Below are 121,896 nucleotides of genomic sequence, written 5' to 3'. Positions count from 1 at the left end.
GACTTTAGGTACCAAATTATAATGTTTTTTCATTTCAACTACTAAAACATTTATGTCATTTCACTTTATGTACTAAATTTTAGTTTAGGTACCAACTTTAAAAAACATGCTTATAACAAACTGTGACTGTCTAACAATCATAACTTTTTTATTGATTTGTTGTTTTTTCAATATTTGCAAGGTTTAAACTTTAATGTTTAGTCTTTGAGTTATAGGACTTCATCCCCCAAACCTAAATAAAAATTATGAAACCCTTAAAAATTTTGATTTTTTATAAATTTTAAATAGTCACAACTGTGACTGTTCGACAATTACAACTGTAACTGTTCGACAGTCACAACTGTATAACAAACTGATTTGTGACCTAATCCAAAATGTTTTACTCTAAGTTAGTACCTAAACTAAAAAAAACTAGTATCTTGCTGTTTTACTAAAAAACTATTGATATTTAGTATTTAATCCTAATTTTTTAAAATATAAATGCTTGGGATTTGCGATGAGTTTATAGAAAAAAGATCAATTTTTTTTCTTCTTATACCATATGCCAAACCCATTTCGTTTCAATCCACAAATAATCGAATATTTTGAAAACCAATGGCGTAAAAGGCTATAAGGTGGACAACAGGTGGATGGTGGAGGCTGCCACAGGCTGGAGAGAGAGAGAGAGAGAGAGAGAGAGAGAGGTGAATGAATTTTGATGAATTTTTGTTTTTTAATTTTTGGTTAAAATTTTTTTAGTTTTAATTTTATTGTTAAAAATGTGAAAGGATTGCCAACATGACATATTAGGTCCAACAAATTCACAACATGGCACAAACATGGCAAAGACTAATCCTATGTGGATAAAAAGATAAAAATATCTCGTTACGTAGACAACGCATTATAATTTTTAACGATGAAATAGGCGGACTTGACGTAATCAAGTAACTTGAGACACGTAATACATTTTCAGGGGTTTATATGAGACAAAAAAATGTAAAGGAATAAAGTGAGAACTCATATTACATATTGACTAATGTGTAATTTTCAAATGTTTTATTGACTTATTTCTAATTTGCCATATGACATAACTAATGTGATAAAATTACCATAATCATGAGTTGTTGAATAAAAATTAAGGAGCACCTTTTTGGGAACAAAAAAAAAAAAAGGAAGTGAGATGATTCTGATTTATATATCATACTTTGAATTTCTTGAAGACAATAAAGGTAGTTTTCCACGACCATATTCCATTTGACAAAAAAAAAAAAAAGATAATCATAGTATTGAACAATAAGAGCATCCGCAGTGGAAATAGTTTAGTTTAATATTTTGTGAACTATTTTAGTATTTATTGAACAGAATTGCAGTTTTAATTAAAGTAGTTATTCAATAGTTTAATTAAAAATTTAAGGTGAGAGACAAAGAAATATAATGCAGTCTATGTGTCGACATGAAAAAGGCTATAGATGTATATTTTTTTACATGGTAGGCCAGTTTATTGAAATGAATTTAACTTTAGAGTTCATATTTTTTATATCTGAAATAAACTATTGATCCCTAATTTGAAATAAACTCTACCTATCACTAAAGTTATTATTTTACCTTTAATTCAATTAATTGTAATAAAATTGAAATGAACCTCACCACTGCAGATACTCCAAGAGCACGCTAGTGCTCCTCTAAGTTGTTTAGCAAAAAGGGTATGAGTATATCTCAATTATCCCAAAATTAATACCAAGTTGTACACAAGGCGGAACCAAAAATTTTGCGAAAGGGGCTAGCTAATATTACCTTAAAGCTTAATGACTATATTTTGCCACTATATGATCATCCTAATAATGAAGATCTAAGTAAAATTTTATAACAAAATGGCTAGTATGATAAACTATTTATGAGAGATTGTTTTATAAGATTCCTTAGATAAATTTAATGACACATATTTAATATCACTTATATTTATTTTATTATTCAATATCTTGTTTTAAATTACTAACCAGTAAAAAAAATAAATCACACAAACCATATGATTATTTTTTATTTATGTTGCAGCCTAAAAGTACATATATAGCCTACCTAACTGAGAGGTAGCTCAACCTATTGAGTTTTACTTTTAGCCCATTTTTGCTGTGAAATATTAATTTTAAGAAGTAAAGGACTAAAAAAATTAGGCTAAGAATTAGCAGATTGGGCCAATTAAGTTTTAATTGGGTGGGCAATATATGTCTACAAAGTACAAACTACATAAGAAGATGTTTTTTTTTTCTAAAAATGCTACCATGGGCTATCCCTAACCTAGTTCCGCCCCTATGTACACAAAGTCAAAACTGCCATACTCCCCATTCCCAAGGTATGTCACACCAGAATTATTCACAACTCACATGCATAATTAATAACGCACTTTTGTTGGGTGGATGAAAACCATTTAATCATTCAAAACAGGATCATAGTTATTGACTTATTGTTAAAAGTTTACCTTTTCTTTTTATAGAGCAACTTTGTGTGTAAATATTCAAAGCATTGGAAATATTTTTTTGTTAGACAATCTAACATACATGTTAGAGTTTCAATATGAAAAAGAAACACATTCAAGCGGCTTAAGTTGCAAGTTGCAACTCACTGTGGATTCCGAGCACTACTTAAAATTTAAAAACAGTAAGAAGACTAATAAGATTTTTATTTCTTTCAACTACCAACAAGAACCCAATTACTGTGTAAATTTCAAACCAGTAAGCAGATCATATGCATAAAATTTAATGCAGCAACTCAGAAGTCTGCACCATTCAGTTCATTTATTCCTTGAGCTTCCTTAAAATAGTTACTCCAACCAAAACTCAGAAACCAAAGCCTGCAAACCTTTATGTGATGCTTGTCGTGCAGCAGAGGCAAGAATGACAATAATAAAACCAACTTCGATTTATGGAATTTGATGTCTTCGTACGTTGGACTATCTCTTGGTCATATACTCATTTATTTCATAATGGTGCTTCGGATAAATGATGAGGTTGCCCGACCAATAAAATTTCAAGGTGTATTTTGGGTCCATATATAGTTGGGAAAAATGCATTTTTAGTATTTGTGTTTTACCTTATAATCAATTTTAGTCCTTGTGTTTTTAAAATTGTCAATTTGATTCTTATGTTTATGTTTGCAAGCAATTTCAGTCCATCATCACCAAAATCATCCCTCTATTTCCTTCCACCACCGACAACAATACACCACCACTATCCTCACCCTCCCTCCATCCCTCCCTCTCTCTCTCTCATCAGCTTTCTTTCTCTCACTCTCTATTGGACATAATAGTTGAAATCCACCACAAATCCGCCGCCACAATTGGTGGTGGACTAAAATTGCTTGTAAACATAAACACAAATACCAAATTGGCAATTTTGAAAACATAAGTACCAAAATTAATTGTAAGATAAAACACAGAGGTTAAAAATGCATTTTTCCCTGATCTTTAATTGTTTCCTTTACTTATCTCAAGTCATTAAAAAATAGTGGGTCGGGTCTTGCTCGACCCACCCGACCCAATTTTTCGGGCTTCTGTTCAAGAACGACCAAAGGCCCAGCTAAGCCTATTTCTCAAATGAGATACACCCCACAAGTCCAGCATTGCTCACAAGAATCTTCCTAGAATCCAAGTTGTACAGTACATTGTCTGTAAAGAAAAGGGTCAAACTCTGTACTAAACAGTCAAGGGCATTTTATGATAGAGATTTAATTGTTAGTTTTAATTTGATTACTTGTTTAATTTCGGTGTAGGGGGTTTGCCTTTGAGTTTTGGCTTGAAGTAAGGAACAAATGTAACATTAGACGGGGTTGTGTTGTGTTTGGAACAAATGTAAATTTGATTTCACCTTTTGTTGGGCCCAAATTGTTTGTTGGCTCAATGAATTGGGCTCCATCTCATATGGGTCAAAGTCATCTTAGTTCAGCCCAAGTTCAAAGGGAAGATTTGTACATGAAATGAGCCTAACACAGCCCTAAAAAAGAATAATTAAGAGTGACAATTTTCTCACTCCAATTTTGTGGGTGTGCACTCAATACTCATTATCTTATTTTTATGTCTTGATTATTGAATAAATAAAGGAAGAAAAATAATGAAGAGAAGTGCATGTACACAAAATAGGAGTGTGAATTATTCAAAGTTTGATAATTGGTGTCTCTGATATTATTATTGTTTTTGGAAAATACTGATGATTCGCGTACAAGCTAAGAGTAGCTGACATTTCTGTTATTACAATTTACAAACACCTCTGACTCTCAGTTTATTGCACTGCAACTCTTTCTAACAACCCCTTGATTCCCACTGAGGACAAAAGAGCTAGAAAGCTTGACAAAGGCAGAAGCAAATGCTTGAAAGAAGTCATCCTGATGAGCTCCAAAATGTTCAACAGCCAGAGCGGTACGTGGGTCCATTGGCATTTCAGAATCAATTATTAGTAGGCCATGGCCTCTAATTGCATTATTGTAGTAGTGGTTGTCAAACACCAACGTGGTGGGATCATTAAGTACAAAGCTTGAGTTTGACATCAAAGACCTTTGGGGACAGTTGAGCCTCAAGAATGCTTCAAACCCAGGTTCCATGCCTCTTACATGGCCACCTTCAGGTTCATACAGACGGTTCAGGATGTTTGAACAGTGTGTTACTCCTAGGGTGTGTGCACCTGCGAAAAATGCAACATTATCTGTAAGGTCACAAGCCTTTATACCAACATTATTCAAGTTCTCCAAAAACAGATGGGTCTGGCTTGAATAATTTATTAAGTTAACTGTTCACTGAATGTGGTTTCAGATTTACATTGGTATGTTATAAGACTGTTTGAGAAAAGAAAATTGTCCTATAAATGGGTTCTTCATAAAATAATCGATTTACATTAGTCAGTTAGAAAAACTAATATTTTTCCTAAGAAAAGGACGAAGATGAGGTTGATATGTTAGTCAAGATCGATGTGGATTGATATTTGGTATCCCAATCTCAACCTCCATCTCAATCACTCTCAAGGGCATGATCTTGACGTAGTGTAAAGTTGGTTAGTTTTCTATAATGGCATGCAGCACACAATTTTTGATGGAATTTATACCCATAATGGCAACAGACTCTTCAACTGTCATTCCTTTCTTTGCAAATATCTGAAGCATGCCATCAACTCCAGTAGAGGCAGAAGGGAGCAGAGAATCTGCAAGCTTATAGCTTGGGGGAGCAGAGGAGTCTCTCCTTCCCAGAGGAACCTTTATTTGTGGCCCTCCTGACACAGCCACTGCCTCCCTCGCAGCCAACACCAGAATGTCAGCACAGGAAACCTGCTGGGGGCATTCTGCTTCCACCATTGATTTCAGAATGCTGATTGTCTCCCTCTTTCTGATGCCAAAGTTTTTCCCTGCAGCCATCTCTGATGTCACATCTTTCCCACCTTGATCCACAAGAATTGAAGCATCACAACCCTGTAATTACAAGCTCACCCCATTATTTCATGAAGAAGTAGCTTAAACTTGGACATGGTAAGCTGAATTAAATAGGCTTGTAGCTCTAGTATTCCATGCCTCAGTTGCTAAACACAGAGAGAGAGAGAGAGAGAGAGAGAGAGAGAGAGAGAGAGAGAGAGAGAGAGAGAGAGAGAGAGAGAGAGAGAGAGAGAGAGAGAGAGAGAGAGAGAGAGAGGTATGTAGAAAGAGGGAGACCTGAACTTGGCAATCATGGAACATGAGCCTCAGTAAAGCTGCAGGTGAAGTGGGATCAGTGAGAAAAATTGGTTGAATGCCAGCTCTGACAATATCCTCAACTTGTGGGCAAGATTTCTCATAGAAATCATAAGAAAGCCCTTCACCTTCAATCCCAATAATGCTGAATACAAACAGAGATGTGGCTGCTACAATTATAGTTCTCAGATCCATTGTGTTCAGTATTAAATCCTAAGTGAATTAAAATGCAGAGGTATATATAACCAATGGGAAACAAAGGATCATGGCAGCACCAGTCGGTGAAATTAAAGGGTACTGGTCTGTTTGCCTCCAGTAGAGGGATCCATCTTCTTATATTAGTCAATGCAATTATTGATTTGTACTAGTGCTTTTGATAACTACTAGTGTTTAGCCAATAGAAATAGCTGTAAACAGAAGAGGAACTATTGGAACAGCAATAGAAACCATGTAAAAGGGTATGCAAAAACATGTATATTTTCTGTCAAATGGTGCTTGCCATGTAAATTAATTTCTGATACATGTATAGTTGCTTAATTGCTTAATTTATCTTTTTCCGGTGTCAGCTCATCATGTGAAGTAAATTATACAGTCCTACTTATAGTTTGAAACTGATATGTTTTCATGTGAAAATTTAATGAGTAAAACAAAACATACGAAGATCACATGCATGCAAGCCCACCTTCATTAATCTGTTGGTCAATATCAGAAAATTAAGATAACCATGATTGGTGGTTCCTGCAAAATTTGCTTGGTATTTGCATTAATGTCAAAATCAATATGAACATTCTCTATTTACTTTTGTAACTTTAATTGGATTGAGGCATTATTGTTCTCTGCCTTTCATCAGTTCTATGTTTGTGAAAGTTAGGCAAAGCAGAAATAACCAACCATAAGGTGAAATCAAATGCTTACTATTTATAGTTTGGGTTGAAAATGACTTGTAACTACTGAAGTAATGAACAAAGCATCTTTTACATGATCACAAGACTATATTGTCAGTGTGGCATCAGCAAGAAGAAAAATGAGCCTGCATTGCCATTGTAGATCTTCTACTTCCATGGATTTGAGCGGCTTCATAGAGGATGCATGTCACCTCTATTCAAAAGAATGATCAATCACTGCATTATGTAGTCTTTGGACCAAACAAAAACTTAATGATATAAATTGTTACTTTGAAGCTTTGAAGTCTGATAGACCATATTCAAAACGTTTTGATCCATCTCTTTTAATGGACCACTTCATTAAAATCCAAGAATAACGAGACAAAGAGTGATTCAAATTCCTCTTCATTATTAAATAACCACTAGATCTCTGGCAATCCCACTCTACTGGTTAAAATATGATGAATGGTAAGTGGGGATGAGGGTTTGAGGTTTCAAACTCAGAATCTCTTGAAATTAGAGCTCTGATCTCATATTAAACAACCATTGAACCCCAAAAACTTAAACTATCAGAATATGTCAACAATGTGTATATATGTACATCAGATATCAATTGAAATTTAACATTTATCCAGGCTTGATTAACTCAACAAATGACATTGTAATCATTAATCGTAAACTTTATTGCATATACAAGTGGTGTATCCGTGTATATATATTTCCGGCGTTTCTTTAATTATCTTGGTAACCTAAAACTTCCTCAGTATTAATTTATCCTTCACATGAAAACTATAAAGCTTGAATTTATTTGTTATTTTGCACAAAAACTTCCTCCAACAATTTATATTGTTTTTTATGTTGAAATGTTGTATGCAGGGCCCAGAACATTGAATGACGTTTCTTGCAAAAAATTCTGCACAAACTAAGCACCAAAGTTGTATGCAACATCTATTCAATCTGTAACATATATACAATCTTTATGGTGGATATGCAGTTTTTTTGTGTATCATGATGTAGATATGAGCATACTACTTGTACATGACCTTAAAACATAGTAGAAACTTTTGTAGGACGAGCATACCACATAATTGTAACTGACCACTCAAAGAATGCTATATATTGAAATTAAAAAGATTTTTTTTAGTTCAATACACCTTATGTATTGTCATTGTAAAACGAACTTACGTACCAAAAAGAACAAATGACTTCATTGGAATAGTTAAACCTACCACGTCAGCACCGACAATAGACGTTGAAATTCTTCTCTTAAAACGCACGGTTTAGAGTGAGCCGTATAAACCGGATACCAAAAACAGCTTGTGAAAAACAAAGGGTTGTAAGGATGTTTTTCGTTGTTAAAATCTTGTTATTATTACCTTAACAAAGAGAAGTTGGAAGTTGGAACTCTTTCGAATCATACATAGAAACCACGTTCACAAGAATAGGCCCTCTAAAATAGATAGAATCTTTAAATTAATAATGTACACAACTCAGCCTCCCAAACAACCCCAACCCAAAAAAAATCAAATATAAAAACCCCTGAGACCCTCGTAACAATCTCACCACACATACACCCTTCACCCAAACATTTCTAGATTTTGTTGTGTTTTTCTCTGTTTCCTCTATATTGCTAAAACATGGAGTGGTCCTCTTGTTCTTCAAGAACAAGGCCGAAGATGAGAGCAACATATAATGCTGGCTTTGCAATCATTTTGTTCATATCAGTATGTTTGACAAATGTTGCGGGTGTTCGTGGTTTCGACCCAAAAAAGATTGACTCTCCCTTATTGACAGAAAAAATTAGCACCAACCGCACAATCAAGGTGGACATCAATGGCAATGGGGATTTCAAATCTGTCCAAGCTGCCATAGATGCTGTTCCTGAAGGAAATTCGAAGTGGATCATCATCCATGTTAGGAAAGGGGTATACAGGTAATTAATTAACTAAGACTAATATTACGAGTTCTAAATTTGTATTTCAACTTTGGACCCCAAATAATGTGCCAGTGTATGAATCAATATTTTATTTGTTGTAAATAAATGAGCCCTCAAATAGACCCATATATGTAGCGGTATTACCCTTCTTAACAATTAAGCCTAAAATTATGCATGTGAATGTGAATGTGATTGATCTCTAAGATTATGTTTTAATTGTCTATATATGTTTTTGGTGGGTGCAGAGAAAAGGTGCTGATACCAAAAAACAAACCTTGGATATTCTTGAGAGGGAATGGGAAGGGAAGGACGCACATTGTGTGGTCACAAAGCTCTGAGGACAATATAGAATCTGCCACTTTCAGGGTCGAAGCAAAACACTTCATTGCCTTTGGGATTAGCTTCAAGGTTCTTCTTCATCATCATCATCAATAATTTGAATTTTATTAATCAAAGTCCCAAGCATTAATATTTGCAATTTAAAATTATGAATCATATACATATATAATGTAAAAAAAATTTGATGAAATAAACTTTCATATCGCGAGTATACATTTATTGTATCTATCCCGCTCATTCAATGTGATATGATGAGCAGAACGAGGCTCCTACTGGTATCGCATACACCTCGCAAAATCAGTCGGTGGCTGCATTCGTGGGAGCAGACAATGCAGCATTTTACCACTGCGGATTTTACAGCACCCATAACACCCTCTTCGATTACAAAGGCAGGCATTATTATGATAATTGCTACATCCAAGGCTCAATTGATTTCATCTTTGGACGTGGTAGATCTATCTTCCATGTAAGTTGTTACATTAATATCAATGTTAATTGGTACATGCAAGCACCTTCTTAATTTAATTAATTAATGACATTATATGTAAGTATATAATACTATTTTTGTTACAATAATATGCATGCAGAGCTGTGAGATCTTTGTGATTTCAGACAAAAGGGTGAAGATTTTTGGGTCAGTGACAGCTCAAAACAGGGAGAGCGAAAAGGAGAACAGTGGGTATGTGTTTGTGAAAGGGAAGGTGTATGGTGTAGGTGACCCTGTGTATTTAGGCAGGGCCAAGGGTGCCTTTTCGAGGGTGATTTATGCACACACATACCTCTCCAGGGCCATTGTGCCCGAGGGTTGGACCAATTGGAGCTATGTTGGAAGCACAGAGTAAGAACCCCCTATACCATAATTTAATTTTTAAATAAAATATATGGGTAATATTTTTTTATCAGACTGTGAATTTTAATAATGATGACGACATTGTGAATATAAACTGCAGAAATTTATTCCATGGGGAGTACAAATGCAAGGGCCCGGGAGCAGAGGCTGGAAAGCGTGCTCCATGGGCCAAACAACTCACCGAGAAACAAGTTGCCCCCTTCTTGTCTATCGATTTCATCAATGGCAAGGAATGGCTGCCAGTGTGGCTTGTCTGATCCTATGAATACAATCTCACAACACAACATGTATTCTTAACGTACGTTCTAATTTGTTAATATATATTCAGATTGTTTGGTATTTATAGATTGATTCGTGAATTTCGGTTACTCTCTTTGAGTGACTCAATCGCTTTCATTGAAAGATTTTTTAAATATGGTACCTTCTATGTATATGCCTATCCAATTAATAAAATTATTGTGATTATGGTCATATCGTAGAGGTAATATGAATCCGGGTAAAATGAAGGTGAAGATGTTATACTCAAATATTCGTGTAAGCAAATTAAGAACAAACTGTTTGCATGAAAGAAGCAAAAGCTAAGATACAACTCGCTTCTGGATCGATCTTCATTTATTCTTTATAGCTAGGTAATACAAAGTTCCATGCATGCACGAGCATATATGTATATATATATATATATATATATATTCTCTTACAAGACTTTGCATGCTAACTATATAGCTATAGCATTTGCTAAATTTGGTGTTTAAAATCCACCACCAATTCCTCCACCAGCACCACCTCCACCACCAAAGCCACCACCAGCTCCACCACCTCCTCCAACTCCTCCACCAGCACCCCCACCAACTCCACCACCACCACCAACTCCTCCTCCTACCCCACCACCTTTTCCACCCCCAAAACCTCCACCAGCTCCAGATCCACCACCAACACCACCCCCAGAACCTCCACCAGCACCCCCACCTACACCACCTCCACCACCAGCTCCTCCTCCTACACCACCGCCTTTGCCACCGCCAAAGCCTCCACCTGCACCACCTCCAGAGCCTCCACCAGCACCTCCACCTACACCACCTCCACCACCAGCTCCTCCTCCAACACCACCTCCAGAGCCTCCACCAGCACCCCCGCCTACACCACCTCCACCACCTTTGCCTCCCCCAAAGCCTCCACCAGCACCGCCACCTGCACCACCTGCACCGCCAACTCCTCCTCCAACACCACCGCCTTTGCCACCACCAAAGCCTCCACCAGCACCACCACCTGCACCACCTCCACCGCCAACTCCTCCTCCAACACCACCACCTCCACCTACTCCACCACCGACACCACCACCAACTCCACCTCCGGCACCACCTCCTACTCCTACACCCCCACCTTTTCCACCTCCAAACCCTCCACCTGCGCCAGCTCCACCACCAGCTCCAGCTCCAACTCCACCACCTCCTCCAACACCACCACCTCCAGCGCCACCACCAACGCCACCACCTCCGCCAGCACCACCACCGAAACCACCTCCTATGCCCTCAGAAAATGTTTCTTTTTGATACTTCCGACACTCGGCTACCGCTAGCACCAATACAAACATCACAGAAAACACACCAACAAACTTAGAAAGCTTCCCCATCTTTCCCCTGAATTTGTAAATTGTTTGATTGGCTGTGAATGGTAAAACCCTAGTAAGGACTAGCGAATATTTATAGCTATAGCAGCTAGTGGACGTACTATTATAGAGAACTCAGTATAACATAAATGCATATAGTTGAGAGACATGAATGTGGACTTTCTACAAAACCTTGATTAAAGAAATGGTGCAAAATTCAAACCTCGATCTCATTTCACAAAGAATCATAATTGGTCGGTGAAATCATAAATTGTGTAGTCCTCCCACTGTCCCAGCTCTGCCCCCACCGTAAATAATCCTTACACCCACGTACGTACCAATTATACATGCAGCTACAATTTTTGGTTTTTACTTCAATTAATAATTAACACCACGATGAATTTTCATTTGGAAACCTAAAAAGTACGGACTGTATAAATTACGCCATTTGAAGGAGGTTCAACTAATTAATGCCTTAAAGTAAATCCATGTGATTTTGTTGGCAAAAAGAGAGAGAAATCCATGTGATTAATTCAATCAAATTATGCGGACCACCGACAACAATTTGGTAATGGTACAAAATTTTATGTAATAACATGAGAATTGGCACGTAAACATCATCAAGCGTCCAACCACATGATGCTAGCTGAAGCCTGAAGGATTGCTTTAAACTTTAAATAGAGGTGTCAAACGGATGCGCTGTATGTGTTGGTCTGTCGACTAATTTAAATTAGGCTCATTGCTTGATCGATGTTGGGACGGGTCTTCATGGCTTGTGTCTATATTGTATGATTGAGGATATTTATCATCAAATAAATCTTCAATTTTCCACTTAAAAAAAAAAAAAAAAAAAGGTCTAGGCTCGATATGGCTCACGGCAGGTAACTCATTCTTGCTCATGATCATGCAATAATGTCGTATTTGATGGGAAAAAAGTTTCATTCCTTATAGTATTTCAATAATTACTCTAAGCCCTATTTTTTTTTTTTTTTTGGTTACAAAGGGAGGAGGCCAAGGAAAGAGGCCTAGAGGGGGGAGGGGGGGATCGAAACCCGGTGAGGTGGGGGTAGCACAACTGCTTGGCCAACTGGCCTACCCCAAGTCCTCTCTAAGCCCTATTTTTTATTCAAATAAAATTAGACAAATAAAAAATTATTAAATAATTTAAACTACCTAATTTTGATGAAATAAATTGACAAACAAAATAGTCAAGTTGAATTATACCGGAAAAAAGAAAAAAGTGTCAAGTTGAAGCCGCATTAAATGTGTAAAGAAATTCGGGCCTTGAGATCAAAATTCCAGCTAAGCAATAACATTCTTGGGCTATTCCTATCTCTAATATTGTTTTAGGGCTGAGCATGACAAAGATTATAGCCCAATCTAGAACTGGACCGAATCTTTTTATAAAAGCCCAGTACACTGGGCCTTCTCACATTTTAGCCCATTATTGACAGCCTTCGCAGCCCTCCTCAAGCAGGCAGTCACCGCTACTGACCACTGTTAAGTCTCGAGTCTCCACAACAGAAGGCAAAAGAAAGCTAGGGTTTTTGGCAAATTCAGAAAAAGGGGTTTGCAATTTTCTCCTTCGAAATTGTGGAATCACAGAGATAACGCAACCAAAATCAGAATCAGAAAATGGAGGGAGGCGGAGAGGAAGGAGGGATAGAGAGGGTGGTGGACTCCAAGGACTTGCAGGAGCAGAGCAAAGCGTTCGACAAGCTCACTGACCGCGTTGAAGATCGCCAACTCGACTCCACCCGTGTCCAGGAGGCCATGGCTTCCATTGCTGCTTCTAACGAAGCCGATTGGAATTCCATGAGAATGAGGTCAGAATTCAGATTCACCCAATTTCCTATTAAATTTTAATTTTGGGATCAACTTATTGAGTTTGGTGCATACCCTTTTGAAAATTTAGAAAATTTATTATTTTTAGTGAATATTGAGTATTTTAAAGAAAGAAAATAAAGTTATATTTGTTTTTGTCATGAAATTTGTGTAAAGTTGTTGACTTGATTTGGGGTTGCAGTGGAACATAGAAACTCCATATAAGCATAATGAGATTGAGATTGAGCTTGTTAAGTTGTTAACTGTTAAGAACTTCATATTTGAAAACTTCAAAGTGTCTAAAATGGTTGTGTGTGGCTGTGTGCTTCATAATACAATTTGCAGGGAGAAGGAGTTGGCTGCTGTAAAGATCAATGCAGCTGATGTTGACATAATTGCAAATGAACTGGAGCTGGACAAAAAGGTTGCTGAGAGGACCTTGCGGGAGCACAAGGGTGATGCTGTTGCTGCCATTCGACACTTGCTTCGCTAGAATGCCTTTAGCTTGGGAATGAAGAATATGGCAATTGATTTGGGTTTGTCAAATTTTGCTTCTTGAATGCTATCAGATATTCAGATATTGCTTCAACCAAATTTCAGATATTCGGATATTGAATGCCAAATACATTTTTGTTTTGTGATGTGTGAGGATAGATTATTCAGAAACATGAATCTTTTTCTTACATGTTTGGCTTCACTTGAATTTGTCAATTGGGTCAGACTTATTTCAGCGTTTAGTGGCAAAGTTTAGTCGACACCGACAGGCACCCTTTAGCCATGTGATATCAGGGACCAGCCCAAGATAAGATTTCATGACACAATAAGAAAGGAATAATGCTAAAAGCATCACATTTTGTCTGACTGTATTTTCTAATCAAATGATGTGTGTTGATTTGTACTTTCTACATAAGTTATTATAGAAGTAAATTTTTTTATTTTTTATTATAGAAGTAGAAAGATGAACCTATCAAAATCATGGTATTAAAAGTACATTTGTATTTCTTATGTGTCTGTATGTCATCATTTTCTAGTTTCTACGTGTGTGGCTGGCCTGAAGTGGCCTGCGACATTAATACCACTACATGCTCATCTAATGGATTGGACTCACATTATGGTACTGCTTGGTAAAGAAAGCCAGATACTTTGCCAGGTGCCAAAACTACCATGCATGTGACAATAATCTCAACAAAGAATAAGCACACAGGCACTTGAATTTTCAGCTTTATTGCGCAGAATTGCCTATGAAGGAATCAACAACTAAGACCGAATAAAGAGAGCATCCCATCTAAAGATCAGAAATAACTGATAAAAAAGGTGGTAAATAAAGCAAAAGATTGATCACTCTATTTACTCAAATGAATGACTGTTGGGTGTTTCTTTTTGCTCCTTTGTACAACATTTTTCTAAGTGGCTCTGAAATTTTCCCATAAAATCTGAGCAAAAAAAAAAATTTCCCATAAAAATCACAAATGGGTGACGTGATCCCAACCCGACATGACTCCCTGTCGCACAACACCACACCGTACTTTGAAGTTTAGGCATATTTTTAGGATAGTCAGTGAATAAACAACCATCACGCAACCAAACCCATCACCATCCACGATCAGACTATCAATTCAAAATTTGTGGTTCCAAAACCACAAGCCCCTTTTGGCTTTTGGAGGCTACCATTTGCAAGCAACGGGTGAACAGGTGCAAGTATCTGAAGGTGCCCTGCTTAATCCAACAATGTGGTAAATGAAGTAATGGAAACCCAATGACACAAAACTACAATTCCTTTTGGGTGCTATCACCAGCGGCGGAAGAGCGCGCTGCTTGGAACTGAAGAGCGTATTGTCTCTGCAGATCTTTAAGCTTTTCCAGCAGTTCTTGAAATGTTGGCCGGCAAGCTGGATCACTGGTTAAAAGAAAATAGTTCATGATAGACACCATAGCAAATAATGAACAATTTAGCTTGACCTTCGGATGCCATCATGTCCCTAGCAACATCCATACGACCCAAGAAACATATGGCAAACTAACTTTACCAATAAAATGATGAACTATGCAACTTTTGACAACAATAGAACAATCCCAGATAAAACCACCCTAATCCTTATGATTATTGTGAACATCTGAAATTCATGAGACATAGCAAATACAACTTATGTATAAAAGGCTAATGACACTGACTTGCAGTTGGCTACAGACCACCATAATGATGGTAATTGAAAGCCCTATTAGGATATTCCTGGCTAGATAGGAATCATCATAGGAATGGCTTGTAAGCATTCCTATGATATGACCAAATAGCCAGATTGTAATCACATGTAAACTGATCCAAGTTGAAGGGTAGCATTATGCTAAATTCAATCATGTGCTCTACCAAATGAAAATCAACTAAGAAGCATGGAAATAATTGCCACCTGTGCCAGCAGCTCTCAATTATAGAAGTCCACTGTGGGTCCACATCTTTTGGAATCTCTAGCCTTTGGTTCATGAACCCTACAGCTCCAATCACCTGCAAGTATCCTAAATAAATTGTTGTTCATATTGGCGCAAAACATGTCATGGCCCCTTTTGTTATCGTTATAAAAAAGAATGGCATATCGAAAAGATAATACTAAGAATGCTCAGTTCATTTCTTGCCATAAAACACAGAGTCAACTTTTGAAGAACTGAAGATATATTTAATCAAAACAACTGCATTTAATTTAATATCAAACCTCTTGACAAAGTAATGAATAATACAAAATTTCTTGATTTTTATCACAGAAATGCTGTCGTATCTTTATTTCATGAATAGTGTCTAGATATATTTTCAAATGAAAACAATACCTGCATTGAGTTTAGATTATCCCAAGGGATCTTCTCAGTAGCAAGCTCCCACAGTATCACCCCATAGCTGTATACGTCAGACCTATATTATATCCAAACAGCACCAAGAAATATAAATATAGTTCAAAGAAACCAGAGAGGATAGAGAGAAATTAAGGTAAATATTCCGGATGAACAATTATAACATACTTCTCATCTGAGGGTTCATTACGTAGAACTTCTGGTGCCATCCATTGAGGCTACAAAAGAGAAAATGGCAGAATTAAGTGAGAATTTCAAACTGCAGACTTATATAGTAACGATTAGAATGATTAACTTAATATAATCAATACAGAGGATATAGTGAATGCCAGTTAAAATACCGTCCCCTTCCCAGTCTTGGTTGTCAGAAATGTATTACGCTTAAGACGTGAAAGGCCAAAATCACCAACCTGTTCGGATAATTTTAAATGCGTAATTCTTTAACTTGATATAAATGTTATAGAACCAGAAAAAGAAAAACCAAAATGGACAACAAAACATCAAATGGAGGGAATTAATAAAAAGAAACACGACCAATGGCAGACCTTGACAGTCCAGTTCTTATCAACTAGGAGATTTGAAGACTTCAGATCCCGATGGATGATAGGTGGGTTGAAATGATGAAGATAATTCATGCCTCGTGCCTGTGGAAGGATTAAATAATAATTGATGTGATCACCAAAAAAATAATAATTGATTCATGGATCAATAAAACGGAGATTTTATCTAAGCCCCACATGCACACAAATTGATTCAGCCCAAAAGGTAGTGTGACATAAGATTCCCAAGAGCCTACGTCAACCTATTAAGAACAATGATGTAAAACAAACATCGTAATCATCTTTAATCTTCGGTTGATGGAAGGGGGAGATCAATACTCACTATATCCAAAGCCATATGAACACGTCGTCTCCAGTCTAGTTTTGAAGTGTTCCTCTGTAGTAACCGAAACAAACTTCCACTGTATGAAGAGAGATGCAATGCACCAGTCAGCCCAAGAAACACTTTAAGAGAAAGTATGTATTGGTATCAAAATTTTTATATTGGCCAAAATGATAAACATAAATTACGAATACTGGTAATATAGAATAAAGAGTTCTCAGAAAGGGAAGGAACAGACCGTGGGAGGAACTCTGTTACAATGCAGAGACGCTCAGGTGAAGTCACAGCTCCCATGAAAAGCAAAACGTTTGGATGTCGAAGCCGTTTCATAAGAGATACCTTCATAAACAGTACCATATCGTGACATCAGTATTTAAGAAAATAAAACAAAAAATTTAACGATAAAAAGATAAGAGGAATCTTATAGGAGTAATTTGTAGAGTGTTATATGGTGCAGCCAAGCTTGCAAAAGTTTCTTCTGATACGGGATGCGCATTACATAATCCCACCCTTATCAAGGAAAATCTCCAAAAGGTATAATTCAAGCTTTCCAGTTAAATTATCATATGCTTTGCAAGTAATGAGCTGCTAAACTTTCAAGTCAAAAGGTATATTCTCATATGCTTCCCTAAACCCTAAACCAAATAATGAGCAGCTAAGAAGCGCACCTCTTGTCTGAAGGAAAGTATCACATCTTCTGAATATTCTTGCTTGGAGAATACCTTGACAGCAACATCCTGCAAATAGCAAAGATATAACTCAACCACACATGAACATTATATATGCTCACCTTTAAAGCTTCTCTCCAGTTCCATAACCTAAAGATAATTTAAAAACAAGACAGATCCCACGATGCACTATCATTGTTACACTTGTTCGTATGAATAAAAAGAGTTGTTCACTTATACTGCAGACACATAAAATATAGACTTTGAGTAATCTGTTATACGCTGCATTTTTCTTCATTAAGGTCATTGAAAATCGTCACTAGAGCATGTCACTTCGGTTAAATCTGGAAATTTCATTTTTGTGCATCCACTTAAATTTGAAGTTAACTAAAGAAAGAGTGAAAGAACATACTGATCCATACCACAGACCATGGTATACAGTTCCACATGAACCTGCAGAAGGGAGGAAAATGGCAAAAAGATATCAGAAAAAATATCAACCAAGCAAAACCTCAAAGTTTATACTCACAAGGGAAAAGAACACAAGTACAAAAGAAATTTTGTTTGGTCAAAGATGACCAATTCTGCAGCTACTGAAAAATGACCATTAGATGGACATTTTGGTTATCAAGCATGTCCCATCACCAGTGTCAATAATGATTCAATGCAAACAGTTGATGATTCAGAAAGATCAAGTGCATATTTGAGGACGCATTTAATCCCCTGAAATGCTTTACCAGCATTAATTAAACAGTTACGAGAAATGAACAATATGAATACTTCTTTTGTTGGGCAATACTTCACAAGCAGGCACTGATCACTTGAAAGATGATTACCTTGCCCAACTTGTTCTCCAATTATCAAGTCTTCCCATAAGATTTCGTAATCCAAGCAGTCAGTGTCCACGTCCACCTTATTCACAGCACTACTGCTGGTACTTCCACAGCTGCTGGCACTGCTTGTGCTGTTAACATTAAATGAGGAGGTCCACGATCCCGAAGCCTCATTATTTGCAGGCCGATTACTTTCATTCAGTTGATTTTCAGGTCTTAAACCACAATAACTCTTCTGAGGAACTGAATCATTCTCTTGATCATTATGCAACCAAGGCCAAACAAGACGAGTGGTCTTAGCCTCAGATTCTTGCTCATTTCCTTTCCATGGCCATGATATCCTATTCCTCCATGCTTCTGCCTTTGAGGTTATTCTCTTTTGGATTGAAGGTTTTCCTTCACTCTCATCACCAGAATCTCTGGAGGGATGGGAAAACACTCCAAAAGGAGATGGGGCTAGATCTCCTCTAGGTGTGCTAGCCCCACTTGAATTCGCATCCTCCCTATGGTCAGAGAGAACAGAATCTGAACCATGATCAGAATGATGACTCTCTACACTCCCACCTTCACGATCCATGTTGTTTTCTCCCGCCCGAATTCTTGACTTGACTCTGTTGCTCACCTTGGATGCCTGTTTCATGATTATAACAATCAATAAATGCCACTCATAATAAATCACAGGAACATGAAAACTATAAGACTAACCAAATTTGTTAGTTTTGATGCAATTGCATTTTGCAGAGGCTGCTGAGGATCAAGACCAAGTTTAGTTGTAACTCTAGCTTTAGAACGGCTGAAGCTTGAATCTGGTTCTGGGTGCTTTGCACCTGAATGTGAGACCTTCATTTCTTGAAAGGGCCGTGAATCAGTTGACACACAAATAATCCCAACAAAAGTGCCATCATCATCATAGAATGGAGTATTCGTTACAATGGCTGTAAACCTCTCCCCCATTTTGTTCTTGACAGGGAACTGCCCAGTCCATTTCTCCCCCTTGGAGACACGTTGTACTATATCATATCCTACAGAATAGTCCTGGGGATCTGCCAACAGCTCAACGGGACTCTGTCCAATGGCCTCTGCCGCAGAATAACCGTATAGATTTTCAGCAGTTCTGTTCCTGCAAAATTGAATTTTCCCAAATGCACCAAATTGAAACCTTCTAACACTAAAACCAAACTTCAAAGACAGAATTTCTATACAAAATTAAATAAACAAATAAATATTGATCATTTAGGTTCACAAACTATAGACATGGTCAATCTCAATTCAAAAACACCACCAATTCACAGTTGCAACGAGAATTGAAATTTAATGAGGCACCCAATAACCCAACAAATACTGAAAAAGATAACAACAAACAATTCATACAAGTCCTAAAACAAGACTTTGATTGAGCTGAGCTACTCACCAGTAAATTATACGACCACTAAGATCAAAAATATGCACAGACTGCCCAATTGACTGCAATATGTTCAGATACTGTTTATCAGTAAAGTTCACAGCCGACGGCCCGCTGCCGTCGCCGCCGCCGCCACTTCCACCGCCGGTGCAGCCACTAGTCGGAGGATCGTGGCTGCGGCTCTCTCTCTGGAGCGGCGAAGAATGCCGAAACGAAGTAGACCCTTTCTTCCAAGCGGCTGCATCGAGACCTCTACCGCTACCGCCACTGCCAGAAGCACCACCACCACCACCGACTCTCCTTCTGGGCATTGAGGAGAATCTTGAGCGCTGTGGCGAAACGGAGTGGGCCCTCTGGTGATCGGATTTGGCATCAGAGGAGGTGTGCCTGAGCTTGAACATCTCTTGCTTGAGGTGGTCGTGACCCGCTTCGAGTACTTGGATCTTCTTCAGAAGCTCCTCCGGTGGTGGAGTGTCCATTGCAAAGCTCCAAGCTTAACCCACCAGACAGCCCTCAATAATAGAAACAAGCTTGGGTTTGGGTTGAAAATGGTGATACCAGAATTAGCTCAACAAGAACATTCATGGGTCTCTCTTTACTCCTCACTCTGACTCACAGAAAAAGAGAGAGAGAGTATGGTAAAGAGAAAATGATGGAGACCCAGTTGATAATCTTGAAAGCTATAACCAACAACACAGTATGGGGTTGAAATTGATAAGACAGAGAGAGTAGTCAGAGATTGATGAATCTCTGTCCCTCTTATCTTTTTCTCAAAGACTCAAAACAACTGCTTGCTATAATAAGTGCAAAGTCAATCAATTTCTTGCTGATTTGAGAGGTCAGTAACAAATTAACATCATCTCTCCCTCTGTTTACTTTTCCATTTTCTGCTTTTGATCTTCTTCTTCTTCTTCTACAGCTTCTCTCTCTCTCTCTTCCTCTTTAGGTCTTGCTTGCTTATTCTTTCTGCTTTGGGCGGTTTGCTGTTTCCTCTATTCCTAATTTTCTATCTCATCATCATCTGAATCTTACTACTACGACCAGAATTTATTTATTTAAAATGCTTAAACACTACAAATGCTTTTCTCACGCGCGAAATATGCGCGTGCATGCAGCAACCAATCATTGATCCGAAATTGTACCTTCCACTCCAATCAGCGAGTGGCGTCACCACCACGCGAGCTGTTGCATTGGCCTCCTCAAGTAGGATTTTCCCTTTTCCGCTTAAAGGCCTTTCTAATTGGTCTATTTCCAATTTTCCACTACTCTTTTTGTTTCTACCACTCCACCATTTAATTTTTTGCTTTTTTTTTTTTTGGAGTTCATGCAAAATATTGTACCTCATAATTTCCAAGTGGGAGATGTCCATTTTGGTCCATGAACTTCTTCCTTCTAATTGTTTATCATCTATCAAACTCATGTTTATAAAATTGACTTGGGTTAACTTGAGGCTTAGATTACTTAATTTGCAATTGCACATTATAGATACATTGGACGGACTTCTAGATCACCTATAAGGAGTTTACCATTTTGCCCTTACCCCTTACTGCCTTGGCTCTCTTTTATGATATAGGTTTTATGTTATGAGAAAGTATATTATAAGTGGACAGATAAGGTTAGGTTCGTGAGCTCATGAAGGTCGTTCATTTATATCACAAGAAAAATACAACTTTGAGGTTTAAAAGCGGTCTAATCAGACATTTGTTGACTTATTAGGAAAGTAAATCTACGGAAGAATTTACCATAAATAGAGAAGAATTTTGTTTCTTCACTTCCTTTTAAGGCTTTAATACCTTCGACCAAAAAAAAAAAAAGGCTTTAATACCTTGAGAGTTCATTACACCTATCGGCTAAATTGAGGAGGAGGAGAAGACACATAAGCACTAATTGAGTTTTGACTCTGTTTTACTTTTGAGATTGCATTGTTGCTTTTCTTTTATGCTTGGTTTTTAAGGTTTGAATTCGATATGTTCGATTGTCGATTATTAATGTGTACATGACAATCGTCTTTGCACATGAACAATGGTTAATATTTATCTTGTACTAATTTTATTAGTTGTTTTCTTTATATCAATTTTCTCTCTCTTGTATTAAAAATTTGAGTTCGACACTTACGATTGTTAGTCATTAATGTATATGCTAACAATCATCTGTATGCCTGAGTGATGATTAACATTTGTCTTATATTTATCCTATTAGTTGTTTTCTTATACCATTTCATCTTTTATACCCATTTGTGCTCTTGCCTTAAGAGGGTCGGGCTCATGGGCCCTTTTGTTTTGTTTTATTGTTAGAAACTTATCTTTTTTTATTATTTATAGAAAAGGTAAAAAAATAATATTAATGAGTCGTGCTAGGTTTGAGCCCATTTCATTTCATGATTGTGCTCGTGCTCGTGCTATGCTTGACCCATGTTGTTCTCATATCGTACTTGATATGCTAAAACTTTTGATATAGGCCGGTTCAATTACTTGTGTCGTGCTTGTGTCAATCCAACCCGTTTGACATTTCTAGTGTTGACAATTATCTGTGCACATAAACGATAGTTAACATTTATCTTGTATTTATCCTGTTAGTTGTTTTTGTATAATATATACCATTTTCTCCCTTTTATGCTTAGAGCTTAATTTTGAAGTATGCATAGATTATTGTCAATCATTAATGTACATATTGACAATCGTCCGTATATTTTTGAACAAGGATTAACATATGCTTTGTATTAATTTATCCTATTAGTTGTTTTCTTTTGAGTTTGCACTATTGACTTTTTCTTTACTCTTACTTATTACCCTCTTCTCTTTTTTGTACATAATTAGATTTTTATTTTCGGTACGTACATAAACGATTGTTCATCACTAATGTGTATGTTGACAATCGTTTGTGCACATGAGTAATATTCGTGATAGTGATTAATATGCATATTGCCAATCGTTTGTGTGCATGAACAACGTTTGTTTGTCGATAAATGATAATAAACGTCTTGTATTTATTCTATTAGTTACCTTCCTTTTCTAATAGGACACTTTCAACTTTGAAAGAAAGATGCAAGAGGCATTAGGCAAGTTGCCTTCTCTTTCAAGAGAAAAAGAAAAAAAAAAATGAAAGCTGCCCTCTCTCCGGAACAAAAGTTTTTCTCACTAGAAATCAGTTTGCGTGCACAGCATAATAATGGGCGTGCACGCACACAATTTTTGGAGTGGAAGAGACAAATGACAATGAGCAGCAGCAAATCTTCCTGTTCTCTTTCTTAATAGAGGGATGGATAATATTATCATAATAACAAGGGAAACAAGTGACACTTCCATTAGTACCATTTAGTGCTATACTTTACCATAAAATAAAAAGACTCGGGTTCTAAAATATGAGAAATTATTATGTGTGATCGTAACACCACATGACATAATGACATAGTGTTATTCATCCACTTAAATTATAATACATGTATAATTATTAATTTTTAAAACTCTAAAAAATATTCTTAAAATCATACTAAGTGTTATAATTTAAATGAATTAGTAACATCATGTTATCATATCACGTGGTGTTATCATCACATAAAATAATTTTCTAATATATCCTTATCTCCTACCAAACCCAGCATTTTATAAACTCATACTGCCTATCGAGTTGACTTAAGCAAATATATTACATCCAATTTCATAATAAATTAGTTATTATCTAGTTAGACTTAAATAACTATATTTACTTTATCAAGTTGTAATTATAAATTTTCCAGTTCTTTTTCTTTCTTTCTTTCTATTTTTATAATTTTTCAAGACCAATGATACATTGAACTGGATTTAAGAATGAACTCTTCTGCTTAGGGAACCAACAGTGTACAGGGCTAGCTCCTTGAGCAGACGGTAAGTAAGACAATCACAAAAGGGTATGGGCAATCACTATCTTAAATATTGATCCACTCATCCGATTGAAACGTCAACTATATGGGACAATTTAGACAGGTTGGACAATAAGAAGGTTCTGGATTCCATCCAGCTACGAATAATGGGCCATTTTGTTGCATATAACTCTTGGCAACTGTAGCTCATCCAAAGGAAATTGGCATTTGAAATATCATAATAATCAGTGAGGCTGAAGGGCACCCTACTATACACTATACACACATATAGGTGATCCAAGAATACATCCTCACCAAGAGAGAAACATATGTTATTCGGATAATTGTCAGTTGTCCAGGTTACATAAATTCAGCAACTAGAAGAGGACTATGGGTTTCATTACACAGAAGAAATTTACATTATAAGGGAAAAGACAAAAAAGAGCTTTCCATTGTGGACACTTACAGCAGGTAGTACAAACGATTTAGTGCAACTAATTAAGTAGAATACATGAAGAAGAAAGATGTGAGTCAATACCAGAAGAGCTTTTCAGTGTGGAAGCCTTTACAGTTATCTCAAATGCACCCCTTTTCAATGAATAACACATGACAGCACACCATTGCATGAAGACTTGGCTTCACAGCATTAGTGAAATCTTAAGACTGCACTGAGGCTACCAGCTACCTTAGTTGAGCATGTAGGTGATTTGAATTGGTGTTTCCCAACAGCATTCATGAATGACTCACTAAAAAGGGTAGAATAATATGTTTTAGTTTAGTCAAGTACGTACCCTGAAAAAGAATCAGGTGGCTTTGGTGCCCGTGCATTTTGTTCTGCGATAAGGAGCATCTATTGTTGCAATAATATAGTCCTAGAAGTCCAATTAGCTAGTCAGTACTCTTTGTGCGTCTCCGAGGCATAGGAAGCTCAAGAGTAATTAAGAAATAACATCTTTCTGACTCTCTGATATATTGGACTTCACCATTCATGAGCTTTAAAATCTTCCTGCACATGCTCAGTCCTAGTCCCTCTTGAGTCATCCATTGACTGCTATGGAACATGTCTTGAATTAATGGAGGAGGAAGACCTTCACCAGGGCATACCAACCTTCACCACAAACAACACACTATTGGTCAATTAAATATCAAAACAATATTATATCCATGTCATTAACGACAGATGAAGAAAATAGCTGCTTTTGTACATATCAATTTGCAAGTGGTGTCCAATAAGACTAGCCAAGTGATGTTTGTATGAAATAAGCAGGCAGATAGAAAAATTAGTACATTTTTTATCAATACAATTGTATTACATAAAGCAAGTTATCTTTCTCTGGTTAGACTATGCCAAAAAAAAGACTATGCCAAGAGAAAGTATGAGGATCACAAGTACAAAACAGAACTTTGCATTACCAATCCATATTCACCCAACCAAGTTATTCAACATACATCAAGGAAGTTACTGACTCAGAGACTATGATCGAAAATTTTGCTCTATAAAACACAGCAGGTTTTTCAAACCTATGGGTTGAACAAGACAGCCACAGCCCAACCTAGACCATCCCCTGGCTGAAGTTCGTAATTTGAGTCCACAGGACACCAGGTAAAGTCAGGTTGCAAGGACAAGTTATGTACATAACTTTATTATCTTGTCTCCATCAACATACAACTAAAAAAAATATCAAATATAGTGAGAAGCCAAAATACCTGAATTCAGTACGAACCATAGTGATGCCATCAGATATTTTCTCCAAGCTTGGAAGAACATGAATCTCCACCCAGCCTTCCGGAGATGGTGCATAACGTACCATATTCAATAAGAAATCAGCCAAGACCTGCTGAATTCTCACTTGATCACCATACACAGCCAATGTTTTGATTTCTTCAGGAATATCCCGAATCAATTGTAGATTTCTTTCCCTCAGCACTAACATTACTTGGCTAACAACAGCATTTATGACACTCCCAAGTAAGAATTCTGCCTTCTCAAGCTCCAATGAACTAATTCAAAAACAAAAGACAAACGAAAAAACTTGATCATGTCTTTCCTCATTCCCGATATGAAGAAATTTAGAAGCAATATTAATACTATTATACACTAGAATATGGCAAGGATAAGTGGGCACAAAAGAATCAACGGAGATATAAACAAAATTGAAAGCAAGGGGGCTGATATTTTCATTTTGTCTCAGCATTTACAGAACACAGTCCTAGAAGACACCTGTAATTAAGTAAGGATTACGAAAACTTACCCATCTTCAATGCTATCCAGATCAACATCCTTTATAATCTTCAAAATTTGCTTCTCACAAGCAGCACTAGTCTCCAGAAACTGCTTTTGATCTTCAGTTAAGTCTGTAGCCTCCAAAAGTGAGTTAGTAAAGCGTATACCACTTAAAGGATTTTTTATTTCCTGGCAAATGTAAGCCAATTCTTTCATCCTAGTGAGACATTCCTTCTCCTGTTGCCTCTGAACTTTAAGAGCTTGCTGCAGTTCTGGACTTGCAATCTGCAAAAAGCAGAAAGCTCCAATAACCTGGCCCTCTGCATTTACCCTCTTATTTGCGGTCAAGAGAGCTTGTACAAATTTCCCATTCCGGTCAAAGAATGAAAAGGAAAATTTGTCTGTGTCTAGCCCTCCAATGGCGTTGTGCACAACAATCATGAATTTTGTCATAGCATCTGGACCCTTGAGTCGGCAGCAACTGCCAAAGACCTCTCCAACCAACATTTTCCCAATGATTTCTCCATGGCTCCACCCAGTGAGCTTTTCCATGGCAGTGTTCCACTCAGAGCAGCATGTGTTATCATCTGACGCAAATATGGGAGGGATCAAAGGATTGGGACTATGAACAATGGCCTTGTAATCACCTTGTATTTTTATGAATTTGTCCATTACCACTTTTTGACCAGTAACATCCTGACCAACAAAGCAAACTCCAACTATATTATTAGTGTAATCCTTGCTAGAGCAAGCATTAACCACCACAAAAACAGGCTTGTTACCATGCTCTGGGCCAAATGTCCTCATTTTTATCTCCACATTTCTATCCTCTTCTCCTGCATTAACAAAACTAATGTAGTAAAATATTCACTCTCTTACCAAAAAAAACAGACTTTCTTTCAAAGTCAATATTAAGCATGCCATCCAAATCATCAAAAATGAATGATGACCAGTCAACTTATAAACAAAACATATATTAAAAAAATGAAAATAAATAAATCTGTTTAGCCCCTTCCTTGGCACAATAATCCTTAAACCATTCTGGCTTTAATGGCATGTTCAAATATTTCTTAAGGTAACATTCTGCAACTCAGTCCTATACGGAACATCACACTCATGTTCTGTCCTTGTTGCATTGCTAATAAGCAACCACCTAATAGGCCATTTAACAGTCACAAGGGAGAATAAAGAAATCACCCAAGTCTCTTAAAGATAAAAATGAATAGCTTAATACAACACAATATGAACAATAACTACAACATGAGAATACATTGCTAATTGAAGAAAGGGTATCATATTTACAACTATACAGTAAAGTTCAAATAACTAGAAGGCATCTAGGCATCAGACTGAAACCTTCACGGTGAACTTGACATGGCACTCGAAGTAAGCCAACTTTTGCTTTGACTTTGCTCTGTGTGCACCATTTGACCTCCTTTAGAATTTTCATGCATCACTTTTAAGGCAATAACTTTTGGCAACGAGCTTAGTGTTTTTTTACTCTCAAGGTTAAGTTTGTGCTTTTAATGAAATAGAGAATAAACTGGAAACAATGTCAATAACACCCCATTAATAAACTTCTCGAATTGAGGTGGAACAAATATATTAGGTGTAAAAAGACTACCTCTTAAAGCACGGAAGAGAAGTTTGCTAATAATTTCTTCAGATTCTTTGTAAACAAGATCATGAACCAAGGACTTCCCTGTAGCTTCCTCAACTGAGAGCCCCGTCAACTCTGCGACCTTTGCATTCCACCCATTTATACAGCCATCAACATCTACAGCAAATATGGGAGCAGTTGCAGTCTCTATTAACCTAATCATTTCTCTTGCTACCGAGCTGAGCTCATCGATTCCTTGAAAATCCAGCTCCCCAAGCTGGGCCTGTGTAACAACCTTTGAATTGTTTGCCTCAGCATCCTTAGAAGAGTCCCGCAAAATAATCTGCAAAGAGTGTATTGCATCCATTTCTGCATTCTCCCAAGGCAAACTACGACTTTTAACCACTTCCAAAAATGCCTTAAACGAAGAACGTGGATGCATCCTCTGTCCGTCATCCTTGTCCTCTGGGTGATGCTTTGCCCCACCCCATTTGATCTCTTTTCCAGTGTGGGATCGAAACCAGAACATAAAATCCCTTTTAGTAATATAAGCAGCGGCCATCCCACAAACAGCATCGCCAAGCGAGGCAGCTCCAGGGTACCCAGCATCAGCCAAACTATCTGTGCTTAAACCTGTTGAACCTCCGTGGAAAGCCAACAGCCACTCCACAATGTCCTTTATCTGGGCTTCAGTGGGGGTCACACCAAGTGGGTAGTACTTCCCTTGGTAGTAGAGTGCTGCCCCATCACACTTCACAAGGTCCATAATACTAGGACTTTGAGTAACAATCCCAGTCGGGGAGTCACGAAGAAGCATATCACACAACAGAGTCTGGGTCCTCAAAACATGTTTTTCCGACAATTGTGAAGCCAATTGCAACTCCATATTCAATTGGAGTCCAAAGGCCTGCATTAGGAACTCACAAGCATACCGTAGCGGAAATGGAATGCAACGAGCAGAGGTGTGATGGCAAACGACCAGGCCCCATAGTCTCATTGAGTTCCGCCCACCAATGGCTTCCTCATCATTTCCATTAATGATGACTGCCAAAGCTAAAGAGGCAATGGAGCCCATATTAGCCATATACTGGGAATGACAACCATGAGGGGCACGAAGTGTGGATCCAACCAAGCACAAAGGCTGCCTAAGCCCTTCATCCTGAATCACATGAACCGGCGTGGCATGGCAATCTACAATCATTCTAACCCGGTTCTGCTTGAACAAAAACCTCGAGGCCTGAGGTATATCCGTGGCGGGATAGTGCAGCCCAATATAAGGCTCTAAGTCAGGCCTTTTGCTCTCAGCCACAACCTCACCATGCTCATCCTCATGAAATTTATACACCATAACTCTATCATAACCAGTAAGCTCTCTTACGCTCTCAACCACAGTATCACACACAAGCTTAATATCCCCACCAGGCAGTGACTGCAGCTGTGAGATTGCCCTCACCGCCAGCTTCTGCGACTGCACCGCCCCGGCTATGGACAGAGCAGGGTCCTCTGTTCTAGCAGGCTCTAAATCAATCACAACCCCAACATCAATCCTATGCAAAATTGCGTAAAAGGGCTTTCCGGAAACCCTGGAATGGATCCAAATTGGGTTCAGCAGCGTAATCTCCCGAGCCGCAAATGCCTTTTCGAGCAGAATTGCGGTCGAGGGGGTGAAGAGTGTACGGACATCAGTCCCAATTGTGAGGATCTCAGGCTTTTCGAGGATCGGAACTGACTGGGGCGTTAGGTCGAGCATGTCGAGGGCGTTCTCGCTGTACGCAATGACCCCAAAAGTGGCTTCGTCCACAGCCATCATGCACCCGAAGGGTTGGACATGCCCACCCCTCTGAATTTTCGACAGGTAAGCTGTAATTTGCTTTTCTGGGACTGAATCTTTGGTGGTTCTCATGCTCTGTGAGTAGTCGAAGGACTTACCGAACTCGCCGGACTGCTCGAACACCGCGTGCAGCCGAGCATCGACGGTGTACTGAGCAATGGCTTTGCTGACAGACTCTGTATTGTTGTGATGATGAGTCTTCATGTTGCTTGTACCCGAGGACTGAGCTTTGCCACTCGAGGCCATTTTCTCACTGGGTCTCATACTGTTTCACACAATTCTCGGTGGGTTTTCTCTCAAATTCGCTGTGAGTGAGAGCAGGGTCGGTTCAGTAGGGCTAAAACACTAAAACCCATATGGGCATGAAGATTTTGGTGTCGATCAGAAGGTGGGTTACAGTGAAGCTTGTGGGAGAGAGAGTGTGTGTGTGTGTTTTGCTTGGAGAGGGTGGTTGTGATTTGATTTTATTTTGTGGGATGGGAAGGGGTCCTATAAAGGAAAGTTGTGTTGTTTTGGTTTCATCTCTTTTCATTTTTTGGGTTCTAGTCTTCGCTGCACTGAGGAAACTGGGACACATGAGCCCTTCTTTCATTTCTTCTCTTTTCTTTTTCATTTGTTTTTTTGTTTGTCTGATTTATCTGTTTACTTTTCTCTCTCTCTTTCTCTTCCTTTTTATTGGTGCTTCTTGGATTTTTTTTCCTTTTCATTTTCTTTTACTTGTGGGCATGGACACAGCTGGTGGGAATATAAGCGAGGCCATGCGATAATTGCGATCGTGGTCGTATGCGTTTCGGAATTGGACCACTGACAATTTTGCTTTCTTCACACATTTTACAATTTTATTTTGTTATTAAGAAGTTAAATTATTGGATTAATGTACTAAAATATTCTTGCACTGACTATCAAATTCAAGACAGTTACCTTTCTCAAAGAGGAAACCGTGTTATTGGGCCCAAAAAAACAACAAAAAAATATATATAAAAAAGAAGAAGAAAGGAAGGTTTGGAAGCCATGTGACATCACTTATATGATTAGGCATATAAGTGAGATACAAATTTTGCCAATAGTCGATTGAATATAATTTTTGTACCATTGGTGTATAAAGAGTTGAAAAATAGTATTGTCCTCTTTTGTAAAGTGGAGCCCTGGACACGAGGGGGTGGGCCTCATCTAAGAAGGGAATTCAACTTTTATAATTGAAATTTTGTGGGAAAATGTTAAATAGGTAGGACCAATATGTGCATATCACTACTATGATGAGATGCTCGCATATTCATCCCTATGACTTTTAACGCTATATCATGTGACATTAACCAAATCCCCAAATGAACTCAAGCAATTATAATCACGTGTGTAGGAGTAACATGCATTTCCATAGCTATAAATGTTGAGCTGTAATCCAACGTTTACGAGTTTAAAAAGTACATGACTATCATACTAAACTCCCATATATGACACTTCACCTTTTATCTGAACTTCATCGAAATAATATGAGACTTGACATTTATATGTTGTATCACTTCACCTGTCTTTTAATTACCTTAACCATTTACGGCGGATCCACTAAGGGACAAAAGGGGTCCCATGAATTTAAAGTTTCTTCTCCTAGATCTTACGTCTTTGCTATCTTGAATCTTGTTCTTGTTCCTTACGAATTGGAGGCTATTTGTTTGACAAAATACCTCAAAGAAGCAACTAATAAAATAATATTTAGAGCAAATTATAATTTATACTCTTCAAGTTTACCCTGAAGTTTGAGGTATTTCACAACTTACACCCTATAATTTTTATTTTTATTTTAATTTACTACATAACGTTTTAATTTACTTACAATTGACTACTGTTATATTTATAATTATCTAATTATACGTTAATTGATGAATTGGCAGTTGTGGGTCCATCATTTTTGTCAACCTGTAAAGCCGAATGACCTCTCTGCGTTGTATTTTCAATACATCAAGTTTGACATGAATTTCAAGGAGTCGTTCAAAACCAAAAATCCATATCAAACAGCTGAATCACTTCTTATAGGGCAACTTAAGAGGTCGTTCAACCTTACAAGTCAGCAAAAATGTGGGATCCGCAACTGTCACGTCATCAATTAACGTCTGATTAGACAGTCAAACAGACGATAATAATTAATTGTAAGTAAATCGAAACATTATGTACTAAATTAAAAAAATTAAAACGATAGGGTGCAAATTGTGAAATACCCCAAATCTCAAGGGTGTAATTGTAATTTGCTCTAATATTTAAGAGTTTCTTTCTCTTCAAAATAAATATTTGAAAATTTCTTTCATCTTGCAAAAAAAATTTATACAACCCGTCACTATCGATTAATCTTAATTTTACCCCCACCTCATTAATCTTAGCTATTTTAATCAAAGAGCTAGTTAACTATTAAATATTTAGAATATATTATTCTTCATTGTTTCATCTTTATCATTAAAGGAATAATTTATGGAGAAAATTTTAGTTTTCAAGGTTTACATGGAGAATTTATGGAGAAAGAAGATCACCAAGATTTCGTGATCCGCTGCCAAACTTATTCCAATTAGCTCACCTTCACGGGATCGCGACCCTTTGTTCCGGCCATTGTAGCACGTGTATCGCCCAGGGCAAAAGGGGTATGATGACTTGACGTCATCCTCACCGGCAGTCTAATCAGGATTCCAAACTCAACGGTTTATTTTTTGGGTTACAATGGGTCTTGAGGCCTACAAAACTAGCAAAAAACTAATATGGTAATATTAAGAAACTCATTCTTGCATAAAATTAAACACAAACTTGTACTACGTAGTCATATATTTTTGTTACCTAAATAAAATTAGTGGTGCATATCCAATTTTTTACTCTCTTCTATTTTTTGGCAACTGTATGACACATTTTCAATTGCAGACTTTGGAAGCTGATGACCATTTGACCTAGTAGTGACATTCAATTGAAAAATCATAAATTCAAATCTCATGAACTACAACTAGTGATTAAAAGTGTAGACTCTAAAAAATTATTGCACTTTCTGATTTGCACGGAACTTTATACTTCCACTCCCATTTTAATAAAATGGAATATTCTACAGCAAAGGCAGAATTATCCACATTGTACTTGTTGGAATAACATGGGCTCAAAGGCTGCTTTTGGTACACACATCACACATGCGTCCATTGAAGTAAGATATGGGCCAATCCTTATGTTTGGCTACTTAAACTAAAAGTGATGAAGGATTAAGTTAATCAAATCAAATAATAAGTTCAGAAAACTTGAGAATTTTAAAACCCACTAAAGATTAGTCTCCGTTAAAACACACATTCACACAAACACACACACACAATATGGACCCATGGAAGGGAATAGAGTAGAGAGTAAGTGTACAAAAAGAAAGGCAAAGTATATTTGTAGTGATTCGACAAATTTCTATTTATTCATTGATTTTTTTTGGAGAGAGCAAATCATGCCCAAGATAACACCCAGCTTGCTTTATGTGCACAATTGCACACATTCATGATACATCCAATTCCTACGTACTCTGTCCTTCTCTCCTAACAACCAGAAAAGTGAAACCAAGAAATTTTTTACGGAAACATAACTTTGTTTAGTAAAGTGATCGAGGGTTCTCTCTTCTTTTATGAACTTTCGATACAGCTTCTAAATGAACATAATACTCAGCTCCAGCATTAATTAGCAGTACAAACACTATTCTAACAACTGAACAATCAATCATTCCAGCAAATTGCAGACTCCACAACCTTGAAAACAACAATGCTCGTCGAAAGCAGGCCGGATTTGCACCTGCTATCTGGTATTTTTTCACTTGGTGTAAAGAACATCCTCCCATGGGTGGCGGTATAGGGGCTGCTTCAACCTCTTCTGGTCAAAGGTGTGCCTGAGATTTAGAGCAGGGAGCAATCAGTCAGATAAAAGTATATTCTACAGTATTATTAAGGAATACATGATATATAAAGCAGAAAATGATGTCCTCCCTCTCTTATTTATCTGACCCACCACTGAACCTCATTGTCATCAAAGACAATCCTTTTCTCTTGTATTCCCCTCAATGCCAAACCCACGTATCTAGACCTATATCTATACCCAACAAATAGCAAATTGACTACTTTAGTCATTAATAAGTCATATCAGTATCAGTGACCATAGGACCATAGGACCACCTACTCTGTTTAGAGACCACAACAAAGTCCAAATGCATTGTCCATGTGCATAAGAGGCTATACGCCAATGTGGAATCAGTATTCTGATTGTTCCCGTGTCAATATCAAGAATTTGATACAACCTTAACAGGGAACATAAAACTAACCTAAATAATCTACCAAAGAAAAAACTTTAGTGTAATCCTATTCAGTACTTACCCAATCAAACCAATTGAACGTGCCAGCACAAACAGGCCATTCAGATAGCCAATCTCAACAATCTCGTCAATCTCTTGCTTGCTGAACATTCCACTACCAGCAAGGAGATCCAAGAACAGGGATCCAATTGCACCATCTACATTAAGGACCAGGTTGTTTGCCTTGGAGAGTGTGTAGGTTTCAACTTGAACGGCATATTCCATGTACTTGACAGAAGGGAAATGTGTGCGTGCGAACAGTTGTAGCAGCTCTACTCTCTTATCTCTGTTGTCCCCTCTCTTGATCCTTTTCCACAGCAAGGAAACAAAAACCAATAATAAGATTTCTATGCAGCTACTAAAAGCATTAAAAATTGAAACCCTAGTTTATAATGTTGAAATTTTTTGAGAACTCTCAATACCTGTGCCCAATCCCTGGCACACGAATGCCCTTCTTTTTCATGCTTTCGACAAACTCATAAGGTGTAAGACTCTGATGAAACACAACAGAGGGATAGCTTGTTAGAGTTAAAACATCATTCTAAGGTGTCAGTGTTCAACGATTACAAACATAATGCCCAATAAAGCTTACCTTGTCGTATGCATCCTTGAAGTATCGAGCAGCATCATCAATGGCACCACCAAATCGCGGACCAATTGTGAGCAAACCTGTTTCAGAAGTTCATCTTTGAGTATTCAATAACAAAATCATTTCTGATAAGCCCAGTCCATAAATTAGAAAAATTTGTAAAAAAAATATAGAAGGATTCAGTGGCAATATATCTACCTGCGACAAGGCTGGAAACAAGGTCCTTGCCAGCCCTAGCAGTTACTATTGTGTTGTGAGCACCAGAGACGCAAGGACCATGGTCAGCACATAACATGATGCATATCTGTTATCAGTGTCATACGTATTAGTGAAAGAGCTAGAATACACAATGTTGCTCCTAGGACAAGAAGAGCTAGACTTTTAAATAAACAAAGTTAAACCAGGATGAAAAAAAGTACGAATAAGCAGCTCTACAGTAATCAACAACCTACCTCAATAAATTGAGTGCAGTAACGGGGAAGGCTGCGTTTGAACCACAAAAGAGAGATAACATCACCCACACCGTAACCCTGTTCAACAATGGACGACATGGGTACACCAGCATAGCATGGTTCCTCACCTGCAAAGTGGATTAAAATAATAAGTCAATGAAGCTGGTGTCTAAGATATCAAACACATCAATAATATATAGGAACATCATTGGATTCAATACACACCTCTGTCATCAGAGATTGTGGATATAATATGAGTTGGGGCACGAACTTTTCCACTCTTAATTGCAGTGTTAAGATCTTCAGGTATTTGTGGAGGCTTAAATTCCTTCACTGGTGTAATCTTCCCCTCTTCAACCTGTGGAAATCAACCAAATATGAAATTTTAGACAGCCATGGATACTAATGGATTTACAGAACTTTGTCAAGCAATTTTTGTGGTATTTTGCTAAAGGAATGCTGTAAATTACCAGTTTCTCAAATGTTTCCTTGATAGCAGTTTCTAAGGCTTCAAATGAAGTGGGAACAACAGCTCCAGCATCCCTCAGGGCTTGATTCTTTGCTTGTGCAGACTCTAACTCACCACCACTTTTAGCACCCTGATTAAGACAATGTCAAAGAAGATTCAGAATTTTTAACCCTCTAACTGTCTTGGGAAGAGATTAGTCAAGGGAAAGTTGAAACTGAGATGATAACTTACAGCATGTCCGAATTGTACTTCGGATTTGAATAGCGTTGCACAAGTTCCACTAACCCAAGCAACCACCGGTTTGGTAACTTTCCCCTGTTTCAAAGCTTCAACTAGAGAATACTCGTCTCTCCCACCAAGTTCCCCAAGTACAACAATAATTTTAACCTGCATAAGATCAGAACATCAGATTGCAAAAAGGATAAGGGAAAAACTCCAAATTGGGATCATTTTGCATTATATCAGAAAATCAGAGGCAAAAAGGACAAGGAAAATGCAAACTGGGAAGAGACAATCACATTATCATTGCTTGCATCCATACAGAAACGAGAATCTTTAAAGATTGACCACTAAAACTTGCATGAATATAGTATAAGAAACATAGTTTCTGGTTCTTAAGGACACTGATTAGACAATTCATCTTTTTGATAGTATACCATAAATATATACAAGTTGATAAAGAATACTGATGGCCCTCAAACAGAATGCAAATCATGGACAGACCCTGAAGAGAAATAAAGAGAGCAAAAATACCTGGGGGATATTGTTAAATCGCAGAACATGGTCAGAAAGAGTAGATCCTGGGAACACATCACCTCCAATAGCAATACCTAAAGAGTTCCAAGAACATAGCCAAATTGTATTAGAACCTTTGTGTGCACACATTAACTCATTAAGGTGGCTACGAAGATTAAATTAAACAGAGCAGCAAGAATGTGGATACCTTCATAAAGACCATCTGTTACACGAGCTACAGTGTTGTACATTTCATTAGACATCCCACCCTGCAATGGCAATAAGTTTTTCTCTTAAGAATTCTAAACACAAATATGACTTTCTTGACAAAGCACGTCACATTGCAGTTTGGATAAAACAATTGAAACTCATGGCACTTTGCAGAACTAGAACTAATCTCAGTAGTGGTTCTCAAAGCTAAGGGCATAGGACAGAAATGAATGAACTCCATCTCACAATAAATAGCATAATGTAATGTGCTAAATGTTTAATATATAAACATTCTGATAAATTCTAGATATCTAATGAATGACCAATATTATCTGACCGTTTAGATATCGATTTGAGAGTGGGCATAAAGAATAATTAACAATGAAACAAAATTGCATGCAAATAAGGGAAAGAGAAAAGAAAAGGCACTGGAATAGCTACATACAGATTTGGAGACAAAACCAACAGATCCAGGCCTGTAAAGCTTGCAATGAATGATATTATCAATTGTTCCAGCAGTGTCACCAATCTTAAAAGCACCAGCTTGAATTCCTCCAACGGTGGCTGGGCCAATGACAACCTGCAAACATGATCAGCATTAAAATTAGTACCGGGTGGTCATTTGCCTAGTTAGTGCAATTGAGATGACTTGGCATCAATTGTCTAACCTTGTTGTTTGCCCGTGCATACGCAATCAATTGCTTAGCGTCTGACTCGGGTACACCTTCAGCAATGATAGCCACAACTCTAATGGTTGGCTGCTTCAGAGCAGCCATGGATGAAGCAGCAGCACTGCAGATAATATCAACATACATTCATCATAGAGAACAATAATAGAAGCGGCGCACCCCAAAATACTATTAACAGAATAAAGCACGGACCTTCTAAATGATGCAAAATTGATGAAGACATCGGCAGTAGGATGTGCAGCACAAGATGCTTCAATGCTGCAAAGTTATCAACAAGAAGGTCAGTCAGTTTGGAACGCTTAAAAAGAATAGGTAACATCTAAATAACATAACAAGAGATGAAAAACCCACGTTGAGTGCACTGGTATGGCGATTTCCTCTTGACCGAAAAAGAGTTTCTGGAATCCCTCAGCGCCGGGGTTAATGATTCCAGCAACCGACGGAGTTTCCCTCCCTGTAACAAAGCTCAGTTACTACATTTACACTCCTTTCTAAACAAACATAATCGAGATCAAGTGGGAAATTAACATTGAAAACCATGAATTCATACACACCACAAAGGAAGTCAAAATCCAGCATGCGCTGGATTGGGAGTTGCTTGTAGTTGTAGAACAACGCTTGAGTGGTGCGCGAGAAGAGTTGTCCGGTGGCCATGGTTTCCGGTCAAGATAACCTCCGACTTCTGAATATACAAACAAGAAACCAAAATATCAAAATTAGAAAGGTAGATCAAAAGCCAATGATTCAATTAGGTAGATCTACGACGTCGAATTGACGAAACACCTAGAGGTGTGCAACCAGATCCCAATTTCGGTTACCTAACAGATCTCTACGCAATGTACCTAACAGATACCAACCAACCAAACAAACAAACAGCAGGAGAAGAGAAGCAGATCTTAAGCTTCCCTCCGAATAGTCCTGAGTCCTATATATGCAACAGCGTGGGACAAAACAAAACAAAACAGAGCATCAACCTGCTCCTCCTCGAGGACATCAAAATCCGGGAATTGAAATACGAACAGGAAATGGGATCAAACCAAACAGCGGATAGGATCTCCAAGATGGGTTTGGGTTGGTCAACCAGAAATCCAGAGTAGGAATAGAGAGAGAGAGAGAGAGGAATTGGAGTTTACCTGCTGAGAGAGTGGAAGGAGACACTTGGGGTTTGGGTGAAAATGTAAATGCTGGAGTTTGGGGAGGATAGAGGAGGGTTTAAATAGAGAGAGAGAAAGAGAGGGAGAGGCTTCACTGAGTCTCAGAGAGGACGGAGAGGTGCCACCAACGAGAAAGAGAGGTCGGGAGGGATGGCGGGGTGAGCTGGTCACGTGGCACAAGGTAGTTAGCTCACTGACTGTGACTTCTTTTTTATTTATTTTTTATTAATATTTCTTGGCGCTGTACAAAATTTACCACTCTTCTTCGTATAATTGAGTAAGAGAGAGAGTGGTGGCGGATGGCTGGTTGGGGGGTAGGTGGATCCAGGGACCAAAGGGTTGGCTTGACCATAAAAATCGACAATTTTATTCACACCAGTTTCATTTCTATAATTCTACTCCTTTTTTCTTTTTCTCTTTTTCCAACAAAATAAAGGGTGCTGTTTAACAGTTTTTTTTTGCTAACAAAATATATGAATTTTAAATTTGAGTCTCAAATAATGTGTTATATCTGTATATATTAATATTCGACTTGTTATAAATAAATGAGTTTTAAAGTAAATTCGTATATAAATTTATAAAAATATTGCTATATTATTTAAAATATAAATTTGAATATAAATTTAAGATCTCTAGTATTACTCACCTACTATATTTGTCAAAAAAACAAATATGAAAATTTGTTTTTCTTAATTTTATTTCACTTTGAAAATTTATTATATGATAACTCATTCATAAATGGATCAATGATAAATAAAACTTCAATAATGATTCATATACAAAATATTCCGCTACTTAAAGAAGAGAACAACGTACTTATATCCAACCTTTAATTTTTATGTTACTATCAATGAGTTACAAATCTAAAATTATTTTAAAATAAGAGTGTAATTGACCAACAAAAATTGAACTGCCTTACAAAAATGTGAAATTTTATCATTTGTAAAGTATGAATGAAGTTTTTTTTTTTTTTTACATTTACTATTCAAAGAATAAAATGAAGTCCATGTCAATTACACTCTGATTGCAAACTAGCAGGAGCATGAAGTCCATGTTATCTAAATAAATGCCCAAAATAAATGTCAACTAAATTTATGGTCCAAACCAATAGGCGGTTGTGAACAAGCAATTGAATAGTTCAGCCATGGCCATCCCTTGGGCTTGACGATCGAACAACATGTGTGTAAATGTGTAATGCATAATTTTCTTGATCGAGACTTGCTCTCCATGCCCTCCTTGTGCTCCATTAAAGTCCTAAAATGAAAATTTCCTTTGTGGTGGAAAATAATATAACCTACCCCATTGGTTCAAATTTATACATCAACCTCGGCTATTAGTGCTACATATGGTGCGCATACAATTTAGGCTATTTAGCCATTCATTTTCCACGTGCAATGAAGTGAACTTATGTCAAAAATAGAATGTTATCATCCTTCTTCTAATACATCACTCTCTTTATGTACCACAATTTTTCTTACTTATAATTATTCTACTTGTTTTTATTTCTTTTAATCTCAATTATGTATTACAAATTTAAGAGTTATGAGAGCCATGTTATCATAACAATAAAAAATATTTTTTATTTCAAAAATACAATCAACCTTTTTAATTAAAATTATGATATTTCAATGTTTGATAAAAAAAAATGAGGAGAGAAAGGAATGTATTTGTGATAAAAATATGACATCTTTGTTGGGTTCTTTACATTGAATCCTAATCTTTTCCTAAACACTCTCTTCTAATCAGTAATCACTTTCCTAATCTTTTAAATATATATATATATTTTAATTGGGCTCTACCTTTTTTTTTTCTTTCTTTAATAAGCTATTGTTAGTAGCAATGCTTGCAAGAGAAAGATACGCCAAATTGAGTTTCTTGTAATTTAGTTTAGTTTAATTATTTATCAGTAAAGTAATTAAGTGAAGGATCATGCCATGGTTGAACAAGTCTTTGCTTGCATTTAGATACATTTTTTTATTGGTTTGTGCGTGTTCAAAGAAAGTGGCCCATTCCAACTGGTCAAGGAAACAAAAATCTCTCAACGCATATAGAATAAACGAAACTCTTCAAGTGTCCAGTTACTTCAGACTACAGTGGCAACATTAGTCAACATGCGTCTGTTTTATTAGCCAAAAAGGGATAAAGAATACAAAATATGAGCTAAAGCCTTACAAGAAAATAAAAACTCATAAAAATAGAGCATGGAGGCACCGTAGGAATTAGCAAACTAATCGCGTTTGGGTTTACGATCTTACCAACATCTCTAAGTAGAGGCTGACAATAGCGTAAACTGGCGGATCGGGCAGTAGTAACCGATGAAAACATGACCGGTACCGTCGAAAATAGTGACTTCCTAACACCTTATGATGAGTGGCAGAGAAAACCTAAAAACCTAAAAACACAAAACAAACCAAATCGGAAAAACTCTCGCGAAGGGAGGTGGAGAAACTCTCGCAATGAGAGATGAAAACACTCTCACTTATTGGGAAGAGAATATCAGAAAGAACAAAAAAAAAACACAGAAAAAGAAAAAAAAAAACAAAGGAGAGAGGGGCAAGGGGAGGAGCAGTCTATGAGAACACAAGGGCCGCCCATCTCCTATGGATAGGTTGAGGAGAAGAAAGCTCTCACAAATGGAGGTGGAGAAACTCTCGCAATGAAAGATGAAAACGTTCTCACTTACTGGGAGAAGAGTATTAGAAAAGACAAAAATAAAAATACGGAAAAAAAAAAAAAAAAAAACAAAGGAGAGAGGGGCGAGGGGAGGAGCAGTCTGTGAGAACACAAGGGCCGCCCTTCTCCCGATAGATTGAGGAGAAGAAAAAGTTTTTTCTTTTGGGGTGGCGGCTAGATACCATAGATAGTTAGATCAAGTCCAATTTCTCCTACGATATTTCGGTTATGTCACTGGTTGCATGTGAGTAAACCCAGTTGAAATTCATGCATGTATCATGTATGCCATCCTTCTTGACATTTAATCAAACAAAAACTGAGTAAATATCAATGATAAATTGCATTAAAAATAATACCAATATATTGCACCAAAATAATATATGTCAATGATATATTAGTGGACGCCTAGACGTCAATTCGCTTGACTTTTAAGATTTGATATTAGCTCTACTAACTTTTAACACTTATTAATTGTGAAAGTGACGAGGGGACATTTCCAATGCTGCACTACGTCCACAATAAGCAATTTCACCTAACTTTTTATCCCTAATTATTCTATTATTATGTGTTTACAAGTCACGTCTTCTATTTTAGAATTTTAACAAATTTACTATACAAATAATCGATTCTGGTTTTTTTTTCATTGTGAGAACATTGACATATATATATAGACAAAAATATATCTATGAAATTGAAATAAAACTTTCAATAAACAAGATTATAATACCATGTTATATAACAACTATATCAAAAAACTAAAATTGTCATTGAATGAGTTAACAATATATATCAAACTAACATAATTATTAATGATAACTTAACGGTAATTAAAAAATTAAATCCTATCATTAAAAATGAATAGTCAAATATAAGAGCTAAAAAAGTGTTGTACAATTTTTAAACGGCAAAATGTATGGTCTTCCAAGAACAGTACAAATGCACAATCCAAAGCAGCAGGGCAAAGAGGAAAAACAGACATCATAATCAAGCATGTCACATTGTCACACTAGGTCTCCGAATGGTTTGTATGACTAAACAAGTATGAATAACAATTTTGACTCAAGCCAAGTATCAAAATTGGTTGATATATTTGTTCTATTTTTTCAGGAGTTGAATTCCCAATTGGTGTTCCGATTCCCTCCTTTGGCTCTATATAAGCTTTTCAATGTGCTTGTGAAATCATTATACTCAATCCTCTACGCTAAGCCACTTGCACGTATATATATATATATATTCAACTAGTTCACACACACCCACTGCCTCTAGTTTGTATAGTATGATTTATATAATATTAATATTGCAGCCCCTCATGGTTGACCAGACCATGTACATGGAGTTTGGACTCATCTTTACCTATATCGTGTAAAGCATTTCAAAAATAAACATTATGAAATTAATTAAAGAAAACCCTTAAAATCTATGCAAGGGTACAAAATCATTAATTGACAACCATGATATGCTATTCATTTCTTTTTCTAATCCATTATAAACCAGCCAACCAATAATACTAACTTGTTTATTTTAGCACATAGACATAGTTGTTGTCGACATTTTTCTTTTTCTTTTGCCCCTGAGTTGAGACATCAGCACACCAACCCTGCTTTCTCAAAATACAATATTCATGGGATTGATGTACATCATGTACTCACCATTTTTTGCACTAATTATTTGTACTATATCTCTGATAGATGACCGAACTGGATTCACATGCATAGGACGAATAACATTATTTTTAACTTTGAAGCATAAAAAATGCGAGTTATTTATATTAAATTCAGATTCACTTAACAGTTTTTATTTATTTATTATTATCAATAATTATCGTTCATAAAATTTGAACTTATAATATTTTGTATAAAAAGAAAACTGAGTATGATCATTAAACCAAATTGTCATTCATGTTAACTTAATAGATTCGAAGTTTAGAAAGGACCTAATAACTAATTATAATTAATATCCTACATCGATCATTTTCTTTTTACAGTATCCTACATCATTTTAAATGCTTAAAATGACGCATACTATTTGCAGTAGCGACATATACAAAGGAAGATGTAATGATGGTTGTGTGCTTGTCCAGGTGCTCAAAGTGGACTAACGCAATCGACCCTACCCCATGTATTGTCACTAGCGATATTAATATTCAAGTCAGCCTAAGAACAAGTACCAATATATATAGTGGCTCTCATCACTGCTTTTTGTTTTGTTCTTCTGAGCACCATGATTGATTACGTTGTAAGAGTCCTAAGAGAAAAAATTCACTTTCTTAAAAGGTCTTAAATTCCAGATTTAAATGGTATGGTATCAAGCATTTGTCAACCACCAAGTTCAGCAATCTCTTCACTGATTTAGAAGCATAAACTTGTTTAATTAGAAGAAATAAATACTTTCAGATCCCACTTACCCATAATAAATTCTTGAACCAAAATCTATTCTTTTCATTCAAAATAAGGCATGGAGTAGAAGTACCAAATCCAAAGGTGATGCCAATGCCAATGTCCATCAATCCCCTTTGCTCTTCTATTTCTGGTATTTGGTGATAAGAAGGCTGTGGCAAAGCTTTACTGCTTTTGATGTGCAAAGTCAGCAAGAGTGCTTCAACAAAGTGTATTCTCAATCCCACATCGCTGAGGTGAGAAAAGCAGGACAACAGAGTTGTGTAGAAAAAGAAAGGCCCAAGTAAATTGAAAGCATACCTTTCTCGGCCTTTTGGCTAAGATCAAGTGTAGTATCTGTTCTTATCAGTTTAATATCTGATATGTGGGCCAAGGTCCACACGATATTAAATTAATTTCTTTAGGGGAAGAACCCACTACAGTAGCTTGCTACTGGGGTTCTTGAGCGTCGCCCAAGTGTTGCACTACTGCATGGGCCAGGCGCACCCCACCAAACCTAGTCCAAGCTTTAATACCGGCCCAAATTCAATGTGGTCCAAGAAAAAACGAGAAAGTGCTTGGTCAAATTAATTTAGGAGTGTGATGGTATGATAATGTATGAGAATTGGACAACAAAAACAAGTGGAAAGGGCTAAAGCTACTACTCGTGGTACTACTGCATGAGTATGGGAAATGGACGCTTGACAGTTGCAACCAAAGCAAGGGCCTCTATCAGTGCTCGAAGGAGATGCTGTGGATGATCCTCAATACTAGCAATGCCGTGCTGTGATTGCATACAACTTAAGATTCTTCCAACAATCTAAACAAATATATGACCCCTATCACTGAATAAAGCTTTCAAACAGAATGGAAAGAATGCAATTGAATATGTTAGGAAAGTAGACGGCTGTGAATAAAAAAAAGACTGACCTTTCGTGCATAGCCACCATAAGCAACACCACCAATTATAGGATGCAATGAACTAAGCGATCTAGTTGTGAAATTTTCATCCCTTGAGTTCTCTATAAGAAATGGGAAAGAATATAAGAAAAGACAAAACAAATAGTATTAAGAACAGAAGAGTACTTGGCCAAATGAGAGGGATAATAGTACTTGTAAAGGATGTCGTTTGAAAGAGTCCGACTTTCCTCAACCCATCAATTGTGTGAGCATTTGTGCCACCGGCCAATTGAAGAAAACCTGCCATGTCAAGGGATTAAAGAAGGCATAGCCTGCAAACTCAGGGTGAAATACAAAAGTGATATTCCCAAAGGGCATTAGCAGATCCTATGTACAAACCATGAGGCCTTTCCTTTATAGCAGCCAAATGACGAGCAAAAGCAATTGATTCTCTTGTGGCACCTCGACCAATATCTCCACTCATGGGGCGGCCATCCAACTTCAGTTTGCAGTTTATTCATATCGGTAGAATGTCAAGAAAACTAATTTAAGTTGTTTGAAAATATTTTAAGCAATCATATTAGGCTCAAATTACAGGAGCACCTGCCATAAATTGAAGCAACATAGATCTGGCTCCATGATTGAGTACATGGCCTTCATTGATGATACAGTTGACTCCCCAACATCAGGTAAGCTAACCTGGAAATTGTGAAAATTCTATTATATACCCAGATGGTTTTACAACTTAAATGATCCCACTGAATTAAAAGGAGTAGGTAACACACTTACTGCTGTTAGTCTCAGATATTTAATTGAATCTCTTAAACCATCCCAAAGTTCTTTGAATGGAGCAGTCTGCCTACAATAATTAAGGCTTAGTACAGTGTGATTGCCTACGCTTGAATAAATATTGAACTTAGATTAAGGTGCATTGGACATCCATGAAAAAAGTTAAACTTCTTCCCTTGTTTAAAAATTTCTATGCTTACTTTAATTATCAAGAGGCTGTACCTTCCACTTGTATGAATCTCTACAGCATCAACATCATTTCTTTTGAGAAGTTCAGAGGTTGCAGTAGCATCTCGTATGTAAGTGGTCGCTCCTATATCAATTTGCGCAGTTTTTATTAAAAAGAGCCAATGTAGAGGGCAGAGAGGCAGCATATGATATACATACTTATTTTGTCGTACGGGCAAACTGGAATGCAGCGACCACAGCCATAGCAGCGCTCAGTTAGAACTCCACCCTGCATATTTAATTAAAAGTTTAAGCAAGGGATCCTTGATGAACACCATGACCAAAGATATAGAAGCCACAAAACATTAATATGCTTAAAGAAAAAAAACCTTTAATGCACCAGGTGTATTGGTACCCTGAGAGAGTTGTGTTGTGGACTTTCCAGCCTCCAATGATATTGCGTCAGCAGGACAAACTCTCTCACAAGGCCTTGAACAGTCAAGTGGACAATCCTCTGGATCAAATTCTGTTACGATGGTACTTAATTAGGTTAGAGTTAGACTTAACAAATTGTGGGTAACTGAAACGAATCTAAGAAAGTATTGTGCTCATGCTGACAGATGAGGCAGCTAATCATTAAGATATTAGATCACAAGGTTATGTTGATGAACAAAATTGCATAACATGAGCCAATCAGCCAATTAGGCATGGAATTCTACTCAACCCATAAAGGTATGCAAATTTCACCTAGATAATTGGAAATAATACAAAACTCTGTGAACAAAAAATTATATTGCATAGGCACCAGAACTCACGGCAATGCTTATCATGCTAAAGAAAGTAAACAAGAAGGCAATTACCGGCCTTGCGAAAGTGAAGATCCTCATCATCATTAACACTGATCATCACCCAAGGCCTTCGAAGAGGGACAATTTCTATTGCTGCATCAATCCCCTGGTTGACCGCACTCACCACCGAGACATCTGCTGCACAGTCTATGCAATCAACTGCAACCGTTCATCCACATCAATTAACACAATATGCTCACTTACTCAACCTAAAAGAGTTAACATAAAGTTTCTAATAAGAGTTTTGATTACCTCCAGCAAGAGTGTAGACTAGAGAAAGATTTCTTATATCAACCACATCCTAGAGAGGGAAGTAGAGGAAAGTTCGTGTGAGAGGAGGTGATATTGAATTGGAAGGTGGGTGGGGTTTGAGTTAAATGGGGTTTAAGCCTTCAGGGCTTTGTTGCTGTACGTACCTCGAAGCTTGCACCACATATAAGCTTGACCCAGTTGCCATTTTGAAGAGATTTTTCTGGAGAGGACGTTATTGATGGAACCCCAACAGTTGTCACGAGGTTCTTGACGTCTTCAAGGCCTTTGTTGCTTTTCAAGTTCACCTTCACTGAAATTTTTAACACAGAGAACCGTCAGAGTCTCAGAGACAGAAAGAGAAAGAAAGAAGAAACCTTGATGTTGAGGAGAAATTGAAGCGCTGCAGGAAAAGCTCAAAGCCATGTCAAGAACAAGGCACAGAGATGTCCATTAACGGATAACTGCAGCAGAATTTCGCGGTTCGGAAATATTCCCAGAAGTAGTTAGCAACAATTTGGGCCTTTCCTCTCTCCCAAGAGATAGGCCCAACCCAATTAACCAAAAGCATGTAAGCCCAATGTAAGATTACCCCATCTCACTTCTAAAATGGATATAGCTGCAAATTGAGTAAAGAAAACAAAATTAATCAAATGTCATATTTCCACTTATAATGCTTAAGCATTCCATTGGGACAAATCTATATCATCCAATTCCATGGAACCATCTAAAATCCAAATTTTGACAAATTTACAAGGCACTGCGACTCCTTTTGTTGTGTGTGTGTGTTTGCTTTTAAAAGTGCATGTAGCAATGTAACGAGTTTTGCAGTGTTCACTTCAGTATTTTGGTCAGGGAGTGCGATCTATGACTTAAGGAGATAGTTGTCATATTTAACATACACACACATTCACACATACACATAAATTCTTGAACCAGAACCTTGCCTAGGAGGCTTCTATTTCTATCTGTTCAAACCAAGCCAGGGAGTATAACTACCAAACCCCAAGATGCAGCCAGAAAGACTGAAAGAGGATTATAGTTGATCTATTCAATCAAAATCCCATTTGCTCTTGTATCTGGTTTTTAGTGATGAGAAGACTGTGGAGAGGTTCTTAGATGTGACTGCTTACAAAGTACAAAGTCAGCAACAGTAGTACTTCAACAAGTGCATTCACAGTCCCACATCGGCAAGTTGATGAAAGCAAGACGACTGAGTTGTGTATAAAACAAGCGGCCCTAATCGAATCTAAGCATACCTTTCTCGGCCTTTTGGCTAAGATCAAGTGTAGTATCTGTTCTTATCAGTTTAATATCTGGTATGCAGACCAAGGTCCGCACGATATTAAATTAATTTCTTTAGGGGGAGGGCCCACTACGGTAGCTTGCTGCTGGGGTCTTCGAGCGTCGCCCAAGCGTTGCACTATTGCATGGGCTAGGCCCACCCCACCAAATCTAGTTCAAATTAATCAACGCGTCAAATTATTGGGCCTCTCTAGTCCATAGATGTTAGTCGACCGCGTTTATCAGGTCCAATCCTATTAACCCAAGGCTTATAAACCCAATGCGAGCCTCTAAATTATCAAACTATGTGGCGGCAAATTGAGTTAAAACTAAAATGGAAAGGAAAGAAAAGTCGATGCAAAGAGAAAGAAGTACCAAATGTCATATTGTAAACACTAATAATGCTTTACTGTTACACTGAGCTTAAGAACAGCTCGAAGATTAGCTAAATCCATGAACTCAGTCCCCATAATCCCATAACCCTTGACAAATCGAAAAAACCCAGTCCCAGACACAATTCCAAACTCTCTTTCCTTCATTGCAAAAAGGTCAGCACCTTGAATTTCCAGAGTACTATCTTTATACTCTCCATCAGTGAATATCACTGAAAACACCAAATGCAGGCCCTTCCCGTCCAGATCAGAGTTGATGTAGAACCCTTGGGCCCTGCCAATCTGTTGGGATTCAATAGTGGGCCCAATAGTTACCGGGTCGTCGACGGCCACGATTGTCCCGAACTGGAGTACGCTGGAGTTGGGGCCAGCTTTCCCGGCCACGGTGGTTGCTGACGTGTCATGGCCCGTTAAGTAGTCGTGGACGTAGAAGACTAGGTTGGTTTGCTTGGGCTGTAGCCTGGGGATGGTGTAGGCCACATAGAGGAGAGTTATGGTGAAGAAGAGGAAGAAGAAATTGATGGTGGACATGGCCATTTGGGTTTGGGGATTTTTTTTCTGGAGAATTAAGCAAGGGTTTGGAGATGAACTTGGGTTGGTGCTGTGAAGATTCTTTGCTCACAAATTGGAATTGTTTTTGGCGCAAAACGACAAATCTGTCAGAGTTTTCCTAGCTTAGTGTTTTGATGCTTTATGGTTATTCACACTATTATATCTCATGATTTTTCAATACTCTACCCGACACTATGCAACATTATGTGTATCAGTGTATGTATGAGACAAAACGTGTGTTTTAAAACTATAATTGCATGAACTACTTATAAATATTGATTTGCCTAATAAGATAGTAGGATTTCTTTTGAGAAAAGATAAGATAAAATATAAAGCAATGAAGCCCCCTGAAAATTTTAAGGCCTAGTGAAGTATCATCATGGGCCTTATGATTAAATAGACCCATGCAAACATGTACAAACCCAAAATATAATCCTGGCTTATTTCATGGACTTGGTGAATGTAGCACCGCTCGTTTAAACCACAACCTAAAGAAACGCCAAGGCAGTCAATAATGCCAAACATCATAAACTCATTTAGCGTTTCTCTTTTTCTCTCTTACCTTTACTCTCTAAACCAGTAACTGCCTCCTATACTAACGTTCCCTAGATCCTGGACAAAAAACGCACACAAAAATAACATTGAAAAAACAAAGCAACAATTTAGAGAAATGGAAGCAAAAACAGTTTGATTTGTAATTCTTGCACCCTCCTGAAAATCCCAGGTAAATTTGTAATCTTTGCTTTTAATGAAAGCAAGAAAAACACGTATTGATTTGGTACAACACTTTCCCTCGCTCATTTTCTTGTTCTCTGTTTTTTCCCCTGTCTCATATTTGATCTTGTCCTCCCTCACCTCTCAGTTTTTGAATCCTCTCTCAAAAGGGTTTCTCTTTTCAGCTATGATCTGCAATACCCACATCTTATTTTCTCTGATTTTACTATCTTTCTCCTCAAACGCCATTCCCGTTCTCAGCGGAGACTCTGATTCCTCTGTTTCTTATATAATTTCTTGTGGCTCTTCAAGCGGAGGCACCGATTCTGAGGGTCGTAAATGGGCGTCCGATTCCCAATTCCTCACCTCTCCCACCAATTCAGAGACGGCAACAGCCCAATACCAAGACCCTTCTCTGCCATCCCAAGTGCCATACATGTCTGCAAGGATTTTCAAGTCCTCATCCTCATACAAGTTCTCTGTTCCACCAACGAAGCGTCTCTGGGTCAGACTCCATTTCTATCCAGCTTCTTATAACTCCCTCGACCCCTCCAACTCGTATTTCGACGTGGTTGCAAATGGGTTCACCCTCCTCAGCAATTTCAGTGCCTCCATTATAACCCAAGCTCTCACCCAGGCCTATGTGGCAAGAGAGTTCTCCCTCACTCCCATCCAATCAGGCAATCTGAACATCACATTCACACCCTCCTCACGACGGGACAAGTCATATGCTTTTGTCAATGGAATTGAGGTCATTCCCATGCCCGAAATTTTTCAGCCTGCCACCATAGTCGGGTTCGAGGACCAAACCATCGATGTCCAGAGCTCCTCGGTTCAGACCATGTTTAGGCTCAATGTTGGTGGACAGTACATTCCAAGTACCAATGACTCCGAGCTTTCTCGGACATGGTACGATGATTCTCCATACTTGTTTGGTGCAGCCTATGGGGTCACCTTTCACGCTGGTAACAATGTCAGCATAAAATATCCAAGAAATGTGCCCAATTATATTGCACCTCTCAATGTGTACAGCACGGCTAGATCAATGGGACCTGATCCAAAAATCAATGAGAACTACAATCTCACTTGGATTTTCCAGGTTGATGCAAATTTTACATATGTTGTCAGGTTCCACTTCTGTGAGCTTCGTCTAACCAAGGTGAACCAGAGGGTGTTTGATATTTTTCTCAATAACCAAACAGCACAGCCGGTTGCAGATGTGATTGTATGGGCGGGGTCCATAGGAGTGCCGGTTTATAAGGACTATGCAACTTATGTTAATGATAGAGATGGTGATGTGGAACTGTGGGTGGCCTTGCACCCATCTGTGTCAATGAAGCCTGAATACTATGATGCAATACTTAATGGATTGGAGATTTTCAAGGTTAATGACACACGTGGGAATTTGGCAGGCCCAAACCCGAACCCGTCGGAGATGCTTCTCAATGCTGAGGCAGCAGCGGAGAGGTCGTCTTTTAGTCCATCGGATAAGGATAAGGGTAAGGGCCATGTAATTGGTGAGATAGCTGGTGGGGCTGCTGGTGGTGTTGCTGTTGTTGCAGCTGTGTCTTGTGTTGTGTACCAAAGGAAGAAGAGAAAATTGAATGGAGCTGAGGGCAGGGTTGGTGCTTGGTTGCCGCTATATGGTAGCTCTCACATATCCACTGTGACTGGTAAGAGTACTGCTGGAAGTAGCCGGGTTTCGAGTCTTGCTGCAGGTCTATGTAGGCATTTTTCATTGGCTGAGATCAAGCAGGGTACCAAGAACTTTGATGAATCCAAAGTTATTGGGGTTGGAGGGTTTGGGAAGGTTTACAAAGGCATTATTGATGGAGGGACCAATGTGGCTATAAAAAGATCGAATCCATCTTCGGAACAAGGAGTGAATGAGTTCCAAACTGAAATTGAGATGCTTTCAAAGCTTAGGCACAAGCATTTAGTCTCTTTGATTGGTTTTTGTGAAGAAGATGGGGAGATGGTTCTGGTTTATGATTACATGGCTAATGGGACTCTAAGAGAGCACCTTTACAAGAGCAACAAGCCCCCCTTATCATGGAAGCAGAGGTTGGAAATTTGCATTGGAGCTGCAAGGGGATTGCACTATCTTCACACTGGTGCCAGGTACACCATCATCCACAGAGATGTGAAAACCACAAACATCCTATTGGATGAGAATTGGGTAGCTAAAGTGTCCGATTTCGGGCTATCAAAAACAGGTCCTAATCTTAATAACCAAACCCATGTTAGTACAATGGTGAAGGGTAGCTTTGGGTACTTGGACCCTGAGTATTTCCGCAGGCAACAATTGACAGAGAAATCTGATGTTTACTCTTTTGGGGTAGTCCTCTTTGAAGTCTTGTGTGCAAGGCCAGTGCTTAATGCTAGCTTGCCTAAGGAACAAGTTAGTCTTGCAGATTGGGCCACACACTGTAGAAGGAAGGGAACTCTTCATGAAATTATTGACCCACATCTTAAGGCTGCAGGGAATACTATCAATCCTGAGTGTCTAAAAAAGTTTGCAGAGACAGCTGAGAAGTGTTTATCTGATCATGGAATTGAACGTCCTTCAATGGGTGATGTGCTTTGGAACCTTGAGTTTGCACTTCAGTTGCATGAAAATCCTGATGGAGAAACATTTGTTGCTGAAGACAAAGCAAATGAGTCCTATGCTATGCATAATGTCATGTTGACCATTGATGAAGAGAGTGCTGCAAGTGAGGCTGATTTTGATCCCGAGTCAGACACAAATGCAGTTTTTTCACAGTTTGTGAATACAAGAGGAAGATGAGAACAGTCGTGTGACTTATGCCTCAAGTTAACTCTTTCTCTATGTTCTCTTCGGCTAGGAATTTTGTTTTGTAGGTTGTGTTATGCCTCTTTAAACTTCTTTTTGACCTTGGTAGATACAAGAAGACAGACAATTGATACTATATTACAGAAAATTTTGGTTTGATGTACACATGATTTGTGAATATAATGTATCATTATATTCATTATATTTTGCTGAAAAAAATAATGATTGTATTATACTAAGAACAAAAGTTACAGGCGCCATTATGCATTAAGAGGGGATCAAACATCCACTCTCCCTTTGAGTTCCTAGTTCAATCCCAATGACAAATTCCATAAGCAACTGAATTTAATAATCTTGGTGTCAAGCACTTTTGTTATTAGGTTGAAGCCTTTGCTAGAATCTTGTTTGGTTTATGTATTTGAAGGAGAAAAAAAATGTGGGAAGAAAATGTTCTAATCTTCATAATCAGATAATGTTGTTTGCAGCTATAGCTGAGATTAAATTGAAGGCCTAGAATTAATGTAATGAGTCTAATGACCTTAGGGGTTAGGGATTTTAAATACTGGCTATTGACCATGTGGCCTTAAATATGGCTATACCAATTTACCAACCCATAATGTACAAAATGACAACACAGCTCTAAGCATGTAAACTAGCTTGTAAAGCAACCAGCAAGAGCATAAAGTAAGCAGAGAGGAAGCATTAAAACTCTCAGACACCAAATATGCTGAAGTACACCATAAATACTATTTACTTAATGCTTAAAAAGTAACACTTTGGTTCCCACTTTTTCCTTCACAGCTAGCATGAACAAGACCATTTTCAAAAGCCTCTTTTTTCTTTTTACAAAATTCAAAGCCCCCATTTATATGCAAATAAATTTTCCCAATAAGGGTTCTGCTTGAAGTTTAAGTACCATCATAAATGAAAAAGAATCCGAACCAGTAATAAATTTTCTGATGTAGTTGAAAAGGAACATCAATATTAACTATATTACCTTGGACTTAAATAATATTTTGTCAAACCATTGGGATATATGGAGTAATGCAAATACAAAAAACTTGGGTCACTTCATAATTAAAAGTATTACTTTGATATATCATGGGTTTCTCAGTTGAATGAAAATTTGCAAGAATAAATTTTGAACGAGGACCTAAAAATGGATGTACGGTTAGATTATGAAATTACGTTGTGTAGTTGACGCAAAAAAGTGATTAACGCCGTATTATTTTACTAACTAGTTAGTTCTAAAATATTTTTGTTATATATATACATTTTTTTTTGTTATATATATATATATCTTTACAGAGAGCTTCAAGTGTGAGATTCCACATTTAGGTTTGTTTATGGAATCTCTCATGGAACTCACTCTACATTATATTTTGATAATCGAAACTGTCTACCTTTTTTTATCTCTATTGAACGATTGTGTTTGCAAAAAATTAGGTTAATTGAAAACTATTTGACCGTTGATTAAATAATTATCATTTCAAGTGTTTATCGAAAATATTTTGTTCATCTATTTATTTGATAAAAATTTGATAACTTAATGATTTTTAATTTGCTTAATTTTTTATAAAAATAATTTTAAATATATATAAAAATAGACAATTTGTGGCCTTGGATCCCACAAGTAAGCATATGTGAGATTTCACATATGAAGGGGCGGTATATCTTTGTATATTACTTTTTTGCCCTCTCTATTTTTTTATATTATATCGTACATGTTAGCTGTGTGCTAGCTGTGTTCAAACTTCAAACCATGATGCAACGTATTGCAGCCTTTGCTTGCTCCCGAACCAGCTACTTCTGACAATCTTTCTCGTTTGCTCCAATCATACTTTGCAAAAAGACTCGACACCTTGAACCCCAAGTATAGACATAGTCACATAGATAGATTATAGATAGACTACTCTCTCTCTCTCTCTCTCTCTCTCTCTCTCTCTCTCTCTCTCTCTCTCTCAACATGCATTAATAGATAAGACTATAAGAGTATGCACTCAGAGGAACACACGGGCCGGCTGAAAAAAATAAGCACGGAGTTTCAGACCATCCATGCGCCATGCAGCCATATATAAAACCATTTACTTTTTACTAACAAAAAGAAAATCATAACATATTTTGGGGATGAAAGTTTAATATCAACAATTAAAGAAATATATCAAATATATGCCATAGCAGTGTAACAAGTGGCCTACAAGTACTACTATAGCTAATAGCTAGGCTTTGAAAAAGCTGATACATACATACAACATTGGTAGCTTTTTCTGGGCTATTAATTAAAAATTTGGATTTTGGGAATTGGGGTCTATTTTGAAAAAGCTGATCACATACAACATTGATTGATCATGCAACTGTTTCATCCATATAATCATGAATGTTAATGTGATTGGGGGGAGGGGGTGGCTTTTATAATTAGCAAAACTTGGCGGACTTAAATGCAAGGGGGTACATGAAGGAGTTTGAGTAAGTGAATCGGATAATCTGACTGGTCTTCAAAGGGTTTCCTCCATTGACCAAGCAGTCATCATATGAGAGCCTCTTGAAGATGGTTGGGTTGACTATTCTTGCAGAGGCAAACCATCCACAGTGGACATGGATTTTTGAAGGAGCACATGACCCAGAAACACAGGTGTTCACAATCTGTACTATGTACTGTGGGATCCCAGATGTGGAATCTTTGCTTTGTGAGATGCTGATGTCTCTGTTTTCACAACTCCCTGATCATCAATATATGATCGATCATCAAGAAGACTACTTTAGAATTAATATTATTAATATATTTAAGAAAAAAATATATATATATATATATGGACCACGTACAAAGGATGAAAAATGATTACCTTGTGACAAAAGCTTTCTGTGGGTTGAGTTTGCATGTTCTGATTCCATTGTTACTGACTGGTTGTTGTCTCCATGAAATGAATACAAAAACTTGTCTGAAGAACCTGCAGAAAATAAGAGTCATGTAATATACATTCACTGATCTCTTTCATCTTGATACAAGGATTGTATATCTATACATATATGTGTGTGTGTGTTTGGAATAAGTACAAAGAAACTACGTACAGGGCAGATGGGTTTGTTTGGAATAAGTACCAGAATGTATTCCAAGATTGCAGAACACAATCATGAACATGATGAGCAAGTAGAGGAAGCACACATGACAAGAGTTCATGATGATGGTCTTTTAGTTACAATGTGAAACTGCAAAACAGAGTTTTTCAGGTATTGGCTTCTCATATAATGTGCCTTTCTTAGCTTTTTCAAACTGCTTGATGGAAACCAATCAACAACTATGGAATAGGAGGGTCAAATTAAGTAAGGTTGTATGAAGAAGATTTGTAGGGTTGGTGACCCCTATGTGTTGGGAGAAAGTACAATAAGGGCTGCAGGCTAAATGGGAGGAGAGTGAGGACCACAAACTAGTTTCATTCTATGTTTATAACAGTCTTCTTCATTTTAAGCTATTTCTCACTTTTATTCTTGCAAAGGCAAGAGAGCTAGGAAGCAGCCATTTAATGGCACAATGGCAAGAGCTAGCTATTTTCCATGACCCTTTTGGTCCTTCCAATTATTATATTATTTCAGAACTACCCCATAAAAATAAAAAAATTGACAAAGTGAAAAATTAGAAAAAAGAAAAGAATTAAAACTCTCTCTATCAAGAATCAGATATGCCATGCTTAAATGACAATACTTAGTTGTGTTTTGAGTCAGATCAATGTCTTTTAGTAGAGAAATTATAAAAATTCGTGGAAAAAAAATAAAAAACAAACAGCAAATTAGTCTAGTTACTCTTCACCAAATATAAATGGCTGGCACAGCGTAGCCACTTCAAAGGAAAATTAATTTTAAACCAATGTCAGAACTCAATTCCACTTTTTACCCATATATTGCCCCCTCGTTGTATGATAGAGCATTTCAACATGTATATAAGACTAGAAATAAGACAATATATTATTATATTATATTTCCATTCCTAGCTTTTTCACTTAACAACCAATAGTACTGATCACTTCTCTTATAAGTTTTAACTAGGGGTTATGGAATGTGTGCATAAGATCGAGGTGTTTGTGAAAGAAGTGTTGTACACATATGTAATAGCTTTTTCTAATATACATCGAAAATTCCCTATAGATATTAAAGACAAGAAATAGCGTAGCTAGGGTACGTGGAGGCAATGGGGTTCTGATCCTATTATTTTTCTAGAGACAAAAAATCTGACTCTATTCTATTTTTCTTAAATAAAACTGTTCCAAACTATTGGAGTTTAAAATTTGGAGATTATAGATTAATAAGTAAGTAATGACCAATGAGTAGTATAAATTTTATAGATTTTTATTTTAGTTTTCTTTCTTATTCAATGAAGTGGATGAAATATTAGAATTTCAGTTTCGTGAACATGAGGTTAATTTGGCCCCTATTATGATGAATTAATTCCTGACTCCACAACTTAAGACAAGCTAGGGCAATAAATATTAATTAGTTTTGGCATTAATTGGATTGATTTACCTTTTGTTTTTGGTCTGAGATTAGGGCATTGGCTATGAAAATTTTCATCAAGATTGGGTTCCTTTTTTGTCTCCATAAAGCAAAAACCTAGCAATTGAAAATATAATAAATAAATAAAATATATATGTATAGGAGTTTTGGGGGATGTCTGTTACATCATATCATAGCAGAGTTATTCACGATGCCTGTTTCTGCAGCTCATGCCCTGTTAATGTCCCCATCCAATGGAACCATTTGTTGGTCAAAAAGCAGATTTCTCTTTCCATTCCACACGCTCATGAATCTTCAGATCTTTCTTCTTTCATCTTCCATCTTTATTTTATTATTCCAAATTATTCTTATTATTTCTCTTCTCTGTCTCTCTCTTTGTCTCTTTGAGCATTCTGCATTTCTGTCTTCACAAGACCTTAGACAGACTTGACCAGTATCTAGAGAAAAGACAAAAGTTCGTGACTTGTAATTACAAAGGTACAAAAGGGTACCCTAATTAATTAATGGTCAGAACTCAGAAGACCTACCTAATAGGAATTAGCCTTTTAGCTATCCTTTAAAAAGCATGAGAAACTTTCTATTTTCGCTTATAGTCTGGCTTATATGAGTCAATATTGTGTCTACTGTCTAGAGTCTAGACCCAAGTCCCCCAAGTCCAAATTCAAAAAAAGAAATGCCTTCCAGGGCTAGCTCTAAGCAATTAATCACCCATCAACCCCATACATGCATGACCCATATATGATGTACAAATATATATAGGGTATGAATAATGTCAACCTTATCATCGATCTATGCATATGTAACCTGCTGGTCTCTTTTAAAAGTTATTCATATATTGACCAATCAAATTTTAAATCTATATGAGAAACTTAGCGTGTGATTAACTATTAGAGTCCACATGTCCACCGACCATCAACAATTGACTCTCATATATTCATCTACAAGCGTGGGGATTTACTAGCTTATTTACACGTACTAGCTATCTTTTTCTAACACAGATGAGATCATTAATTTGTATGAAACAATAATACATAAGGTCTCATTTTCATGAAATATTAATGCAATCTGACCAATGCATATATAGTGTATACAAGTACGTAGAAAGTAAAGTTGCACACGTAAGTGAGAAGGGCCAAACTGGAATAAAACGTAGAGACTCCTGAAGAAGATTCACAAAGACCAAGAAGATGCTACAGACCGAAACTTCATTTGTCCAAGGAAGTAAGGAACAGTGTTAACTAAGTAATTGTCAAAGAAGCCAATTAATTTGTCTCTTCCTTTGCAACTAAAACCCTTGAAGATTTACATTTGAATAGTTGATTATTTTTTATTATCTTTTTTTTTTTTTTCTACGGTCGAAATAATTAATTTTCCCTAGACTAAAAAGAGTAAGGTAGTTACAGGTCATGTTCAAATTCTGCCAAGGAACCAAAAACGCGTCTTCCCCAAATTAGAGTACAATATATAGAACATATATATATATATATATATGTGCATGTGTTTTCCTGAAAGTTTCCTCTAAAATGCAACAGTTCCAGACACGTACTGAACATGCCTATTGCCTTCACTAGCTACCTAGCTACCTTCTTTAATTTGTTTCCTTTTGTGAAGAAAACAGTTGATGTATGATTCTGGGGCATTAGGTTTCTTATTCTATTTGGCTTATATATGGATGCATATATCTTCATCTTTGTAATTATTATTGCATGTGTAATAATATATATAGTAACCTACGTACTGCTAAGAGCGTCACCCACCTTACTCTCAGCTGCTTAATTACGGAGCACGTGATGGACTTAAACATTGCATGCATGTGTGCATCTTTATTTCACATTAATATTTCCTTTTCGATCTTCAATAGTAGATAGCTCTAATTAGGGCATCTAAGCATACTAGAGATCAATCTATACCCTGATTTCTACAAAATATAAACTACTTAATTAACTAGGTCATGCACAGCCATCATAGCTAAACCCTAAGAGCAGATATGCATTAATTCTTATCACATCAAATAAATAACATGAACCAAAATTCATCATGATCAGTCGCATCCCGTCCAATCTTCAGTAATTAATAATAATCACATTAACAGTGCAGGTGAGTGTGTGAGTAGATATAGGTGTAATTGCTAGAAATGGTAAAAGGTACCAAATCCATGAATTAATGGGTCGGTGCTTCCATTTGAGTTGGTGATGAAGTTAATCGGTTAGTTATTGTCCCATATATATATATATAGTACGTGTTAATATTGATAATTAATATCCTTCATATTTTATCAACATTTTTTTACAGTGAAGAAAATCAAACCCTATATCTATTCTAATCCTAACTCATCGATTATTTCCTTATCATTTCTCATCACTTAATCTAACTTCAAAGATTTAATTATGATCTTCATATATTTAGTTTAGTTATTGTATCTACATGCACTTCAAAAACAAATGTTTGTATGTAGGCGTCGTTCAAGTATCTATATATATATATTCATGCATGTATGAGTGTATGGATTTATCACATGCTTATATCAACATATATACTCTTGGTTTATGATAAAATTAATTTATATCAATTACATAAAACAGTCTTTCATAAAAAAACATAAATACAGTCAATGTAATCGCTATATATTGGCATATATAAAAAATAAATATGGTTGGCTTATTTGAATTTCTGACTTCCCATACCTCAAGAAAAAGAAAAAAAAAAAAAAGAAGAATCAGAAAACGACTTTAATTAGAAGTCTAGAAACTGAATAACAGATGGAGGGCTTGGATGGAATTATTGAGTGGACGGCCTCCTATAGTGGCCACCGGCCTCTTGTTTGTTTAGATAATTTGGACAACAAAATTGGGTTGCGTTCCCTTTACAACTACACGCACGTGTGTATTAAATTTAATGATGGAGTAGTACGTAGTCTACTGCACGTGCATGTTCCCAGAATCTCAGGGGAAGACTCAAGACTGAACTAAGAATTCAATTGGCATATATATGAATATGAATATGATCGAATAAATATTAATTGTGAGTAGTCTACAGTCCACAGTTTAATGTATGAGTGTGACTGTCCCAGTGACTCAGTGAGTGAGTGAGAGGGCCGTGGATACTACTGAATGGACCTCATCCATGACATCTCCTTCAAACATTTTTATCAACCTTCGCCACCAGACAGACAGTGCATGCAGGTCAATCATGTATGTCAGGCCACTAGGGTATCTCTGGAATTCCCATAATAATTTTATCGGAATCAAGCTTGGAAACTCTTACAACATTATAGAGGAAAATACTACTAAACTAGAAGTTGGTTGGTATAAATTATAATTAGTTAACCAACATAACCAAATTCATGGGACCATTTTTAAAATGTTATTAAGTTTCATTCATTATCTTTGTAGAGGCAATACAGTAATCCAGATATAACCCAACCCGGAGGCTGAAGCCCAATCCAAATAGTTTTTGCTTGCTGAGGCAATACAGTAAATTACAAAAGGCTATGGACAGCCCAATTAAAGCCCATGCAAGCCTCTTTTATCCCAAAACTTCAACCAGGGTAAAGTGGGGTTTGGGGTAATATATATGGGATGAATCCTATATAGTATATACGATTCAAATGCTGTAAGGTTATATCTGCACTGGAGCTAGCCCTCGGAGGCTCCATATATCATTTGTAACAGGTTCTCCATTAGCAATTCACTATAAAACTTTGGCTCTGCTTCTCATCTTTAGTAAAGGAGAAGGCCGGGAGGTTTCCATCTGAACTTCTAGCTTAGATGGGTCTAGAGACAATTTTCTCTTAACAAAAGCATCCACATCAAAACCATTCTCACTTTCCATGCCATTGCCATTAGAGGAAGGACCAATGGACTCCCCATCAGTCTTATTTTCATTTGCGCCTATAATTGTTCTCACAGAGTCCTGTTGTTCTTGTTGTGAGTCCCGGTCCAACTTCAAGACTTTCTTTATCCTGTCAAGTGCTGGGTCTAGGATGTCTAACAATCCCATAACCCATGAAGCATCATCCACAACTTCAGTGCGCTGTTGCAAGAAATCAAAAAGAGTGGTGTTAGAAGTTGAACTTAATTTCTCACATATAAGATGCTGTAATTATATATGCTAATTACTAACTTGCTGGAAATAGAGGTCACGAATTTCCTCTGCGCGGACAGAGTTTCCTTGATTTTCCTCTAATGATGCCCATGTCATCCATGTGACATAACTTTGAGAATTTATATTTAGAGAGGACCTAAATAATCTCCGGGCTGCTGATAGGTTGCCATTTCTCTGTTCTAGAACGCCCCAAGCCTGCAGCAGAAACAGATTGTCATTAGCATGCATGTGGTTCATGTTGCTATGGCATTGACCTATGTTAATCTTTTTGCTTAGAAACTTGATAGAGAAGATGGGAAGTTCCACATTCACATAACTGATTATACAAAATATAAGATACCGGATACCTAACTACGGCCATTACCTGTAGGCAACGAGCAGCAGTTTCACTAGTTGAGTCGATAGACAATGCTTTTTGGTATAATTTCCTTGCTGTCTCTATGTTTCCTTCTTTCCATTCCATCCATCCCCAAGCCTAAACACCCCAATATTTTGCAATCAGTGAATTAGTTTCATGTTGAATTCACAATGATGCATGAATACACAAACAAGCCCTGTAATTTCCAGACATATTTCTATGAGGTTATTTTCAGAGTATGAAAACATTTAGATAAAAGAATGTCAAGGATATGCAACAACGAAATGTAATAGTCTATATGTCTGACTGAACGCCCAGTGAATTTTAACATTTACACTACCATCACTAAGTCTGACTGATTCCAATTCTGCTTCTAGTCCTATCCAAGAGCATTCATTCATATTTCACTTCAACCAATTAGCAGTATACAAGTCACAGATTCCGTTGCACCATTCACACACATATTCTATAAGGTGGCCATCTCAAACAGATAAGTGGTATCAGGTTTATCTCTGTACCGATGAGAGATTCTTACCGTCCACACTGGTTGATGCCTTGGATCCAACTCAGATGCTCTCCTGAACAACTGTCGAGCAAGATTTGCAGTTGAGTGCTTATATTCCAATAAAGCAAGAGACTGAAGGAGAACTGGATCCCTTGGATTGAGTGCGTGACCAATCTTTAAAAGCTTTCTTCCCTTGTCAACATTTCCCATATTAGCTTCAAAAATTCCCCAAACATGCCATGCAAACCTATTCTTGGGGCTTGCCTGTATTGCTTTCTAGATATGGAGGAAGAAAACATAAGAATCACAATGATTAGCATACAGAAAGTAAAGCGAAACAAAACTAAACATAATCCAATTTAGTATCTGAAGCATGCTAAGAAAAGACTGCTGCAATGTCCTAGTCTACAAGTAAATGGAACTGATAGTCAAGCATGATCAAGGTAATAATAAATAATCACCTCAAAGAGTTGCCTAGCAACACGGTTATTTTCCTGTTGCATCTCCAATTGAGCCCATGCCTGCATCGTAAGAATTTGATAAATACAAGAAGAGAAACATTTCAACAGACTACAAAAGACATGGAAAGTCACTCAATACCAGGGAAGCCCTGCATTGGATAAAATGATGACTTACAAGCCAACTGGCACAGCTTTTGGGATTGCACTTAGTGGCCCGCTTGAATAGAAACCGAGCCTCTTCATATCGATTTGCTTTAGCCTCCAGCAATGCAAGTGTCTGGTATACGTACTCGTTCCCACCACAAAATTTAAGACCTTTAGCAAGCAGATGCCTTGCCTTGCTGATATTTCCTTGTTTTAGCTCTAGAACTCCCCATCCATGCCAGGCAGCAATGTGTCTCTTATCAGCAACCGTGGCAGCATCAAATAATTCCCTTGCTCTCCTTGTATTCCCCATCTTATTTTCCAAAACAGCCCAGCACTGTAAACAACCACCTCAATTAATGAAATCATTCAATCAATCTTAATCTATTCCCACATATGAATTTCCAACAAGGTACTTTCTTTTGAATGCCTGACTTGTTCATAGTTAACAAAGAATCAAAGACAACTAAATGATTCACCAAATTGGGCATTATTAACTCCCTCTTTTGTAGTGAAAGGAAGACGATATTCCCATTTTCCAACACCAAATCCAAAAATACATAGTACTCATATTAGCAAAATCCCCAAACTAACATGCAGCATCAATAGCCTAAATTCTTGTAACCAGTTCAAATTTCAAAAACAAAGAAAACCCAACCTGCCAAATATATGGATTTTCTCCTTGAGTAGCTTGGCAACCTTTCTCATACACAGCCCGAGCTTCCGCGGTCTTTGATTGTTTGCTTAAGGCCTTCCCCAATGCCACATAAGCTCTTCCATCTTCCGGCCAAAAATATATACACTTTTGCAAAATCACAACAAACCTACTCTCAGCCACTCCCAAAAAAAAAATCAAACAAAATATTTCCAATTAAACTAGAAAAGTAGATGCATAAACACAAACATATCCGATAGTTGTATATGCTATATACCTTTTCAAGTATTTGCTCTGCTTCAGCAAACCGATAGTTTCTGGTTAAGATCTTAGCTCTGTACAATGCCAAGTCCAAGTTCACCGTTAACGGCTTCTCTTTCAAACCCAATTCGACCCCCTCGTCCGGCTCAAATATCGGCATCTTCTTTGCGAACTCGGCAAGCCGCACATCGATGACCGATGGTGTTGGTGACGGCTCGTCACTCTCGCCGCCGTCGTCGTCGGAGACTTCCTTCGCCGGCCTGCGAACCACGAGCAGTCGTTTCGAAGAGTCTGTCTTCGGCACGGCATTGGTTCGGCTCTGTTGGTCTAAAACGGTGGCGTTTGAGGAGTCGGAAGTGGGGAGCGGTGTCTGGTCGAGGACTGGTGCGGCGGAGTCCCTTGAAGAGCAACGCGGAGGAGATGAGAGAGAACAAGGAGGAGAGTGGAGGGGTAAAGTGGGGATTTTGAAGGTGAATTTGGAGAGGGTGTTAGGGTTTTGGGAGGTGGAGAAGAGAGTGAAGTTGGGGTTTGAGGAAGGAGAAGAGAGAAGGTGCATTTCTTTTCTGTCTTAACGGATTAAACTGTATTGTCTCATCCTACGTTGAAACAAATGTGAGGCGGGTAGAGGAAGAACCCTGCTTGTATAATTACCATTCTACCCTTCCTTTCTATGATTTGCAAAGAAGCCTTCGGACGTGTACGCTTTTAGACCGTACTAAGTCCTCCTCTATTTGATTTATTTTTAACCAAAAAACTATCACCTAAATTATTATCCAAAAATTGATAATTTAAATCGGTGTGTATTAAATAGAGAAGATGTACTAAGTACATGTACACAATCCAATAACTATTTTTGATCTATGAATTGGTTTCATATTCGAAAGGATATTTTAGTCATTTGGAAAGATCGCACTCCAGACTAACGGTCACTCGCTGAAGGACCCTTTTTATTTGAAGTGAGAGAGACTGAGAGGATATATTTGAGTGTCTACTGGTGCACATTTTGCCACGTTTTCACTTCTTTCGTGTGGTTCTGGAGAGGGCAGATTTTTATGACACGTGGAAGTCTCTTACTGGTACAGGGATCAAGATCAGATATTTTTGTCAGACCAAAAACAAATCCATTTAAATATTTGAATATCCAAAAAGAAAAGAAAGAATGGAAATTCCTGCCACGACTGTTGCATAGAATTCTGATGTATTTTCTTTGTCTTAGGTCTCATATTTTTTATGCATGATCAGTCTTAAAACATAACATATTAACATTAATGTACATCTTAAGCCTCAGCTCATCCCTCAGGCTTGCATAGCAGGCAGAAGCTTTAGCTCACAAAGAATTTGGGAGATTTTTGGACAGAAGGAAACAAGCTTAGTTGACCTTGTCTACCACATCAATATACATAACTGGATAAAATATGCATGCACGCAAGAACGGTATTTGAGTGAATGACATGAGTCTAATGATATTCTGAACAAAATTTAACACTACAAGCCCTGAGATCAAATCTAACACTACAATGAAAATGAGACATGGCATTTATTTTTTTCCCAAAACAACCTATACGCCGCCCCACCGCCTTCTTCGAGCTGGTCTATGTTGCTTTGTTTCAGCTGTTTCAACTATAAGATCAACCTCAGGCTTGGACCACTTGTCTGGCTCCTTTTTCAAGGTGATTGGCTCCTTAAAGCGCTCCCAACGTTTCTCCATTTTTGCCTTTGTCTCAAGAATCCTTTGGTTGTCACATCCTTCTACAACCTTATTCCCATTGGAAGCATTTTCACTATCAAACATTCTCTTTTTCACATTGTGGCCTTGTGCTGCATATTCAGAAGCATGTTTTCTCTGTAAGGGATATCCTGTATTTGGTTCTTCTGTCAAAATCTGGCCCTCCTCCACTTCCAAATCATCATTCTGTGCTGTAACTGGAAACTTATCGAGCCCCTTCTCATTATTTTGGTTGCATCCAACTTTTGGGGTGTCAAATTGGACTGCCCTCACCTTCTCAGATTCACTAGAATCCATTAAAGTTGTCCGCTCCCCACCAGTCTCTGGATCCATATTTTCAAGCCTACCATTGCACATCAAAGTTCTGCCTTTGGAGCATCTTCCAGAGGACTGCAGTTTATAGTCACAAGGAAATGTCACACATTTGCAAATTCACTCATTAAATGGGTAAAAGAGATGATTGGACACATGCAGCAGAACACATCATAAACAAAATTCAGAAAATTTTGTGCCCTCTCCCGACACACAAAAATTTACAACGGCCACAGTCACGCCCTGTTCCCATCATTTGACCCCTAATTTCAAAACCAAAAACTTGTAAACAAGTAATATAACTGCAAGATCACCATCAACATCTCAAGCAATTTGTATGCATAGGTAATCTTGATTCACAATAGGCATTCTGTTAAAAGTTCAATATATAAAGCAATGGAGTTTTATGTTCATATATAATGCAGCTGTAGTTAAGAATAAGCTATGGATGAACTAAAGCATAAACTACAACATCTAGCTTTTGCAAGGAAGTGTGCCAAACATGTCTTTTAAAGAAGTATCTGTTTTGTGGCCAGCGACCTTGGTCAATTGTATTAGGTGTGGGCATATGCCTAGCCAGTAGGACATTGTACATGGCTGATTGCTGAGTCCTGGGTAGACATTACTAATCCAATGTTTTAAGTTTAAACTAACAGAGCAAATAACACACAGACAAAGACTGAGCATTTTGACAGCAAGCTAGAACAAACTTCAATAAATAAGAACAAAAAGATAATGGTTAAATAGGGAAGAGTCCCTCCTGTCTTCTCCCCATATATTCAATCTTCAATCCAGGTATGGCCTAAAGGATTCCCACAACTACGGACGAGAAGAATCAAAATAATTACAGGAAAAACTTTGAAATCACGTAAATCCAACAATGGAAATGGTGTATCAACATTCTAGAAATCATAATTATTGGACTAACTTCCAAGGACATGGAAGAAAGTAGCTACAAGCTTGTAGAACAAATAAACCCCAAAGATTGAAAATAAAAACAAACATGGAAATGAGAACATGAAACTGTACAAGATACGAAACGAGAAACTAGATAATCTCCTTTAAACATGAGACAAGTCATAAGTATGAAAACCAGTCACCATTAACTAGCAGGAGCATGATGTAATGGATAGTGTGGAAAAAAAGCAAATTTGAAAAGAAATTAAAGAGTACACACACGTCGCATATTGGATTCATGCAAATAATATCTATTTTGCTAAGTTGAATAATAAGATCTTAACAAACAACTATTATTTTATAATCAGCAATCAAATAGAAAACACCTATGTTACTCAAATAGTTTAGCACCAACATTTGATTTGTAAGGTCTGCAGCATTCTTCTTATTTATTGGAGAAGGGGGAGGGGCAACCCTGTTTTATCCTGAAGGTGAATAAACCAACTTCACATGTATGAGACCATGTTATGAGATTTTTAATTAATGCCTTGATGATTGAAGGGGAGCCTCTTTTTCCCCCTCATTTACATGCTCCATGCCCTGGACCTAAGAAGCTCTTGAGTTGGCCTGAATGGCAACTCCAACACTTAAGCACATATAGACAAAGTAGAAATTGTTAAAGAACTTCATAAAACGCATCATTTGGGAGAGGGGAGAGGCAGCATACAGAATTTTTTTTAAAAAAAGAAAAAAAGTAATCATGCAATGAGATAGCATCGACCAGAATAAATAAGGCTTGCTCAACTCATTTAGAGCACTTGTATAAACAAGCACAGTGATACAAGGTTCCACCCTCGGTTCCCACAACTTTACCTTTCCTTCCCCAACACCCAAGTCACTTGAATCTCTGCACTCCAGGACTGTCTGCTCATGCTTAGCCCTATACATCTTAGAACTTCTATTAATACAGTTAACACTACGTATCAATCTTTGCTGCTCTGATCGCATATCATCAATATGTAATTCATCACGGGAAGAACCATATTTAGCATGAAATTTTTCATGCCTCGCATATTTCTGAGAAGAAGAGGATGCCTTCTCAGAATACAATTTGTCACCATGACGCTTGATAGTTAACTGATTCTCGGTCCAGTGCAGGACTTCAGAACGACAGTTAGATCTTCTCCACCTTAAATGATCATTAGGATAAAAGGTATCTTCAGTTCCATCAGCATCATCATGACCATCAAACCAATCATTCTCTTTGGATTCCTCAGAGTAAATTTTTCTCCCATGTCTCCAATATCTTTCATCAGTTGTTCTTGAGTAAGAAACATCATTTCTTGGTGATATGGAGTGACTCCACCTTCCTTCATCAGCTGTGTATAATTCTCTGTCAGACTGATGGGACAAATATTGATTTTCTCTGTGTCCGCAATATTCATTTTCAGTTTTCCCAGAGTATGAATCATCCAAATAAGAAATGGGACTTTCAACATATCCAACCCTTTCCCCCGAGTTTTTTAATTCTCTCCTGACATGTGGAAACTGCCTTTCATCAACTTTATCCAAAGCATTCCTTTTTAGATCATTGGATGAAAAATATCCCCCAAATTTTTCTCCCACAAAGTGATCTTCATTATTATAATCAGAACAACCGCCACTGTTGGGTATCTTCTTAAACTGCCATTTGTTGCTCTTCCTCTTCCACTGAGTATCCCTTTCTTCAACAGTGTAGGAGGAATACCTAGAATACAATCCCCTGGAGTCCCTGCTGGTGAGAGGACTCCTCTCCTTGATGAATTGTGTTCTTCCAAAATGATGCCAAACTGTATCCCTATCTTCACAAAAATACGCCCTTTTATTCCAAGTTTTTATGACATGTGGATCTAGCTTGTACTGGAACTTGTGACTACCTTTTCTGTTCAAATAATTTCTATTAACTGTCTGAACATGGTTGTCAGCATATCTAACACCATTATGGCAGGAAAGCTTTGATTTTTTATAACCTGAACTATCTTCTCTATCAGTACAGCCAAAATCTTGCAGCCTTTCCTTCTGTCTGCGATAATTCACCATGGGATCCCTGTCATACAGGTCCTCTGTATCATGATCATCTTTTGTGTGCATCTTTGGCTTAACAACACTGTCAAGCCTCCTATCCCGATGCTTATGCTCCTTTTGAGCAGTACTTTTACATGTGGAATAATCTTTGATATCAACTAGTTTTCTCTTGATGGCATTGCCTTTTGAGTTCTTAAAAGATGATGTGACAGACTCACATAGTTCAGTGTGTGAATTCACCGAAGACCTGGCAAGAGTAGGAATATCTTCTGGATCAAAATGGACACTACTATTTTTGGATGCTTCAGAATCACTTGCAAAACAAGATGAAGTGGGGTTAAGTTGACAGTCATCACCAAGTGATAATTGTGCTTCCATCATGCATTGATCAGCATAGAAAGTATTCCTGCCAACACTTTCGGTTGTTTTATTTGTGATTTCAATGGCTTCCAGTGGGATAGCATTCACCCCCTCATGGTCATACTCGTCCAGATCAACAATCTGGTCATTTCCGTGATTATCAGAACCTATTGTCAGTGGATGAGAGGCACTGGTCTGCTGGGAACACCTGACGATACCAAGACAAAATATCTGTATTACATGTGCCATAAGAAATTGTAGATAAACTTTATATATGGAACCTACTAGCCATATTTGTTACATAATTAGAATATTTAGGGCCCAGCATCTAACAGAATACGAACCTGTCTAATCTTATGTTTCCTTCCAGAGTTCCTAACAATAAATCATCTTCTTCGGCAGTATTAGAAGAGGGAATAATTCGGCCACCATCTGCATCAAATTCTGCATTTTCAGATGCCTCAGGTGCATTGTTATTTGTACGGCCTTGCTCCTCACCAGAATTAGAGGTTTCCTCAGTGAGGTCCTGCACCGTGATCTACCAAATCCTGTAATTAGTGATAACACAATATCAAGTAGCTGCAACATAGCCATTAGACAATTCAAAGCGACAGCACACCTGTATCACAACATCAGAATCCCAATTACGTGGATGCCTCCTCATATCAAAAGATGGTTGGCGTTCAAAAGTACTGTCTTCAATCTGAATTGCTTTGCCTTTTGGCTGAAACATTTAAAAGCCAACAAGTAATAATTATCACCGTAAAGAATATCACATGTGGAAAAGAAGAGGAAAACAAAGGAAAATTTCTTAAATTCTGAGATACTAGTCTCACCTGTCTCACTCCGCAATCAGTAAATTTTGATGAAGGAGAAGCGAATTTCCTTGATCCAGCATGATTCATTTCTTTAGACATAGTTTCATGAGTGAATTTCTCATACTCGGATCCAGCTTCTTTAGCCTAATTATGTAAGCAAGATATAACGGGACCGTCAACACGAAAAATTTAAACAATGGTTGTGGTGATATAATAAGACTCCCAAGAGATTCAATTAAATAACCTGATGATATTTTGAAGATTCTGAGACAGGGATCCCACGCCGGAGTTGTTCCTGCAATGCATCTAAGTATTAGATTCTATTTATCAAGTTTTGTGTCAAAGAAAAGCAGTGAGAACCACTTGGCCATAAGGCCAGACCATTAATGGCATAGCCACAAGTTACTCAGCATAGAAATTTTCTAGAAAATCCATTTCAACCTGCGGAACACCAAAATGGGATCTAGAAGACTAGCACGAGACATGTACTATACCATAAAGTTGTTTTAAATTGATAAGCATGCCATTATTTCATTTACCAGGGAGCTGCAGTACTGTTTCCAACTGTCCTCGTCAAAACCAAAATTGAAATAATCTGTCATATCAACTCTAGGATGCCTCCATGGCTTTTCCTCAAATGATTCAATATTTACATCAAGTATGGTCCTGGAAGAAAGAAAACAAGCATGTTTTTTTGTCAAAAAGTTTAGTACAGAATGCAAGGCACATATGCTCTACAGAGTACAGAGCCGAAGTCTTCTTTTTTCAATTTTCTTTCATGGAACTTGACAAATGGACAAGTGATCCATTAAAGAAACCAGGTTGGTGCAGATTAAAATTTCTTTTGCATTTACTAACCTATACCAAGGAAGTCTGAAACCATATCTATTTTGAGCCACCACTGAACTGGGTTTACCACGAATACAAGTAATCTGAGAGATTGACCCCTTCCGTTGATTGCACATACTACTATCATGGTCTCCTCTAACCAACATGGAAGACACCAAACCCACAGACTCATTGGGTTTTACATTGCTTGGACAAGTAGATCCTTGAGTCCTTATATACTGCACAAATCATCAGCACCTCTCAGTTAGAAAAGTAGTGTCACATAAATAGCTATTTCATACGGAAAATTATCCAATGTTGGAGTTGAGCTACCTAAACATCCAGAAACCAAATATGGTATTTATAGATATCCAAATTCAGTTCTGTCAGAATAAATACTCTGATTATATATATGATTTTATAGGCACTCTTTTTGTTCAAGTTTCTGTAACCACTGATTGAAATTTACTCGTTTTCAAAACTAAATTTGTCTCGACAATTAGAATACCTTGTACTCTTTCATAGCCACAAAACCATCATCATCATCCTCATCCTGAGGCTCATCATTCTTCATGCACCCTCGGCCTGCAATTGGAAACTTAATATCCTTACAGTCCTCATCGTTCAAAACTATGTTGAGGTCATCCTCACTGTCACTTCCACTGTAATCCTCATTCGTTTCCAAACCCGAAACTTTCTCATCCAACTCCTCGCAGATAGAATTGGGTGTCTTAGAATCGGAGACAAAACCCAATTCAGAGCTAGGGGTAGCGTTCTTTGCATTGTTATTATTATCATTTATATCTTCATCTGGTTCTGTATTGTATTGAGCGAAGTCCGGTACGCCATTGATGGCTGAGACGGCCTGCGCTTCGACACCAGCATATAGTTCTCCAAAATTATCTTCAAAATCCTCCATTGTTTATAAATGGTAGGATTGAAGAGGGGAAGTTTTCCTAGGGTTTTGCCTGATAGAAAGCCTCCATTGGTGACGAAATGATGATAGAGCTTTGGAATGCTTCATGTGACAAAACCCCCCAAAAACCCTGAACCCTAAAACACCACTTGGTATTTACTATTTAGTGTCTAAAACGGTAAAACCCTAGGACAGACACTGACACTAACTACTGACTCAGCATTTAGTTAATTTCATTTACTTTCCTTGTTGGACGCATAAATTTGGTCCACCAGAAAAGAAATGATGATTGAAGGTAAGATATATATCATATATTATAGAAAAACTTACAGAAGTAACACACCGCTAAGGCGCTAAGCATGAGAAAAATCAGTTATTAGAAATAGTAACTATTAAAATTTTCTAATTTAATAGTTTTCTTTTATCATGCTTATGCACCTCACCAATCACCACTAGTGTAGATTCTTGAAACGATGTGCAATTTTTAAGTACATTTTTATTTTTGAAACAACAAAACCATGTGTAGTTCACCATTTTTTATGATAATATAGCAAACCTTGGAAACAAAAGAAAAAAATTATAATACAATTACTCTATTATCTCTCACTAGATGGACAAACATGAGGCATAAACTTAAACCATCTTAAATTCAAATCCTCACAAACATAAAAAAATTAAAATTTATATGATGCCATGTAATTTACAAGTGATTGCAAATATGTAGACTCTTTTGAACAAAGTATCCAATATGGGAAGGGAATAAGTTGAATAATTTTCCCCATTTCCCAAAAAAATAAAACAAAAAATATCACTCTACTTAACTATTGTTAATATTACATCATTGTTGGTAATTGGTATGTGTACTGCATTCACAAAACTCACCCCAAACCAGCTCTATAGGAAGCTTAATTATGCAGACATTGATCGAGTATTACATTTGAAAGCCAACAGTATTGATTATTCACACTTCAACGCACGAGTGATCTCCCATGAGATTCCATCAGTTTCTAGCATAAGAGCATCACTGGGTCCATAACCCTGCCTCTTGCAATTTACAATTGCAACCGTGAACCTTTCATTCTCTAATGATGAGGGGTACATAAATTGTTCTTCCTGAAATAAAAATCAAAACTTCAATAAACTATAACATCAAATAAACAAACAAGTAGAAGCATTTTCTGTCAAAAAAAAAATAATACAGATCCTCATAATTAGATTGTAATCTGGTTATGATAACTCTTAAATAGCAAGTACATTCATTTCAACCTACTTCCTTAAGCCTAGAAAAATATTACATTATTTGAGTTCAAACATTACCTCAGGCAGTTCATAGAATTCATCAGGAGATATTTGCAGCAACTCTGCAGCAGTATGACCAGTACACCATGCAAAAACTTTCCCACTCTCGTCCGCAAGAGTGATTTTCAGGTGGAAAGTGCGGATAACTTCAGCATCACAACTCTTATTACAGAAGCTGCATTCCACGACCCTATCAGGTTTCTCTGTAATGAAATGACCACATACGGCATGTGAAAATCTTGTGCTGACATGAAGCTGAGTCATTTCCAACCACACCTGAACTGTCTGTCCACATAATAAAAGATAATTATAGCAGAAACTCCAATCAAATGTTTTTATCATGATTACTAGCCAAAAAAAATTCATGAGAAACCATACCTGCGTAAAGCTAGTCTGGCTGGATAAATCAGAAAGGTTTGACAATTTATGAAGACAAGATGAGTTTAGCAATGCTGGCAAGCAACTGAGGTTGAAAAAAGAAGCTCCAGCAGTATTCTCAAACCATGATGCTTCCAGGCTGTCAAGCAAATACGTTTTAGTGGAATCCCATCGATAATAGAATAAATGCCAAACCATACTACAAAACCACATTTATAGGAACGAACAAAAAGTGTCAAACTATTACTAAAAAGGACTTATTGCCAAGGTTGGAACTAGCTTTAACCAGCCCACATATTAGACATTACAAAATGACGAATTGACAATTCTTGAATGAGCTCACCCCTTCCGCTTTGTCATAGAGCATGTCAGGCCTGATATGTACACTGTGTGGCCAAGGCTTAACCTTCCCAGTGACCTAAGAAATACATTGAAGCAAAAAAAAAAAAGTACAAATGTGAAATTTTTAATCAAGGAGGGGGCAGTAATACCAGTTATACTAAATTAACTAACTTTTTATCCATACCAATATTTCACAAAATGTAACTTTGCCCAAATTGCCCCAGTGGTATCTTCAATTCTCAAAGAGAAGATAGCTTCTGTGGTACATCTTTCTTTGATAATATCGGTAACAACACCATAAAGGCTGACGCGGGTCATCTTGTCATGAAGGTCAGTAATGAACGACTGCACAACTTCACACAAGTAAGAGATGTTATTAAGAAATTAAGAACAGATGAATAGGCAAATGCTAACAAGAGATTCAGGTATTAAACATTCAGGCAGTTAATTTCACATGAACTTGGATGGTTGCATAGCAAGTAGATAAAAACAGTATATGATTTTGAATGATTGCATAAAGCAATAATGGATGATGGCTGAAGAACAATGATAATAACCTACAAGATACAACTTGGACAAATGTAGAAGGAACCAGTGTATAAGTTGCTATGCTGTGACACTTAAAGCTTCAATGAATAAATCATATTCAAGAAATTAATGATAATGCATCCTTTTTAGAAGCACGATAGTCATAGCTTCTAACAGAGATTAAATTAGAGGCATGGCTATATGGTAAGAAAAATGAGGAAGAATAAAGGAAGAAAACTCACTTGAAAAGGATAACTACTGAAATCAATAGACCCATGAGAGTCACAGGGCAAGGAAACTTGAGAAACTTGAGTGGGATTTAATGTGCTCAGCAGTCTTGATCCTTGATACTTATTTGGTGTCAGTGATATGCATACCTGATTAATTCAGAAATTTAACTCTGTATCTTAAGTGATAACTGATTAGACAAACAATGATATATGACTTACTTGTTCCTCATGTTGAATGAAAGGCACCAAAAACAATTGTGTTGTACTACCAAATTCAAGGCAAACTCCAGCATTTGTTTCAATAGCACTGTCTACAGAACTTGTGATATACGGTCTATCCAGTGCAAGCATACTTCCCATGCTGAAGAAATTCAGTTATGAACATACATTGGAAGAAAGTATCAAAGAATGCAATCCGTTGCTAGAGTTTACCTTAAAAGATTGGCTAGGACAACCTGCTCACCCCACAGCAGAAATTGTAACTTGACACCATCATTGTCAACAAGAGTGATTTGTTTCCTCTGTAAAGTTCCAAACTTTCCATGAACTTCCAGTGGCCCAATAAATTCAATTCTATGCATAAAAAGGGAAAGCAAAGTAAGCAATTCCCAACCAGAGACAATTGACCCCCACTAATCAGTGAGAACAAGAAAACATTCCCACATCATCAAAACTATCGTGGTTATGAACTTATAATTTCAAGGCACATCTATATAACATCTCATGTTTATAGGAACTCGTTTGATTATCACCTCTTCTCATCATTACAACATCTGATAAGAATTAACTCTTATAAAATATATCTCATACTAAAAATTGATTATGGAATCAGAACCAACAAATTTTGGATATTGTTGAACTTAAAAATATATAGAAACAATTTATCTTACCTTGCATACAATGAATAAGAAACGTCTTTATTAACTGCATCAAGAGAAACTGAAGAGAATGAATCTGAACAAAACTGAGCTCCTAGCAACACTGCATCACCATCTTCATCCTACATTAGTGAAAGCAACAAAAATGTAAGGACAAAAATAATAAACACCCCCCAAATCCTTTTCCTTATCCCAAGGCTGGGCAGTAGTCAAGTTTGAAATTACCTCATCTAACAATACCACTAGATATTCTGTTGGCAACAGCCGCCGATAACCAGATCCTCCTCCTGTGGCAGGACGAAGATAGCACCCAGTGAGGAAGATCTCCCTCCCTTTCTTGAGGATCCCATTATGAGGATCTATCAAGCCATAGTATCTGCACAGACAAGTTTCATGGGTTTGTTTCAGGAGAAACTTAACTGAAACTGTAAACATATAAAAGCAACAAACGCCAATACTAAAGAGATCCAGACATGTACATGTGCTATTGTGCTTATTTGTTTAAACACCATTGCTCATTGAATTTCCAAGAATCAAATACACTGCTGATAAAATCCCAAGGAGATATATGAATCATGTGGGTTATTTCTTTTGCTTCCTAACAAAGAACTCATACCCAATACTGCAATACATAAACAGTAGTTTACCTGCGGTGGAGATAAATATCAATGGTATTGGAGCTCCAATAATCCCCCAATGAAAGCATATAGATGTTGGTACCTGAAAAAAGAGAAGCAATGTCAAATTGTCAACAACAGAGATAATAACACATTGCAGCACAAATTTTCAAAAATCGAAAGACTACCTGGGAGAACAAAAGCGTCGACAATAACAGCTTCCAAGACACTGTTCAAGGACAAGAAATTCTTCTCATAAATGGAGTCGATCGTCACAGTGTTCGGAAGCTTCCTTCGCTTATGCTTCTTCCTCAACTGCTTCACACATTCCGGCATTTTCTTCGGAGGTCTGTCCCTATGTTGCTCACTCCACGCCTACATAGAAATCAACACAATTCTCATTATGTTTTCTTTTTTTCTTGCTTACATTTTCTCGGCAACCAAACAGAGAGAGACGGGTTTGATTAGAAAGCGGTACCTGAGAGAGGTCAGAGAGTAGAATTGCGGCGGTGACGCCGCTAGAGTAGGCGCTACAAGTCTTGAGAATCCGAGAGGCGACCCAGTTCCAGCTGGGCCCACTGGTCTCCGCTCCATTTCCATTCGGGTTCGAATCTTCGTCTATTTCAGGCGAGAGAACGGACCTCGCGTAATTGATGAATTTGGGAAGTGGGTCTTCTTGAACTCGTTGTTCTACTCGCTGCTGATCGATGTCCATGTCCGAGTTGACCGAGTTCATTTCCACCGAGTTCGTAACAAAACCCTACTAATCTTTCTAGGCACATTGTCGGGCTTTTTAAATGGGAGGGAAAGGAACTTGTACGCCTTTTTGGCGCGGGTTTTGAAAATTGTTAGGCGGAATTCTAGAGGACTTATTTGGGCCTGGTACATAGCCCATAAGGGCCACTGGCCCATACATTTGTTGACTTGGCAAAGGGTGGCCCCAACTGTTACCTCTTATGTTCTTTTTTAATTATCATTTTTGGGAATTTTGTGATATGTGACTGTTGCCTTGCAGTGGATAAGTTTTTGCCAGTAGTGCTACATATACCACATTTTTATACCATAATTTCATACCACCTTATGTGGCAACTTACATGTCATTCATACATTGGATAATAAAAAATAAAAATAAAAATCCAAAAAGAAAAAAAAAAACTTTGTCCAATAAAGTAATGACACATCAGATGGTATAAAAATGTGATATAAGAATGTGATAAGTATAGCATTATTCATGTTTTTGCTGATACTATGGCAACTGTCAAGCTTGGCAACTGTCAAGCTATAGTGGCATTAGGTTATTAATACCTAATTTCTTCATTGGCAAATTTTCGATACTGTTATGAAAAGAACCAAATGAATCATATCGAATAATAATAACACAATAATTACCACAACAAACGTGTATATCAAATTAGCTGCATTGTCGTATTTCATCAACCATATATGGAACCTATTCCTAAACAAATTATCAAAACTCGCCCTTTCCCCACTGCAAATCACAAACCAAAGAAAGGAGAAGATGAAAAAATTGCATGGGGATAAGAAACTGGGAAAAAAAAAAAAAAACCTAAAAGATGTACTGTCACAAACATTGCAAAAGGAGTCCGGCAAGAAGACACTCGAACCAGCACTATGCAAGAAACTTCACATTAGATTGAATTGCCCTTAAATCTCACGTTTCAGAACCACGCTAGTGATCCCTATAGGAGATTTAGGCCGATAATGTTCATCTGTATCGACCTCTTCAATTTCCTGAATGGCACATTGTATTCAAGGATTATAAATTAGATACTATCCAAGTCTAGGCATGACAAAAGGTTACTGAATATAAGCACAATTTTATACCTGCACCACATCCTCTCCTTTGATGACGCGTCCAAACACAATAAGCTTATCATTTAAATCTGGTATTGGTGCAGTTGTGATAACAAGCTCAAATCCTAGTTTACTCTTTGTAGTTCCGATCATAAAAGCTTCATGCTTTGGACTATACAGGCAAGAAGACGCTATCAGTTTTGTGACAAAGAACCAAATGCCAACCAATATACGAGATCTTTATGAAATAAACCTTGTAATAAGTTGACTACGAAGCTTCCCTTTTGATATCCAATCTTCAGCTACTCCAAGTCCTTGGGAATCTCCTCCTTTAATTACATAGTGTTTGATCACGTGACTGAAGGGCATCCCTCTAAAGTGTCCCTTTTGACTGCAAAACTAATGCGTTAGAAGCGTCTTGAGAATATAACACAAAATTACACACAAGCCGACTGCACACAGTTATATATGTTATTGCTAATCAGAATATTAAAACGATTTCCAAATATTGAAGTTCGGATTTTATTTGTAACAATTGTACTAATCAAAATATACTAGGGACCTAAATGCAGACTGAAGTCGACATGGTATCTGCATCACCAACCTTTCAGAATTCATAATTACAAAGGAAAATAAAATTGATGACAATGTCATGCTTATACAAAGAAAAGAATATGCAAATAATTAACACCTACGAAAAGAGCTTTTTTATTACCAGGAAATTCAAGAGGAAAACATTTAAATGGACCACCTATTATAGGTTAAAGTAGTTCCGGCTATTGGTAACAGCTATGCCCTAAGTTCCAACCCTGCCCCCTAATTTTAATTTTATTCTCACTTTATAGGAAAAAAGATTCAAATAGAAAGATGATTTTCGATAACTATGGATATTTATGTATGTATGTAACTATGTAAGGATATATGCACTGTTGAATACTCACCATAAGTCAATAAATCTATCCACTACTTCTGGAGAACCATCCTTGTAAAGTTCCACTGTGATATCACCTTTTGATGTATTTAAAATCTAGAAACAGAAACGGAGGGAGAGAGAGAGAGAGAGTGAATAAGTAACAATATAGATGAGCAGAGATAGGTGTGTTGTGTGCTGCATTGAAGTATACTACCAAACATACAACATCAGCAGAATGAATAGGAATGAAATGCTTTAAAAAAATCAGTGCATGTATTAAAGTACCCCGCAACTGAAAGCCATCACTGTTGAATCAAGAACTTTGCATGACAGCGTGCAAATCTCAGCAACACAGTTGAACATTGTGCAAAACAAAAGTTCATTCTCGAAAGTTGGCATCCTAGTTTTGCTTCCTATTAGATTAAGTGACTTCTTAAACAGTAGTAATAAACTAATAATTGCTAAATTTTCATGAATCCCAAATAGAACAATTTTTCTTACAAACAAAGCCAAGTCCAGCACTGCTCATTTAGAGCCAAAAAGTGATTGATAAACATTGCCATCCTAACCAAATCTAACCACGGCACTGCCATCACAACCAAGCACACTATCTTAATTTTAGCAGTCAGAAGTTGAAATTGCACCCAATATAACATAAAAAAGCAAGTTGGCAGTTGACACAAAATATGTGTTGAGAGACTTACAGCATAACTCGGAAGCTCGTACTTCTTTGCCAACCCATCAATATCCTAGACCACAAGAAACACAATAAAGTTAGTCAAGTATGCATTTACCCACAATCATTGCAAAACGAAAAGATAATTACATAACTGGAAAAAAAAAAAAAAAAAAAAAAACCCCATTTCAAATAAATACCTCTAGAGAAGATAAGTCAGACCCTGATTGGTTCAATGACCTACGAGCAAATTAGCGCGCACAACAAAATAAGTAGCTGAAATTATCCATATTAACACCAGAGCAAGAAAGAAAAAATCACGAAGGATATGGAAATAACCATAAATAGAAGAAATGCTTGCTACCTTCTGGACCAATAGCGATAAGTGGCAACTAAGGACAAGGCGATCAAAGCGATGATTAAATTGCACATAACTATGGTAGTGATACTGATTCGAGTCGGCCCCTTTTTCTTTTTGCTTTGAATTAACAGAGCCTGAGGCTTTATCCGAGCCATGAGCTTCGAATTTAACTATAATTCTGAAAGAAAAGAAAAATTCGATGATGCACCTTGATCCCCAAAATAATTGGAAGCAAAACCCTAAAAATTGAACGATTAAAAGGGAGCAAAATTGAAATTTGTGAGGGCTTACCTTCGGCTTTTGAGCTTTGATTGAAGATTGAGGGAGTGGTTTTAGTGAGGTTGAAAGCTTAAATCAGAGAGAGTTGAGTTAGGTGTGTAATTTGATTTCAGATTTGTCTAGTTTACGCGTCTGTTCGAGCTGAGCTTCTTGCTTGGATTGGAATTAGACCCATTAATTTTCAAATATTTCAAATTGGTGGAGCCCACGTGAGATTATTCGACGGAGAGCAGAGCTCTTCCAGATCACAGAATTGACGGTCGTGATTGAATCTCTGTTTGTTGGTTTGGGCTAGTCGTTTTGCGGCGAGGCGGTCATTTTTTAGAGAAATTTTTTTGATATAACCGATGTATCGTCACGTGATATAATTAATATATGTGTCATAATATAGGTGAATATTATTAATATTATATTCTATTGATATAAACATATTATCCAATAATATCCTTACACATTAAATTAATTATACCACGTGGATATATTGGTTGCATTGAAAAAATTCTCTATTTTTTGGCTCTATATAATCGTAAATATTAAATAAGTCCACTTGGTCATCTTTTTTCTTTTTTGTTAACCAAAGAAAACTCAAAACCATCCTAAATTTTTTGATTTGACTGGCAATTTGAGTCAGTAAATCATATTCATGTTAGTGAATCATGTTCATGTTTGATATTAACCAACCCTAATCTATTTCATGCTTCCTACTGATGCCTATGGATTATACCATCCATCACCTTAATTTATGTGTATGTCTAACAATCAATAACAGAAACAAAATTGTCCACTAATTGAATTAATTGAAGCTGAGTATGCCATTTGATCACTTAGACAAGGGATGAATGGATTAATTGTTAATACCTTCAAAGTAGATCCCTCCTTGTGGGCTCTCTTCGCAACAGCAGCAGCATTGTCATAACTCATAACCAATTTTCTGAAATAAAATTAGCAGCAGGAATATAATTAGTCTGATAGAATCAAATCAATCAAAGGTACATAATAAGCAATATATGTATACATATATAGAGAGAGAGAGAGACATGAACTTACAGGGCTCAAGGATGCGACCAGCATTAGTGACTGCAAATTAAAGCCATGAATTTGCATTAGTAGCTTATTATCTAACAGATGGCATACTAAACAGTTTTAGTTATATTCTTCATAAATCAATTAAGAATGAACACTGACCTCATGAAGTAACTTTGAAATTCTTTCCCTGTTAGCTTCAAAAACAAGCAAAACTGCCAGACACCAGTTGGTTGTTCTGAAATTGCCTTGCACAGTCACACACACAGATCGAAGAACGTACATGTAGGAGACCACTAGCCATCATTGGCTTGAATACATTAAGTTCAAAGTGACCATTTGATCCACCTACTGTAATGCCCACATGGTTACCCATAACCTGCATGATGACAAAAGAAATTAATACCAGTTGCTTACAGTTGTATATATAAGCAAGATTGCATTCATTGCAACATCAAAACATCATACTAACAGCTTGTTATTGACTTCCCAATTGTTCATATTATCTTCATAAAACCGAACTTAATTGAGACACTTAATTACCTGAGCACACACCATTGTGATAGCCTCACACTGGGTAGGGTTTACCTTTCCCTGAAACAGAATAAACTCAGTCAGACTAGGTTTTGGGCTATTTAGTCATAAGGCATAAACATCTGCATGTTAGGCAAGATATGAGAATGTTTTACAGGCATAATGCTGCTCACCCACGCCACAACGCGGATCACTGTACAATGAAACGATTCAAACGAAAGCACTGTGAAATTCAAAAGTACAAAAAGGGCATGGCCGGGAAGGGGTCATAAAGAAAATGAAGGTGTTAACCAACTGGTAGATCGACAAACCTTGCTAATTAAGAAACGTATGTCATTTGCAATTTTCATCAGAGAAGTAGCAATTGTGTTTAGGGCTCTACTTGTTTCAACAAAAGCATCATGTGCAGCCTGGCAATTAAAAACAGATTACATATATAGAGCATGCACTAATATTAGTTAGTTGTAGACGATGGAAGAATATTATTTATCAAGAAGAAGAATCATCTCAATCACATTTAGTGCAGTGACTAACCAAAGCTTCAAACTTGTTTTCTGCAGTGACAAATGGCAATTTTGTTTCCTCAGCAGCTATCTTTACAACAAATCTAGGTGATAGCCAGAACATGACAAGTCAGTTTTGCAAAACCTGTATATATATGCTAGACCACTGAAGAAGCAATTACTCATTCTAACAGATGGAAGACATGACATGACATCAATGCAAATGCGGAAAAACCACTGTAATTTACAATGTATGAAGGTTCTAAAGTTTACAAGTTTGGTAATAATTAAATCAAAATACCAATGTAGACCAATGTAAAGAGATAAAAGCTATGCATACCCCTTCTTTGTGTTCAATCCAGTCCCAACAGCAGTACCACCCTGTGCAAGCTGCTCAAATGAAATTACCAATCAATGATCAGAACATTAAAAGGAGAGGGAAATTAAGGAAATGACAATCATATGATCAGTTGCCAACCTGATACATGCGGGGTAGAGACTAGAGTAGACATGACTCGGTCAATTCCATACTTCAGCTGCAGTCAAATTAAGCAAAAGGCTTTTAATAAGTCTCTCCCAACAAGATAACAAACTTGTTAAGAAAAAAAAAAGGTTGATCAATGGTGAATCAATCTGTACAAGAGAAAATCAAGTAAGGCTACTTACTTGTGTCGAATAAGCACTGAACTCTTGCCCAAGAGTCAAAGGTGTCGCATCTTGCGTGTGTGTGCGTCCAATTTTAACAATGTCTTTGAATTCATCGGACTGATCATTGTAAAACAGATGGAATATTGGGATATATCAAGAACAAATTTTGACCTCTTTATGAGAAACTAAAATATATGGCACTACAGTTTTGATTCATATCTGAGATCATATATATCAATCTGCTTGCTTCTAAAGGATGCCAAGATAGAGAAATATATCAAACCTTTGAATGTAGACAAGTATGCAAAGCTTTCAAATGTGCATGATCTGCAAATCACACACAACACAGCGTTAAAACAAAAGGCAAGAAAGAAATTAAGAAATAAAAAAGTAGGAAAGAAAAACAAAAGGGTTAATTACAGTTGGGAAAGTGTCATTTGAAGATTGTGATCTATTAACATGGTCATTTGGGTGCACAAACTTTTCACGACGCTTATGACCAAGTATCTCAGCCGCTCGATCTGTTTGCAATGACCTGCAGGGCACAGTTGATCAGACAATCCAAGATATATTATTATCACATTCACTAACGTGTATATAAGGAACATGACCAATTGACCATGGCTCGTTTCATGCATGGATATATCAGTGTAAATTTACCTCATTCAACAAGTGGAAAGTGTTGGTTTAGCTTTCCCTAGCTCGGCCACTTATTGCCTTCTTGGGCAGCTTGCATTACTGTTTTCCCTATGGATGGATCAAGACCATACTCCATGTTTACCTTCAAACCAACACGCACGTCTAAAATTACATGTAACGTACTTAAGCCAACCACGAAAATTAACTCTTTATGAATATCTAACCCAAAACTAATTGTCAATAAATAAGGAAGCTCAAAACTTTATATTCTATCATAAGGTCTTATTTCCTGAATTCCTGGACGTAGAATATTACTCTTAAACATATCCCACTCCACGAGTCAAAATATTAAGACAAACCTTGGCAACACATATTTTTAGGACGCCAAAAGGCCGAACAATAGGTTCGGGCATTCGTTCACGCTCGCCGCCAATATCAAAATTCTGACAACGATCTTTGAGTTTAAACTCCCCGGCCACCACAACCTGAAAAGTACGTATATATGACAAATAAATCACTTCTAAAAAAAAAGAATACAAATAAAAATACACATGAAACATGCATGCAGCTAAATGAAGGTATAGAGAAAGATGACGAACTTGTCTGAGGGAACAAGAATAGGTCCAAAAGTGTCCCTTTCCTCCCTAGCTAGTCTCCAACATTTGATGTTCAACTTTCTTCGACATTAATAAATATTAGCAACAAAATGTTCGGATAATATAACATTCCAATTCCAAATGCTACGTATATATATTGCTTTTTCATCAGCATGTTTTTCCCGACAAAAGTGTAGCATTCGAAACTCCGAAAGTTTCTTAACACCAACCAATGTACTTAATTACTTATAATTAGGAGTTCCCATAATTATAAATATCTACTTGTGGTTAAACATGTACTGTATGTACAACTTTCTATTCATACATGTTACGATGGATTGACCACAAATTAATGTAAAGAACCAAATTCTATATCCACGAAAACATGATAGCTACTAGCTAGCTAGGCATAGCCGCCATGCATGCAGTTGCTATTAAAATATTTGAAGGGCATGATAGTTAATTAGATAAATAAATATTACAAGTATTATTATTTGAACTATTTTAACTGAATATGTAGTATGCTATCTTTCTAACCGTAGTTGAATAAACTTTTACATTCCAATCGAGTTTGACAAGTACAAAGCTTGTCATGTAACTTACAAATTAGTCTGACGAGTTCTACCATCATTTATCTAATCTTAGTACTATTATTTATAAAGAAAATATATAAAGGGAAAATTCACCTCCGACTCTGTTTTAGACTCCAAATTATTGTTCCAATTTTTTCAAGCACCAAATGAAAGACGCTTGAATATGCACTTAAAAAATAACTTAGATCTATGGCATTATTAGCAGCCTGTGCATGTTGCCTACAATCTCACTAACTTGGAACATTCAGCATTGCACCTAATTAAATTACCCTTGGTGGGTCATTGCCATATTTTGCACTTTCATCTCACGAAAAAGGTTGGGCTTATCCAATCAATTTTGTGACAAAAAGGAGAAACAAGGAAAAGGCTACAAATAGAGAGGTCCAGTTTTCCTTTCTAATGTTCCAAACCTTTGCCCGCGTGCCCTGCTTGGATTTGTTGTGTCTAGCACCTAATGATGAGAGAGGCAAACACAATAGATGTATTCCAACCCCATCAGTGATAGGGAAATTTTTTTCCCTCAATTCCAACCCCATCAATAGCTCACACCTAACCCTATCCATTTATGCTCCCTCTCTATTCTCCGGTCACTATTTGTGCAATAAATGGAGAGATCTAGAGCTGGTTCAATGGTGTCCCTATTTTGCAATAAATTCAAGATACAATTTTGCAGTTCTATCTGTTCTATCAAAAGCATAAATAAGCAGTATTAATGCAAAGATTAATGTCAATCAAAATTCTTGAAGCCATAGGTAAGTGACAAAAAGAAAAGCCACATGAAGCAATTTACATGACCAATACATAATCAATCTCCTTCAGAAAGCAAATGGTCAATTCTTCAAGTATAATAGACACTAACAAGGAAGAATATAAAAAGGGATAGCCCAGATTATGATACTCAATTTTCAAAGGGAGAAAATGACTAGGGGGAAGAAGAGCCACCAATATTATACTTAATTTTTTTGTTTTGTATTTTTTTAAACAAATAGCAACAACACCACTGGTCAAGGGAGAATCACAGTCGACCTTCTCCATATCAACCTCACAATTGAAAGTAAGAGATGGGAAACAAAACCCATGTTCATACAAGACCAACAAAACATAAAGAAACTACTAACCCTACCACAATTGAAACATAGATAATAAACAACCCAAATATCACTCTCCTAAGCACTCACTCAGAGACAGAAACAAGCAGCAAAAAGCTTGATGCTTGAATCAAGCTCTCTTCTTTCACAAAAACCACTGGTGTACAGCAACTCCTAGATCTCTCAGCCTTCCATACAAAGCTATGCATTCCCAATAAGCTCTCTTGCTCTTATTTCCCTCCTTTCCATTCTGCCACCATTCGTTATTGCACTCCAAAAACAATTCATCCACCAAACAGATTGCGCTGTTCTTCATCATCTCCACAACTACTTCTGACTCTGCTTTCATCACAACATAGTCCTCTTCCCTCACATTCCTCTTTAACCAATCCGAGACACCATCTAGTTGTCGTGGCACCGTGCTTGAAGCTTCTTCAAGCACTACTTCAATGTTGTGAACTTCAAATTCTTTGTTCATTTTCGGATAGTTTTGATGAAACCATTCAACCACGCCACTGTTTTCCTCATTTAATCCCATGTTAATGAATACTCGGCGCCTATAAGATTCAAGAGAATCACCCAACAAGTCAGGAAGGAACTTGATCTTCTTCAAGTGCTTGTTTGATTTCGCCAAAGCACGTCTTGGTGGCTCCAGAAACACATCTTCAAGACCCTCTAGTGCTGCCTTCTTCTTGGCCTCAGTTTCCAATTGGCAAAGACGCCGAGATTTCATCACGGTGGACTCATCAGCTGGACCAGTTTTCCTCAATGCCACAAACGTGGAAGCGTATCGGCGAAGATACACGATCCTGTAATTGGATTTCTGTCTAAAAGCATTTGAAGGGTCATTGCTAATTGGAACAGCCACAATGCCACCAATCTTCACAATGCGATCCACAAATTTAGCATCAACCAAATTGAATGCGAAAACAAAATCCAAAGACTCGTCTGAGAACGAGCTTTTTCGCTCCAAATCCGAATCCATCACAATATCAAAGTCATCAAATCCATTATTATCAAAACGATGAAGGTTGTAAGTCATACCAGCATTGCCAGGATTCACAATGAGAGCCTTATCACCCTTTCTCCGAAGGCCTTCACCAGCCAAATCATGGAAAAGCAGACCCAATTGCTCAAAATCGAAAATTTCAGATTCAGTGTCCAATTCAGGAACACTTAGTCCCCTGAAAATGGACTCAATGCAGGGCAATGTGAGAAGAACCAAGGCCAAGAAAATCGACCGAGAGATGATGCGCAAAACCATTGAATCAGGAAGCTTGATCACCAAAAGAGTGTCGGGGGAATCCAGTCCCATCCTTCCACCATGAACGTGCTTCGCCTTGTTTTGGTTCTTGGCTGTATACCCACTAGCCAATTCCATCACACAGTCCCAAAAATCCCACGAAAAGCTCTGTGAAACCGTGAGATCCGATCCGCAGGACGAGAGAGAAGCTCGAACAGCCAATTTGGCGAATACCCAGATGCGAAAAAGTTCACAGATTGCAAATTTGCAATGTGGTTACGAAGAAATTGACGGCAGAACGAGAATGAATTGGGATTTAGCGGGCGCAAAACCTAGCTGCGGTGTGATTAGCACCCACGAGAGCCACAAAGGAATTTCTACACCAAAGGAGTAACAATTGCCTCATTCTCTCAACCTCCATTGTCGTCTTCTTTATCATGCACTCACTCACTCTCTCTCTCTGTCTCTATTTGTCCTTTTCTTTTCCTCTTCACTTACCCAGATCAGTGTGAGATTGACGTTTCAGAGTCTTACCCAGATACTGTTTCGTAACGGATCGTCATCTGAAAGCCAACCACCATAGACCAGAGTGCGAAGAAGAAGAAACCGAACAATTTGGAAACGAGGATAACGAGAGAGAGAGAATGAGCGAGCAAAGAGAGAGAGAGAGAGAGAGAGAGTTGGGGTTTTTAAAAAAGACTGTTTGATGAGATGTAAATTGTGATTAGAATGGAGGAGAGATTTATACAAGGAATAGAATCATTCAAGGTCCTGTGAATCATGTGATCGAAGGGTGACTCAATTGCATAGACCGACTCAAATTGCTATTTTTGCCACTCACATCCCATGTAGGATGGACGATCACTTGGCTAGGGTTTTTCGGTTAAGTTTGTTCGTACACGGTATGGGCACTGAGTGACATAAAAACAAATTTAACATTTAACTATCAAAATTCAATATTCTTGTACTATAAAACTAGTTCTGTAAATCCAATGACTGGAGAATATATATTTGTATGCTATATTTGTAAGTATAATAGAATTTTATGAATTTTGTTAGTTTTTGTGATTGGGTTGTTTTGGTCACCAGCTCACCCACAAAAAAGAAGCGTAGAGAATACACCAGAATGGAATGGGTGTGAATATTGAAATGGTTGGGGAAAGGCCAATTTGGTTTTGGTTGCTAAATGGCATGATTGTAGTGGGTTTGTTGTTTAGCTCAAAACTTAAATACATATTTTATCATGGGAACCAAGATGTGTGAAAATGAAATTGTGAATGCTATGTTTGATGTATGTTCCCAAGATTGTGTTGCATAGAAATTAGACATTCCAAGAGAAAGTATGTAATTAAAAACTTACTAGGACTGTAAAATGGGCTTCCGATGTCATGTAACAAACAAGTCAGTTGGACACTTGGACATGAGCCCCAAGTTGTGTTGGCTTTTTGTTCCTTTGGAAAACAAATTCAATCAAATCGGTTTTTTCAATTTCAAATCAAAACTATTTCAACTAAAACTAAAAAAAGAAAAAGAAAACTAAAAAATGGAGTTGGTTAATTTTGTTTTTTTGTTTTGGTCAGATGGAGTAGGGGAAGTTTCAAAAACTCATCCACATTGATCGATCTAATCTAATGGAGTTGGTTAAATTAGATCGATCAATTTGGATGAATTTTTGAAACTTTCCCTACATGAAACATGTTTGGTTCATAGAATCATATGAACATAAGAAAGAGATGGTCCAAGAGGGTGGAGATTGGGCTTGGGCCTTAAATACATTTTAGTTGGACTGGAGCTGAAAGCCTGAAATCCTAGGCGCAATATTTGTTTAGGCTAGGCCAAGACTTGGCTATTGTCTCTAATTAATTACTTTAAGTCCGGCCTATGCGACCCAAGAAAATTTGCAAGAGCCCATAAGCTCAAGACCAATTGCAAGGGATAAAGTTAGTTGGAGTAAAACTCCCACTAGCAGTGGTTTTATAGTTGATTTATTGCATGCATGAGTCATGACTTTGTCAATAAGATTATGTAACTCAGTGGTGCAGTAGCTTTCTTGTGGTTTGGATGGCAGGTTAGTGATACAACTCTTCATAGACGCATGCATATTCTTGAAATTTATAATATTACATACAAATCAGAACATTTTAAGTGCAGTCATAAATGTGAACCGTATAATATTATGAAGACATCATATACAATTTTCAGGTTATTGTCTTGAGCTACTTTTACCCTTTTTGAGCTAATGGGTTACTCTTAATCCTTACTCAGAATAGTATTAATGGCTAAACAAAACCAAGGGATATAAATTGGACCCTTGGTGTGACTTGAGCATGACCCTGCAACATGCTTGAAGGTTTGTGTCTGTGATTAAAGACTTGAAAGTAAAGTCATGTACAGTTTGACAGAATAAGTCAAGAGAAAGTGATAAGATCAATTCAATTGAAGTGAAAGTAAAGGTAGGGTACGTAGTACAAGTATGTGAGAATATTGCAGTAGTGTACTAGTGTGACTGTGTGAGTGTGCTTTTGGCCATGTAATCAAAACAAGCTCATTCACAAATTCAACACAGCTCTCTGGATTTCCTCCTTGCACTGATTCACATAATTGTGGTTTGTGATTGTGGCCACAGTTAAAAGGTAGTGTGACCCCCTCTGCTCATTATTATGTTGAAAGCTCGAGTAATAATTCCTGCAGATGCTGTTTCAGTCCTACACAATTGAAACATAATTACAGAAGATTCTGTACATATTGAGCAAGGCGACAAGCTGTACTGTACGAACTCTCTTACAGTAGTTCCTTTGAAGTCTGTCAAACGGTTAATTTTGATCAGTATCAATTTCTCTGTTTACTTTCAAATTGGAACCTTATTATACTGTCCCATGTTGCATCATGCATGAGAGCTATGTGTTAAACCCATCGTAAAACTTATCCTTAATTACAAAACCGGCTTGCAAGCAAAGGGTGTCATGTGTTTATATAACTATATATTCCAAAGGTACCCATGTAATGTGGGACTATGTTAAAACTCCCCCTCCGCGTCAAGGCCGGACTCACTCAGAACTCCCCCTCCACATAGGTCTAGAGACACAAACTTGGCTCATCGTTTCGGTACACCTGCTCTGATACCATGTTAAACTCATTAGTAGAACTTCTTCTTGTAAAACCGGCTTTTAAGAAAGAGTCCGCATGTGCTTATATACTAGATATTCCAAAGCTACCTAGGCAATATGAAACTATGCTAACTATTTGAGCTGTGTGCCTGTGTGTGTTATTGAGATTCTAATCATAGAAAGGTGCTGCATAGTACTGTAGTTATTGCAACTAAGGTTAAAGGACACCGAAAATTATAAATGTGAATACTAGTTTCTAAGAACAGCGCGCTAGGAGGTGATCTGAAACTAGCAAGTCAGCACAAACAAGTATATCTCCATGATTGAAGATATTCCTCGATCTCTTGGCCAGCCACCTCACATGGTCTCTTCTACATAGGCTTGCTTTTTTAGTACACATCCAAGAAATTGCTACATAATGATAACCAAGACTAAATTTTATAACAGTAAAAACAACAACAGAATCAATAAAGGTATTGGAATGAGGAAGGACTCCATAGCTCTATGTTTATGGTATAGCTATAGGCATAATATTAATACAAATGGGGTTATTGCAATTTTCTTGCAGGATAGTATCTTGAATCTTTTCCTTAGAGATAACCAAACTGCATCATCTTGCTTTTATAACCAAATGTGGTTATAAGAGTTTTGCATGGGTTTATATTATTAACTGAAGCAAAAAATACAGAAATGATTACATCGATTCCCTGAATCGCTTGTAGATAGTATTTACACTTTACTGGGATGGTATATTCAATGATTGCATCAAGTTCTGGTCCAATAGGATCAATGGTACTGATAGAAGTAACAAACCAAAGAAGAGAGAGAGAGAGAGAGAGAGAGAGAGAGAGAGGAAGAGAAAACAAATTATAAAATAGGTCACTGGCATATAAGAATGCAATATATAAGAGGCATTTGTGGCAGCTTGTCCATTCAAGAAAGATTCAGTTATTGAAGATTGTTTTTCCACTGCAGATCTGATAACCAACTTGCTTCTTTTAGCAAGAAAAAAACATGGTTGACAACGCAGAGAACAAGGTTCTTATTAGGGAATTCAGTGCAGACACAGATATTGAAGTGGTGGGGAAGCTTGAGAGGAATTGTGTGATAGGGTCTAAAAGGGGGGTCTCCATGTTCACTAGCATGATGGGTGACCCTCTATGTAGGATTAGGTTCTACCGCCTCCATGTTATGCTGGTGGGTTATGGTGACTTTTTTTCCCTCTTATCTTGCCAAAACCAAACATGGAAACCTTTTCATACATCATAAATATTTTTATCTCTCCTCAAATAAGCATATTTGCATAGTGTTCTATATTTCTCTGTACTGCTTTTTTTATATGGATGCCCCTTGTCCTTCCAAGACTTTTACTGATGTAAATCATGCATTACTAGACCATTAACATCTTTGAAAATGGCCAACAGGTAGCAGAGCTGCTCGAAAACCGGAAGCTTGTTGGAGTCGTTCGAGGATGCATTAAGCATGTGGGGACTGGTTTTGGAAGAAGATATGTGATAGGTTGCATACTAGGCCTTCGGGTCTCTCCTACACACCGGTATTCTCTACTTTGCTCCTCAGATAGAATGGAACTTGGAAGACTCTTCTTTTCTAAACAAAACATTTTCAATTCTCAAATTAGCAATACATGCAATCTGCAGAACTGAGTGTAAAAGTACTTGACTTGTTCTAAACTGAGTGGCAGCATATTGAAAAGCTAAATTGATAACTTCTGATATGCAGAGGGAGTGTAAAGAACTGTTTGATTAATAAGTACTAGCAAATGCCAAGTATAATATAATAAGAACAATTTGATTGATGGGTTAACTTTGATCTGTTTGTGTGATTTAGGCGGATGGGAATTGGATGGAAGCTCATGAACTCAGTGGAGGACTGGCTGATGAGAAAGGGAGCACAGTACACATTCCTGGCTACTGAAAAGAGCAATATCGCCTCTACAAATCTCTTCACTCTCAAATGCAACTACGCGAACCTCAGCTCACTAATCATATTTGTTCAACCAATCTGTTCCCCTGTAAAGGACAAACTGCCCCAAGACATAAAAATAGAGAAGTTGCATATAGACCAGGCAATTTCCTTGTACAAAAATCGGCAGAGAGGCAAAGACATATATCCCACAGACATGGATGTAATTTTAAGGGAAAAGCTCAGCCTCGGCACTTGGGTGTGTTATTTTGAAGAACAGGGTTGGATCAACTTAAACAACGATGAACATAACAAGGACTTGGACATCATCAGTAAAACTCAAGGCTCTTGGGTCATCTTTAGCATATGGAATACTTGTGAAGCTTACAAGTTTCATATAAGAAAGTCCCATCCACTAAGGTCTTTTCATGCTACCCTAAGCCATGCAAGAGAGAAAATCTTCTCCTGCCTAAAAATGCCTGTCAGTGTCTCCATGCAAAGCTCCTTCGGGTTTCTCTTTCTCTACGGACTTCACGGAGAAGGAGAGAGGCTGGGGGAGCTTATGAAATCTGTCTGGAACTTCACATCGAGGTTGGGACAAAATGTGAAGGACAGCAAGTTGATTATAACTGAGCTGGGGTTGTGTGATCCTCTCATAAAGCATGTCCCAAAGGATTCCAATATGTCATGTATCAATGATCTCTGGTACAACAAATGTTTGATCAGCCACGACGACAAAGATGAACAGTTACTCAAGGGACCACTAGGGAATGTGTTTGTTGATCCAAGAGAGTTCTAGGGTTAATTCAAGGCCCTTTGTCCCAATGTTACAAAAACAGCCTAGCTAATGAACCATTCAACAATGTTATTGTTGTATTTTTCTTTTTCCTTTTTTGGTTGCTTGGGATGTGTTATCGATTAGTTAAGAGAGCAAAAATCCCTAGCTTGTATCCTTAATGTTTTAATTAAAAAGTCTGTCACTCCCAGGTGCAGATTTGTTACCGTGACCATTTTCTTTTCCGTTTTTTTTTTTTTTTTTTTTTTTTGTGTGGCAAATGAGAGAAAGGGCGGACAAATACACATTGGTCTGCTAAAATAAAATATTCTGTTTTTCTATATAAGATACAGAATTTTTCAAAGGATTTAACATGACATTCCTAGGGTTAAGGTGCATCCAGATTCTGTAACTAAAACGAAAAAGGAGACAAAAAAAGGGAAGCAATTAGGTTGATGCTCCACAATAGCCATGACCGTGCTGTAAACCCATGAAAATGTTCCAATCCTCATGCATCCTGCTAGTCATCTCTTCTCTTACCGCTAGCAGGAGAGTTTTGCTCTGTAAGGATCTTTAGAACATTAACCAATGCTCGCAGACGGTCCCATATGTTCATGCCATAGAGTGCTTCGACAAGTGACTCCTGGAACTCGAAACCATTTTCTCCAACAGGATACTGTGGTTGGCCAAGCAAGAAAACAAGTCAGATTTGTAATTTTAATTTCTCAGAATTTAAGATAAAGAGAGAGTGATGACACTATATAGACTATATAATTTAGTTCTGAAGTCTGACCTGAATAGGCTTTGGTATCTTGGTTTTAATGTAAGGCCACCATCTATCCTCAACAACTGATTTTACAAGACAGCATGCTCGCAATCCTTCTACACCAGCAAATCTTCCAAATCCACTGTCTTTTACACCACCAAATGGCAGGGACTGGAAATTTATGAGCGATCTTTAGTTCATTGGATTAACAATGTCACCATGGTATAAAAGTCTTTTACCAATGAAAATAATAATGAATGATTTTTCAAAAAGGATACTAAAGAGATCACTGATTTATTTGACAACAAAACTCTTTCACGTTCTCAAGTCAATTCATGAATAACCACCAATCCTTCGTGTTATATGATATCAACTTCATCTTTTATCGCGAAGTGTCTAATATAATCAATGATAGCATTAACTTAATAAGTAGACAACCAGCATTCTGCTATCTTTAAAGCTTGAACTATTCATAGTCAACTATTAAATGAAGAAAAACATTGTTGGTAAAGTCTCTTGTTGTCATACAAGATGGGATGGGATAGAATCCCACCTTCACCAAGGTTGGAGGGGTTTTATGAGATGGGAGAGGACTGCCTCCCCATTCTATTGTCCATAGGTCTGATGAGCTTCCAAAGGACCAAAAACAAAAAGAAAAAAGAAAAACCCCAAGAAAAAAACATGTTATCAAACTGCGACCACTTGAATAAACATTACCTGACACATGTACGTTGATGCAAAATCATTGATGGCAGCAACTCCACAGTGTATCTGGGAAGCTATCTCTTTTGCACGACGCTGGCTGCCGGAAAAAACAGCACAGCCAAGACCATATTTCGAGTCATTAGCAAGCTTGACAGCCTCTTCATCAGTGCTGAATTTCATCAATGGCATGATTGGTCCAAATGCCTGCAAAAATGTAAAAAGCAAGCATTTCTCCATGTGACTAATTGAAGATTAAAGGTACATATGAAAATGCTGAGTAGAACAAAATATATGACTTTGGCTACCTCCTCTTGCATCAACTTCATCGTGTGATTTACATTTTCAATCACAGTAGGGGGGAAAAACTGATCAACTGCACCTTCACCTATATGGCCAAAGCTTCCACGGACAACAAGTTTTGCTCCTTTGTCTAAAGCATCATTCACAAGGTTTTGAAGTCTCTCAGAGTGTTCTTGCAAACATATAGCTCCCATATCATACTTTACAGCATGTGGTGGGCCCTACAAAAGAAGATCAAATAATAGAATCATGAGTTCTAAACATAAAGTACTTAACCTGCTACTTGATCTCAACAGCATGTTCTATATTGATCAAAATTATAAAGTGCAGAGCTCTTGTTGCATGCATATGTCAAGTATAGGTTGTATAACTGTTTCAACAAAACCAGCTGGAAATTTTTTTCATTATTTTTTCCCTCCCAACCTAGCTTATGTTCACAGGTCTTTCTGTAATTGTAATTAAAAGAGCATATGGTGCATGCAACTGTTAACAGTGAAAATTTTGAAGTTAATGTGAAATCATGGAAAGAAAAAGTTGTGAGACAACCTAAAGATTCATCTTCCATATAAAGCATGTTGAAAGGGGACATACTTACAACAGTAACAGATTTTACAATCTTGGAAACTTGACTGACAAATGAAGAATAAACGTCCTTGTGAACATAAAATCTCTCAGCCCCAGCACAGTTCTGCCCACTTGACTGAAGCACAGCTCTCACAGCAATTTGGGCAACCTAAATTGAGTATTATAGTATCCTATTAGGACATATAGTGCTCAAAAGTATTTAAAAAACTCTGGTCCAAAATGTCATTTGCCAATTCATTGTCCAAGCCTGGTAGACATCATAAAACACTAGTAAAGGTAGGAAAAATTCGTACATGTTCCACATCTACATCTTCACATACAATAAATGCATCTTTTCCACCAAGTTCAAGTGTAACCGGTATTAACATCTCAGCAGCATTTCTCATTATCTGTATAAATAGCAGAAGCAAAAAACAATAAGCATTGCAGAAGAGTGCAGTAGTTTCCTAATTATAACAACAGCCAACAACATTAGGTCAAGACTTAGGTACAATTCCTCGAGTTAGTTTCCTTGGCTTCTCTTAAAAGAATAATAATTAATAAGATTAAATATCAGAATTTCCTACTCAATACAAAATGTGTAATAGATCAAATACACAAAATTGCAGTTAAAGATGATCTCTAATGCATGATCAAATACACAAGAAGGGTTGGAAATTTGGAAGCAAGAAGCCTGTTTCAAAAATTAAACAAAAACAAGATATTTATTCAATTAGCCAAAAGAAGATCATACCATCCTACCCACACCAGGTGATCCAACAAATATTATCTTGTCAACAGAAGACACCAGCGCTTCTCCAGTTTCAGCAAACCTGATGAGGGGAGAAGATTGATTACAGGTGGATCGATAAACAAGACTAGAGAAAGACCCCCTCCCCTTCCCTTAAAGAAAAAAAAACAAATAACCCAATACCCTGTTATGACATCAACTAGATTTTCAGGAGCTCCTACAGCAGCAAGGGCTGATTGGATTATTCGAAAATAGAAACATCCAGACCAGCTTGCATGTTCTGAAACCTACAATTACAAGCATATAGTAAAAAGCTTCAGTACAAATCCTTAGAAGATGAGCTATATTTAAAAAGGAAAAAAAAAATTGTTTGATTTCTAAGCCAATTTTCTAATGATATATAGCCTCAATCCCCTGCAACTAACAGTGGCCAGCAGGGATACAGGCTGTTAGACAACTCCACATTGAATCAACTAAGTTATTATGAATATAGAGATGGGTTTTGCGGTGTCCATTTCTAATGAAAATACAATGAGCGTAGAGTGATTAAAGAAAACAGATGTGGGTATACCAACATTACCTACCTTAATCACGATGCTATTTCCAGAAAAAACTGCTGCCAGCATTGGATTAAAAATATTATGAAAAGGATAATTCCATGACACAATGGCACCAATAACTCCAAGAGGGTGGAATTCCACTTTCGATCTCTTGTGAAGCATTGATCTTCCAGAACATCTGCAAATTTTGTCATGAACAACAAAATCACAATACAGTACATACATGTGGTCATTGGGAGTGAACCTAAGTAGTCTAGAAACCATAAAATAAATATAAATATATATATGTATAAAAGGAAGGAAAGATAATGACTCTCTTTGTTTAAAACAGAAAACAAAACTTGGATAGGAAATGGTAAAACTGATTTAGTGATAAGGCCCATGTCTTGAATGAATAAACTAGAGGAGCCCGAGCAATGCCAATATTAAAATGTACACTACCACCAAGATATATCATTCAGGTTGGCAAAAGCAGATAAAGTGCCAACATCATAAAATATCTATCATTGACTGTGCAATTGAACCAAACCATGATGGACAACAAGATATCTACCACAGCAACTAGTAGAGATATATAAGATATAGAAAATGTAATAGGCAGAAGGAAATACCGGTATTCAGGCTTTAGCCACCGCTCACCCTCTGAAAGAAGCCAAGTGATCTTCTCACATGTTGTCATTATCTCCCCTAGAGAGGCATCTACCATCGTCTTCCCCGTATCCCGTGAAGATATTCTAATCAAAGTGATATATGAGTAAGTACACAAACTAATCTCTAAGAAACAGTCTAACACAAGAAAAGAAAAAAAGAATACATGTGGCATCCATGTCAACAGATTACCAAAAAATATATATCTGTTTACACAGTATATAAAAAATAAATCCACCCCCCACCCAAAAAAAAAATAATCACTGATTTGAACATGCCTACATAACGCTTTAGAAAAGAGTAAGGATGAAAAACAGATCTGCATTAGCATGCACACAGCACACGTACATGCAGAGAGAGAAAAAGAGAGAATATGAATAGAGTACTTACTCACATATAAGCTCTTGGTGTTCAATTATATACTTCAAAAGAATCCGGAGAAACTGACGTCTTTGCTTGAAGCTACTCTTTGCCCATGTTTTCTGTGCCTTCCTTGCTTGTGCTACGCGCTCCTTGACCTGAGAATACATTTACACAGCGAATTTCCCAATAATTGTGATATTCTTACTTCCATCACCTTTATCATCTGAAGTGTGTGTGTGTAAATGTGAAATCAGACACTATGGCACAGAATCAAGTTCATCCCCTTAACACCAAATGGAACAAAAACCCTATCCATTTAGAGGAGTACAGTAACACATTACAGCTTCCTACATATTCAATTCACCAATCTCCAAGTCCAAACAAACATAACAGGATTAACCTCATCAGGTGTCAATGCAGGAAAAAACCCCAAGTATTTCATGGTCGCAGGTTCATAGCACTGAACCTTCTTCTCCGATTGCAGCGTCCTTCCCCTTGGAGGTATCTGCACAGTAAACACCAATGAGAGGTAACGAATTGGATGCTTCACATCCATACAACTACGCGACCCACAAACTTCCAAGAAACATGTAGCACAAAGTGAAACAAATTTGAAATAGCCAATACATCATTATGTAACCTTCTTGATTTTCTCTCACACCTTTAATTTTCATTTCTTTTCTCTTTCAAAACAAGAATCCCACTGATTTTAGCATACATAAGCAATTTAAGTAATCTGAAATATTAACCAATCCGTACACTCAATCACACGCATTTTCACATTCCAGTATTGATTAGCTGAGTTTTAACTGCTAGGAATTTAACATGGAAAAATGCAAAGAAAATTAACTACGATCAAGAATTGGAAAGAGATACTTGCATAAATGACAAATCTGATAAAAAAAAAATACAATCAAAAGCTTTGAGAAGCTCACATATATGAAACTGTTCTCCTGCGTCTGATTCCCATCATCCAACACTGCCATTGATTTAACCACACGGACCAGTTAATCACTCATTCAAACGAATGTGTGTGTATAATGCGAGTGAGAGAGAGAGAGTGGTACCATCAGAAGCGTCGACTTCGATCGAAGGCACATTGGGAGGAATGAGCATCAAGAGGAACCTACAAATGGCGTAAGCGAAACCGAGGACGATGAGAGGCCACCAGAACGCCATCGTTTTGAAGCAGAACAACAAAACAAATCAAAAGCCTCTTCTTCTCTTCTGCTTCAACCCCTAGGGTTTCGGGGACTGAACTCTAGCACATCAGAGTCTTTCAGAGTCCAAAGACAATGCTCGAGAAAAGAGTGATAGGTACAGTTTCGTTTTCGAAGGAGAAACAAAATGAAAACAGAAAAAACAAAAGCAACGAAAACAGATTCTCGGAGTTGGCTTTGAATCGGCTTTACTTCTTTATTGGGGTCCTCCTCTTTCTTCGCCGAGAAAATATTAGCAGTTACGATGGCATCTTCATCTTGTGACCTGTCAGATGAGGTTGTAAATTAAAGTGAAGACTCGAGACTCGAGACGAGGAGGGGTAGTTTTTCTTTCTCATTTTCCTGAGAAAAAGTGTTTGAGCATTTGTTACGTATCGTGTACTTTACAAAACGATGACACGTTAATATTTTCGTATATTAATTCATTATATTTGTTATTAAATTATTTACTTTTATAAAATACATAATCAAAATCATAATAATTTGTAAATTATATCATCAAAAATGTAAAGAATTTGACAATTTAATTAATAAAAATGTTAACGTATCATAAAATTGTCATAATTTGTAAACTATATGACTAAAATCAGAACAATTAAAATTATATAAATTAAAGTAAAATTTGATCCAAACTACAAGAATTAAAAGTGAACTTTAACCTTATTTTTTTGGTAAGAAATTCCAAATATTATTGTAAAGTCCCAAAACATATAAATATTATTCTCACTCACTAACAATAATGAAAACGTTCAACTGCAAGGAATTACTTGCTTATAATGTGGACAAGTTTGAATTAATTTTAAAAATAATTAGACTTAGGTTCTTTAGAAAAATAATTTTTAGTAGAGACTGAGGGGTTTTAAAATTTATAAAAAAATTATTTTAATTCATAATAATTTATAATAAAAAAATTTTAATTCATAATAAAGTTCTTTTAATTTATAAGAAATTCTTTTTAATTCATAATAAAGTTCTTCCCCGATTTGAAGGGTATTTTCATCTATTTGAAAGATATTTCTCCTCCTAGAGTGTAGAGTAGGCTTTGTAGAGGCTGCATGTTAGGTTTTAACTCTGAGATTTTAAAATATAAGAGACAAGTGAAGAACAACAAATAAAATAAAGGCAAATATGAGAGATGTAATACGATTGTAAAGCCGGAATTCTAAAACACATGCATCACCGCCATAGGGGTTCTTGAGGCTTTATCATATTCTTACAGCCAACAAAGTGTCAATGTACAGACCCAATATTGGTGTGTTCATATTTAAAGCCAAAGTGAATCTACTATTACTAATACTTAAATTCACTTTTAAGCAATTAATTCAGCTTTACTTTGGACAAATCTATGCTTTTCTAGTTTTCTATTGGTGTCCCCAAAATTCTTTTTCTGAGGGAACACTGTCTTCTCAGTTCCTTTTATTTCTTGCAAGATAATTTTGGTCTGTTGGCCAAACTCCCCAAGTTAACATTGATTCCTATCACTATCAGTACTGTACGGACAAATTTCACCCAGATTTGGGTTCCCCCCAATTATTCTTTTTAGTTGTGAAAGTTTTGGGATGGTATCAAACTATAAATAGCTTCATAGTTTCCTGCTATGAATAGCTTCTTAGTTCCCGTGAAATGATCATTAAACTATGTTGTGACAACAATGCAAATTCATGCATGTGTTCTTGTTGATGGTATTGCTGACTGAGCAACCCATTTAAGCACCTCAGTTACTTTGATCTGCTGATTATTTGGGTAATTCAAAGCTGCACATATAGCAAGGTACACCAGCTCCTTTAGTATTTTCTCTATGTAATAATTTTAACTGGCCTAAAGAAAATGAATTTTTGTTGTATTTAGCACTTAAACTCACTTTTGAAATCAGGATGGTAATTAACATCTGCTTATTCTGCCTGCAGGTCAGAGGCCACTCAGTTATATTCAAGCAAAGAGGTCTTTCTTGACTTTAGCTTTTCAAATTATTCACTGAATTTCTTGAATAAACATTTTGTCATGCTTATGTTGTATTTCATTTCCAAATCATTTTCAAATTTTACTTGCATTTTGTAAGCTGAGAAGGCAGAGGAGAAACAGATAGAGAGTTTGAACTCTTATCAGATTGACTAAAACTTCAATTGTAGTTCAATTTCAGATCCTTTTTGTCTTCCTGCTTCTCAATCTTATCTGACAAACACTTCCTGCAATTAATTGCAGGTTCTATTGGCAAGTCCCAATAATCAAATTGAGGTTTTTTTGCATAGAACAAACCACAACTTCCCATTGAAAGATATATGGAAAGCAGTTACAGATCAGAGAGAGAGTCACAGAGAACCAGAGACCATGTCTCCCTTGAAATCATTCCTGAACATGATGAACTTGTATCCTCCATCAAAGAAAAGATGGAAAACATTTCAGTATCAGTCTGCATCTTCAGGGTCCCCAAGAAACTTCTTGAGGGTCACGAAAAGGGATACATCCCTGGTCATGCCTCCATTGGCCCTTTGCACCATGGAAAGGAAGCCACTAAACTTGCAGAAGATGATAAGTGGCGCTATTGCTATGCACTCCTCAATCGAAAACCGAATCTAGAAGCAAGCCTGGACATCTTGGTGAAAGCTCTTAGAGAGTTGGAACACAAAGCCCGAAAATGCTACGACGAAGAGATTAATCTCTCTAGTGATCACTTTGTGCAGTTGATGTTAATTGATGGTTGCTTCATCATTGAGCTATTTCTCAAGTATATGTACAAGAGCCTTAGGTCCCGGACTGACCCTATATTCAGCAAGCCCGGGATGCTTTTCGATTGCAGGTGCAACATGGTATTACTCGAAAACCAAATTCCCTTCTTTGTTCTTCAAAGGTTGTTTCATTTAGTACCACTTCCAAGACAATGCAATCAGACCCTCAATGAGCTCGCTTCACGTTTCTTCAAAAATTTGATAGGGCCAGAATATGAGCAAGTTATCAGAGACAAGTTTAACCAAGAAGGGTATCATTTACTTGATCTAATCAGGCACTGTATAATCCCAACACATCCAAAACAGCGACCGAAAGAGGGTCAAGACCCCAAAAACTTGGATTGTGCAAAAAAGCTTAAACGAGCTGGGATTAAGTTCAAGAGGGCTTCAAGCCAGAGTTTCTTGGACATCAAGTTTGTTCATGGTGTTTTCAAAATCCCACCTTTCGAACTCCATCAATGCACAGAAACACTTCTCAGGAACCTTATTGTACTTGAGCAGCGGCACATTGATGATACAGTGCAGGCTGTACAGCACATCACATCTTATGCCTACCTCATGGGCTGCCTCGTCAGCTCCGAGAAAGATGTGAAGTTGCTTCGACGAAAAGGAATTCTCACCCACGACGAGGAGAGGGACAAGGAGGTTTTCCAAGTGTTCAAGAAGCTCTGCGAGGAGATTGAAGTGAAGAATTTCTATTATTTGAGGCTTTTTGAAGAGGTGAGCGAGTACAGAGGAAAAAGTTGGCATGGACGGCGGCAGAGCTTGAAGGACAAGTACCGGATCCACAACCCTCCGTCGGTTGTGGTGTTTGTTGTTGCGGTTTTCGTTCTTCTTCTCACGTTTGTTGGAGCTTTCTTTTCCATTCTCTCCTTCGCTCTCCACCATGTTTAGGAACAACAAGCAGTAGTACTGCTCTCTAAACATGTGATGAAACCATACATAATATGAGTGTTACAACTTACATTTACAAGTAATAAATAATGATGGTATGACAATTACCATTTTCGAGTTTGTTATTTTCTAATTAACTAGTAATTATTCTTGTACTATTTTTCTCCACTTCAGGAAAAAGTCTCAATTTTGAATCTCCTTTTCTCCATATAAAGAAAAGATTTACTTTTTCCAATTAGCCTAAATATATAGTATAAGAAGCAATACAAAATTAATCGATAAAGTTGGGATGCGATGCGGAGTAGAATGACGAGGAGCAAAGCCAAGTGCATTAAGAGAGCGTTGAGCATTTGAATGTTCGCAATGCTTTGCAACTTCTTTGTATGATAATGCTTCGCAACATAGCCTAAATGATGCAAAATGTATCATATTTACTCATCATATATCTCATAAATAAAATATATTTGTGTATGTAGATCGATTTCATTTTTGGAGAGATCCAAGCATATGCATATCACATGTAAATCTCACTCATGGAAGAGATGTCATCCATGAATATGGTACACATATTAAACCTTTAATTTCTTAGTCTGGAAAGTTTTAATTAAGTTGTAGGGTAAATTACAATTTAATACCTCAAACTTTATCTTAGATTTCAAGTTAATACTTGAAGTTCAAAAAGTTGCAATTTCATGCCTTGACTTTCATTTTGTTTCAAGTTAATACCTCCGTTAGTCTGGCCGTCAAAAATGTTGTTATCTGATGACGTGGCACACCACTAAAAGACTTCATTTCAATTTAGTACCTCAACGTTACCATGTTTTTCAAGTTTATAGCTCAAGTTAAAAAACTTGCAAATAAATAAATGTTTTCCAGTTTTTATCTCAACTTCATCCCAACTTTTGACCCATCAAATCTTCACCAAAATCAACAATTTTATACTCATTTTGAAGCTATGAATCTCCTCTTTATAATCATATAGAAATAATTCAAAAAGGAGCTATGAAACGCGAAAGAAATATTCACAAATTAGACGTACTACCCGAAATTGTCAATTTGTTTGGAAAATTTGGCACTTTCGGGTAGCCTACTTTGTAACCAATTATCTTGGGTTTCATAACTCTTTTTTGCATGATTTTTATATGGTTGTAAAGAGGAGATTCAAAGCTTCAAAATGAGTATAAGATTGATAATTTTGGTAGAGATTTGATGGGTAAAAAACTGGGGTGAAGTTGAGATAAAAACTAGAAAACATTTATTTATTTGCAAGTTTTTTAACTTGAGGTATGAACTTGAAAAATATGGTAAAGTTGAGGTACTAAATTGAAATGAAGCATTTTAGTGATGTGCCACGTCATCAGATAACGGCATTTTTTTACGGCCAGACTAACAGAGGTATTAACTTGAAACAAAATGAAAGTTGAGGCATAAAATTACAACTTTTTAAACTTCATGTACTAACTTGAAATCCGAGGTAAAGTTGAGGTATTAAATTGTAATTTACCCTAAGTTGTATATTGACTTCAGTTAATTAATCTCAAACTTAAGAAGGAACTATAGATCATCTTTGTAAAGGGTGGGAATGTGAGAAAAGGATACGACATGTCGTTTTAATTAAATAAAGGTTTTTTTTTAATAAATAATGCTATTAAAAACCTGCATTTTACCATTTTGGATCCAACACCCGAGAGTGTATTCAACTGTCCTTATTCGGTCGTATCCTATGCGCACAATTCAAGACCAAAATACCACTACCCAAACACTCACCGTCAAGCTCATCACAAGCTTCAAGATCCCACGCACATAACCATCCAACGGCTCACATAAGCTAACAAAAATCTCAACCACTGAGAGAGCTCACACTTTATATGCACCCAGCTCAAATAATTGCATAAAGAAAAGAGCTTTTCTTTCCCAGCTTCTGAACTTGCTCTGTTTTTTCTGATTATCATTCAGATCCATCGATCGATCAAAGCCCGCAAACACAGAGAGAGAGAGAGAGATGGGAGAAAGAAGAGTGGGAGTGGCGGTGGATTTCTCAGCTTGCAGCAAGGCAGCGCTGAAATGGACGGTGGATAACGTTATCCGGAAGGGGGATTACCTTATCCTGGTTATCGTACGCCCTTCAGAGAACTACGAGCAGGGCGAGATGCAGCTCTGGGGAGTCGCCGGTTCCCGTATGTTAAATTTTCAATGGTCAAGATTTTCTGGGTCAATTTTGAAACTTCATTTTTTTTTTCTGGGTAAATTTTAATTTTTAATTTTGGGTAAATTTACCCATTTTTGCAGCTCTGATTCCTATAGTCGAGTTCTCGGACCCTCACATTATGAAGAAGTATGGAATTACGCCTGACCCTGAAACCGTGGACATCGCCAACACTGCGGCTAGGCAGAAAGAGGTTGGTTATTAATTTTTCATTCTGTTTTTTTTTTTCGGATATAGAATAATTTTTTGATAAGAGGTGTGCCTGACCTTGTGAGTTGGGAGCAGATTACGGTGGTCGCAAAGATCTACTGGGGCGATGCCCGAGAGAAGATCATTGAGGCCATTGAGAAGATTCCCTTGAGCTCCATCGTTATTGGGAACAGAGGGCTTGGCCAGCTCAAGAGGTACAAATTTATATACAACATGTTTTCAGCGGGCTTCATATGAATTCGTTGCTTGATTCATGACTTTGAGCTTGTGTTTTGTGTTTGTACGTTTTTGGGATTTTAGTGTACGTGTAGTAAAGTTAATTGGTTGATGCTTTTGTTCCATGGATGTCATTTTGTGTTGATTGATTCATGTAGTAGTTTGCCATCCTGAAATGATTTTTATAGGAATATATGGCCCGAAGGTGGAAGTAAAATAATAACTAAGGCCCCCTTTTGTTGACTATGTTTTCTTTTGGCATTTTGATTGGATGTGGATGTGTTTGTTGTTTTGCAGGGTTATTATGGGCAGTGTCAGCAACTACGTTGTAAATAATGCTTCCTGTCCAGTTACTGTTGTGAAGAATAATGCAGGCGAATGAGAGCTAAATCCTTTGTTCCTAAACCCTGCTTGATAAATAAGTGCAATGCTGCCTCTGGTTGAATTGCTTCCTTTCATGCCAGGCTTTTAGTTTGCATAAGATATAGTTTTTCTCTTCTTTGGTCTGAATAAGATGTAGTTAAAATTATGTTTTCAACTATGTTTGTTACTACTGTGTGTTGAAGCTGGATAATGTTCATCTATGTATGTGCTACTGTATATTGTGTGAATTCAACTTGTAGCCCGTGATGATTTTATTCCCAGAATTCAAGGGCTTGTCAAATTGTATACAACTTACCTTTGGATTTGATAATACAAAGAAGGCATGAGCTATCATCAATGATATTGAATTTTGCTCTACTACAAAAATTTACAAATTGTAACACTGAACCATCACGTGTACTTTCGTTTGCTGTATGCTTACCTTGAATATTAATTTCTTCTCTCCATTTGAGAATTTTCCCTGCTTTCATTTGGTTTAAGAGCTTAAGCTAGATCATTTAGCATATCAGCCACTCACCAGCACCAATTCAATGGCACACGTAGGTGTTCTTAATGACCCTTTATGAGGAATACCATAACTGAGACAATATATACAGAGGTGGTGGGAGAAAGAATATGAGAGAAAAACCATCCACCCATTATAGGAGATTGAATTCTAGTCCTCTTATTTTAAAGCCAATGGTGAATACAAATAATGACTACTTGAAGAAGAAGCAGTTCATACTATATATAGCCAAAAACCCTCAAATCAAGGCCTTATTCAGCAAAACTCAGCGGCTAGTATTGCATGAATGACCAACCAAACCAACTCCCAACATAAATCTTCTCACACAACCCCCCATTCCTTCATTTTCTTCTCTTTAGTCTCTCCCACCCTGCAAAACAATGGAGCCAAACCATACCCAAATACCTTTCATCATTTTAATCTTGTTTCTGATCTTTTGCTACAACTCTGCACAAGTCGAATGCAAGCCGCGAAATGTATTCTTGAGGTACCTAATAATTCCCTCTCCAGCACCAAATTCTCGTCCAAACTGGCCGCCGGTTATGCCCCTTAATAGGCCACAGCCTAGTCCTTCACCTCCCCAGCGGCAGCCAACCCAAATCTCACCTCAACCAGTCTCCACTCCATCACCCCTGCTCTCTCCACAGGTACGTCGGTTCTTTCCTCCATCTCTGTCTCCTTCAACGCCAACTCCAACCACAACCCCTTCTTCACCCCCTACCAGCAATTCTCCTTCAACACCATCAACATCATCCTTCCATCCTCGTCGTCGTCCTTCGGATATGCCCAAAAGCCCTCGCAGCAACCTCTTTACGCAGTCTACGCTGCCCAATTCAACCCCATCATCATCCCCAGTTGATCCAGCCATCAAACAATTATGCAAAACCACTGACTACCCTGATCTCTGCCTTTCATCCATCACCCCTTACCTGCCACCAGACAAGAGCAAGATCGACCTTGTAACCATCTTTGAGATGGTGATAAAGGCTTGCACGATACATGCCAAGTTGTCTCTAGCCGCAGCCTCAAAACTTGCCATGGGGCCTAGCATTGCTCGCCGAACAACTGCTGCTATAATTGACTGCAAGGCCATGTACAGTGATGCCTTGGATGGCCTCCAGAGCGCAATGGATTCGATCCCAAGCCGCGACATTGGCACCATTAACAGCATGCTTAGTGGGGTGGTGACTGATGCTGTGACATGTGAGGACGGGTTTGGAGGAGCGAAATCTCCACTCAGTGATTATAGCGACAAGCTTCATAAGATGACCAGCAATTGCCTTGCCATTGCTTCCTTGATAAAGTGGTGATGATGATGATGATGATATGTGTCCTCTTCAGGTCCTAACATTTTGCTTTGTGCTCTTCTCTTTTGATTTGGAGAAGGGAAACATCACATGGGAAATTGACAAGAGTAGATGTAGGAATAAATTAAAGAAGCTTAATTAATTTTGTACCATATTTAGCAATTAGCATGTATGATTTGCTGTTATTACTTGAGAAAGCTTGGTTATGGGCATGACTTGTGCATATATTACTTGGTTTGGTATGAAGAATGCGATGCAAATTTGTATATTTTTCGAGTTGCAGGATTTGGAATTTGAAATTATTATTATTATAAATTGTTTGTTGAGAATTTAGAACTATTCAATTTTTGTGTTAATCTAATCCAAATATAAATTTGAACTTTTAAGAAATATGACAGTAAGTAAGACCACGTGTATGCTCACATGGTAATGATGGTATTACTCATCTTTTGAAATTATAGCACGTGTATAATTTGTCACACAGCCATAGTATTATGAATTAATTACACTTACATCTCTTGAGATTTATCGTCTTTTCACATACACTCTTTGAGGTTTCAAAAATTACACATACACCCTCTGAGGTTTCAAAAATATTGCATATAACCCCTTACAAGAGAAAAAAAATAAATAAACAAAAAAGAAAATATTTGTATTGAGGTTGGACCTTACACCTTGAGTAATCTTATTAGGCTATTTAACCCCTTAGCATGCCTTTTTGCATAATTTCTTATCATTTTTCGTTTCACTATAGGAGTTATATGTAACAATTTTGAAATCTCAAAGGGTGTATGTGTAATTGTTGAAACCCCAGGGGGTGTATGTGAAAAGACGATAAACCTCAGGCGATGTAAGTATAATTAACTCATAGTATTATTGTCACATACAAAAATATTATTATTATTTTTAATTATACACATGTTATAATTTGAATTTATATATAATATCATATTTGCATGTTGCGTGGTATTACAAAGTTATAATGCGCACAATATTTTTGGATAAGAAAGAGTATTGTTCTATTTTTTTCTTACAAAAAAAAAAAAAACACTCAAGCAAAAATAAGATAATAAGAGAGAGAAATAATAGAATGGGTAGTACTTGGGTCACCTCCACCCTCTAAAACTACTTGTTAGGCAGTGCATAATGAGGATCGAAATTATTCATTTTTTAAATCACCTATTAAAGATAATTCCTTTAAAAAATAAACTCAATCAAAAATCATTTAGTTATTTAACTATTATTGAATAAATGAACGGTTTAGTCAAGAAGCCACTCTTTAAATACAAACTGTTCATTTATTCGATAACAGTTATATAACCAAATGATTTTCGATTGAGTTGATTTTTTACAAAGATGGTCTTTAATAGGTAATCTAAAAAATAAATAATTCTGCTCTTGAGTCTACACTACCAAATAAGTAGTTTTGGGAAGTGGGGTGACCCTACTACTGGCCTAATAGAATTGCTTCATGTTACGTGGCTAATCGAGGGTGGTTCAGCTGTGCTTTCTGTTTGGGCTTTGCGGGCCGCGCCTTAAGACTTGGGCTTGAGCTCTGCTGAAAAGCCCATGTGACTGGTTCATTCCTGCATAAAAAATCGTGCTAAAGGGAGAAAAATATAAAACAAGGGAAATGTAGCAGATAATAGAGCTCCATTTTCATGCTTTACCTTCTCGCACTCAACATTTACTTCTGGAAGCTTCTTTCGCCACTCAGGGTTCTTCTACCCGCCCTACCGTCATGCTCCGGAGTTCTCTCCGACTTCCTCAACGTAAGTGCTTTCGATTTCGTTTTTCTTTCCACATTTTCTTTTCTTATGCTCTGTTTGTTTCCACGGAAAATGTTTCGACCCAAAATCTAAAATACCAACTCAAGAAAAGAAACTAAACTGTATATTTTCTGTTTTCCATAAGTTTCAAGATACAGTAAGAGTGAACGTAAATGCGGCCTTAGTTTTCCTTTTGGTTGCCTAGAAACGAAGGAAAATGGATTTCAAGTGTTGCTAAGAACGTATAGTCAAATCAACGAGCAAGTACAGCATTGGTTCTTTTTCATTTCGTACTCACATTTAGTTCATTTGTATATTATAAATTTCAAGAACCATTTGGAGGCTGACTTTTTTTTTTTTTTTTTATTAATAATGCTGATAAATATATGTGCTGAATTCTAACAAATGTATTTTCTCTTCTCCATTTATATCCTCCTATGCTTGTTATTGATCTTTCCATTTCCATATATGAATTTATAATCTTCAGGCTCCCTGCAGTATTGTTAATGGATTGTGTTGATCTTCCTCCCCTTCTGAGTTTTGAGGAAGCATAAAAGCACTGCAACTATTTTAGTATTAATGGAAAGCTTTGGTGGCTCTGGGCTTTCTTCCGGAGGTTGCATTGTGAGGAAGAAGAGGAGTAGTGTATCACATAAACCTCGCTCAGATACACAGACATTTTTACACAGCTCTAATATTTTGCCACCCTTTGCACATCCTTTTGGCAAAGGAAGCCTCAATAAGAATCAGAATAATAACGAGAAAGTGGTTCCTTCTGATGGACTGGGAAGTGAGAACAAGCTGAAGAAGTTAAAGCTTAAGCTTGGAGGTATTACTCATACAATCCACACCAAAAAGTGTGCAGAAGATGTTGGCTTTGGTGGTGGCTCTTCCATCATTAAATCTTCAAGCTGTTTTGATGCCTCCACTCCCCAACCGAAGCCACTTCTTCAGGTGCCTCACGCTGATCCTTGTAATTATTTCAATTGTTAATAGGTCTCACTCTGTCTGATTTCAACGAATTTTCTTTTTTCTCTGAGTGTAATCACAACTGTAATGACAAGGAACTCCTTTACAAGTTTCACGTCCAGTGGTCACTATTTTAGTTTCACAAGGTACTCTGTAGAATGAAATACGCCCATTTTAGAAAAGAATTGTTTGTGTGACTTGTTCGGTTTTTCATGTTTATGAAGTTTTGCATTGTGTATGTGTGTGACTTTCATGCTTATGATTTAAGGATTTCCTTTTATTGTACTTTTCTACATAGGTGAAAGCTTTCTTATTGACATTATTGATGCAGGATGATATAGATGAAAATTGCTTCTGTTCTTCTGATGGGGGGAAAATTTTTGGACATAAACGGAAAGACTTCTTGAAAATTGATTCTAGTTCTAGAAAGGAGTATTCTTCAAAAGGAAAAATCTCCAGGCAAAATTTTCATATGAATAATGAACCAGTTCGTAAGAGCAAGCGGATTCCTAAGAGATGTGTCTTGGATGAAGGATTTAATGAAGATGAGGATGATGAGGAAATCCGATTCCTTGGAAGACTAAATGCTTTTAAGGTTGCTCGTTCAGAGAGGAGTCAAATGGATGATGGCATCCATGGAGATGATATTGGAGATGATATTGGAGAGTATAAATCACCAAGGCTGGGAAGAGATAGTAGAATAAGGTCCAGACCAGAAAAATTGTACGAGGACAACGACTATTTGGGAGAAGAAGAAGAACCAACATCTGATGACGAACCTGAATCTAATGGGAAGAAGCTGAAAAAGGGATCCATTACTCTACTTCTAGAGGGACGGAAAGAATCAACCCCCACTACACGTTATCGCGCCCTTCAGTCTGGAAAAGATATTTTAACTGGTTCTGGTCCAAGTGTTGCTGACCTTGCATATGAATTGCCTCCTGCCCCATCTAGAAGTGCGCATCTTCTCTCTGTGTTTATTGCATTATTCTGATTATGTTTGTATACAAACACATTCATATTCATGTATGTGTTTACTAAACTTGTTTTCAGTTTTTCTGTTGGCTGGTTAACCACAGGAAAGAAGGAGAAAATCTCTGAAGTGGAACAGCAATTAAAGAAAGCTGAGGCTGCACAGAGACGCAGAATGCAATCAGAGAAGGCAGCTAGGGAAGCTGAGGTTTGGCCTTTGTATAATGTTGTTTATTATCTCAGGTGATAAATGTAGGAAAAAGTCTCACTTTGTAATTTTTAGGCTGAGGCAATCAGAAAGATACTTGGTCATGATTCGAAGAAGAAGAAGAGGGAAGAAAAATTGAAGCAGCAGAGGGATGAACTGATACAGGTGTTTGAGAAACTATCAAACATTTCTCATTGTTCTTCGCATTGTTCTGATGCAGTATTATTAACTATAATATTATGCAGGGGAAGGCTTCCAGTGCTGTCACACTGGCACCAAACACTGTCCGATTGGTCATAGGTCCTAATAAAACAATCGTTACATTTTCTGATGATATTGGTCTACCGGGCATATTCAGTTCAGTCCCCTGCAGGTACAGCATTTGCTTTCTTCTTACCAGCCTCAATTTTTCTTTTTTTTTTTCAATTTTTTTCATCTTTATATATTGCTTCTGCTTTTTGTAATTGACACATTGTACATGCTTCATGGCTTGATGGTTTGTGTTATTTAGCTATCCTCCCCCACGTGAAACATGTGCGGGTCCAAATTGCACGAATGCATACAAGTACCGGGATTCCAAGTCGAAGCTTCCCCTGTGCAGTCTCCATTGTTACAAGGCAATACACAAAACGAGGCAGCCTCCAATTGCTTGCTGATATCATCCCATTCTGCACACCATTTAGTTCAACCAATTAATATGTTTGATATAGGCAACTGGAAAGTGGAAATTCATCATTCCGAAGTCATGCAAGTGGTCGTGGAATAGCAGTACATCATCTCTTTGAAACTAGTTACTAACCACTGATATTGTTAGAATAGGAAAGTATGCTGTATGTACAATCAGTTAGAATGGTCGGTTGCTTACTTCTTTTGATGCCCTTACAGATATCTCCCGAACTTGTTTGATCCAGTGTGTTCTCCTGTTAATAGTAAAGTTGTGGAGAACCACAACTTGGGACGAATTGTTGTACTAGGTAATGAGCAGTAGAGTACAAGTTGGGAAACCAACATGATTTTTATAGCTGGTGCTAATTTTGGCACTAGTGTAACATGTTTGAAGCAAATTGGTCCCCTATCAAATGAATCAGATTATACAATTTTCTGACTGCATATACACCATTGCCCCATTCCCAATGAAAACCAACGTGAGAGGTAATAGTAATAGTACCGTGAAACCGAAAACTGAAAATTACCAAGAATTGTCCGACACCGAGCCAAAAAACAACCGAAAATGCGGTATGTAGAACCCATGGCAGTGGTTCTTCTCCGAGCCGACCCTTTTTCTGTGGCGGTGGCGGTTTTGGAAATTCCAAACCGTCAGAGTACCGACATACCGATACAGCCTGTGAGCTCCGACTTGTAAGCTCAACCACAGCCACCAACATCCCACAGCCACAACCACCACCAACCCACATCCACCGATACCGCAGAATACCAACCGAATACCGTCCGACACTGAAGTACTCGTTAACCGTCCATCGTCGATATGGTGTTGGAGTCCAAAACCTCCCTCTCCGCCCCTATCGGTTGACACTCAGTATTGGTGTTTCGGTACGGTTACAGTACCGAACCCACCCCTAGGTAATACAGTTAAAGGAATATTTGTTACAGATATTATAAATTCATTATATAGAGGGACCACTCAGAGTACGAATGAGGGTGTCTTTATATTGAGGGACCATTCCGAACCCTCAATGTGATTCTCACACTGATAGGGAGACCACTGTGGCCAGGCAAATAATATAAGCTTCCCTGATATGGAGACCACTGTCACCTATTTCTCTTACATGGAAATTGTCCACCGAAATTCCAGATTCATTTATGAAGACAATGTGTTCACGAATGCAAAACAAGCTGCTATTAAATCTTGTTACTTACAGTTGTGTACATAAAGATGATCATAGTAGATACAGATTCTTCAAAGATAGATGAAAAACTTTAAATAGATGTCTTGTAACGTACTATATAATGTAAAGCATCTCTGTGACCAAGGCAGCACTAATCGTCACTAAATCTAAGATCCGTCCATGAAAACAGCACCATGTCCACTAGCTTTCAAAAACTTCTTCAGTAGAAGAACCATAATTGCAATGGTAAGTCCAACTGCAGCCCATGTGAACAAGCGATCATCGGCTGGTTTTTGAACTTTCACTTCTGGCTTTTGTAGCAGCTGTCTTGCTCCACCAGAAGGAGCTTCAGTCATCATCCTTGCTATTTCAGGGCGAGGGTTAGCATTTGGAGGGACTTCCTGTACTTCTTCAACAATCCTGTCACTTGCTGCTGGTTTTGGAAGCCCTCCCCCAGCGCTTGTGGCTCCAGCATTTTGGGAACTCTGAACATCACCTTCCCTGTTTGACTGATGCTCTTCAGAAGCCTGTGAGGGGCTGAGTTGAGGAACAAGGGGTGCCTTGCTTAGCATATATTCATGAATCTACGAAATTAACATCTATGTTAGCAAGTTGGTCATGAAATGTTCATTATACCAAAAAAACACTAAAATGTGGAAGTATTATGTTGATTGCAATGAAACTTTCTGCAGCTATTGTACCTCATCAATTAACTTCTGACGTTCAGGAGTGCCATATTTTGGGCCTGCCTCACGAGATTTGAGGGCCAGGGCACGCCTTTCTTCCTTCTTGTATTCTACTGAACCCAATGCACCATTTGGGTTGGTGGGCATGAATGCAATAAGTGCAACTAAAGCAGTCCGCACTGCCAACAGAACAGTATATTACCAAGATGAGAAACATATGCAAAGATGGCTTAATCTAAATGCTAAACTTGTCCGACATCAATATGTATGTGAACCGCCCTTCATGATTAAGGTGAATGATAAAGACAGTAAAAGTGATCAAATCTAGGCTGACACTAAAGCTAGCCGTGAGAATTCCTGAACCAGACATTAGTCTGGGCTAGAAAGATCATGCCACATGATTCAAGAAAAACAAACATAAATGTGTATCAACTCAAATTCCAGCTGCCTTTTTCATCACCACAAAGACCATGTTCTCAATCCTACATAAAATGCCAATAATCGAATAAATACACATTAAGAATAAAAAACAATGGCATGAGCCAAGACAATTAATTCAGCTGGGGCATGAACTTATAGTGATGTGGTCATTGGACTAACAATCCAGTTCCAACTCCAATTAAAGCCAACCATGGTTTACGGCATATCTGTTAAATGTGTTGTGACCTACCAAGCATGATGTAATGAAGACTTATGAACACGTGTAAACCAGACTTAGCTACATAATAATTAGCTTCCCAATCTAAACATCATAAGAAATTGTCTGCATAATACTCCACTAGCATACACAACGTCTCAGAAAGAATGAAATTTACCGCTCCATGATGGCTGCCAGTGCTCAGGATGATGGTTTGATATACTTAAGCAAATCTTGGTTTGGGTTTCGAAGCGACCATTTGGCTGAAAATGAAGTAAATTGGTCAGCATATCATAACTGTGACAAAAGAAATGAACCCTAACTCAACCAGCAAAATAGCCCATAAACCTTCAAAGGAAAAAACAATTACCGTCAACAGCATGAATGAAGGAGGCTTGAATGGGTATTCCGCAGGCAACTGGATCCGACCGTGATAAATCCCACCCTCAAAATCAGTGTCACGAGGGCCTCTGATTGCAAATTGCCAGTCAAATATATTCTCCTGAAAACAAATGCCAATGAGCTCACAACACAGATATATCGATAATTAGCATTTTGGCCAAAGTATATGCCCAATTCAATGCCCAAATGCGAAAAATGAAGAAACAAAATATGCCCACAATGCCCAGGGTATAATTTTTAAAACAAATTGGAAAGATTTTCAAATTTGAAGTACACACTAAAACAAATTCAAAAGCTAAAAAAACCCAATTCAGCTCGAATCCAAAAGACCATATTACTCAGTAAAACAGATGATGAACCTGTCAACAGGTACCAAATTAACCGTATTACTCAAAATTCAATTCAATTTCAAATTCAGATATCAATTGAACGAAACAAAAACTACAACATGAATAAATATATGCAATAAATGGAAATTAATAACCTCAAGGGGAAGGCTCATGAAATCATCGGAGGGATTGGATTGCATCTCCTTGACCTCCTGTAGAATCCGCTTCACCGCCGGGTTCTTCAGGTTGTACTTGTCCTCCGCCATGACCCTTCGATTCGATTCGACTGATCTGATCTGATCTGATCCGACCCGACCCGATTCACCACCACCACCGACTCGTCCGGTTCACAAATCTTCGAATTTACAAATTTACGTTTACGAATACGAAGCAGAGAGGGGAGAGAGAGAGCCGGCGGTGTTTATATTAGGTAACGGAGCATTTGTTAGTTGTTTGCCACGTCATTTGCTTACGTGTCAATTACTCATTGGATTTTGTGGAGCTGACTGTTTTTTTCAGAATATTATCCGATGGGTTAGTTGGTAAGCAATAAGTCATGTGACCCACTATTAATCAAGTATTAATAAAACTGGGCCTTAATACTACATGGGGATTGAATTTTGGTCCGTTCAAATTTTGAAGAAGTGTCTCAATCCAGCTTTTAATGACTTATTAAATTAAAAAATTAGAGGGTATTCAATTAAGACTTTTGATTCATTTGGTATATCAGACTGTATTGATTAATTTTTATTGGATAATATTAATCTGTTTCAAAGATTATTGATTATTTATCCAGAATATTTTTAGGTATTTGGTACTGTTTCGGATAAACAATCTAACTAAACAAAATCCTATTTGAAGAAAAACACCGCCACAGCAAAACTTTAAAGAAAAAATCATAATCTAATTCTCACAAAAATGTAATAAAATCTATTAAATAAATCTAAAATAAATGATAAAAAGAGATAATCAGACACTATGCATAAAAGAGGAAATATATGGAGAGAGTATGAGAGAGTGTGAGAGATAGATACATGGAGAAGAGTGAAGAGAATAACATGTGGAGAAGATAGTAGAGAAGAACCCTAGGGAGAAGAAGATAAAAAGAACGTATGTTGGTTTTCACATAGAAAGCGTGTTTTTGTTTTCTTAAGTTTTAATAATTAAGTGTGTATTATCTAATCTCGGGTGTGTGGGTTGTATTAGTTAGTCAGGTAAGAAGAGTATTAAAAGCTCAGTTAGGTTTATATAGTCAAGTAATTAAATAATATAAGTTGCACCAAACAACTGACATGAACTATTTACTCATATTTAGAGTCTAATGCGATGTACCAAATATGTCCTTATAGACTTTTAAAAAGTCTATAAAAATTAGGAGGTACTAAATCAAAACCTTTTAAAAGTCAGTCATATGGTACTCAAAATGTCAATAATTTTTATAAATTTCTCAAATTAATAAATTTTGAAAAATTTTTAGCATTAAAATACAAATAACAAACCTCCCACATTCCCCCTCCCCTCCAGTGGCTTTAATGGTGCGTTTGGATGAAGTAATTTGAAACTACTAAGGAATTCACAAATGACGGAATTAAAAATGACGTGATTTAAAATTCTAGAATTTGTAAATTCTCTTGTTTGGATAAATGTAATCATAATGGAATTTAAATACGAAATTTACAGTAGTTTTATAAAAGAGTGATGGTGATGGTGACAACAATAAAAATGATGTTTGTGGTAAGTTGATAATGGTAGTAGGGGTGATGGCCCACGGGCGAGGGGAGAAATGGTGGTGGCAAAAATTAGGGTATTGGAGGTGGTGGCAACGGTGACATTGGCGGTGATGGTGATGGTGGTGGCGACGGCAACGGCGATGGTGGTGGTGATGGCACTGGTGATGGAGGCGGCGGCGGCAGTGTCAATGTCGGTGATGGCGGTGTCAGTGGTGGTGACGGTGGCGGCGATGGTAGTGGTAATAGTGGCGGCTGTGGTGGTGTTGGTGGTGGTGGCAGCGGGTAGTGGTAGTGATGGTGGCAGTGTCGGTGGTGGTGGTGGTAACAGTGGCGGTGGTGGTGGTCGAGTGGTGGTGGCAAAGGTGGCGGCGGTGGTGGTCGTAGTGGTGGCAAAGGTGGTGGTGGTGGTGGTGGCGGTGGAGGTGGTGTCGGTGGTTGCGGTGGTGATGGTGGCGGCAGAGGTGGCGGTGGCGGTGGCAGTGGTGGTGACGATGGTGGTGGTGGTAGCGGCGACATAGTGGTAGTGGTGGTGGTATTGTAATTAATTAGCAAGGTGATGGGTGGACACGACTTTTTTTTTTTTTTATAAAAATTGGAATTTTGCAAATGACACCAATTTAGGTGGAATTTAAACTTGGAATTTACAGCCTTCAAATCCCAAGTTTTTTTCCACATAGAATTTACGAAATTCTATATTTATGGACCCAAACAAGGAAATTAGAGCATGTAATTTCTTAAATGCTGAGTTTTGTTTAAATTCCGAGTTTTTTTTCTCCATCCAAACACACTATAAAAGACTTATTAGTCACACCCTACAGTTCTTCTCCCTCCATGGCCTTATGAACCACAAAAGGTTGAGGTCCTTATCAAGTTCTAGGAAGTTATTTATGGAATTTGCAAGTTTTTTTAACACGCAGGAGTTCCTCTACAAGCCGCGAACTCCCTCTGCTTTCATAAGATGCTGGAATTGGTTGGCCAATATGGGCAGGGTCTGGTAGCACCTACAAGCCAGTTAATATCTGGTCGGTTTCTACAGGAGGAAATTGCAACTATCAAAAACTACCTATAGGGCTATAGGAGTATAAGGCATCCTGGGCAATTAGTGGTTGATCTATAATGGTGGACTGTTGGAAAGACATAGAGGGTAGAATGTTAAATAATTTTTTGGCTTCAGGCCCAAATGGTGTATACTTTGTTTCTTTAGTTGATGCCACTGAAATAGTTGAAGATTCTTCGAATTTATTTAAGCTGCTGGACAAAGTGGTTGAAGAGATGGGTGAGGAAAATGTAGTTCAGGCATTTGGTTTTGCGCCAAAAATATACTCAAACTCAACTCTTCTCCATTTATATGCACTATTTCTCATGCATAGAGATATTGAAGTAGATGAAGAAAAAATTATAGAAGTCATTGAAATTTTATGAAAGTCTATCAATGTCTATGAATTTTTTTTAATAAAACTCTATAAAAATCTGATATATTTTTGAAAGTCTATAAAAATTTGTCACTAAAAAAAAGTCTTTAAAAGTCATTATAAGTCAAAATTGAGTACACTCCTCTAAAACTCAAAGCCTGCTTGTTATATCCTTAATACTCACTAAGATCTTGAGCACCTTATCTTGTTTGGGTTATTTATTCTCCGAAATTAAAAAATAGAGAAATTCTAAATCTAAGATGATGAATTTGAATTTATCTCCAACATTGTAAAGAACAATTCACTACACCACAAAATAGTTGATGCCTTTATTTACTCACTTTACCCTTTAACACCAATTTTCTTTTATCTTTAAGAAAGGAAATAATAATAAAAGAAAGAAGCAAAAACCCCAAATCAACCCACCCACCCCCTCCATTCCTAAGTACTACACCATCAACGGCCCCTTTAGAGAGGATCCTAAGATTTTGGGGTCCTAAGGTGAATTTTAAAAATGGAACCCTCAACTCTTTATATACATTACTTGAGCTTAACATAATGTATAATTCTGTAAGATATCTATAAAATTTGGGGACACAAGGCAATTGTCTACTTCACCTACTTAAGGGCCACCGGTAACCCCATTTCACTAGCTGGTTGCAGACCTTAAGTTAAATATAAATGTTATAAATCGTTAAAGCTACAAGTCGGTTCATTATATTCAAGCAAATTAAATTGAAATACCAAATTTGAAATGACTAAACACAAAAAAATCATTTAAAATTTATGTAGTTCTCATACAAATACAAGATTTTATGAATGGTTAAATGTTATATTTATATTTTGGCCAAAAAAAATGTTATATTTATTAATCAAGTTGCCTTAAACTCTTCCATCCAATTCCAAATCCTTATAGAAAAAAGAAAAAAAAAAAAAAAAAAGACTTGGGTCTCTTGGACTTTGTTTGTAGCTGGGCCGCATACTGCTGGAGGATCTCCAAATTTGGTGGGCCTTTTTTTTTTATCGAGGGCATGTGGTAGGGTAGTTAGGCCCAGATTTCTTTATGTTATTCGAAGATGTTATGAAAAAAAAAATGGTGTTATCTTCACTCCCAAACCACCCTGTTGGGGGAGTTGGGGTAAAAACCTCCCAAACCTGCCATGACATGATGCCGGCCAAGGTCAGCAGACACCAGCTATTTGCTGTCGGTGGAAAAAATCTGTATAATCCGTCAGCTGTCGCTCTCAGACCGACAAGGTACTGTTGAAGCTAATAAAATATGAAATATACAAACCCAATAGGCAATAGCCATGCAATAAGCAATAGCCATGAAATATACAAACCAAATAAGCAATAGCCATGAAATATACAAACCCAATAGGCAATAGCCATGAAATATACAAACCAAATAAGCAATAGCCATGAAATATACAAACCCAATAGGCAATAGCCATGAAATATACAAACCCAATAAGCTCTTTCGAGTAGAAACAAAGGTACATCGCAGGCTACATTGTAAGCTCCCAAGTCCGAACTAGCTTTCCTATACATGTATTCATTCTTGTCTGTTACATTATCTTTTGTCGCTGGTTGATTAATATTCTATGTTCATGTTTTTTTGTTTGTTTCATTCTTGGCTGAACTTCTTAGGAGACACAGATTGGAAACTTTCTTAAAAAATTTGGGGCTGTCAACAACTCGTTTGAATCTTGCAAGGGAATAATATTATATGTAATTCTACATTAGATTTAACTCTATTGGGCCATATGGCATTCATATATGTGGATTGTAGTATACAGGCCATCTTGATAACATCAAAACATCAACATCACTCTCATGTACTTGATGATCAGCAATGACGACTCTGTCAAATGGGTAATTTTATATCTAGAGAGTGAGTTCATAGATAAGGATTTTGGAATAAGAAATTCAGAAGATGTTTAATTGATTCATGTTTATCTAGAGTTTGCTTAATATCTGAAACCTGCCAACTAGAATTGAGATTTTGAGAGCCCAAATTGTGAGTGAGTTTTCCTTTTGAGATGGCAAATGCTATGTTTTCGTTTGGGGAGTTCAATATTCGTGGAGTCGAGGATAAACTTAGCTCCACTGATAAAGGTTTTGAGAGTATGGAAGTGGAGAACATTGGGAAACAAGTTCAGTATTCTTATGAAGCAGACAATTGGGGGGACTCAGGGGGCTTTGGTTCCCTTTGTTCTGATTATGGATTTTATAGAAAGGACTCCACAGAAGGAGTCCCTTTTTCCAAGTATCAACAACAAGATCAGCATCAAGTGTTGATTTCAGACTATGGGCTATTTGATGACATGCAGTTTGATGCTCTCTCTCCACCATTGCAAGCATGCTTAGAGGAGATTGCAAAGCTTGAAGATATCCCAACTTTGATTCCACATGCTGAACCCAAGAGAGAAAAGCGAGACCCATTTTCCATAGCAGGGCTTGATCTCTTAAACAACTATGGAAGCGGGTTTAAACGGTTGAATGGGGAAAGAATTTTTGAGTCAAGCAATTATAGCGCATGCTCAGAGGTGGGAAGCAGGAAGTTATCAACTGAAGAAATCATGAGGGTGGCAGGAGCAAGGTTCATTCGGACTTCTTCCCAAATGGGTGATGTTCCATCCTTGCTTAGCCATCCTTTTGAATTCTTCTTTTCTGGCCTCTCAGATGAGGAGACTAAAGATGTGGAGCTTGTTCAATTCCTTCTTGCTTCTGCTGAGAAAGTAGGATATCAACAGTATGAGCGCGCAAGCAAATTGCTTAACCGCTGTGATATGCTGTCTTCCAGCACAGGGAATCCAGTGGAACGAGTAGTTTCTTTTTTTTCTGAAGCTCTTCGAGAGAAGATTGATCGAGAAACTGGAAGAGTCACACCAAAGGGTTTGAGGAACAAGAAGTCATTTGATATTGATAAGGCAATGATGAGTCTAAATGAGACCTGCCTTGCATGTCACAACCAGATTCCTTTCTCCCAAGTTGCACAATTTGCTGGAATTCAAGCCATTGTGGAAAGCATGGCTGAGACTAAGAAAGTACATGTAATTGATCTGGAAATCAGGACTGGGGTGCAATGGACAGTTCTGATGCAAGCCTTAGCATCTCGTTGTGATTGCCCACTTGAGCTTCTCAAGATAACTGCTGTTGGAACTACTTCTAAAGAATTAATTGAGAATACAGGTAAGAGGTTGGAGAGTTTTGCCCAAACCATGGACTTACCCTTTTCTTTCAAAACTGTGATGGTATCAGACATGCTAGATCTCAAAGAAGATATGTTTGAGCTAGATTCTGAAGAAAAAGTTGCTGTCTACTCTGAGTTCTTACTGAGGAGCATGGTTCCAAAGCCAGATCGACTGGAATCTACAATGAGAGTAATAAAAAACATCCATCCATGTATAACAGTGGTCAGTGAAGTTGAGGCAAATCACAATTCACCAGTTTTCGTGACCCGTTTCATTGAAGCCCTTTTCTTCTTTAGTGCATACTTTGACTGCGTGGAAACTTGCATGGAACGAAATGATCGAAACAGAATGAACTTAGAATCACAATACTTTGGGAGTGGAATTAGAAGTATTGTGGCAACTGAAGGAGACGAAAGGAAGATTCGACATGTGAAGATTGATGTTTGGAGGGCATTTTTTTCCCGGTATGGAATGGAGGAGATAGAATTGAGCTCATCATCCTTGTACCAAGCAGACCTGGTGCTTAAGAATTTTTCTTGTGGGAGTTCTTGCACACTCACTATGGATGGGAAATGCCTGCTTATTGGGTGGAAAGGCACACCTATCCATTCTCTTTCTGTTTGGAAATTTCTTTGACAATAATAAAAACTAGTTGGCATGTGGTTTTGAATCTCTCCTAACTCACATATTATTCCTTTCTTGGTTGAGCTTCAAACTTAGTTTCTGTATTATAATTGCGATTAGGGCCTGTACAGGTTATTCTTTTATGTATTTATTATCATTAATTGATTCATTGATGCCTTCACGACCCAGTTTTTGATTGAAGCATACTTCTTGCATAGTCCTACCTCACATTGCCATTGCTAGCCATGTGCTTTATTCAACTGAAATAGTTGATGGCACATATGATGGTTATGATGATGATTAAACATGCATTTGCTGTGTTGTTTACTTTCAGAATGTTTTCCCATGAGGGATTTCAACATAGGTGCAAATGCAAGCACCAAAATTATATGGTTGTCTCACAAATTCTCACGAGTGAATTTGGTTGTCGTGATCTGAAAAAGAACTTCACCTTGGTATGTTAACATTAAGTCCAATTATGATACTCAGTGAATTGTCCTCTTTAGATCACTTGAAAGATTTCCATGTGAAGAAAACTGAGCCATTAAGAAAGGAAACTGTTCATAACCAGCATAAAGATTTCAACTACAGATGTAAACTCCAGGGGAGCTGTACAAATGCAGCCACAAACATGTCTCCGCAACTATGGATCATAAATTCATAACTCACTGGATGTATCAGTTTATTCCACCACTTCAATATCTAAAATTTAAACAAATTGTATTAGTTTCGACTAAACTTAAAGCTAATACAATTTATTTGCATTGTAAGTTAACCTGTAAGAGAAATTAATAACTAGTGTATTTTTAATAAACTGGAAAAAAGAGAGTGTATTTTTATTTTTTAATGTTTAAATTGGGAAAAGAATTGCCAAAACCAGTCCTGTTTCTGAAGTATGTCGTGTGCCAAACTGGTATTGTGCTCTGCAAATTTTACTGGCTAGATGTTGACAAGTTTCAGATGTTGTCAACTTTGTACATGATTTGTACGTTTTGTTAATACTTCTTCTTTCCTTCCATGAACTTGCTTTCAGTTTGTACTTTTTTCTCTCTATTGTGTGATTTTCTTGCTTGTCTTATTCCTTTACAGCACAATACGCCGGCTGATGTTCTCCCAATTGTTTATTTATAGGTATCAGATCCTTGTTATGGAGAAAACTACACCAGCAAAGAGAATAATTTGCTTGGATCACGTCGTCACATATTCCTTGCATTACACGCACCAAACTTGTCTTAGCTTTTGGATGTGTGCTCAGACTATTGTAGATCAAC

At 37.4% G+C, this 121,896-nt stretch overlaps 23 protein-coding genes, 2 non-coding genes and 2 pseudogenes across 31 annotated transcripts; 11 read left to right on the top strand and 16 right to left on the bottom strand.

Moving 5' to 3' along the window:
• Positions 1–4,167: 4,167 nt before the first annotated feature.
• Positions 4,168–5,877, bottom strand: LOC147294448 (Peroxidase family protein). Its single transcript, XM_086233142.1, has 3 exons — positions 5,665–5,877; positions 5,067–5,427; positions 4,168–4,649 (listed from the first exon to the last, which is right to left on the bottom strand). Exons 1-3 carry the CDS (start codon positions 5,875–5,877, stop codon positions 4,246–4,248), a joined length of 978 nt encoding a protein of 325 aa, XP_086089268.1. The 3' UTR covers positions 4,168–4,245.
• Positions 5,878–8,203: 2,326 nt separating this feature from the next.
• Positions 8,204–9,948, top strand: LOC147294447 (Pectin lyase-like superfamily protein). Its single transcript, XM_086231193.1, has 5 exons — positions 8,204–8,499; positions 8,748–8,910; positions 9,101–9,307; positions 9,429–9,679; positions 9,792–9,948. Exons 1-5 carry the CDS (start codon positions 8,204–8,206, stop codon positions 9,946–9,948), a joined length of 1,074 nt encoding a protein of 357 aa, XP_086087319.1.
• A 230-nt stretch (positions 9,949–10,178) lies between these two features.
• On the bottom strand, positions 10,179–11,348 carry LOC147294446 (uncharacterized). The gene has a single exon (XM_086234319.1). The coding sequence runs from the start codon at positions 11,319–11,321 to the stop codon at positions 10,440–10,442; it is 882 nt and encodes a 293-aa protein (XP_086090445.1). The 5' UTR covers positions 11,322–11,348; the 3' UTR covers positions 10,179–10,439.
• Positions 11,349–12,798: 1,450 nt separating this feature from the next.
• On the top strand, positions 12,799–14,022 carry LOC147294445 (DNA-binding enhancer protein-like protein). The gene is made up of 2 exons (XM_086233143.1): positions 12,799–13,123; positions 13,467–14,022. The coding sequence occupies exons 1-2, from the start codon at positions 12,933–12,935 to the stop codon at positions 13,612–13,614; spliced, it is 339 nt and encodes a 112-aa protein (XP_086089269.1). The 5' UTR covers positions 12,799–12,932; the 3' UTR covers positions 13,615–14,022.
• A 421-nt stretch (positions 14,023–14,443) lies between these two features.
• On the bottom strand, positions 14,444–20,739 carry LOC147294444 (PAS domain-containing protein tyrosine kinase family protein). Of its 2 annotated transcripts, none has more exons than XM_086230932.1 (13): positions 19,754–20,735; positions 19,048–19,462; positions 18,346–18,973; positions 17,922–17,962; positions 17,510–17,578; positions 17,080–17,180; positions 16,842–16,920; positions 16,505–16,603; positions 16,301–16,369; positions 16,128–16,177; positions 15,939–16,020; positions 15,527–15,621; positions 14,444–15,018 (listed from the first exon to the last, which is right to left on the bottom strand). In XM_086230932.1, exons 1-13 carry the CDS (start codon positions 20,221–20,223, stop codon positions 14,889–14,891), a joined length of 2,328 nt encoding a protein of 775 aa, XP_086087058.1. In that variant the 5' UTR covers positions 20,224–20,735; the 3' UTR covers positions 14,444–14,888. The 2 variants fall into 2 exon arrangements, 1 of the variants encoding a protein (XP_086087058.1); XR_015120233.1 differs by having other exon boundaries at positions 15,002–15,018; positions 15,527–15,632; positions 19,754–20,739.
• A 3,130-nt stretch (positions 20,740–23,869) lies between these two features.
• On the bottom strand, positions 23,870–29,858 carry PHYD (phytochrome D). Its single transcript, XM_086230931.1, has 4 exons — positions 27,431–29,858; positions 25,835–26,642; positions 25,290–25,583; positions 23,870–24,690 (listed from the first exon to the last, which is right to left on the bottom strand). The coding sequence occupies exons 1-4, from the start codon at positions 29,499–29,501 to the stop codon at positions 24,471–24,473; spliced, it is 3,393 nt and encodes a 1,130-aa protein (XP_086087057.1). The 5' UTR covers positions 29,502–29,858; the 3' UTR covers positions 23,870–24,470.
• Positions 29,859–32,606: 2,748 nt separating this feature from the next.
• LOC147294442 (ATP-citrate synthase beta chain protein 2) lies at positions 32,607–38,012 on the bottom strand. Of its 3 annotated transcripts, none has more exons than XM_086231508.1 (17): positions 37,857–38,012; positions 37,278–37,405; positions 37,075–37,177; positions 36,916–36,981; positions 36,703–36,826; positions 36,480–36,614; positions 36,033–36,093; positions 35,843–35,919; positions 35,321–35,476; positions 35,091–35,219; positions 34,846–34,978; positions 34,621–34,748; positions 34,367–34,472; positions 34,172–34,248; positions 34,002–34,072; positions 33,602–33,886; positions 32,607–33,120 (listed from the first exon to the last, which is right to left on the bottom strand). In XM_086231508.1, the coding sequence occupies exons 2-17, from the start codon at positions 37,375–37,377 to the stop codon at positions 33,045–33,047; spliced, it is 1,827 nt and encodes a 608-aa protein (XP_086087634.1). In that variant the 5' UTR covers positions 37,378–37,405; positions 37,857–38,012; the 3' UTR covers positions 32,607–33,044. The 3 variants fall into 3 exon arrangements, with proteins under 3 accessions (XP_086087634.1, XP_086087636.1, XP_086087635.1); XM_086231510.1 differs by lacking the exon at positions 37,857–38,012 and adding an exon at positions 37,698–37,839; XM_086231509.1 differs by lacking the exon at positions 37,857–38,012 and adding an exon at positions 37,542–37,691.
• A 5,230-nt stretch (positions 38,013–43,242) lies between these two features.
• LOC147294441 (U2 spliceosomal RNA) lies at positions 43,243–43,437 on the top strand. The gene has a single exon (XR_015120983.1). It is a non-coding gene; the product is annotated as a U2 spliceosomal RNA (small nuclear RNA).
• A 43-nt stretch (positions 43,438–43,480) lies between these two features.
• Positions 43,481–46,359, bottom strand: LOC147294440 (uncharacterized). 3 transcript variants are annotated; one of them, XM_086232520.1, is made up of 13 exons: positions 46,257–46,359; positions 46,047–46,192; positions 45,883–45,931; positions 45,643–45,789; positions 45,172–45,308; positions 45,002–45,071; positions 44,815–44,927; positions 44,615–44,680; positions 44,429–44,524; positions 44,225–44,324; positions 44,039–44,125; positions 43,856–43,947; positions 43,481–43,745 (listed from the first exon to the last, which is right to left on the bottom strand). In XM_086232520.1, exons 1-13 carry the CDS (start codon positions 46,303–46,305, stop codon positions 43,599–43,601), a joined length of 1,299 nt encoding a protein of 432 aa, XP_086088646.1. In that variant the 5' UTR covers positions 46,306–46,359; the 3' UTR covers positions 43,481–43,598. The 3 variants fall into 3 exon arrangements, with proteins under 3 accessions (XP_086088646.1, XP_086088648.1, XP_086088647.1); XM_086232522.1 differs by having other exon boundaries at positions 43,481–43,709; XM_086232521.1 differs by having other exon boundaries at positions 44,615–44,684; positions 44,837–44,927.
• Positions 46,360–47,134: 775 nt separating this feature from the next.
• LOC147294439 (U2 spliceosomal RNA) lies at positions 47,135–47,329 on the top strand. The gene has a single exon (XR_015120990.1). It is a non-coding gene; the product is annotated as a U2 spliceosomal RNA (small nuclear RNA).
• Positions 47,330–47,558: 229 nt separating this feature from the next.
• LOC147294438 (dirigent protein 11 pseudogene) lies at positions 47,559–48,201 on the bottom strand (annotated as a pseudogene).
• Positions 48,202–49,008: 807 nt separating this feature from the next.
• On the top strand, positions 49,009–51,609 carry LOC147294437 (receptor-like protein kinase ANXUR1). Its single transcript, XM_086230459.1, has one exon. The coding sequence runs from the start codon at positions 49,009–49,011 to the stop codon at positions 51,607–51,609; it is 2,601 nt and encodes an 866-aa protein (XP_086086585.1).
• Positions 51,610–54,030: 2,421 nt separating this feature from the next.
• On the bottom strand, positions 54,031–54,793 carry LOC147294436 (protein TAPETUM DETERMINANT 1-like). Its single transcript, XM_086231192.1, has 3 exons — positions 54,715–54,793; positions 54,459–54,563; positions 54,031–54,335 (listed from the first exon to the last, which is right to left on the bottom strand). Exons 1-3 carry the CDS (start codon positions 54,791–54,793, stop codon positions 54,031–54,033), a joined length of 489 nt encoding a protein of 162 aa, XP_086087318.1.
• A 4,609-nt stretch (positions 54,794–59,402) lies between these two features.
• HCF107 (high chlorophyll fluorescent 107) lies at positions 59,403–63,221 on the bottom strand. The gene is made up of 8 exons (XM_086234130.1): positions 62,626–63,221; positions 62,352–62,495; positions 61,725–62,030; positions 61,550–61,609; positions 61,119–61,364; positions 60,590–60,700; positions 60,244–60,420; positions 59,403–60,153 (listed from the first exon to the last, which is right to left on the bottom strand). The coding sequence occupies exons 1-8, from the start codon at positions 63,163–63,165 to the stop codon at positions 59,812–59,814; spliced, it is 1,926 nt and encodes a 641-aa protein (XP_086090256.1). The 5' UTR covers positions 63,166–63,221; the 3' UTR covers positions 59,403–59,811.
• Positions 63,222–63,951: 730 nt separating this feature from the next.
• On the bottom strand, positions 63,952–70,562 carry LOC147294434 (fip1 motif-containing protein). Its single transcript, XM_086233263.1, has 9 exons — positions 70,123–70,562; positions 69,645–69,853; positions 69,326–69,452; positions 69,031–69,081; positions 68,805–68,930; positions 68,588–68,692; positions 68,313–68,506; positions 66,418–68,176; positions 63,952–64,725 (listed from the first exon to the last, which is right to left on the bottom strand). Exons 1-9 carry the CDS (start codon positions 70,531–70,533, stop codon positions 64,168–64,170), a joined length of 3,540 nt encoding a protein of 1,179 aa, XP_086089389.1. The 5' UTR covers positions 70,534–70,562; the 3' UTR covers positions 63,952–64,167.
• A 685-nt stretch (positions 70,563–71,247) lies between these two features.
• LOC147294433 (Nucleic acid-binding proteins superfamily) lies at positions 71,248–75,678 on the bottom strand. The gene is made up of 13 exons (XM_086231554.1): positions 75,281–75,678; positions 74,991–75,177; positions 74,833–74,905; positions 74,411–74,561; positions 74,198–74,307; positions 73,740–73,880; positions 73,527–73,668; positions 73,320–73,454; positions 72,734–72,894; positions 72,551–72,625; positions 72,208–72,346; positions 71,848–72,114; positions 71,248–71,643 (listed from the first exon to the last, which is right to left on the bottom strand). The coding sequence occupies exons 1-13, from the start codon at positions 75,536–75,538 to the stop codon at positions 71,488–71,490; spliced, it is 1,995 nt and encodes a 664-aa protein (XP_086087680.1). The 5' UTR covers positions 75,539–75,678; the 3' UTR covers positions 71,248–71,487.
• A 525-nt stretch (positions 75,679–76,203) lies between these two features.
• Positions 76,204–78,994, bottom strand: LOC147294432 (Cyclophilin-like peptidyl-prolyl cis-trans isomerase family protein). The gene is made up of 8 exons (XM_086231555.1): positions 78,859–78,994; positions 78,571–78,745; positions 78,407–78,446; positions 78,235–78,279; positions 77,559–77,644; positions 76,871–77,008; positions 76,648–76,789; positions 76,204–76,554 (listed from the first exon to the last, which is right to left on the bottom strand). Exons 2-8 carry the CDS (start codon positions 78,720–78,722, stop codon positions 76,468–76,470), a joined length of 690 nt encoding a protein of 229 aa, XP_086087681.1. The 5' UTR covers positions 78,723–78,745; positions 78,859–78,994; the 3' UTR covers positions 76,204–76,467.
• Positions 78,995–79,586: 592 nt separating this feature from the next.
• Positions 79,587–90,276, bottom strand: LOC147294430 (fumarate hydratase 1, mitochondrial-like; annotated as a pseudogene).
• Positions 84,345–86,535, bottom strand: LOC147294431 (uncharacterized). Its single transcript, XM_086233560.1, has one exon. The coding sequence runs from the start codon at positions 85,849–85,851 to the stop codon at positions 84,616–84,618; it is 1,236 nt and encodes a 411-aa protein (XP_086089686.1). The 5' UTR covers positions 85,852–86,535; the 3' UTR covers positions 84,345–84,615.
• LOC147294429 (putative N-acetyltransferase HLS1-like) lies at positions 89,835–91,542 on the top strand. Its single transcript, XM_086232267.1, has 3 exons — positions 89,835–90,017; positions 90,245–90,375; positions 90,669–91,542. The coding sequence occupies exons 1-3, from the start codon at positions 89,835–89,837 to the stop codon at positions 91,540–91,542; spliced, it is 1,188 nt and encodes a 395-aa protein (XP_086088393.1).
• A 289-nt stretch (positions 91,543–91,831) lies between these two features.
• On the bottom strand, positions 91,832–97,729 carry ALDH22A1 (aldehyde dehydrogenase 22A1). The gene is made up of 14 exons (XM_086231985.1): positions 97,243–97,729; positions 97,111–97,154; positions 96,576–96,680; positions 96,203–96,330; positions 95,776–95,898; positions 95,189–95,342; positions 94,788–94,891; positions 94,608–94,686; positions 94,168–94,263; positions 93,885–94,022; positions 93,295–93,510; positions 93,002–93,193; positions 92,312–92,455; positions 91,832–92,194 (listed from the first exon to the last, which is right to left on the bottom strand). The coding sequence occupies exons 1-14, from the start codon at positions 97,352–97,354 to the stop codon at positions 92,039–92,041; spliced, it is 1,791 nt and encodes a 596-aa protein (XP_086088111.1). The 5' UTR covers positions 97,355–97,729; the 3' UTR covers positions 91,832–92,038.
• Positions 97,730–99,659: 1,930 nt separating this feature from the next.
• LOC147294427 (UPF0481 protein At3g47200-like) lies at positions 99,660–101,015 on the top strand. The gene has a single exon (XM_086234455.1). It carries the CDS (start codon positions 99,675–99,677, stop codon positions 101,013–101,015), a length of 1,341 nt encoding a protein of 446 aa, XP_086090581.1. The 5' UTR covers positions 99,660–99,674.
• A 1,771-nt stretch (positions 101,016–102,786) lies between these two features.
• LOC147294426 (Adenine nucleotide alpha hydrolases-like superfamily protein) lies at positions 102,787–104,371 on the top strand. Its single transcript, XM_086232621.1, has 4 exons — positions 102,787–103,192; positions 103,305–103,414; positions 103,507–103,625; positions 103,945–104,371. Exons 1-4 carry the CDS (start codon positions 103,018–103,020, stop codon positions 104,027–104,029), a joined length of 489 nt encoding a protein of 162 aa, XP_086088747.1. The 5' UTR covers positions 102,787–103,017; the 3' UTR covers positions 104,030–104,371.
• Positions 104,372–104,916: 545 nt separating this feature from the next.
• On the top strand, positions 104,917–105,846 carry LOC147294425 (Plant invertase/pectin methylesterase inhibitor superfamily protein). The gene has a single exon (XM_086234550.1). It carries the CDS (start codon positions 104,917–104,919, stop codon positions 105,844–105,846), a length of 930 nt encoding a protein of 309 aa, XP_086090676.1.
• A 1,627-nt stretch (positions 105,847–107,473) lies between these two features.
• LOC147294424 (PAPA-1-like family protein / zinc finger (HIT type) family protein) lies at positions 107,474–110,871 on the top strand. Of its 2 annotated transcripts, none has more exons than XM_086233081.1 (7): positions 107,474–107,615; positions 108,111–108,566; positions 108,913–109,537; positions 109,661–109,761; positions 109,837–109,926; positions 110,007–110,134; positions 110,273–110,871. In XM_086233081.1, exons 2-7 carry the CDS (start codon positions 108,192–108,194, stop codon positions 110,415–110,417), a joined length of 1,464 nt encoding a protein of 487 aa, XP_086089207.1. In that variant the 5' UTR covers positions 107,474–107,615; positions 108,111–108,191; the 3' UTR covers positions 110,418–110,871. The 2 variants fall into 2 exon arrangements, with proteins under 2 accessions (XP_086089207.1, XP_086089206.1); XM_086233080.1 differs by having other exon boundaries at positions 107,482–107,615; positions 108,100–108,566.
• A 725-nt stretch (positions 110,872–111,596) lies between these two features.
• UBC32 (ubiquitin-conjugating enzyme 32) lies at positions 111,597–114,042 on the bottom strand. Its single transcript, XM_086232423.1, has 5 exons — positions 113,818–114,042; positions 113,302–113,433; positions 113,110–113,194; positions 112,310–112,473; positions 111,597–112,192 (listed from the first exon to the last, which is right to left on the bottom strand). The coding sequence occupies exons 1-5, from the start codon at positions 113,926–113,928 to the stop codon at positions 111,776–111,778; spliced, it is 909 nt and encodes a 302-aa protein (XP_086088549.1). The 5' UTR covers positions 113,929–114,042; the 3' UTR covers positions 111,597–111,775.
• Positions 114,043–117,926: 3,884 nt separating this feature from the next.
• Positions 117,927–120,757, top strand: LOC147294422 (DELLA protein RGL1-like). The gene is made up of 2 exons (XM_086232422.1): positions 117,927–118,105; positions 118,186–120,757. The coding sequence occupies exon 2, from the start codon at positions 118,847–118,849 to the stop codon at positions 120,635–120,637; it is 1,791 nt and encodes a 596-aa protein (XP_086088548.1). The 5' UTR covers positions 117,927–118,105; positions 118,186–118,846; the 3' UTR covers positions 120,638–120,757.
• The last annotated feature ends 1,139 nt before the right edge of the window (positions 120,758–121,896 follow it).

The sequence above is a fragment of the Dryas octopetala genome, chromosome 2 (assembly GCF_963921425.1).
Source record: "Dryas octopetala chromosome 2, drDryOcto1.1, whole genome shotgun sequence".
Classification (NCBI taxonomy): domain Eukaryota; kingdom Viridiplantae; phylum Streptophyta; class Magnoliopsida; order Rosales; family Rosaceae; genus Dryas; species Dryas octopetala.
This window is presented reverse-complemented; position numbering and strand designations above follow the sequence as displayed.

Bases quoted from the DNA above. Each gene is read 5' to 3' on its own strand.
- LOC147294424 (XM_086233081.1), top strand. From the start codon at position 108,192: ATGGAAAGCTTTGGTGGCTCTGGGCTTTCTTCCGGAGGTTGCATTGTG. The intron at 108,567-108,912 runs GTGCCTCACGCT...TTATTGATGCAG, and splicing joins AACCGAAGCCACTTCTTCAG to GATGATATAGATGAAAATTG. The intron at 110,135-110,272 runs GTACAGCATTTG...TGTGTTATTTAG, and splicing joins TTCAGTTCAGTCCCCTGCAG to CTATCCTCCCCCACGTGAAA.
- LOC147294425 (XM_086234550.1), top strand. From the start codon at position 104,917: ATGGAGCCAAACCATACCCAAATACCTTTCATCATTTTAATCTTGTTT.
- ALDH22A1 (XM_086231985.1), bottom strand. From the start codon at position 97,354: ATGGCGTTCTGGTGGCCTCTCATCGTCCTCGGTTTCGCTTACGCCATT. The intron at 94,892-95,188 runs GTAGGTAATGTT...TTGTAATTGTAG, and splicing joins GAAATAGCATCGTGATTAAG to GTTTCAGAACATGCAAGCTG. The intron at 92,456-93,001 runs GTAATGTTTATT...ATAAATTTCCAG, and splicing joins CATCAACGTACATGTGTCAG to TCCCTGCCATTTGGTGGTGT.
- LOC147294437 (XM_086230459.1), top strand. From the start codon at position 49,009: ATGATCTGCAATACCCACATCTTATTTTCTCTGATTTTACTATCTTTC.
- LOC147294448 (XM_086233142.1), bottom strand. From the start codon at position 5,877: ATGGATCTGAGAACTATAATTGTAGCAGCCACATCTCTGTTTGTATTC. The intron at 5,428-5,664 runs GTCTCCCTCTTT...TTGTAATTACAG, and splicing joins TCCATGATTGCCAAGTTCAG to GGTTGTGATGCTTCAATTCT. The intron at 4,650-5,066 runs GTATAAATTCCA...CATTTTTCGCAG, and splicing joins AGAGTCTGTTGCCATTATGG to GTGCACACACCCTAGGAGTA.
- LOC147294422 (XM_086232422.1), top strand. From the start codon at position 118,847: ATGGCAAATGCTATGTTTTCGTTTGGGGAGTTCAATATTCGTGGAGTC.
- LOC147294431 (XM_086233560.1), bottom strand. From the start codon at position 85,851: ATGGAATTGGCTAGTGGGTATACAGCCAAGAACCAAAACAAGGCGAAG.
- LOC147294440 (XM_086232520.1), bottom strand. From the start codon at position 46,305: ATGGCTTTGAGCTTTTCCTGCAGCGCTTCAATTTCTCCTCAACATCAA. The intron at 45,790-45,882 runs GTAATCAAAACT...GAACGGTTGCAG, and splicing joins AGTCTACACTCTTGCTGGAG to TTGATTGCATAGACTGTGCA. The intron at 45,309-45,642 runs GTAATTGCCTTC...CCATCGTAACAG, and splicing joins TCTTCACTTTCGCAAGGCCG to AATTTGATCCAGAGGATTGT.
- LOC147294444 (XM_086230932.1), bottom strand. From the start codon at position 20,223: ATGGACACTCCACCACCGGAGGAGCTTCTGAAGAAGATCCAAGTACTC. The intron at 17,963-18,345 runs GTAATCATCTTT...TCCCTTCTGCAG, and splicing joins TGGAGAACAAGTTGGGCAAG to GTTCATGTGGAACTGTATAC. The intron at 15,019-15,526 runs GTGGCAATTATT...TCTTTTAACCAG, and splicing joins ATTGAGAGCTGCTGGCACAG to TGATCCAGCTTGCCGGCCAA.
- PHYD (XM_086230931.1), bottom strand. From the start codon at position 29,501: ATGAGACCCAGTGAGAAAATGGCCTCGAGTGGCAAAGCTCAGTCCTCG. The intron at 25,584-25,834 runs GTAAGTTTTCGT...TTTTTGAATTAG, and splicing joins CTGGATAGCATTGAAGATGG to TTCATTGGAGCTTGAGAAGG. The intron at 24,691-25,289 runs GTATTTTGGCTT...TTTGTGGTGAAG, and splicing joins ATGGTTCGTACTGAATTCAG to GTTGGTATGCCCTGGTGAAG.
- LOC147294426 (XM_086232621.1), top strand. From the start codon at position 103,018: ATGGGAGAAAGAAGAGTGGGAGTGGCGGTGGATTTCTCAGCTTGCAGC. The intron at 103,415-103,506 runs GTTGGTTATTAA...AGTTGGGAGCAG, and splicing joins CTGCGGCTAGGCAGAAAGAG to ATTACGGTGGTCGCAAAGAT. The intron at 103,626-103,944 runs GTACAAATTTAT...GTTGTTTTGCAG, and splicing joins GGGCTTGGCCAGCTCAAGAG to GGTTATTATGGGCAGTGTCA.
- LOC147294446 (XM_086234319.1), bottom strand. From the start codon at position 11,321: ATGGGGAAGCTTTCTAAGTTTGTTGGTGTGTTTTCTGTGATGTTTGTA.
- LOC147294436 (XM_086231192.1), bottom strand. From the start codon at position 54,793: ATGAACTCTTGTCATGTGTGCTTCCTCTACTTGCTCATCATGTTCATG. The intron at 54,564-54,714 runs GTACTTATTCCA...TATTTTCTGCAG, and splicing joins CAATCTTGGAATACATTCTG to GTTCTTCAGACAAGTTTTTG. The intron at 54,336-54,458 runs GTAATCATTTTT...ATTGATGATCAG, and splicing joins CAGAAAGCTTTTGTCACAAG to GGAGTTGTGAAAACAGAGAC.
- LOC147294432 (XM_086231555.1), bottom strand. From the start codon at position 78,722: ATGGCTCGGATAAAGCCTCAGGCTCTGTTAATTCAAAGCAAAAAGAAA. The intron at 78,447-78,570 runs GTAGCAAGCATT...ATTTGCTCGTAG, and splicing joins TATCGCTATTGGTCCAGAAG to GTCATTGAACCAATCAGGGT. The intron at 76,555-76,647 runs GTATAAAATTGT...TGTGCCATTCAG, and splicing joins AAGGAGAGGATGTGGTGCAG to GAAATTGAAGAGGTCGATAC.
- LOC147294447 (XM_086231193.1), top strand. From the start codon at position 8,204: ATGGAGTGGTCCTCTTGTTCTTCAAGAACAAGGCCGAAGATGAGAGCA. The intron at 8,500-8,747 runs GTAATTAATTAA...TGGTGGGTGCAG, and splicing joins GTTAGGAAAGGGGTATACAG to AGAAAAGGTGCTGATACCAA. The intron at 8,911-9,100 runs GTTCTTCTTCAT...TATGATGAGCAG, and splicing joins CCTTTGGGATTAGCTTCAAG to AACGAGGCTCCTACTGGTAT.
- UBC32 (XM_086232423.1), bottom strand. From the start codon at position 113,928: ATGGCGGAGGACAAGTACAACCTGAAGAACCCGGCGGTGAAGCGGATT. The intron at 112,474-113,109 runs GTAAATTTCATT...TTCTGTTGGCAG, and splicing joins CTGGCAGCCATCATGGAGCG to TGCGGACTGCTTTAGTTGCA. The intron at 112,193-112,309 runs GTACAATAGCTG...TTAATTTCGTAG, and splicing joins GTCAGAAGTTAATTGATGAG to ATTCATGAATATATGCTAAG.
- LOC147294427 (XM_086234455.1), top strand. From the start codon at position 99,675: ATGGAAAGCAGTTACAGATCAGAGAGAGAGTCACAGAGAACCAGAGAC.
- LOC147294434 (XM_086233263.1), bottom strand. From the start codon at position 70,533: ATGGAGGATTTTGAAGATAATTTTGGAGAACTATATGCTGGTGTCGAA. The intron at 68,693-68,804 runs GTGAGACTAGTA...TAAATGTTTCAG, and splicing joins CTGATTGCGGAGTGAGACAG to CCAAAAGGCAAAGCAATTCA. The intron at 68,507-68,587 runs GTGTGCTGTCGC...AGGATTTGGTAG, and splicing joins ATTCTGATGTTGTGATACAG to ATCACGGTGCAGGACCTCAC.
- LOC147294433 (XM_086231554.1), bottom strand. From the start codon at position 75,538: ATGAACTCGGTCAACTCGGACATGGACATCGATCAGCAGCGAGTAGAA. The intron at 74,906-74,990 runs GTAGTCTTTCGA...CTCTTTTTTCAG, and splicing joins CGACGCTTTTGTTCTCCCAG to GTACCAACATCTATATGCTT. The intron at 72,895-73,319 runs GTGAGTTTTCTT...GAAGTTGTGCAG, and splicing joins TCAGTAGTTATCCTTTTCAA to TCGTTCATTACTGACCTTCA.
- LOC147294442 (XM_086231508.1), bottom strand. From the start codon at position 37,377: ATGGCCACCGGACAACTCTTCTCGCGCACCACTCAAGCGTTGTTCTAC. The intron at 36,982-37,074 runs GTGGGTTTTTCA...ATAACTTTGCAG, and splicing joins GCCATACCAGTGCACTCAAC to CATTGAAGCATCTTGTGCTG. The intron at 34,249-34,366 runs GTAGATATATTG...CTTCTGAAACAG, and splicing joins TGTTTCCAGCCTTGTCGCAG to GTTTGCTCACAATTGGTCCG.
- LOC147294429 (XM_086232267.1), top strand. From the start codon at position 89,835: ATGGTTGACAACGCAGAGAACAAGGTTCTTATTAGGGAATTCAGTGCA. The intron at 90,018-90,244 runs GTGGGTTATGGT...AATGGCCAACAG, and splicing joins ACCGCCTCCATGTTATGCTG to GTAGCAGAGCTGCTCGAAAA. The intron at 90,376-90,668 runs GTATTCTCTACT...TGTGTGATTTAG, and splicing joins CGGGTCTCTCCTACACACCG to GCGGATGGGAATTGGATGGA.
- LOC147294445 (XM_086233143.1), top strand. From the start codon at position 12,933: ATGGAGGGAGGCGGAGAGGAAGGAGGGATAGAGAGGGTGGTGGACTCC. The intron at 13,124-13,466 runs GTCAGAATTCAG...TACAATTTGCAG, and splicing joins TGGAATTCCATGAGAATGAG to GGAGAAGGAGTTGGCTGCTG.
- HCF107 (XM_086234130.1), bottom strand. From the start codon at position 63,165: ATGCACCTTCTCTCTTCTCCTTCCTCAAACCCCAACTTCACTCTCTTC. The intron at 60,701-61,118 runs GTAAGAATCTCT...TGGGGTGTTTAG, and splicing joins GGCATCAACCAGTGTGGACG to GCTTGGGGATGGATGGAATG. The intron at 60,421-60,589 runs GTAATGGCCGTA...TTTCTGCTGCAG, and splicing joins CTGCTGCTCGTTGCCTACAG to GCTTGGGGCGTTCTAGAACA.